General features: G+C 46.8%; 2 protein-coding genes and 1 long non-coding RNA gene across 15 annotated transcripts in view; all 3 read right to left on the bottom strand.

Moving 5' to 3' along the window:
- Positions 1-30,606: 30,606 nt before the first annotated feature.
- Positions 30,607-121,226, bottom strand: HEG1 (heart development protein with EGF like domains 1). Of its 2 annotated transcripts, XM_084990919.1 has the most exons (19): positions 120,879-121,226; positions 92,145-92,435; positions 90,173-90,472; positions 83,224-83,574; positions 81,978-82,328; positions 80,427-80,777; positions 76,425-76,706; positions 74,413-75,759; positions 71,939-72,058; positions 71,525-71,644; positions 67,147-67,250; positions 64,121-64,179; positions 63,718-63,878; positions 59,407-59,541; positions 54,431-54,473; positions 54,285-54,322; positions 41,420-41,507; positions 37,824-37,998; positions 30,607-35,520 (listed from the first exon to the last, which is right to left on the bottom strand). In XM_084990919.1, the coding sequence occupies exons 1-19, from the start codon at positions 121,108-121,110 to the stop codon at positions 35,371-35,373; spliced, it is 4,698 nt and encodes a 1,565-aa protein (XP_084847045.1). In that variant the 5' UTR covers positions 121,111-121,226; the 3' UTR covers positions 30,607-35,370. The 2 variants fall into 2 exon arrangements, 1 of the variants encoding a protein (XP_084847045.1); XR_014824632.1 differs by lacking the exons at positions 30,607-35,520; positions 37,824-37,998; positions 41,420-41,507; ... (5 more) ...; positions 71,525-71,644; positions 71,939-72,058 and having other exon boundaries at positions 67,147-71,103; positions 73,021-75,759.
- Positions 111,508-117,888, bottom strand: LOC146397694 (uncharacterized). The gene is made up of 2 exons (XR_014824633.1): positions 116,808-117,888; positions 111,508-115,532 (listed from the first exon to the last, which is right to left on the bottom strand). It is a non-coding gene; the product is annotated as an uncharacterized LOC146397694 (long non-coding RNA).
- A 19,554-nt stretch (positions 121,227-140,780) lies between the features above and the next one.
- SLC12A8 (solute carrier family 12 member 8) overlaps positions 140,781-144,179 on the bottom strand; it is a 143,097-nt gene continuing 139,698 nt past the window's right edge. For all 12 annotated transcript variants that reach the window (XM_021070217.2, XM_084990910.1, XM_084990906.1 and 9 more), the window contains one exon: positions 140,781-141,831. In XM_021070217.2, coding sequence (XP_020925876.1) covers positions 141,669-141,831 — 163 coding nt within the window. In that variant the 3' untranslated portion in view covers positions 140,781-141,668. The remainder of the gene's footprint in view (positions 141,832-144,179) is intronic.

Raw genomic sequence — 144,179 nt, 5'->3', positions numbered from 1 at the left:
TATCCCTGACTCTGGGAGGGAACCTTGATTAATCTAGAGAGCCCACTTTTTTTTTTGCCCAAGTCACAGCTTAGGGCTCTGCCAACACTGCTGGAACCCATGAGGGTCAACTCTGGGTTGGCCAGAGACTGTGAAAGAATAGAAATCCCTCCTTACCCTCCTCCCTCCCTGACTGGAGCCGGAGTTCCAGGGTGGAATCTCCAGAGCTTGTCAGGGTTTCCTAGAGAAAACCATAGCCTGAGCTGTGGTCCACCCCTTGCTTCTGTGCCTGTGTTGGGAGGGAGTCCCAGGCTGCTGTGTTGGGAGGGGATTTCTCCCTGGGAGATGAGAGTGAGGGAGGTGAAGGAGCAGGAGAGAGAAGTTCTTAGGTGGTGATGATTGGCTTCTCTGCCAGGCAGTGGGCTCAGAGATGAGAAGGTGGCTCCAGGAGACAGAGAGTTGGAACTACCACATCTATTTTTAAGCCCTTTCTAACTGAGATCTACTAAACATAGAAAAAACATAATAACTCTTATTTTTACAGGTTTATGAATTTTTACGTGTCTACTGTATAAGCATTTCCCAGAACACAGAAGACTCCCTCACTCCCATCCTGCAGTGACCCCTGCCAAGATAACAACTGTTCTGACTGAAACACCATCAGTCAGTTATGCCTGTTCTTGAACTTCATGTACATGGAAGCATATGTTCTCTGGGTACTCTTTTGTGTCTAGTTTCTGTGTGAGGTACTCATAGCAGCACCATTTGCAAGAGCTGGAAAGAGCCCACAAGCTCATCAACAGCAAGGAGAATAAATAAACTGTAATTTATTCACAAGGTGAAATACTATGGAGAAGGACTTCTAATCTCAGCACTTTTGACCTTTGGGGGTAGATATTTATTACGGAGGCCGTCATGTGCATTGTCCTCTACCCAGTAGATGCCAGTAGCATCCTCTCCCCAGTTGTGACAGTCAAAAATATCTTCAGATATTATAAAATGTCCCCTGGAAATCACCCCCAGTTGAGAACCACTGCAGGAGAACAATAAAAAGAAAGAAGAAAGGATACTGGGAAAGGGGAGAAGGAGGAGGTATACTCATTTATCCATGAGTATAATGGGTAAATGAGAAAGAAAGAAATTAGACATAATAAGCTGACTTTTCAGCAGAAAATGTGCAGGCCAGAGGAAGTGGCAAAAGCCTGTAATGACGGATATTCTACCTGGAAGGACTATCATTCAGATGTGAAGGAGAGACAAAGTTTTGCAGACCAGCAATAGCTAAAAGAGTTCAGCACGACTCCAGTAGCTTGGCAGAAAATGTTAAAGGATGTCCGTAAACAGCAAAGAAAGGCCACAACCAGAAATATGAAAATTACAAAAGGAAAATCTCATTGGTAAAGACAAACATGCACTAGAGTATGTCAACCACTTATAAAGATAGTAGGAAGATTAAAAGGCAAAAGTAGCAAAATCATCTATAGCCACAATAAGTACTTAAGGGATACACAAAACAAAAAAGATGTAAAATAAGATGCCAAAAATTAAACATTGTTGGATGGGGGAGTAAAAATGCAGGCTTGTTAGAATGCATTTGAACCTAAGAAATCATCATTTAAAAAAAATAATATGTTGTGGGAGTTCCTGTCATGGTGCAGCAGAAACAAATTCGACTAGAAACCATGAGGTTGTGGGTTCAATCCCTGGTCTTTCTCAGTGGATTAAGGATCTGGCGTTGCCGTGAGTGGTGGTATAGGTCGCAGATGCAGCTCGGATCCTGCATTGCAGTGGCTGTGGTGTAGGCCAGCAGCTGTAGCTCTGATTAGATCCCTAGCCTGGAAACCTCCATATGCCACGAGTGCAGCCCTAAAAAGCAAAAATAAAAATAAAAGTAAAAATAAATAATAATATGTTGTTATATATGAACCTCATGGTAACCACAAGTCAAAAATCTATAATAAATCACACACAAAAAAGAGAAAGGAATCCAAACATGACACAAGATAGTAATCAAGGTAGTTCCCATCGTGGTGCAGCAGAAACAAATCCTAATAGTATCCATGAGGATGCTGGTTAGGTCCCTGGCCTGGCTTGATGGGTTAAGGATCTGGCATTGCTGTGGCTATAATGTAGGCTGGCAGCTGCATCTCTGATTGGACCCCTAGCCTGGGAACTTCTATATGCTGTGGGTGTGGCCCTAAAAAACAAAAAAATACAAAAACAAAAAACAAACAAACAAAAAGATAGATCAAATCAGAAGGAAAAAGAGCAAAGGAGGGATGGAACAAAAAAACCCTTACAAAATCAAGAAAATAATAAACAAAATGGCAATAAGTACATACCTATCAATGATTACTTTAAATGTAAACAGACCTAGTGCTCCAATCAAAAGGCAGAGAGCAGTTGAATGGATGGGAAAAAAACAGATATGCATCGCCACAGGATACTCATTTTAGATATAAAACATACATAGACAAAGCAACGGGATAGAAAAGCTATTCTATGCACACAGAAACAAAAAGAAAGCCGGGGTAGCAATATATATGTAAGTTTTATATATAGTCTTTTTAGGGCCACACCTACAGCATATGGAAATTCCCAGGCTAGGGGTTGAACGGAGCTGTAAGCCACTGGCCTATGTCACAACCACAGCAACACCAGATCTGAGCTGTGCCTGCAATCTACACCACAGCTCATGCCAACGCTGGATGCTTAATCACTGAGTGAGGCCATGGATCAAAACCACGTCCTCGTGGATACTAGTCATGTTTGTTACCACTGAGCCACAACAGGAATTCCTGGGATAGCAATATTTATATCAGTCAAAATAGACTTTAAAACAGAACGTACCAAGAGACAAAGAAAAGACAATACATAATGATAAAAGGACCAAGAAGAAAGTATAACAATTATAAATATATATGCACCCAACCTAGGAGCACCTAAATACATAAAACAAATATTAACAAACCCCAAGGGAAAAATTGACAATAGCACAAAAATAGTAGGGGAATTTATCATGGCACTTACATCAATGGACAGATCATACAGATAGGAAATCAATAAGGAAATGCTAGCTTTAAATGATATATTAGACTGGATGGATTTAACAGATATATACATAGAACAATCTATCTAAAAGCAACAGTAGGAAAGAGTTGGGGGGGATAGACCAAGATGGTGGGACAGAAGGATGTGGAACTCACCTCCCCATAAATACATAAAAAAATATATCCACATGTAGAACAATAGAATATTTCTCACAGAATATCTGCTGAATTCTGGCAGAAGATTTCATAAAATCAAAATTACAAGAAAATGCAATTGCACATAAATAGGTAGGACAAAAGAAGAAAAGGAATTGAGATGGGACCTACACTCCTGGAAGGGAGCTATGAAAGAGAAAATGTTCCCTTATCTTGCTGGAAAGCCCCTTCACTGGTAAGGAGAACAGCTGGAACAGAAAAGGAGCTTCAGAGGCTCAGAGTAGAGTCCAGCAGTTGGCTGGAGCAGGGAGAACAGACAGAGACCAACACAGAGGGTCCTGGACATCTCCCTGCAGTCCTCAGCCTCAGATGCACATCTGTTAGTACACGCGGGGGCTGTGTGATAAAACTTGGGCTTCAGAGGACAGAACCTGGGAGATAACTGGATTTGGCTGCATGGAAACAGCCTGAAGGGGCTAGAATATGGTCCGAGTCACAACCAAGGGTGTGCACAGGAAGAAGCCCAGGTCCACTACTGAGGCCCCCATTGTTAATGCACATGCTCAAAAGGAGGGGCAGGGCCTGTCATAATAGCCTAACTGTCGGCATGCTCACCATAGGCATGGCTCCATCTCTACAAGCTCTGGGAACATGCAAGCACTGGTGGGTTGCCCACATGTGGAGGTGGGTCTGAAATCTAAGCTGATCCTCAGGGGCCACATAACATAGGAAGCAGGGATGAAATCTAAGTCATGTCCCAGTGGCTATGTGATCCATGGATTTATGTGCCATTCACTATCTACATAACATCCAAGCAGATTACTGGTGCTCTTGTGGTTGGAGCAGGTGTGGTGATATTGGTTGTGGGCTTTGTAAGTGAATGCATGTGGAGGTGGGGCCAGGGTCTGGATTGACTCAGTGGTTTCCATGGTGGTTCCAGGTATATGACTATGGTGGTCCTGTGCCTGACCACAGTGGTTCTGTGCCAAGGGATCTATGCTAGTGGTTTTGTGAGCACAGCACCTGAGGGACACCTGGAGTGATTGCCTGAATTTCCACGTTGAGGTAGTGCTAAGGGCAGTGCCAATAGGGTACTTTGTGAGCACACAGTGGGTGACAGGCAACAATGAAGAGTGCAATTCCAGGGTTCCCATTGTGGCTCAGCAGTAATGAACCCAACTAGTATCCACAAGGATGCAGAATCAATCCCTGGCCTCACTCGGAGGGTTAAAGATCCAGTGTTGCTGTGAGCTGCAGTGTAGTTCGCAGACTCAGCTTGGATCCTGCATTGCTGTGGCTGTGGCATAGGCCAGCAACTGCAGCTCCGATTTGACCCCTGGCCTGGGAATGTCCATATGCTGTGGGCGCAGCCCTAAAAAGACCAAAAAATAAAATAAAATAGTGCACTTCCTTGTGGACTACTCCTGTGGGGGACTACTCAAAGGCTTTACTCCCAGTGGGAGTGTTCTAGTCTTGCCTACCTCACACCACAGTTCAGATGTGGGAACCGGGGGTATCTACTCAAACAACCTGGGAGAATACCCTGCCCCCCCAAAGGGTGTGACAACAACAGAGCAAAGAAGAGGTCCTGCTCAACTGGCCACTACACATCAATCACACCCCTTGTCAAGAGGATAATTGTCAACACACACTGAGGAAGGATACAGCAGGCAACCATACTAAAAAGAGACCTTGTGCCAAAAATATTAGACTCATTGAGGCTGCAAAGGGACACTCCCAAATAGAAACAGCCTTTCAAGACCACAGTAGATAACTGTTTCTCCTAAACTCATAGGGTCAGAGAAATATAAGTAAAATGAAGAAGCAGATGAATCATTTCCAATTAAAAGATCAGGTGAAATCCCCTGAAAGGACAAACAATGAAACAGACCTCTCCAGTCTACTAGACTCAAATTCAAAAAAGAGGTAATGAAAAATACTCAAGGAATTAAGAAAAGCTATTGATAGAAACGCAGATTAATATGAAAGGGAATTAGAAATTATAGATAGGAGCAAATTAAAATTAGAAAACTCATTTGGCCAGACAAAAGCTAAGCTAAAAAGCAATCAGTAGCAAAGTGGACAATGCAGAATGAATAAGTGATCTGGAATGTAGAATAATGGAAATCACCTTATCAGGTCAACAGTAAGACTAATGAAAAAAAAAATGAAAGCAATATATAAGACCTATAGGATAATATAAAGCATTCCAATCTATACATAATAGGAATGTCAGGAGAATAGAGAAAAGAGGATTGAGTATGTATTTGAAGAAATTATGGCTGAAAACTTCCCAAACCTAAAGAAGGAAACATATATCCAGATACAGGAAGCACAGAGGGTCCCAAACAAAATGAATTCAAACAGACCTTTACCAAGGCATATTATAATCACACCAAGACATAATTAAAATGTCAAAAGTTAAGGAGAATATTCTAAAAGCAGCAAGAGAAAAACAAAGAATTAATCACAAGAGAACCTTCTTAAGGTTATCAGCTGATTTCTCAAGAGAAATGTTGCAGGCCATAAGGGAGTGGAAGATATATTCAAAGTCCAGAAGGGGGGAAACCTGCAACCTAGGATACTCTACCCAATAAGATTATCATTTAGATTGGAAAAGGAGATAAAGAATATTTCAGACAAGCAAAAACTAAAAGAATATAGCAATATTAAACCTATCCTAAAAGAAATATTGAAACATCTTCTCTATATAGAAAAGTTCACATCAATGGACAGATCTTTCAGAGAGAAAATCAGTAAGGAAAGAGATCCTAAATGATAAAATGGAATAGATACACTTAATAGACATTTTCAGGACATTACATCCAAATAAATTAGAATACACATTCTTTTCAGGTGCACATGGAACATTCTGTAGGACTGACCACATATTAGGACACAAAACAAGCCTCAACAAATTTAAGAGGATAGGAGTTATTTCAAACATCTTTTTTTTTTTTTTTTTTTTTTTTTTACCACAATGGCATTAAATTAGAAGTCAACCACAAAGAGAGAAATGAGACAAGAACAATTACTGGAGACTAAACAACATGCTACTAAAAAAATTAAGGATCCATGAGGAAATCAAAGAGGAAATAAAAACAATATCTTGAGAGAAACGACAATGAAAACAGCCATGCAAAATCTAAGGGACACAGCAAAAGTAGTTTTTAGAGGGAAGTTCATAGCAACACAGGCCTTCCCCAAAAAAACAAGAAAAATCTCAAATGAACAACTTAAACTACCACCTAAAAGAAGAAGAACAAAGCCTAAAGTCAGTAGAAGGAAAAAAATAATAAAGATCAGAGAAGACATAAATGAAATAGAGATTAAACATAATAAAAAAATCAATAAAACCAAGAGCTGTTTCTTTGAAAGGATAAACAAAATTGCCAAACCTCTGACCAGGCTCAACAAGACAAAAAGAGAGAGGACCCAAACAAACAAAATAATAAATGAAAGAGGAGAAAGAACAACCAATACCACAGAACTGTGGTAGAATACTGTGAACAATTACATGCTAACAAATTGGACAACTTTGAAGAAATGGGCAAGTTTTTAGAGATATACAGTCCACCAAAACAGAATCAGGAAGAAATAGATAATTTGAATAGACCAGCCACTAGAAGTGAAGTAGAATGTGTAATTTTTAAAAACTGAAAATAAAAAAAAATACCTTGCAAACAAAAGTCCAAGACTAGATGGCTTCACTGAAGAATTCTACCAAATATACAAAGAAGAACTTTTATCAATCATTCACAAACTCTTCTAAAGACTAAATAGGAGGAAACACTCCCAAAATACATTCTACAAAGCCACTATCAAAGATAGTGATACCGAAATCAGACAAAGATATGATCAAGAAAGAAAATTGTAGGCCAATATCTTTGATGATTTTAGATGCAAAAATTCTCAACAAAATACTAGCAAACTGAATCCAAAAGCACATAAAAAAGATCATACACCAAGATCAAGATGGATTCATCCCAGGGTCGCAAGAATGATTCAGCATATGCAAATAAATCAATGTGATATATAACATCAACAGAAGAAAAAAGCCACATGATCATCTCAACAGATACAGAAAAATCATTCAATAAAATTCAACATCCATTCATGATTTAAACTCTTACAAAAGTGGCTATATAGGTGACATATTTCAACAAAATAAAAGCCACATCCAACATAATACTCAACAGTGAAAATCTGAAATCTTTCCCACCAAAATCTGGCACAAGGATGCCCACTCTTGCCACTTCTACTCAACAAGTCCTGACCACAGCAATCAGACAAGAAATAAAAGGTATCCTGGAGTTCCCATCATAGTGCAGCAGAAATGAACCTGACTAGGAACCATGAGGTTGCAGGTTCAATCCCTGGCCTTGCTCAGTGGGTTAAGGATAGAGCATTGCCGTGAGCTATGGTGTAGGTTGCAGACATGGCTCGGATCCTGCATTGCTGTGGCTGTGCACATCAGATCTGGTGGCTACAGCTCCAATTAGACCCCTAGTCTGGGAATCTCCATATGGCATGGGTGTGGCCCTAAACAAACAAACAAACAAAAGAAATAAAAGTTATCGAAATTGGAGAAGTGGTAAAATTGTCATTATATGCAGATGACATGGTACTGTTGAAAACATTAAAGACTCCACACAAAAACTACTAAAACTAATAAATGAATTCAGCAAGGTAGCAGGATATAAGATTAATGTATGGAAATAGGTTGCATTTCTTTACACAAACAATGAACTATCAGAAATAGAAAGGTAAAAAAATAATCACTTTTAAAATCACATCAAAAAATAAAATACTTAGGAATAACCTGAACAAGGAGGTTTGCTGAGAACTATAAAATATTGATAAATAAAATTGAAAATGATTCAAGGAAATGGAAAGATATACCATGTGTCTGGATTAGAATAATTAGTATTATTAAAATGGCCATACTACCTAGAGCAATCCATGAACTTAATGTGATCCCTATCAAATTACCCATGATGTTTTTCATAGAATTAAAACAAATTATCCTAAAACTTATATGGAAACATAAAAGACCCAGAATTGCCAAAGCAATCCTGAGGGAAAAGAACAAAGTAGGAGGCATAATTCTCCCAGACTTCAGATAATATTACAAAACCGTGGTAATCAAAACAGTGTGGTACTTGCACAAAAACAGATGTACAGACCAATTAAACAGAATAGAGAGCTCAGAAATAAGCTCACACACCTATGGTTAATCAATCCTCCACAAAGGTGGCAAGAATATACAATGGGGAAAAGACAGTCTCTTCAGCAAGTTGTGCTGGGAGAGTTGGACAGCTGCATGTAAATCAATGAAGTTAGAACACGCCCTCACACCATATAAAAAATAAAAATAAACTCAAAATGGCTTAACGATTTAAATATAAGGTGACACCATAAAACTCCTAGACAAGGACATAGGCAAAACATTCTCTGACAAAAATTGTATCAATATTTTCTTAGGTCAGTCTCCCAAGGCAATAGAAATGAAAACAAAAGTAAACAAGTCAGACCTAACCAAGCTTACAAGCTTTTGCACAGCAAAGGAAACCATACACAAAATGAAAAGACAACCTATGGAATGGGAGAAAATATTTGCAAATGATGTGACTGACAAGGGCTTAATTTCCAAAATATAAAAACAGCTCACAAACTCCATAACAAAATAAATAAATAAATAAATAAAAAACAGTCCAATCAAAAAATGGGCAAAAGATCTATATAGACATTTCTCCAAAAAAAAGACATAGATGGCCATCAAGCTCATGAAAAGATGCTCAATACTGAAAATTATGAGTGAAATGCAAATCAAAACTATAATAAGGTACCACCATGCACCAGTCAGAATGGCCATCATTAAAAAGTCTACAAATAATGGAGTCCCTGTTGTGGTGCAGCAGACATGAATCCAACTAGGAACCATGAAGTTGAAGGTTCGATCCCTGGCCTCACTCAGTGAGTTAAGGATATGGCATTGCCGTGAGCTGTAGTGTTGGTAATACATGTGGCTCAGATTTGGCATTACTGTGGCTAAGGTGTAGGTCAGCAGCTACAGCTTTAATTCACCCCCAGCCTGGAAACCTCCATATGCTATGGGTGTGGCCCTAAAAAAAAGAAAAGAAAAAAGAAAAAAATAGACTACAAATAACAAATGCTGGAAAGGGTATGGTGAAAAGCAAACCTTCTTACACTGTTGGTAGGAATGTAAATTGGTGCAGCCACTATGGAAAACAGTATGGAGGTGCTTTGAAAAACTAAAAATAGAGTGGCCATATGATCCAGAAATATTTTTCTTGGGCATATATCTGAAGAAAACTCCAATTTGAAAAGATACATGTACCCCTATGTTCACTGTGGCACTAACAATAACCAAGACATGGAAGCAACATAAATGTCCAGTGACAGATTTATGGATAAATATGTGTTGTATATACATACATGCATACACACTTATAATACACACACACACACACACACACACACACACACACACACAATGGAATACCACTCAGCCATAAAAAAGAATGAAATAATGCCATTTATGGCAACATAGATAGACTGAGAGATTATCATACTAAGTGAAGGAAATCAGAAAGAGAAAGACATATGATATCACTCATGTGGACTTGAAACATGGTTCAAATGAACTTCAAATATGATTCAAATGAAATTCAAATTTACAAAACAGAAACATTCACAGATATAGAAAACAAATTTATAGTTACCATTGGGGAAAAGGGGTGGGAGGGGGATAAATTAGGAGTTTGGGATTAGCAGATACAAACTACTACAACATAAAATAGAAAACAACAAGTTCCAACTGTATAGCATAGGTGAGTATATTCAATATCCTCTAATAAAACACAATGGAAAAAGAATACACATATAAATGAATCATTTTGCTATACACCAGAACCTAATACAACTTTATAAATCAAATATACTTCAATATAAACAAAAATAAAAGCAACAAACACTTATTTTTCACATGTACACATGGAATAGTCCCCAGGATAGGTTACATGCTAGGTCATAAAACAAGTGTCATTAAATTTAAGAAGACTGAAATCATATTAAACATCTTTTCTATCCACAATAGTATGAGATTAGAAATAACTATAAGGAAAAAAAAAACCCTTCAAAAAATACAAATGGTGTCTAAACAATATACCACTAAACAACCATTGGGTCCCTGAAGAAATCAAAGAGGAATTAAAAAAAATACATGGAGCCAGGAGTTCCCATTGTGGCTCAGCAATAATGAACCCAACTAGTATCCATGAGAATACGGGTCTGATCCCTGGCCTCGCTCAGTGGGTTAAGGATCCAGAGTTGCTGTGAGCTGTGGTGTAGGCTGGCAGCTATGACTCCAATTCAACCCTTAGCCCAGCAACTTCTATATGTTTTGGTTGTGGCCCTAAGAAACAAAACAAAACCTAGAGCCAAATGAAAATGGAAACATGGTGACTGAAAATCTATGGAACACAGCATAAGCAATTCTAAGGGGGAAATTAATAATGATACAAGCCTATCAGGAAACAAAAAATAAATATTCAATCTAAACTTAAAACCTCAAATACCTAGAAAAAGAAGAAAAAAGAAAACAAATTTAATAGAAGAAAAGAAACAATAAAGATCATAGGAGAAATAAATGAAATAGAGACGAAAAAGACAATAGAAATGGTCAGTGGAACTAAGAGCTGGTTCTTTGAAAAGATAAAAGTGACAAAACTTTAGTCAGATTTATCAAGAACAAAAGGGCCAAAATCAATAAAATCAGATATGAAAAAGGAGAAACTACATCCAACACTGCAGAAATGCAAAGGATTGTAAGAGATAATTATGCACAACTATATGACAATAAAATGACAACCTAGAAGAAATGGACAAATTCCTTGAAAAGTATAATCTCACAAAGAAAACTTAGAAAACATGAACAGACCAAATTGAATCAGTAATAAAAAGAAAAAATACACACAGAACAAAAGTCCAAGACCATACAACTTCACAGGTAAATTCTACCAAACATTTAGAGAAGAACAGACACCTACACTTCTCAGACTATTCCAAAAAACTGCAGTGAAAGGAATGCTTCTGAACTCATTCTATGAGGCTAGCATCACGCCAATACAAAAACCAGACAAAGATATCACAGAAAAAAAGGAAAATTAAAAGCCAGTATCACTGATGAACACAGATGCAAAAGTCCTCAAGAAAATATCCACAAACTGAATTAAACAATAGATTAAAAGCATAATACACTATGATCAAGTGGGTTTTTCCCAGGGATGCAAGGAGAGTTCGATATCTGCAAGCCAATCAATGTGGTACACTACATTATGAAACTGAAGAATAACAATATAATCATCTCAATAGATGCAGAAAAAGCTTTGACAAAATTCAGCATCCATTTGTGATAAAAACTCTCAACCAAGTGAGTATAGAGGGAACCTACTTTAACATAATAATGTCTATATATGATGAACCTAGAGCCAAGATCACACTCAATGGTGAAATGCTGAAAGTCTTTGCTCTAAAATTAACAACAAGACAAAGATGCCTACTCTTGCCACTTTTATTCAACATAATATTGAAATTCTAGCCATAGCAATCAGATAAGAAAATGAAATGAAATGAATCCAAATTGGAAAGGAAGGCGTAAAACTGTCACTGTTTGCTGATGACATGATTATACATATAGAGGATGCTAAAGATGCCATCAAAAAATGAATTCACTAATAAGTGAATTCAGTAAAGTTGCAGGATACAAAATTAACATACAGAAATCTGTCGTTTTCATTTCTTTTATTTGCTGAGTGGTATTTTATTGTATAGTTAACCATAATTCATTAGATGAAGGGTTTTCTAGTGTATCCTTAGTGTTTAGTCCACAAAGACCTGCTTGAGATTTGCTATAAGAGACCTTGCTGAGGGTCCCTGTACAGTTACATGGCATCGCTACATATCCATCCACCATCAGCTAGTCATCAATCTGCAGCTACTAGAGAGGGTAGAGCTCTAGGAAACTTAACTTCAATCTATTTCTTCCCTTGGATGGTTCAGCCACCCTCTGACTCACCCCAGCTTTGTTGTAGTGAATGCCTATAGGTGCCAGGCACTGAGCATATCATGTTGAACGGGACAGTCTTGGTTCCTACCTGGAGAGGGCTTGCAATTTCTAACCCATTAATCTCTTCGGGACATGAGGAGCAGGTTGGAGGAGGAGGAGGGAAGAGGAAATGGCAAGAACACTTTTTGCGGCCAGTCCGAGGTCTTCAGGACCAGTTACTTAGTGAGTCAGCATTGAAATGACACATAATCCTATAAGTGTTTGCCTTTCTTTTGGTGCCAGGAGGGATTTGTTGAAGAGAACTGCTCAGTGTTGTTTCTTTGGGTGTTGTCATATAAATTCTTCCTTTTCATCCTCATCGCAACTCCGGGAGGCAGTACTTACTCTCCCCACTTCCCTGATCAGGACACAGAGACTCAGAGAGCTGAGCGGACTCTTGGGCCTGATATCACAATCTGGGAAAAACAACCAGGAAACTGTTAGGGACTATCCAGTCCCAGCTGTTAGAGCCCAGGCCTTCTGATGGTGCCCTAAGTTTTTATGAGGTCAATAAACATCAACCTATGTTTCTCTTTCCTCACATCTCTCTTGTGTCTTTCTGATCTGAAGTTCGTGTTTTCATTGGGTGGCTTTATATCAATACAGTCTAGTTCTGGGGGTTTAAGCTGTTCTTGATGTTCAATATCCAAGACAGAAGGACTCTGCCCTAAGTAATCTACCTAATGTGCTCCCTGCCTTTCTTTACTTCTCAAACAACTGGAAAATGAGTGTGCACTGCTGGACTCCTTTAAGTCCAAGGGTATAAAATATTTTTTAGATCTTTACTTATTGGCCAATCAAATCCTGAGGTAGAGGCTCCACATTGCTGGGTCAGGGGTATGGGTAGGACAAGCTCTGGACAGCTTGTGGGTGGATGGCAGAAGGGCCTAAACAGTTCCCAGGGGAGAGTGGATGTGAAATGCCATGATGTTTACAATGTCCAACTGAGCTGGACAACAGCAAGAAATGTTCACTGCAGTATTATTTACAATAACCCAGATATGGAAGCAACCTAAGTGTCTAATCCATAGATGAATAGAAAAAGAAGATGTATATATACAAAATGGAATGTTATTCAGCCATAAAAAAGGAATGTTGTCATTTGTGACAACATGGAAAGATCTAGAGGGTATTATGCTAAGTGGAATAAGCCAAGGACAAATGCCACATCTCACTTACATGTGGAACTTAAAAAGCAAAGCAATCAAATGAATAAAATGAAAAGAGACTCATAGATACAGAGAATAAATGGGTAGTTTCCAGAAGGGTAGGAGGTGAGGGTGAAGGAAATAGGTAAAGGGGATTAAGAGGTACAAAACACCAGCTGTACAATAAGTATCACTATGATGTAACTTACAGCATAAGGGATATGGTCAATAACATTGTAATGCTTTGTGTGAGGAAAGATGATTGCTAGACTTATTGTGGCAATCATTTAATAATGTATGTAAGTATCCAGTGAGGTACCACCTCACACTGGTCAGAATGGCCATCATTAATAAGTCTACAAATAACAAAGGCTAGAGAGTGTATGGGGAAAAGGGAACCCTTCTATACTGTTGGTGGGGATGTAAATTGGTACAACCACTATGGAAAACAGTATGGAGGTTCCTAGAAAACTAAATACAGAACTACCATATGACTCAGCAATCCCACTCCTGGGCATATATCCAAACAAAACTACTATTCAAAATGATAAATGCAACTGTACGTTCATAGCAGCACTATTCACAATCGCCAAGACATGGAAACAACTAAAGGTCCATCGACAGAAGAATGGATTAAGAAGATGTTATACATATAAAAAATGGAATACTACTCAGCCATAAAAAGGACAAAATAATGCCATTTGCAGCAACATGGATACAAATAGAGATTCTCATACCAAGTTAAGTAAGTCAGAAAGAGAAAAACAGATACCATATGATATCACTTATATGTAGAATGTAAAATGTGGCACAAATGAACCTACCTATAGAACAGAAACAGACATAAGAGAACAGACTTGTGGTTGCCAAGGGGAAGGGAGTGCGATGGACTGGGAGTTTGGGGTTGGTAGATGCAAACTATTACATTTAGAATGGACAAGCAATGAGGTCCTTCTCTATAGCACAGGGAACTGCATCCAATCTCTGGGGACAGACCATAATGGAAGATAATATAAGAAAAAGAATGTATATATACATATGACTGGGTCACTTGGCTGTGCAGCAGAAATTGACACAACACTATAAATCAACCATACTTTAATAAAAAAATTAAAAAATAATGTAAATGTCAAATCATTATGTGACACCTGAAATTAACATCATATTGTACATCAACTATATTTCACAAATATAATGTAATATGGTACTACTACATATGGCATTTGAATCACAGTTGGGTTATATCTGTATCACTGTGGGGTGTAGCAAAAGCTAAGCAGCAGCATGAAGTGATAAGAATGTCACATCACATCACCTAGAATGTTATGATAACTCAACCCTGCAATTGCATCATGAAAGCAGCCATAGACAAAAGGCAAACAAACGAGGGTAGCTGTATTCCAATGAGATATGTCTCATCTGTAACACTGAAATTAGGATTCCACATAATGTTCACATTTCACAAACCATGATTCTTCTTTTGATTTTTTTTTCCAGATTAAAAAATATATAAAGATCACTCTCAACTTGTGGGTCCTACAAAAAGAGGCAGCTGACTGACTTTGGCCTCTGGCTGTGGTTGGCCGCCAGCCCCTGTTCACGAGTGCCATCAGCCCAATGGGGACAGGTCCTCTGTATCCAAGGTAGGAGACTGTCTCTGTCAAGAGCCTTCTGAAGACTGACAGAAGGATGGGTGCTTACTTTTCACCTCCTAGGAGGACCACAAGCCTTGATCTCCATGAGGATGTCATCGATCACCATCTTCCAGGGCTCTTTCCTGGTGCCGAGTTGAAATTATATCCACGGTCTCCTTTAACTCAACTCTGAGAAGTCAGTTCTACGGGCAAGTTTTTATTGACTGAAAACCCGGATGTTAGAGAAGTAACAAGGGGAAATGTGGCAGCTCTGGGGTTGAATTCCACTTTTTCAAGGCCATGCTCAGCTCACCTTACCACACTGTTTTTGCTTCATCCAGACACTTGTTCAGGCCTGGCCCCCACCTCTGCCCATGCTCTCCACCCAGGCCTTCTCCCAGAATCCCTGCTGACTTCTGCCTCCCTTATGGAGCTCTGCCTTGTCAGTCACCACGGTGGGGCTTGCTGGCCTCACCATCCCCCATACACTCTGTAGCTCATGTGCTCTATGATACATTTTTTTTTTTTTTTTTTGCCTGCATCCATGGCATGTGGAAGTGCCCAGGCCAGGGACTGACCCTGAGCCACAGCAGTGACAACATCAGATCCTTAACCCACTGAGCCACCAGGGAACTTATGACACATACTTTCGATGACATGTGCCCTGGTAATCCTAATAAACTGGTTGTCTAGACCCTGGACCTTTATCCCAACTCTTCCAAGAACCAGCTACATCACCATGGGAAAACCACCTCTCTCTGGTCTTCCGTTCCTTTGTCTGTAAAATCAGAGTAGGGGTTGAGCGATACCACCATTTCCTGAGCTCCTTTCCAGTTTTAACTTTTTATGAGTCAGCTGATTCCACACCATGTTTTATTACCTGCATATTACCACATCTCTCTATTAGTAATAGTTACAGAAAGCAATGACAGCTGATAGGTCCAGAGAGGCATGGACTCTGAACCTTGCCTTAAAGTACATTACATAAGAGTCCTTAAATAAAGATAGCACCCCTGAAGTGCCCACTGACTGGTTGGCACATGCACAAGGACATAGATGAATACATCAACCAAACCAAGAGGCCAGCCTCAGCCAAATGCACGAACTAAAGAGGGTAGAGGATGGAGCATTCTGGAATGGGGAGCAGTGGAGATGACAGCCAACTCTACAAAGGTCAATGAGGCATCTACTGGGGGAGCTTTAGCCATAAGGAGTAGAGGTGGATATTAAACAAAGAGATAAGCAAGACTGAGGTCCCCGCCCCTGAGCAATTCACAGTCTATTGAGTGATAACTGAGGTGCAAGTAATAGAAACTTAGGATAATAGCAACGTAGGAATCAATGACCACGAAGTTAGGGAGCCTTTGACCTACCTGCCTGTAGAGAAAAGTAGGCTGAGAAAGCTTGATTTATTGTGAAACCCATTAAGCAGGGGACAGAGCACTTCAGGGACGTTAATGGCCTCAAAGCTCCATTTTTCCTGAAGGTTCACTGATGCAGTTCTTTAGATACAAGCCTAGTGCTGGGAGGCAAGGGAGAGAGAAGATTGTGCCTTTCTCTCTGTTTTTGTTTTGTGTTGTTTCCTTAGTATAAATTCCAGGGAGTAAAATCACTAATTCAACAGTAAAGACATTAAGGCTTCAAGCAGTGTTTGCCCAATTAGCTTCTTCAAGCTTTAATTTACTTCCCTGTGGCTTTTCTTTCATCCGTCATCATAAAGTGTTTTTTATTTTTAAAAAGTAGGCTTTACTAACAATGAGGTGCCACCTCACACTGGTTGGAATGGCCATCATTAATAAGCCTACCAATGATAAAGGCTGGAGATGATGTGGAGAAAAAGGAACCCTCCTACACTGCTGGTGGGAATGTAAGTTGGGGCAGCCACTACAGAAAACAAGACAGAAGTAACACAATTGTCATATGATCCATAAGTCCCCCTCCTGGGCATATACCCAGACAAAACTATGATTTGGAAAGAAACATGTACCCGTATGTTCATAGCAGCACTTTTTACAAGAGTCAAGACATGGACGCAACCTCAATGTCCATCCATAGAGGAATGGCTCAAGAAGAGATGAATGGGTATATACATACACATGTTCTATATATATAAAGAAAAACATGGACAACAGTGACATTCCAGCAACATGGATGCACCTACAGATTATCATACTAAGTGAACTAAGAAAAAGACAAATACCATACAGTACACTTAGATGTGGATACAAATCAACATACCTACAAAACAAAAATAGACTCACTGATAGAGCGAACAGACTTGTAGCTTCCAAGAGCAGGGGGGAGGTTTGGGGGAGGAAAGGATTGGGCGTTTGGGACTACTGGAGGCAAACTATTATCTACAGGATGGGTGAGACAACAAGGTCTTACTGTATAGCACTGGGAACTATATGCAATGTCCTGTGATAAATTGCATGGAGAAGAATATGAAAAAGAACATTTATGTATAAGTGAGTCACTCTGCCGTACAGCAGAAATTAACACTGGAAGTCACCTACACTTCACTAAAAATTTTTTGAAAGTAGGCTTTTTTCCTGTCATGGTAGGTGAGAAATGATACCTCAGTATTTAAATTCTCCTTTCTTTGGCCAGGAATGAGATTAAACAGCTCCATATATTTGTAGCTCCTGTTCATGATTTTTGTTTATTGTTTCAAGAGGAGGGTCATTCATACTGTTATAAGAAAAACATGTGAGCTTTTTTATATATTTCATGGATTAAAAATATTAACCTTTGCTGGCCCTTCATTTTCACCCAGCCCTTCCTTCTTCTAAGCCCAGACCCACAGGCGTCATACACAATAAAGTCCTTCAGGCAGCATCTTCCCATCTGGGGCCACCTACAAAAACCTCAGTTCTGGGTCAACTTGTTGGTCCCTTGCTCTGCTCTAATACCCATTGCTGAGTTTTGCTGGAGTAAGAGGATTTCATGTGGGGGTTGCTGCTACGTCAAGTTCACTGTTTTCAATCTCTGTCTGATGCTATTTCATGTCCAACATCAGCTTCCTCTCAATTTCCCGCACGGCTGTGTCAGGTATTTTCTCTCCTCTCTGCGTCTTAATCCCAGCACACATCTTATTTCTCTCTCAGGAGAAGACCTTGCCTTCTTTTTTCCAAATGAGATATATAATTGGCATATAACACTGTATTAGTTTTAGGTGCACAACATAATGATTTGATATATATTTATACCTTGAAATAATGGCTGGGATACATTTGGGTAACATCCATCACCACATACAGTTACAAAATAAATTTTTTTTCTTGTCTCGAGATCTTTTTTTTTTTTTTTTCTTTTTGTCTTTTTTTAGGGCTGCACCCACGCTGTATGGAGGTTCCCAGCCTAGGGGTCAAATCGGTGCTGTTGCTGCTGGCCTACACCAGAGTCACAGCAACACCAGATCCAAGCCGCATCTGCAACCAACACCACAGCTCACAGCAACGCCAGATCCTTAACCCACTGAGCAAGGCCAGGGATTGAACCCACAACCTCATGGTTCCCAGTCAGATCCATTTCCACTGTGCCACAATGGGAACTCCGCCTTTAGAACTTTTAAGATTTGCTCTCCTAGCAACTTTGCTAGAAAGTCTCTATGTGATTCTCAACTAGTTTCATAGTTTAGGAGGTTAATATATGTATTACATTAGGAATATTAATAATTTTAAAAAGGTATCAGGGCAGTGCATGAAATCAGCTATGTAAATTGTGAAATCCAAGTCATGGTTCCATAAATTTGTTCACGATTTGACTCCAAAATGTTTTCTGTTTAACAGACATTTACGTGGACTTACTACATGGAAAATATCAGTGTAAATAAATGTTTTACAGATAATGACCCATTTAACTCTCAAGACAATTCTAAGAGGTAGGTTCTATTACGATTCCATCTAAGCAAACTGAGGCAAAAAGTGATTAAAATTGGTGTGCCCAAGGTCACAGGGCTAGTAGGTGGGAATGTGACCCCAGGAGGTCTGCATAGGTGGCCAGGGTCATCTCCCCATCCCATCATCCTGTCAGCCTCTGCCCTCCCCTGACCACATCCGCAGGGATGGCTGCAGAGAGGGTTGCAGAGGTGAGCAGGAACCTCTTTTTCCTCACACATTTTTTTTCAAGTATTCCTGAGAAGTTGGTGGTGGCTCACTCAGAGCAGAGGAAACTGTGTCCCCAATCACTGGTGTCTCTGCTCCCAGAGTCCACCCTGCCTTCCTACAGCCTCATCTTCCTCCTCTCTGCTCGCTCTCTCTCTCTTTTTTTTTTTTTTTTGTCTTTTCTAGGGCTGCTCCCATGGCATATGGAGGTTCCCAGGCTAGGGGTCTAATTGGAGCTGTAGCTGCCAGCCAACACCAGAGCCACAGCAACTCGGAATCTGAGCCGCGTCTGCGACCTACACCACAGCTCACAGCAACGCCAGATCTTTAACCCACTGAGCAAGGTCAAGGATGGAACCCGCAACCTCATGGTTCCTAGTCGGATTTGTTAACCACTGAGCTATTCGTTAACCATCTCTCTGCTCTCTTCTGCTTAGCTCTACTCAAATCTGTCCCTATAGCTTTCTTCTCCTATAACCACTCTTTTAAAAAATCCTGAATACCCTACTTAGTAGGCTAAGTCTCATTTTTGACGTATTTTTCTTATCATGTCCAGGTTAACACCAACTGTTGAAAATTCTGCCTTCATCACTACGTCATTGATTTCCAGGAAGTTGAATCAGAGACCTTCACCATTCAAGGGCTTCCTTCAGATCCAGAGCTTCAACGGAGGTGAGTCTTGAGGGCACAAACTGAAGGCACACCAAGGGTCAGACAGGTCAAGGCTTAATTCTGTGTGGCTGGTAAACTACTTATCCTCCTGGAGGTTCAGTTTACTTATCTGTGATATGGAGACAATGACCTCTTTCCAGAGATGATAAATTGAAACTTTTTTTTTTTAACTGAGGCCATACTTTTAGAATGACATTTTTTCATTATAAAGCTTTATCTTTAATAATACACTACAAAGAAATTTTAAAAATAAAATAAGAAGGGAAAGAAACCCACAGTCCTTCTACCCTCATAGTATTGATATTTTGGCATATTTATTGTCAAGCTTTTATCCTATCCACTTTTCCTTATTTTTTAAATTGTAAACATATTTTTAAAAAATTCCGAGACTACCAAAATATAAAAAGTGAAAACTCCCTCATTTCTTCATTCCTTAATCCTGATATAAAGGGTATCAGTTTTATTTTAAAAACTGTATGAAAGGAGTTCTCATTGTGGCTCATCAGAAATGAATCTGATTAGCATCCCTGAGAACCCAGATTTGAACCCTGGCCTCCTCAGTGGGCTAAGGATTCATTGTTCCTGTGAACTGTGGAGTAGGTCGCAGATGCGGATTGGATCCCATTTGCTGTGGCTGTGAGCTGTGGTATAGGCCAGCAGCTACAGCTCCAATTCAACCCCTAGCCTGTGGAACCTCCACAGGCCATGGGTGCAGCCCTATAAAACAAAACAAAAAAAATAACTATACGAAAAAAATCTTCCCCTTTTACTTCATAATATTTATAACAAATGTTTAAAATAGCTATATAATATTCTATTAAGTGGAGTAAATATTTACCAATTTAGTTAGACAATTCTGGACATTTAGGTTGTTTCTAATTGTTCATTCTTACAAATATATGATGAATATCTTTTTGCTCATAGTGATTTCCATATATTGAATTCTTTCCTAAGAGAAGATCACTCCAATGTGCAATGACCGAGTCAATGGAAATTAAAATTTTTATGGCTCTTAATAAGTCTTGATGGAGTTCAGTGGGTTTGATTAATTTACTCACTTGCCCATAATCTTATAAGACCATACTCTCATTAGCATTGGGGTTCAATAATTTAATAAGTAAAAGGAATTCAGTTCCATACACAATAATCACTAGAGAGGCAGCTTGGTGTGTGGAAAGACCCTGGTCTTTGCAGCTCAACAGTCATCATGGGTTCAGTGTCAGCTTTGCCAGTTAATATTGGCCAACAAGCTACCATGCCCCTTCTGAACCTCAAGTTTCCTCATTTATAACATGAATTTTATGGTAACTAACATGACTATGGTTGTGAGGTTGAAATAAAAATGCATATAAGATGCTTGGCCCACAGGCAATAGTAGCCTCCCTTCCTCTCCAGCTTCAAGTGAGCATTAATATTTTTCAGACCATGTGTCTTCTTGCACTTTCTCCTTGTCGATGATCTGTGCACACCCTTTGCCCATGTAGCTTTTGGGTTCTTAAGTGGTTTTCTTTTTTTTTGATTAATTTGTATGTTTTGGAACTTTGAGATATAGTAACCTTCCTTCTGTCATATTTGCTGTAAATCCTTATTGTTTGCTTTTAAGTATTTTTCTTTATATAAAGTTTCTATTTTTTTAAATATAAAAACTCTATCCCTTTTTCAGTTAAGAATTGAGAGATCTGGAGTTCCCATCGTGGCTCAGTGGCTAACAAATCCGACTAGGAACCATGAGGTTGTGGGTTCGATCCCTGGCCTTGCTCAGTGGGTTAAGGATCCGGTGTTGCCATGAGCTGTGGTGTACATTGCAGATGTGGCTTGGATCCTGAGTTGCTGTGGCTCTGGCATAGGCTGGTGGCTACAGCTCCGATTCGATCCCTACCCTGGGAATCTCCACATGCTGAGAGAGCAGCCCTAGAAAAGGCAAAAAGACCAAAAAAAAAAAAAAAAGAATTGAGAGGTCTCTGAGAATACTGTTTACACTGGATAAGGGGTCCCTTCTCTGAGATTTAAAAATTTTATAGTGTTCCCTTGGTATTTGAGGACCTCACCCCCTGCAGATACCAAAATCTCAGCATGTGCAAGTTCCTTATATAAAATAACTTAGTATTTGCATATAACCTACGCATATCCTCCCATACACTTTCAGGCTGCTTTGTGCCTATATGACTCAGATTAGCGCAGTTAACAGTTTTTGAGTGTTCAAGCATCTCTTCATTTGTGAAGACTTTGCGGATTCCAAAGCATTATTTGGAATGATTAAAAAGCAAACAAACAAACAAAACCCCTAGGGATTTCCCATCGTGGTGAAGTAGAAACGAATCCCTCTAGGAACCATCAGATCCATCAGCTCTGATCTGATGTTGCTGTGGCTGTGGTGCAGGCTGGCAGCTGTAGCTCCACTTCGACCCGTAGGCCTGGGAACCTCCATGTACTGTGGGTGAGGCCCTAAAAAGCAAAAACAAACAAACAAAAAACTCTAAATGCGCAATGACAGGGAATTAAGATAACTGTGGCATATTCATTTCAAGGACGTTACATACATACTAACGATGATAAAGACGGAGTATAGAAAATGGAAAAGCATATATAAAATGTTAGGGACAAAACCAAGACAAGAGTTGTATAAAAGTATGATTGCAACTGTATAAATACATACTAAAATATTGTAGACACCAATGAAAAATGTAATACCTAATGCAATGTAAACGCTGTCAAAATAGCTGTAAATATAACATAAATGCTATGAAATAATTGTCAGTGAATAGCAAATTCAGAAATTTCTGAAATTAAAAATTGCATTTTTTTTCTATCCATAGTTGGTTGAATTCCTGCATATGGAACCCATGGATATGAAAGGCTTACTGTACATAAACATATTTCAGTGAGTTAGCAGTACCTTTGAATGAGTAAGGAATCAATTTACCATTTTTTTTTTAATGTCTTTTTAGGGCCACACCCACGGCATATGGAGGTTTGCAAGCTAAGGGTCAAATCGGAGCTGTAGCTGCGGGCCTACGCCACAGCCACAGCAACTCGGGATCCGAGCCGCATCTGCAACCTACACCACAGCTCATGGCAATGCCGGATCCTTAACGCACTGAGCAAGGCCAGGGATCGAACCTGCATCCTCATGGATGCTAGTCAGATTGGTTTGTGCTGAGCTGGGGACGGGAACTCCTATCCTAATTTTCAAGTGCGCTGGGGATATTTTTGGTCCTTGGCTCAAGCTTTGTAAGGGACACTGAGGAGGTGTGGTCAATAGCGTCTGCCCTGTTTGAGGCTCCTCAGCATCTTGAACCACCCTCCTTGTGCGTGGGGATCTCCCCCATCACGACTCCCGCCCCTCCAAGGAAGAAGCCAAGACCTTGCTCTCACAGTCTCCCTTGTCTGTGGGGTGCAGGCCATGACTTGGCACATAAATTGGAGGCACTCAGTTGTTTTTAGAGGAGGAAATAAAAAGCAGCAGCACCAGATGGAGCCTCTTTCTGGCTTTCAGAGGCAGAAACCTGAGGCGCCGGCCTCGTGCCTGGGATCAGTGGGGGAAGGTGCGGGGTTGGAGCAGGGCTGGGGTGGCAGAGGGGCTGTCTTTGCTGGGGTGCTCCCTCCCACAGGGCTGATGTGGCCATGGGTCTCCTCTGGGGACCTTCCAAGTCCCTCCTGGAGATTCTGTGAGACACCTGATATTCTTTCGTAAAGCAAGCAGAGCAGATGTTCGTCTCTGCAACTAAGAACCCCAACTAAGCCAGGAGATCACTACAATCAGGATTTAAGGCTTTTCTCTCCCCAAGAAAGCAGCAGTAATGGTGCCTGGCCCCTATGAATGCCAGGAACTGTCAGGAACTGTGTTAGGCCATATATATAGCTATATAGCTCTATCTGCACATACACATATGTGTGTATACACACACACACACATATATATTCTTTTGATGATGCTGAAAGTTGCATATTATTGTCCTCCTTTTATTTAATTATTTGACTGCAGTGTGCAGTGGCTTGATGTGGGATCTCACTTCCCAGACCAGGGATTGCCCCGGGCCACGGTGGTGAAAGTGTCAAGTCCTAACCACTAGACCATCAGAGAACTCCCTCACTTTATTTTTTAAATTAATAATTTTATTGTTATTAAAATGATGCATGTTTGTTAGGATAAATTCAAGCAACATGGAAAAGCATAAAGAAGAAAGGAAAAGGTTCACAATCCAGGAACCAGTGTTAACATTTAGAGGACACCATGTGGGACAGCTCTCTCCACGCTGCAGACCGATGATGGGCAAGAGAGAATAGGTGGAGTCAGATGGGTGAGTAGGTATAATTTCATAAGCATGAGATCATAATATAGATATTATTTTTTTCAATTGTAACAAGACATCCACTTTTTAATTTGAATTAACAGAAGAAAAACCAGCTGAGTGAAAATGAGATGATTGGCAAACTTTCAAAAAATGTGTCTTTACTCTAAGAGATATTAGTTCCAAGGATTCTCCTCCAGGATCAAGAAAAAAAATATTGTGGGAGTTCCCGTCATGGTGTAGCAGAAACAAATCCCACTAGGAACCGTGAGGTTGTGGGTTCGATCCCTGGCCTCGCTCAGTGGGTTAAGGATCCGGCATTGCCGTAAGCTGTGGTGTAGGTTGCAGACGTGGTTTGGATTCTGCATTGCTGTGGCTGTGGTGTAGGGCGGTGGCTGTAGCTCCAATTAGACCCCTAGCCTGGGAACCTCCATATGCTGCAGGTGTGGGCCCCCCAAAAATTTTTTTTGAAAACCCGTAATAAAATATGCGATTTAAAAAATATATATATATATATTTTTTGGTCTTTTTGCTATTTCTTTGGGCCGCTCCCGCGGCATATGGAGGTTCCCAGGCTAGGGGTCCAATAGGAGCTGTAGCCACCGGCCTACACCAGAGCCACAGCAACTCGGGATCCGAGCCGCATCTGCAACCTACACCATAGCTCACGGCAATGCCGGATTGTTAACCCACTGAGCAAGGGCAGGGACCGAACCCGCAACCTCATGGTTCCTAGTCAGATTCGTTAACCACTGTGCCACGACGGGAACTCCCAATTTAAAATATTCTTATGGTGTTCCCTGGTGGCACAGCAGGTTAAGGATCTGGTATTGTCACTGCTGTGGCTTGGGTTGCTGTTGTGGTATGGGTTCAATCCCTGGCCCAGGAACTTTCACATGCTGCAAGGGCAGCCAAAAATCCTTATTATCTAATTTTAAACAGTATGGACTGGTTTGAAAAATAAGGAAAAGAGCATCTCATTCTCCCATACCTCCTGTTTTTGTTACTTATATTTTTACTTTGTCAGTGTTTTCTAACATATTATATTCTATTTCCAAATCTTAATTATTTTTAAAATTCCATGTCTTAACTCTCTAACAAACCAGATCCAATACGTATCCCTCATCAAGTCTCTGTTCCCAACATTCAGTGTTCTGATTGCTCTCTTGGTTGGTAGGACTTCACACGGGGTAGTTTTTCTTGGGCCCTGGGTTCCTTGAGATCTTTTCTTTTGGACAATCTCTGCCTATTGCTTTCATGATTAAGAGAATAACTTTATAGATGTAGTTTCATGCCTTCAAGCGTTGCATGTTGCTGTGAAGAAATGTGAGACCAGCCAGATTCAGTTCTCTCGAAGAGGTTCTCCTTTGTATATCTGACATAGACTTTGTCTGAAAAATGGAAAAAACTTCACAGCTACCAAGATCTAGGAATGGCATAGCTTTGTCAAGGCCCTATCCTAGTGAGTAGTTCATGGGGCCCAGGACTTGTATCCAGATCTGTCTCTAAAACCTGCACTCCGCTATCCTACTGCATGGTGAAGCTTGTGTCTTGCAGTGTATAACCAGTGATGCTGGGAAACTTTGGGAAAACGAACAGCCTTCAGCCTCCCTGGGCCTCCATGTCCTCTTTTATAAAAGCCAGGGCTGGACATGTCAGCGGTTCCCAGATTGACAGGTTTTTAAAAACCAGTGATGTATCCCACATGAGTGATGTGGAGGGGACTGACAGGGTGACATGCTCACAAGGGGTGGGCACTAAAAGAAGGAAGAGAACTGCCATCGGCTGTCACCCTTGTTTGGTAAAATAAGAGATATTTTTAGAAGTGAAACAAGTAGAAAGGATGTGATCTCAGGAGATTTAAGTCGACTAAATTTAGCTTTTTGAAAAATTCACTGCTTTTTTGGTGCATTTGGCCTCAGCCCAGGGATGACTTCTTCCAAGACCAGGAGCATTCCATGGGCAGGATTTATAAACCACTGCTTAGATGACCTCACTGAGAAGCTTTCCAGGCCTCACATCCTCTGATACTGTGAGTAACGATGACAGCATCCTTCTTGTCCCCGGTTAGGACGACTATGTCCCAGTCCCTTGGCCTTGAGAAAGGTATTAGCCTCAAGGTGAGACGGGAACCAACCGATGAGGAAGCGAGGGACCTGATCAAGGTGAGGGTGATGGGTGTGGACAGACAGGAGATGGACCTTGTTCCCCGATTAATCCAGTTATCATGGAGCTAAATATAGATCAACTTCTGCATGGATTGTAAAATTATAGCTTGTTTCCCCAAACAACTTTTGCCTTATTGATGGTACTGATGTCCCTGTGATAACGCCTTACGATAAAAATTTGACAACTACTGTGATGTAAGCCAGAAGCAAGGACAGAGGAGTTAATATTCTAGTTTTATATGAACAACAAGACAACTGCTTCAAGCCTGCCTTCCATGGAGCTTAACATACAGATACTCAATGCCTGCGTCATCCCAGGCCCAGAGCTAACTGATGTGTCAATGAGAAGCACCGCAGAGACATCCTATCATTTAACCTCTCCACATACCTTTGGATTACGAATTAATCACTTATGGTGCTTTGCAGAGGAGGAACCATGATCAAATAGGTTCAGAAATTTATCAAGTTCCCACAGCTAATGAGCAGTAGAGATGACTTTCGAATCTAGGTCGTTCTGGTTCAAAAGCTCATCCACGTCACAAAGCCTCACACAACAGACTTGGAAAATAGGAGCCACTCAGTAAGTGTATTTGCTTTGCATTCTTATTAAACAAACCTAAAACAACTTAGTTGAAGTATTTTATTTTTGTCTTTTGTCTTTTTAGGGCTACACCCACCGCATGTGGAGGTTCCCGGGCTAGGGGTCCAGTCGGAGCTATAGCCGCCGGCCTGCACCACAGCCACACCAGACCTGAGCCGTGTCTGTGACCTACACCCCAGCTCATGGCAACGCAGGATCCTTAACCCACGGATCGAGGCCAGGGATCGAACCTGCAACCTCATGGCTCCTAGGTGGATTCGTTTCCGCTGCGTCATGACGGGATCTCCAGTTGAAGAATTTTAACGATACAAATGTTCCATGGTGTTGAACTGGGAATCAAACCATTCACACGAAGCATAGTAACTAGTGGTACTTTTTTTGTTCTGTTTTGTTTATGTCCAAACCCAGTCGGCAAGGGGCTATGCTGTCCTTAGTCACTCAGGCTCCATCTCAACACAGGCTTCCATGATTGCTGAGGCAAGAGAAGTGGACATCCCACACCGCTCTTAAAGTGTCTTCTCAGAAGTGACACACTTCACTTCCGTTCACATTTCTTTGGCCAAAGCAAGTTACATGGCTGTATGTCAAAGGGGGTGGGAGAATGTGTGCTTCCATGTGTCTGGAAGGAAGAAAGCTGAAAATACTTGGTGAATAGCAGAAAGCTCCTTCCCAACCTTCAGAGAAACCACTCACCTATCTTCCCTACCTATGACCTTGTCTTTTTCCAGAATGAAGTATAAATGGAATCATACAGGGGGTAGCCTTTTATGGCTGGCACTTTTCACTTAGCACAATGCTTTTGAGACCTATCCCTATTGCCACCTGTTGAGGTAGTTTGTTTTTTTATATTTGCTGAATGGTATTTCGTGGTCTAGTTGTCCCATAATTCATCAGGTGAAGAGCTTTCTAGTGTATCCTTAGTGGGGTTCTTTGATTGTTTGGGTTTTTTTGGGGGGGGTTGGGGCCACACCCTCAGCATATGGAGGTTCCCAGGCCAGGGATCAAAGAAGAGATGTAGCTGCTGGCCTACACCATACAGCCATAGCCACATGGGATCCGAGCCACATCTGCAACCTACACCACAGCTCACGGCAACACCAGATCCTTAACCCACTGAGAGAGGCCAGGGATCGAACCTGCATCCTCATGGATGCTACTTGGATTCATTTCTGCTGAGCCATGACGGGAACTCCATGTATCCTTAGTGTTCAGTCCACAGAGGCTTGCCTGAGATTTGCTATAAGAGACCTTGCTGAGGGTCCCTGTACAGTTACATGGCATCGCTACATATCCATCCACCATCAGCTAGTCATCAATCTGCAGCTACTAGAGAGGGTAGAGCTCTAGGAAACTTAACTTCAATCTATTTCTTCCCTTGGATGGTTCAGCCACCCACTGACTCACCCCATCTTTGTTGTAGTGAATGCCTATAGGTGCCAGGTACTGAGCATATCATGTTGAACGGGACAGTCTTGGTTCCTACCTGGAGAGGGCTTGCAATTTCTAACCCATTAATCTCTTTGGGACATGAGGAGCAGGTTGGAGGAGGAGGAGGGAAGAGGAAATGGCAAGAACACTTTTTGCGGGAGTTCCCATCATGGCGCAGTGGCTACGAATCTGACTAGAAACCATGAGGTTGCAGGTTCAAACCCTGGCCTTGCTGGGTGGGTTAGGGATCCAGTGTTGCCGTGAACTGTGGGTAGGTTGCAGATGCGACTCGGATCCTGAGTTGCTGTGGCTCTGGCATAGGCCAGTGGCTACAGCCCTGATTAGACTCTTAGCCTGGGAACCTCCATATGCCACGGGAGCAGCCCTAGAAAAGACCAAAAAAAAAAAAAAACAAAAAACCACTTTTTGCAGCCCATCCGAGGTCTTCAGGACCAGTTACTTAGTGAGTCAGCATTGAAATGACACATAATCCTATAAGTGTTTGCCTTTCTTTTGGTGACAGGAGGGATTTGTTGAAGAGAACTGCTCAGTGTTGTTTCTTTGGGTGTTGTCATATGAATTCTTCCTTTTCATCCTCATCACAATTCCGAGAGGCAGTACTTACTCTCCCCACCTCCCTGATCAGGACACAGAGACTCAGAGAGCTGAGCGGACTCTTGGGCCTGATATCACAATCTGGGAAAAACAGCCAGGAAACTGTTAGGGACTATCCAGTCCCAGCTGTTAGAGCCCAGGCCTTCTGATGGTGCCCTAAGTTTTTATGAGGTCAATAAACATCAACCTATGTTTCTCTTTCCTCACATCTCTCTGAAGTTCATGTTGGCTGTGTCAGACTGCATGTTGACACAGTACAGTTCTGGGCATTTAGAAAGTTGTCCTTGCCATTCAGTATCCCAGACAGAAGGACTGGCATATATATCACCTCTATATTGTGCCCTTTCCCTTTCTTGACTTCTCAAACAATTGGAAAATGAGCGTGCACTGCTGGAGTTCTTTCAGTCCAAGGCTCTACACATACTTTTTAGATCTTTACTTACTGGCCAATCAAATCTCAAGGTGGAGGCTCCACGTTGCTAGGTCAGGGGTGCAGGGAAGACAAGCACTTGGATCAGCTTGTGGGTGGACGGCAGAGGGGTCTAAACAGTTCCCGGGACAGAGGCGTATGGAAATGCTGTGATGATTACAATGTCCTACTGTCCCTGATTACAGGCTCAGGGTCAGTACTGGGTTCCGCAAAGGTCTCAGTTGGGGATTACATGGTGGGCCAGGAGAGCAGAGGGGAAGGAGGCTGGGTCAGGAGAGCAGAGTGCTGCTGGCCATTTCCATTCACAGATTTTTTTTTTTTTTGGTCTTTTTTTAGGGCCATATTCTTGGCATATGGAGGTTCCCAGGCCAGGGGTCTCACATCTGCTGCAGCTGCCAGCCCATACCACAGCCACTTGGGATCCAAGCCACATCTGCAACCGACACCACAACCCACAGCTATGCCAGATCCTTAACCCACTGAGCAAGACCAGGGATCAAACCCGAGTCCTCATGGTTCCTAGTTGGGTTTGCTAACTGCTGAACTTCAGATGTTTGATGGGCTGTACCCCCCACCTAATCCGCCGAAAGGTCACCTTCATGTCCCAAGCTACATTACTAGCCGTTCCTGGTGCCAAGGCTGCTGTCATAAAGCATCTGAGAGGCTCATCCACCCCTGCCGGGAAAGGCACCCAAGGAAGCAATTAATGGATGAACAAATACCAGCCAGGCAGTCACATTCATCAGCCACCAGCAGAGGTTGGCTGACAGCCCAGCACCTTAAAAGTTCCAGGTTCTCTCCACCATGGAGCACTGACAAGCTTCCTCTCCCTTCTCCTCCAAGACCTGAGGAGTGGGCCCGGAGTGGTGGTGGGAAGCACTCTGGAGGAAATTTTCAGCATGTGAACATTTGGTTGCGGGCCCTCTCCAATCCACAGAAAGAAACGTAAACAAAAGCAGGCATTATGCCCGAGTTGGGTTTTTCATTATTTAGATCAATCTATCCACCCATCCCTCTGTCATCAAAAGTATATTTCCTCACTGTGCTAGGCACTGGGGATGCAGGAGGGACTCAGTTCCCATATGCACCACGTAAGAGTTCATTCACTGTGCAGCCTCGTTGTTCAAGGGCTGCCCTCGTGCAAAGGAACGTGCCGCGCTCTGCTGTGGCTGGTTTGTTACCATGAGAAAAACACAGTGAAAATTGTATTCATTTTATTGCATCATTTTACTGACTAGAACGCCAGACTTAGAGTGGATATAAGTATAAAAATAATTGAATTCTTACAAATAATACTTTGCTGCTACAGTACTGAATAATTAGTGGAGGTTGCAATTATAATACAACTTTAAATAACATTCTCGTAATGGATTTACACAATCAATCAACCAGGGGCTAAGGTTTAAAGGTTTGTAAGGAGAAAGCTGGGACAAAATGAAAACTCAAAAAGTTCATCTTCCGGCTACATGCTTCGTTTAACCATAAATCCAGCAACACAAATATTAATAAAACTCACAGCAACCCACGATGACGCTTTTTTTTGTTTTTGTTTTTGTTTTTTTCCCCAAGAAACAGGCAAGGTAACACAGAGACTGGGTTAGTTTCCCAGGTAGGCTGGTCCCATCCCATCCTTGTCCAATCCCATCCTTCCTGCCCAAGAACTCTGCACCTGAACCACATTATCATGTATCCAATGGAAAAAAAAAGATAAAACCAGAATCTAATATGCAAATCCTTTAAAATGTCCCCTTTAAAATGCCAAGAGGACAGAGCCAGTCTAAGATATGTCTCTTTTTAGACCTCAATTGTCTCCTTTGTTTTCAGAGTTCTCTGTGTGCAGTTTATCCCAAACGGGATGGATTATAACACTCTTGAAAAGATGCTTTAGCACAACAAGATATCAGACATTTAACACTGTAATCTTCCTAGTAGTTTAGCCAGGTTCCTCCTCTCAGAATTTGAGAGAAGAAAAAGAAAAAATACATCCTTAAAAGCCAACTCTACAAAACCCATCTGTTTCCAGAAATGCACACCAGAACCACAGAATGATGCTTAGTCATAAAAAAGCATGTGAAAGGTCCCTTCTTATCCCCTCAGAAGTTTCCATATAGAAAAAAACATCTCTGATATTAAGGGTGGTTTTCAGTAAGAAACAAAATACTGAGATACTGAACTTGATGTTTCTCCTCTCTCCAAAGCTGTGCTCTAGTTTTCAAATCAGGGTATCTTAGAACCATGGGCCAAAACTGTAGGTTGCGGTATGTTAGGCTAAACGAAGCCAGGAACAACTAGACTCAAGATTCTAGCTTCTTCAGGCAGTGTTCACAGAGTTACAGGCCCCCAGGACTCCACTAGTGAGCAAGATGGCTTAATGGAGGCCCCCCAAAGCCACATGTGAGGAGTGACATCTGCAGCATCTGCTCTGGGAACTTTCACATCTGACTGAATATCATCTTTCAAAGACATTTTCTTGGGCAGCCATCCGGCCTTGCCTTGCAAAGACACTGCCCTCCCATTTGGGCCAATATTAAGAATGACCTCTTCCAGACCTCGAGTTACTTCTTAACTTTGGAACTCCAATGCTATCAGCCAGCTTGAGAACACTCTCCACTGAGCAATTTCAGCTCTCAAAGACTTAGCTGCTTCTGAAAGTTACCTTTTGTCAAAGGAAGAAAGATTTGTCAGCATTTTAGACATTCAACAGAATGTGTTCCAGATTCTGAGAATGTTCACAAAAATGTTTCCCACACAGCCGCACCACGGGCACAAGGCCAGGCAGCCCCCAGATGGATGGCTAAGTCTGTCATCACCTTATACCTTCTCCATCCAAAGCCACATACCAATCAATACACTTCTTGCTAAGCACGAGCCAGCCACTATTTTCTCCATGACGACCACAAGTGTCCAAGAAGGACATGTAACAACAGACCTGAAAGGACTTTTTCCGCATTTTGTTTGAACATTTCATGGCATTAGTTGAGTTACTGTTTAATAATGTTAAAGTTCTTCTTTTAAAAAAAGTTTTCTGTTAAGCTGACTCTCTCATGCTCTCTTTGACACTGGGTGGTGGGGTATCTGCCAGGGAGGTGAGACAGGAGGAGAAGTGGGAAGGGCGAGCCAGGCAGAAGGGTTTGAGTCCTGGCTCTCCAAGGCCAGATGCTCATGTCCCCACTCTGTCCTGTAGATGTCTAAGTGTCCACGGGCAGCCTCTTCCCAGTGCCCCCAGCTATGGTCCCCCCATGCAGGACTGCAGCATCTCTGTGGGCAGAAACCACCCACTCCAGGTGCGGGGACTCCCGCTGAGCACCTGGAAAGAGCTGAGAGCTTCTGCCCACTGGGGTGCATCCAGCCTGTCCCCTCAGTCCAGGGGCTGCTGTCCTACCAGCTGTTTCTTGGCTCAGGAAGGACCCTTCTGGAGGTATTTTAACCTCAGGCAGGAGTGAAGCCGGCCTTTCCCTTCCTTACCCAGGCAGGCAGCCCGCTCAGAGCAACAGTCATGCTGCTTGCCTGCCCTCTTAGACCCTTACGCTCTCAAGATGCACTTGCCCCACCCCCAAAAGCCTCTGAGAAACTGCAGATACGATGTGATCTCAACCTTGTCAGGGGGGCCTCCCTTTTCACAGTAAAAGAAAACATAAAACAAAAAACAACGACACTCTTTATCCACTTCACATGCACAAAACCCGGGAAAGCGTTCTTGGCACTCACAGCACACTCTTTTCTGGACGTTGGGATTCTGCTCCAGGATGCTTCAGGGACTGAAGCCTTCATTTTGCGGCGCACACAGCTTCTGGCCCTGGTCCTGGAGATGATCTGCCTGCTGTGATGTCCGCTGAAGGTGGCAGGCGGGTATGCCTGGGCACAGCTCCCACGGGGGCTCTGGGTGCTGCGGACTGAGCAGGGCTCTGGCTCAAGAGCCAGGAGGCGGCCGCTTAATGAGGGACCCAGCCTGCTGGCTCAGGTGAGCTGAATTCAGGAGCTTGGAGCCCTCCAGTGTAGAGGTGAGGCCACAAGGCACAGATGGCTGTTTGGTTGCACTGGGAGAGGCAAGACCCAAGATTGCTAAAAGGTAATGCTCTGAAATTTTACGTTGGCCTCTACTGACAAAACCCGGAATTCTTTTTGTCTCTCTCTCATGAGATGAGTGCAGGTGAACTCCTAAGTGGCATCGCGCCTGACGAGTGTTCTTGCTGCAGTAGGGAGATGGGGACTCGTGCAGACCACCACGGGACTCAGGAGTTTGCACTTAAAACTGTGAGGATGAGAGTTACCTAAGAATAAGGATTAGGTACATTCCTAAGAGATCAGAGAACCTTGAAGCAACAACCATGCCCAGGATAGGCTCTTCCCAGAGGCTGCAGCATTTCCAGAAATGTGGGTGCCACTGAGCTCCAAGTTTTTACCTGTGTTCTCCTCACTTCATCCCAAACCAAGATGCTCAAAAGCAGATGAGGAAGATCACAGTTCCACACGTAGCAGTTAAAAGGCACAGCCCTGGATACATCCCCCTGCAGGACCCACGCCACAGCCGTGATAAATAAGACGCGCGGAATTTCCTTCCCCAGGGCAAACGCTCAACTCCCTAACTGGCCAGAAGTCTTTGGTCCTCCAATGCTGACTTGAATTATGCCCATGTTTCTGGAGGGAACTCCATAGTAGTACAAAGAGTTACAAATTACGGTTTGAGAGAAAATAAGTTATTTCTTCAATGAATAAATAGCTTTGAGTGGTTGGCTGAACCATGCAACCCACACTGAGTTTGCAGACGAGATCAGGGCTAGCAAAGGTGCCAGCACTGGTGGGGAAGCAGCCTCACGTGTGGCTCCAGCCCAGCTCCCTATTCTTCTCTGGGAAGCACCCCCGGCTTCCCAAAGCACTGGTGTTTCAGAAAATGGAACACAGCTCTTCGGCCTATTCCTCTAACCACATTCAGCTGAAGCCACCACATCAAACTGCTTTTCCATCAGTGGGGAATCACCAGCTCAGACCCAACTTGCTTTCAGCTCTCCACTTCTACTCCATGCATAGCAGCCTCAGCCTCAGAGGCAGAGGGCAGAGCCCATGAGCCAGGCCCTCAGGGATGGCTGGTTCCACCATGGCCTTCACCTAGTGCCCGTTGCAGCCTGTTGGCCCTCACTATGGGGCAGCTGAATGCCTCTTATTAGAACCAAAGGGAAGTTGTTTTGCCCTGATTCAGATGTATATGGAAAGATGAGATGTAACTGTAAAGGGGGAAAAAAAAAGTCACTTTAGATAAATGTGTCACCTTAACTAAAGAAAACAAACCGGAGCTGTGTGCTGGGCCTCACCCATTTCAGTTCATGTGGGGTTTTGCTTGGACAATGTAGCACGACAGGACTTAGGAGCATGTTAAAACACTGTGCCTTAACCTGCAGCATCACCAAACCCTAGTGGTATGTTGATCAGCATCTGTGTTCAGCATGTAGCTACTGGGCAGGAAAACAACTAAAGAGCCAGCATTTTGCTGTAAATGAATCACCAAATTGAGGCCTATGGAAGCATCTAAGGAAAAGACGCCTTCCTTCGGGAACAGTCTTGAAAAAAAAAAACAAACCCAAAAGGAGACCTCCCTCCCTACTTTTGCATTTACTAAAGTGCAAACTAAGGAAAACCTGGGTCCTTGCAATGGCGCCTAATGATCAGCTCTAATTAACAGTCATCCTTGAGCCATGGCCATGTTGCAGTCGCTGGGGGACCCTACTGTACTGGCCCGTGTTCAATTCACAGTAACAAAGAAGGGGCCAGATGAGCCTCCTGCACTTCCATGACCCTGGGCTCTCCCTGTCCCCTTCCACTGTGGTCACGCCCCTTAGGCCCGCCCCCTTCCCGCTGGCCACTCAGGTGCGCCCCGCTAGTCCCGGGAGTGGCTGGAGGCGGTGCTCCCCTGGTGCAGGACTTGAGGCACTAGCGCGGAGCAACGGGCCCCTCTCGCTTCTGCACTTAGAAGTAGTCCCTTCTCCTGCTCTCATCGCTGATGAAAGATGGGTTATACTGTCCGGGAAAAATGCAAGAATGCCGTGATCCTGGCAATCCAGTGTAGGCCGGGTAGAGTCCATTTCGTTCAAGTTCGGGATTCCTGACACTTGTGGGCTGGTGGCCAAAGAGAAAAGGAGAAAAGTCGATGTATCAGTCTTGAGTTTAAATGTAATAATTAAAAAAGACAACAACAATGAATGCTACATTTTTATGAATTTAAGATGGAGGCATATACTTAGCAGAGCAAGGTCTGGTTTTGCTAGAAGTCGGAACCCTCCCAAGCTCATCTCTGTATGGAATCTGAGATACCTTTGCTCATATTTTATTTTTTATTTATTTATTTTGCTTTTTAGGGCCACACCTGCAGCATATGGAAGTTCCCAGGCTAGGGGTCAAATGGGAGCTGCAGCGGCTGGCCTACACCACAGCCTCAGCAACACAGAATCCTGGGCTGCATCTGCAACATACACCACAGCTCACAGCAACACTGGAGCTTTAACCCATTGAGCGAGGCCAGGAATCGACCCTACACCCTCATGAATACCAATCAGGTTTTACCTGAAGGGAACTCCTGTTCTTATTTGAAAAGGGAATTTCTTAGAAACATTTACATAATCAAGAGCACTGAGTGACCAACATAGAAAAAAGACCTAGGTTAATTATTATCTTGATTATTATCAAGATTAATTATTTTGACTTAAAAAATGTCTTTTTTCTGTGGAGTATGATGGCTTTAAACCCTCTCTGGCATTCAGCAGACTGCTACAATCCTTGCTGTGAATAGGGGACTGACCTTCATGAGGTCATCCAGCCACCTGTCACAGCTGGAGTTAGGACCCAAGGCAGGAGGCCAGCTGACCCTCAGGCGTCTGACAGATGCCAGCTTAGTGGGTCATGCCTACCTAGCCAACAAAAAAGGAGCCCCCTGGGAAGGGTCTGGTTTCTTTGAGGAGGCCCTCAAAGGACCACTGTGGGGAGATGCTGGTTTGGTAGAAATAAAACACTGGATTCTGCTTATTACAGTGTGGATCCCAGGAGAGCCCAGCATACACCTGAGAGCCCTGTGAGAGACAACCCTCTTCCTCAGGGGACAGCTCTGCACTCTAAGCCTAGGCTCTGCTTCTACCGGCTGTTAGGCCTACTGTCTGAAATGAAGCGTTCATTTAAGTGCAAGACTTTGAGGCAGCTCTTCAGCTGATGGCCTGGGAACACGCCGTGAGCAGTGAAGTGGGTCCCATGAGCAGCAAGGCCTATCAGCTGCTGTGACCTGGTGCTGCCCGGGGGCCGAGGAGCTCCTAACAAAGGCTGTGAGTGTGTAGGCACCCCTGGGAGAGACACCTGCTTAGTTACGGCTAGGTGATCCAAGGAAAAGGGCTTTCCTGATAAACAGAGGAAAAAGCACAGCCCTTGTGCAGAAACCTCAATGGGAACATTCAAACTAGGTCTACCTCTGTGTCTGTGTTTATCTTTCCCCTTATTTCTTCTTGTTCTTCCTCCAGATCAGATTCAAAATTTTCAGGGTCCATCGAAACTAAGTCAGCTTCCTCAGCATGAATGCCCCTCCCATCCAAAGTCTGAACATACAGGTTCATCCTCGTCACAACCAGAGGGATTGTGGCTTCTGTTAACAGGATTGCCTAAAGCTATTAAGTCCCTCAGGGGCAAGGTTTCCCGTTTATTGCTACACCTCAAACAGTTCCACATGGCAGGAACAGTCACCTGATGGCTGTTTATTTTTCAGCTCAGGGATCACTGCATGTTTGCTTTGTGGCTGATGCAGTGTAACATGAAAAAAAAAAATGGCTAAGGCATGGGACTATGACAGGGTTATTCAGTGTGGGATGGAAGAAGCAAGGGTTCAAGGTGGTTTCCCAAATAATGCCGTCCAGGGCCGGACACAGCAAATGATTTAGATACCTCCTGAGGACTGAAGACCTACTGAATCTTCTGAACCTCTGACAGGTGCTGTTCGAGGAAGCCAGTGAACTGTTCTCTTTATACCTCTCCCCAGTCCCTCAGTTTCAACCACCCGACCACGTGATACAAAGCACAGCAGACAAGAGATAAAAATGAAAGGGCCAAAGGCTAAATATCATTAAATTCCTTATCTATCTTTTAGCTTCCAACCCTGGAACTTCAAAACCAAGTTCAGTGACATGAGGGCTATTGCCACAACGTCACACAGTACATAGTGTGTTCTGTGGAAATGGTCTTCATATCTCAATGTCAAAACTAATAAATACCAGGCAAATAGAAAGTAAACTGAATATTAAACTATGTGGCTAAGAGGCGTCCGCCACCCTTCTCTTTAACCCTCAGCTAGCTGGAATACTTTTACTACAACAAAACAGAATCCCTTTAACTCTCAGAGGAAACTGGAGCTGGAGGTGCCCTTGGGCAGAGGAGGGAACACACACCGAGTAATACACGTCAGTCATCTGGAGGAGGTTTTTGGTACTTCCATTCTCATGCATTTCAATAGCTTCTCGGCCCCATTCTTGTGACCGAGGGTTCTTGGGGTACTCAGCATATGGCGACATCTGGAAATCCCCACTTTTGAAGATGAGTTTGCTTATGTCATTTTTATTCTTTCTGGAAGGTTAAAAAAAAGAGATTTGAAAAGTTAAATAAGTTCTGTGAAGAAATGATTTCTGTGAAGGCACCACCTAGGAAAATTTTACAAGGAAAAAAAAATGTAGTTGCCACTACATTTCTTCTGTAGCTGCCCACTGAGGAATATTATAATTGTTTAGTATTTGCCTAAGAACAAATAAAAATGGAATTAGGTGCAAAAAAAAAAAAAGGCTACAAAAAAATCTTCCAACCCAAAGGGCCAAGTTATCAGGGGCAGAGAGGACAAAGATAGCTACAATGAAGTGGGTAAACAGGTTTAGATTCTTCTGCAGGACAGAGGTCACTGCACCATGACTACTGGGGGGTGGGGTGGCGGGCGGGGGGTAGGACGGTGCTGGGGTGGGGATGGACAGAGACAAGGGTTATATATTCAAAGGATGCTGGATGCTGGAGCTGGGAGTGCCTTTAGGGTTCTTCAGTCCAGTGGTTCCCAACCTACTTGAGGAGTTCCAGGGATGGAGCAACTCTGACTTTTTGGAGGATGGGACTTGTCCTGGGGTCACAGTTTGCCACCAGTAACGTGAGTACTAGAATCAGGCCTCCCAACTCGCCAGCCAGTGCTCTTTTACTGCATGAAGCTACTTCATCAACCGTGAAGACAGGATGTGTTGTTTGCAGAAACACCCTCTCGTGTATATCCCCACACAGATTCTCACTTCAGCAGGGCAGGGAAACCCTAGGACAAGTTCACTACTGGTGAGAGTTGCCGAACTGGAACTGCTGGAGGTCATTATTTACCTTCCATGATGGGCCTTAGATGAGACATTTAAATGACAGATGCCCTGGGTGAGATAATCTGGAATTTTCCCCTCCACACCTCACTTTCCTGTCAATAAATTTCCCAGGGAAGGCACCAAATCACTCAGGATCATAAAACCAAATGCCCAACACGGGGCCTAGCCATTTTTCTTTCTTTCTTCTTTCTTTTCTATTACTGTTTTCTCTCCTTTAAAAAATGTTTTGATTTAAAAAATTTTTCATTTATTTATTTTTGTCTTTTTAGGGCCGTACCTGCAGCATGAGGAGGTTCCCAGGCTAGGGGTCCAATCTGAGCTGTAGCTGCCGGCCTACACCATAGCCACAGCAATGCCAGATCCAAGCTGTGTCTGCAACCTACACCACAGCTCAAGGCAACGCCAGATCCTTAACCCACAGAGCAAGGCCAGGGATTGAACCTGCGTCCTCATGGATGCTAGTCAGATGTCAGATTCATTTCCACTGAGCCATGATGGGAACTCCTCTTTATATTTGTTTTTAATTTGCATCGTTCCTTCTCGCAAGTTCAGAACGGACCTGCCATTGTGTTGCTCCCTGGGGGATGGGCATCTGGTCTCAAACAATGACGTAATGATTCCCCACAACATTTTCCTCCCAAGGGCCAAAAGTCACAGGCTCTCCTTTCCCAAATGACCACACTACCTGGTACAGAATACCAGATATGAGGCTTACATCCCCTGGAGTATTCAAGGTCTATCTCTCTAGCTCCTAATCTCACACCCCAAACTGTATTTCTATGCATTCGGTTTATCTTTGATACTTTGATTACAACTTTGTAAATGACAGGTACAGGCTGAACCGTGAGGCTGCCCATGAACCTGCCCCTTGCTCTCTGCAGCTTTCCTGGGGACAGAGGATACTGCAAATGTCCTTCACGTCCATGGTTAAAAAGACACCTTGCTATTTTGGTAGTTCCCTCCATCTGTTATGTCAGGATAATTCCTGCCATTTATTATCATCTAATCAAAGGTTTGAGTTTTCCTTTATCTGAATAGGCATAGAGAAGGGAACAATTTTCTTTTTCCTTGCTTTTCCAGTAGAAATCCAGTCCCACTGCTGTCCAAGATGTCTAGAGCCAAGTTCACTACCATCTGCTCATCCACATGCCTGTCACCTCTCCACTGCTAAATACTTCAGGCAACTTCTTCCATCTTCATTTGTTTCTTAATTTTCTCATTTAAAGTGCACAAGGCAGGGAGTTCCCATTGTGGCTCAGTGGTAGCAAAGCTGACCAGTATCCATGAGGATGCAGGTTCAAACCCTGGCCTCACTCAGTGGGTTGATGATACGGTGTTGCCATGAGCTGTGGTGTAGGTTGCAGATGTGGCTTGGATCCTGCAGTGCTGTGTTTGTGGCTGCGGCCAGCCGCTGATTTCACCCCTAGCCTGGGAACTTCCATATGCCATGGGTGTGGCCCTTAAAAGACCAAAAAAAAAAGGGGGGGGGGCACAAGGCAATGGTTTTTAGTACAGAGTTGCACAACCATCATCATAATCAGTTTTAGAACAAACAATTGCATCATTCCAGAAAGAAATCTCACATTGCTTAGCCATTACTCTCCAGTTCATCCCCCGCCCACCCTGCCCTAGGCAACCGCTAATCTACTTTCTATTTCATTTGTCTAGTTTGGTCATTTCAAATAAACGGAACCATACACGTGGTCTTTTGTGACTGGCTTAATTCACATAGCATACTATTTTTAAGGTTCATGCAGGTTTTATAGTGTGTTTCATTATTTTATTCCTTTTTAGGGTGAATAACATTCCATCACATGGATATATCACATTTTCTCTAGCTATCCATCAGTTGACAGATAATGGGTTCTTTTTCGCCTTTTGGCTATCACAAACAATGCTGCTATGAACACTTCTGTACAAGTTTCTCTGTGGACATAGCTTGCCATTCCTGGTGGAAGTGCTGGGTCAAATGGTAATTCTGCTTAACTTTCTGAGCAACTGCCAGACCTTTTTCAAAGTGGCTACAGCAGTTCACGTTTCCACCAGCCGTGACGAGTGTTCTCATTTTCCCACATTCTCCCCAATACTTGCTGTTTTCTGGGTTTTGTTTATTTTTAATAAACATTCTAGTGGGTGTGAAATGGTTTCCAATGTGGATTGTGATTGCCTTTCCCTGATGACTAATGATGTTGAAGCTCTTTTCATATGTTTACTGGCTATTTGCCTATCTTCTTTGGAGAAATGTCTATTCAAGTTTTTTACCTACTTTTAAATGGAGTTACTTTTTTATTACTGTGAATAAGAATTCTTTATATGTTCTAGAGTCCAGTCTAGAGTCATAAGCCTAGATTCATAAATTCGTACTTTCTCCCCTTCTGTGGGTTGTCTTTTCTCACTTTCTTGAGAGTGTGCTTTGAAGCAGACAAGTTTTCAATTTTGATAAAATGCAATCTGTCTCTTTTTTCTTCTGTGGCTTGTGTTTGGGGTATTCTTTTTTAGTAGAAATCCCATTTCCTGTCCTTTTCTTTCCCTGATGGCACTACCTATCATGGTTTTTCATGGTTCAGTCATACCTTACGGTTTAATCCTGTAAACCACCCCAGACATTCTTGAAAAGGGAAAAAATGGGGATGCCTGGTACTCACCGGCAGCAGGTAACAATCAGCGCGATGCCCAGAATGAGCAGAAGCCCACCTCCCGCTGCGGCGATCACCACGGTGATGAGCTGATAAGCTAAACAGGTTTAGAAAGGAAAACAGTGGATGGCTAAGAGGTCATGAATGAATAAAGGAATTAAAACAAACAGTCAAATGGTCCCTTTCCTACCCCGTGGCTACCCTGGTGCCTCAGCTGGTGACCCCCTTTTTATTTGCTGGGCCCCCAGGAAGGGCTGCTTGGAGTCAGCTCTGCCTTTTCTCAGTTGAAGGGGAGCAGAATGAGCCACCTCAAAATGTGCCCCTTAGATAGATATATTATTTTGAGCTGATATTTTGAGAAACTGCAGACACTGGAGAAGCTCTGAAAACTGAGTATTCCTTACCCTTTTGTACGGGAAATTTACGTATTAGAAAGAAGCCCGTACCAGGAAGAGAGCTGATACCAGAGATAACGTGTTTACCTAAGAGACACACCTGCCTGGCACGCAACGTTTGTCTCCCCACCATTTCCTCTTCTTACTTCCCTGTGACCCATCTTTTCCCGTTTGAAGCCCTAGACCTCTAGCCCTTTTCTCGGCTCAGAGGGGTGGGTGGGTGGATAAGTTTCAGTCATCTGGCTGCCTTGAGTCTCACATTTTTGTGGTTTCCCATGTGTACGCATGCAATTAAAATGTTTTTTTTTCCTCCTGTTATTCTGGGTTTTACAGCGGAGTGGGGTGGGGGTGAGGTCCTCAGCCAAGAATCTAGAAGGTAGAGGAAAAATGATCCTCACCCCCCCAACACTACTTTGAGATGAGTTTTCCTTTCTCAGCCACGCCTAGAATGAGAGCTCCCAAATGCCACCTGCAGATCCACCTGAGGACCCTGTCACCAAGCCACACTCAGAAGAGAAAAATAAAAGAGATGCAGGCATTTTCAAAAACTAACAGGGGGCTTTTCCCCCCCTGTTTTAATACTAAGATTTGGTTCTTCCTACTTTTTGTTCTTCACTTAATATAGGGGCATTTTACTATTTGTAAATTATGCCTCCAGTAAAACTGTGTTTTAGAAAGTAATTGGGGGAAAAAGAGAATATTTTCTTGACTACTTTCCACCTTTTGGTGTTAACTTTTTTTTTTTTAATTTTTCTGTTTTTTGTTTGTTTGTTTGTTTTCCTTTGGCAGCCCCTGAGGCATATGGAAATTCCTGGGCCAGTGATTGAATCTGAGCCAGAGTTGCAACCTACTCTGCAGCAACGCAGGATCCTGAACCCACTGCATTGGGCTGGGGATCAAACTGGTGCCTCCGGAGACAAGTGGATCATTAACCCACTTAACCACAGTGGGAATTCCTAATTTTTTTAATTGATGGTGACAGCAGATATAACATTTTCAAAAATTTGGTTTCAGGTTCTTACTTGATAAAATAAAAAGGAGGCAACCCTAAACTAAATTCCCTAATTTTATAAGAACTATTACCCAGAGTCTGGGAATCACTGCATAACCCACTCTGGCACTGGGTAGTCTCAACACAGACACACTGAATTTAATTACCAGAAATTAGCAGTCATATGAGCAAGCACATATCATATATAATAAACAATGTGAAAATTTAAATGAATTGGTTTTATACCTATGCATTTCTGGAAAAATCATATTTTAAAAAAACTCTGTTAAATATTATGGTCAATTTCTTGCTGTGAAAATATAATTAAAATCATGCTCTCAGGTTGTAAGGTCCAGGATGAAAAAGAGGGGGGTGGCAATAACCAGGCTTTCTATGGTAAGTTAGGATGGAACTGTGCTCTCAAGGTATTCAGGTTAAATCAAGGATAGTGCACAGAGGTTGTGAGCAAAGAGCAAATCCAGGTCATGCAACCATTTGCATGTCCCTTCTTGAAGTAAACAGCACAGAAATCTGATTACTATGAAAAACCATCAGCATTAAGATGTACAGGAAACAAAGCCAAACCAGGGAATGAGTTAATTCTCTCCCTCACCTCCTGACACACGTATTCAAGCTTCCCTTTTTAAAAAAGTGAGGACAAAAGACCAACCTCTTGAATTTGTCGACTTCCCTTTATCTCCACCAACGCCACCCGCAGCCACCATCTACTCCTGACTGGACAAGCGTAATCACTTCTCCACTGGTTTTCCTGCACCCAGTCTTGCCCACTCACGTCAAAAACCAAAGCCGATCATGCCATTTTCCACTTCAAAACAAAAACAACAACAACAACAAAACACCCCACAACCTACAGTGACTCCCTTTGTTCCTAACTGGAGATCCAAGGCTGGTTCCTGCTCATCTCTCCACACCAAGTTCATGTTTTCTCATTTCCAGCATACAGGCAAGTGCTCATTTTATTCTGTTTTCACCACCCTGAGACATAAGGAGTGTCCAAGCCAGGGATCAGATCTGAGTGACCTATACCACAAATGCCGGCTCCTTAACGTGCTGGGATGGGGATTGAACATGTGTCCCAGAGACACCGTAGATCATGTGCGCAGGCACTTATTTATTTATTTATTTATTTGGTCTTTTTTGCCATTTCTTGGGCTGCTCCTGCAGCATATGGAGGTTCCCAGGCTAGGGATCGAATCGGAGCTGTAGCCACCGGCCTACACCAGAGCCACAGCAACGCGGGATCCGAGCCACGTCTGCAACCTATACCACAGCTCACGGCAATGCCGGATCCTTAACCCACTGAGCCAGGCCAGGGATCGAACCCGCAACCTCATGGTTCCTCGTCGGATTCGTTTACCACTGAGCCACGACGGGAACTCCAAGGCGCTTATTTTAAAAGCAATCCTGGGAGTTCCCGTCGTGGCGCAGTGGTTAACGAATCCGACGAGGAACCATGAGGTTGCGGGTTCGATCCCTGCCCTTGCTCAGTGGGTTAAAGATTCGGCGTTGCCGTGAACTGTGGTGTAGGTTGCAGACGCGGCTCGGATCCCTCGTTGCTGTGGCTCTGGCGTAGGCCAGTGGCTACAGCTCCGATTAGACCCCTAGCCTGGGAACCTCCATATGCCGCGGGAGCGGCCCAAAGAAATAGCAAAAAAGACAAAAAAATAAAATAAAATAAAATAAAATAAAATAAAATAAAATAAAATAAAAGCAATCCTGGCAAGGGGCTGCAGCTGTGGCAGCTTCCACTCTAAAAAAAGCACCTTTGTCTAAAAAGAAGCAAAGGCAGGATGTCGGCCAGTGCTTCCTAAACTATCCATGGTCAAGGACTGGTTTTTCTTTGCCTGTGCTTTTGGACAGTCTTTTTAAAAATTTCATCACTGCACCTGCAGCATACGGAAATTCCTGGGCTAGGGAATGACTCTGAGCCCCAGCTGCGGCAATGCCGTATCCTTTAACCCACTGTGCTGGGCTGGGGATCAACCCTCCACCTCCACAGCAACCCAAGCCACTGCAGTCAGATTCTTAACCCACTGTGCCACAGTGGGAACTCCTGGATATTCTTTCTAAATAAACAAAGTCTCATTTGCTGCTCTTGTCTTTCCCCCGCAGGCACCAACACTCATGAATTCCCTTCTCTCCTTTTTTTGAGGAGTTTTCTGTGGACCAATATTTTCTAAATACAATAAAGCTATTTATTTTACAGGACTCTATCCTTGGGTGTCAGGCCCTGTCAATGTAAACTATTCTAAGTGCTCATTCTCCATTTCTGTGTCATCAGTACCATCTTGTCTCAGTTCACAGAGCCCGCATTTTGAGGTGGTTTGATGTGATTTTAGGTTCCCCTGTTTGGGACAAAAATGAAGTTGTTTTCTAAAAATGAAGTTATTGCTTTGATGTAAAAGTTAAATTGTGTGTCAGGCTGTCATCACATCTGTAGCTGCCAACAGCACTCAACAGCGTGGCTGGGGGCTTATCAATAAGAACCTAAGAAGAAGCAACCTGGGTGAGGGGACATTCAGATTCTAAACACTCAGGGTTTGGGAGGACTCTTGGAGAGTGCTGGGTTTGGGCAAGGCTACTGTTTGCTGAGCTAAACAGCTCTCTGAAAACCTTGGGATACCACGTCCTCCCATGGTAAAGGTGACACTTTTGCTGGCAGTGGAGGAAGCCAAGCCATGCTATCCCTGAAGATCAGCTTGCCCATCCACGGGCGTCTTGGTCCCCGAGCAATGTGCTCTGAAACAAGGACTTTGCCATTTGAGCTGGAGCTGGAGACAAGCTAAACTCTCTCTTCTGAGAACCAACTTGTGGAAAGGTACACCTTAATTAAACCTGAACTTTATTGCTTTCATCTCCCCTTGTCTGGAACAACAGTGTGAGTGATCTGTCATTGGTTTGGACTCTTATCCCTTTATTGACTTATTAAGAGACATTATCCTGTATGCAATTGCCTTGTGACATTATAATACCCATGGTCCACCTGTGTTAAATGAAATATTGGCAGAGACACCTCCATCTCTGAGCACAGTGTGCCCTTCTTGAAACAAAAACACTGATACAGACTAGTGCTGCTCAAACCTTTCCTATGTGTCTGAATCACCCAGAGGGCTTGTTTTTTGTTTGTTTGTTTGTTTTGTCTTTTTGCCTTTTCTAGAGCTGCTCCTGTGGCATATGGAGGTTCCCAGGCTAGGGGTCTAATAGGAGCTGTAGCCTCTGGCCTACACCACAGCCACAGCAACTCGGGATCCAAGCCGAGTCTGCAACCTACACCACAGCTCATGGCAACGCCGGATCCTTAACCCACTGAGCAAGGAGAGGGATCGAACCTGCAACCTCATGGTTCCTAGCCAGATTCGTTAACCACTGAGCCACGATGGGAACTCCAACCCAGAGGGCTTGTTAAAACTCAGACGCCTGGTTCTCACTCCAAGAGATTTGATTCAGCAGGTCTGGGCCGGGCCCTAGAGGTTGTATCTGCCATAAGCTTCTGGGGGATGGAGAGGCTGCCAGCCTGCAGACCAGACCTTGGGTGGCATTGGCCTACATTACACAGGAGAGAAAAGAACACGGGACTGAACGCTGGGAGACCTCTGTGCTCATGAGCACAAAGGGCTTAGGAGGGAATTCACCAAACTGTTCAGGATGTTAGGGCCCTGGGCAAGGACGACTGGTACTTTTCTCTTTGTGCTTTTCTCTTTTTCCCCATATTTTATTCATGGGTTTTTATACACACACACACAACCTCTTCTAAATCTAGAAACTGTATGTGTATATATGTACATATATAATTTGTTTTATACACATATATATTTTAAAGAGCTGTTTGATGATCTCTGGCAACCGTGTCAATGGAAACTTGTAATAATCTTATGGATACTATAACCCACAGATCTTTTTTCTCCTACTTGCAATCAGATCAGGTCATGAACTGCAACTGATCTCATGCACCTAAGGACCAACTTTAGATTTACTATGAAGCCACATAATGATATACATACAGTGCCTGGGATTTTTCCTTTCAGTCTGACATTTTATTATTATTATTATTTTACTATTATTTTTTTTTCTTAGTGGCCACATCTGTGGCATATGGAAGTTTCCAGGTTAGGGGTTGAATAACAGCTGCAGCTGCCAGCCTATGTCACAGGCACGGAAATGCCAGATCCGAGCCGCATCTGCGAACTATGCCTTGACTTGCAGCAACACCAGATCCTTAACCCACTGGGCAAGGCCAGGGATTGAACCTGCATTTTCATGGACACTATGCTGGGTTCTTAATCCACTGAGCCACAGTGGGGACTCTGAGATGTTTGCATTTAGCTGTATGAGACTCTCAGCTGACTTCTGGGTAACTGATGGTCTCTTCTCCCTCCTTAAGCAGTAAGTTATGAGTGACTCCCGCATAACACAGCATTTCTACTGGTGAATTTTAAGCTCAATGTAGCAACAGGTGAAGACCACTAAAGGACACTTTCTACACCTGCTACCAGATTGTGCGTTTGGTGGAAAGATGATGCAGAAAGATCTTTAAGTCGAATGGTTGGTTTTAGTGGAAGAAGAGGAAGAGGCCCAGATGTGGGGAAAACAGATTCTACATCCTCCCTGGCTGTGCAGGAAGCCTGGCAGGGAAGGAGTCTCCATGGGAAACGTGTCACATTTGAATGGAAAGGATGACCTACAAAAGGATAAGAAAGAGGCATGGATAAAAATGTCTGTGGCCAGAAAAAAGGTAATCTAGGAAAGGTATGTGAGTTCTATCATCACGAAGTGACAACCACAAACAGAAGAAGGGCTTTCAGGATGGGAATATAAAAAAGATTTCAGAAGTTCTCATCATGGCACAGCGGTTAACGAATCCAACTAGGAACCATGAGGTTTTGGGTTTGATCCCTGGCCTTGCTCAGTGGGTTAAGGATCCGGCGTTGCCGTGAGCTGTGGTGTAGGTCGCAGACGCGGCTCGGATCCCTCGTTGCTGTGGCTGTGGCATAAGCTGGTGGCTACAGCTCCGATTAGACCCCTAGCCTGGGAATCTCCATGTGCCATGGAAGTGGCCCTAGAAAAGGCAAAAAGACAAAAAAATAAAAAAATAAAAAATATTCCAAAGATGTAGAAAACAAACTTACGTAATCCAAAGGAGAAAGGGAGGGAGAGGGATAAATCAGGAGTCTGGGATTAAAATATACATGCTACTATATATAAATCAGATTACCAACAAGGACCTACTGTATAGTAGGGGGAACTGCACTCAATATCTTGTAATAACCTCTAACGGAAGAGACTGTTAATATATACATATTTATAGATCTGTGTAACTGAATCACTTTACTGTACACTTGAAGCTAATAAACACTGTGAATCAACTATATTTCAACAAAGAAAAATTTTTTTGGCCACACCTGCAGCATACGGAGTTCCCCAGCCATGAATGGAATCTGAGCCGTAGCTGTGACCTATGCCACAGCTGTGGCAACACTGGATACTCAACCCACTGCACTGGGCGGGGGATCAAACCCACGCTGCTGCAGAGACAAAGCCAGATCTTAACCCACTGTGCTACACTGGCAGCTCCTCAAAGAACATTTTTTTAGAAAAGATTTTAAATTGATAAAAAGAGGGGGATGGATATAATATATTCAGAGAATAGAATTCCACCGAACTATCAAAAGTGATAAAATTCTGTAAAGAAAACACTGCACAGTTTACTAGATTTAAAAGCAGGTTACAAAATAGTGTATTCTGTGAGCTCCAATTTCTGTTAAAAAGACCCATAAATATACCTCCTGTATATTGCTTTGTAAATGGTGATATGCATACAAATCTGCGTATTAACCGAATCTAAGGGTCTGGTTAAAACTCAGATTCCAATTTGGTAGGTCTGGAGTGAAGAAGCTGGAGATTCTGCATTTCTAACAAGCTCTTTGGTGCTGGCCCTGCTGGTGGTCCAATGGCCCACACTCAGTAGACAGGATGTACACCAGGGTATGAACAGTGAGGCTTTGTGGGTAAGGAGACTGTTTGTTTTAGTTTTCCTCCTCCCTTAACTTATATCTATTTTCTAATTAATTGGGGTTTAAAAAAGGAAAACTAATGGGCATGTGTTGTTTTACACTATAAAAAGACAAAGTTCATTTATTTTACAGAGAGATAAAAAGTAATAGACATTACTCCGAAGAAGACACACGGATGGCCAAAAAGCCCATAAAAAGATGTTCAACATCACTAATTATTAGAGAAATGCAAATCAGAACAACACTGAGGTGTCCCCTCACACTGGTCAGAATGGCCATCATCAAGAAGTCTACAAACAATAAATGCTGGAGAGGGTGTGGAGAAAAATGGAACCCTCCTACACCGTTGGCGGGAATATAAGTTAGTGCAACCACTGTGGAAAACAGTATAGAGGTTCCTCAGAAAACTCAACATAAAACTACCATATGACCCACAATCCCACTCCTGGGTATATATCTGGAAAAACCATAACTCAAAAAGATACATGCACCCCAATATTCACTGCAGTGCTGTGAATAGCCAAGACATGGAAGTAAACCTAAATGTCCATCGACAGAAGGATGGATAAAGAAGATGTGGCAAATATATAATGGAATATTACTCATCCACAAAAAAGAACGAAATAATGCCATTTGTAGCAACATGGATGGACCTAGAAACTACCACATTAAGTGAAGTAAGACAGAGAAAGACAGGAGTTCCCATCGTGGCTCAGTGGTTAACAAGTCCGCCTAGGAACCAAGGGATTGTGGGTTTGATCCCTGGCCTCGCTCAGTGGGTTGAGGATCTGGCATTGCCGTAAGCTGTGGTGTAGGTTGCAGACGAGGCTCGGATCCCGCATTACTGTGGCTGTGGTATAGGATGGTAGCGACAGCTCCGATTAGACCCCTAGCCTGGAAACCTCCATATGTTGCAGGAGTGGCCCTAGAAAAAGCAAAAAGACAAAAAAAAAAAAAAAAAAAAAAAAAGAGGAAGACAAATATATGAAATCACTTATATGTGAAATCTAATTAAAAATGAAACAAATGAACTTATTTACAAGACAGAAGCAAACTCACAGACTTTGAAAACAAACTTATGGTTACCAAAGTGGAAGGGTTGGGGAAGGAACGATAAATTAGGAGCTTGGGAGTAACATACACACACCACTAAATGTAAAATTGATAATCAACAAGGACCTGCTATACAGCACAGGAAACTATACCGAATATCTTATAATAACCTATAATGGAAAAGACTCTGAAAAAGAATGGATATATGTATATGTATAACTGAATCACTTTGCTGTATGCATGAAACTAACACAACATTATAAATCAACTATACTCTGATAGAAAATCCAACTACAATGGAAAAAATAAAAATCATTAAAAAAGAAAATAAGAATTAAATTACAAAAATAAAACCAAAAACCAAAAACAAAGGAGTTCCCACTTTGGTACAGTAGGTTAAGAACCTGATTGCAGTGGCTTGGGTTACTATAGAGACACAGCGGTGATCCCCAGCCCAGCTCAGTGGGTTAAAGGATCCGGCATAGCTTGCAGCTGCGGCTCAGATTCAACCTGGAAACTTCTATCTGCTGTGGGTGCAGCCATAAAAAACAAAACAACAACAAAAAGAGAAAGAGAGAAAAGGTGAAGCAAACCAAGATGTCATGAGAGATATAATAAAACTGAGGAGACCCTTTAAAACATTCAAGTGAAGGAGGAAATACACAGGCCTGGAAAAGGGTTGGGGGCGAGGGGAAGTGAGGAGTATTCTGACAATAAATCTGTAAGAGAATTCTGGGGCCACCCAACAAGTGGAATCAGAAGACAGGGTTGCTGGAACCTGCAGTGTAAACATATTTTGCATGGAAAGGAAATGAAAAGGACAGCAAAGATAAGACAGGTGTAGCCCTGAGCTGCCCAGGTGTGGGTGGCCTTGCCATGGCACATGGCAGCCCAGGGACTACCTCAGGGACCAAAGGACTGGAGGGGAGGGCTTGTCCTGCCTCCCCAGTGTGAAGGATGTTCTCTGTGGAGCAACAGGTGAAATCTGGGCACAACTAGAAAGCTAACAGGGACTTTTAGAAAGGCAGGTCTGAGGTTATGTCTAAACCCAGAATATTTTAGAGTTGGGTGACTGTCCCAGGAATATAGGCGTGGGGGAATGGCAGGACCCTGTGTATGTGGCGGACACAGCTGGGCTCCCTGTCTTGTGGGGCTTGAGCACAGCGTGTGCCTCCAGAAGTCTGCAGAGAGCACCATTTCTTTTTCTTTCTTTCTTTTTTTTTTTTTTTTTTTTTTGGTTTTTAGGGCCGCACCCGTGGCATATGGAGGTTCCCAGGCTATGGGTCGAATTGGATCTGTAGCTGCTGGCCCACACCACAGCCACACCCACACAGGATCCGAGCCATGTCTGTGACCTACACCACAGCTCATGGCAACGCCAGATCCTTGACCCACTGAGCAAGGCCAGGGATCGAACCCGCAACCTCATGGTTCCTGGTCAGATTTGTTTCCCCTGCACCACAACAGGAACTCTGAGAGCAGCATTTCTTTCCTATGAAAGATCCAGCCTGAACCAGACCCCCAAGAAGGCATTTATTGTCTTTGGTGGCAACAATAGAAGTGACAGTGGTGGGTGATAAGAGGTCTGCTACTTGGCACAAAACACTGCGTGATAAGTCACAGACTTCACAAGGCGTTATCACCATAGATGGGGATGAAAGTTAGGTGCTCCTGATTCCCACACCAGAGCTGATCTGAGCCTGCAGATACAGGGGCAAGTGGCAGGCACTATTTATTATCAGTGACTATTAATTGCTTTGCAACCCTGAAACTAAAACAGCATCAAAGTTGTAAAGTGATATTCACACCATCGGAGATTAACCAGTCACCAAGGGAAGGTGGCAGGGGAGCTAGTCATCCAGGCAGGAGTCTGCCCTCTGCTGGACACAATCATGATGGAGCCAATAAAAGGGGAGGAAAAAGACTTGGGTTGGGAGAGAAATCCTGCTATTTCCCAGACCCCACCCACATCCTGGGGAGACACAGGAACTCACAGGATGGCAATGGATGTAGAGGTAGATTATCTCCAGACATACACGTATTTAATGATTTCTGAAAAACAAACCACTACCGGCCACCTAGAACAATGAATGCCCTGCATTCCCTTTTCCTTCAACCCTTTCTAGGGCTTTTCCCTGTATCCACTTTCACGCTTCCACTCCCTGAGAAATAGGAAGCATTCACAGAGCAAAACCTGTTTAGGGAGCTGTTTGACCACCAGCAGGTATGAGGTTCTGCTTCATACTTTTTTTTTTTTTTTTTTTTTGGTCTTTTTACCTTTTCTAGGGTCGTGCCCGTGGCATATGGAGGTTCCCAGGCTAGGGGTCTAATCGGAGCTGTAGCCACCGGCCTATGCCAGAGCCACAGCAACACGGGATCTGAGCCGCGTCTGTGACCTACATACACCACAGCTCAGGGCAACGCCAGATCCTTAACCCACTGAGCGAGGCCAGGGATCGAACCCGCAACCTCATGGTTCCTAGGTGGATTCATTAACCACTGAGCCATGACAGAAACTCCTCTGTTTCATTCTATGTGTGGAGGACTGACGGGTGGGCTCTCTCACCTCCTGCTCCCTGGCTCACCCCTGGAGTGGCCACATCTCCACACTCTCACCTCGTCTCACTCATGCCCTTATTAAACCAAGTACACCCGTGTGTGACCTTGTGCCATCACGTGAAATCTCCATCTATCCTCACCCCCAGTTCCCAGCACGAGCGCTGCTAAAACCCTTGGAATTTCTGAGTGCTGGGGTGAGAGAAGCCTCTCTTGTTCAATAAAGTCGTGTCTACTTGTGGACTAGCAGACTCAGAACATGGACTGTCGGCACATTCGCCTACAGGTGAAGGACAAAGCCATCCTAACGTAAAGCACTGACGGTTCCTATTCCTGTTACATCCTATGTCCCAGAATTTCTCTCAGTAAATCTGAGGGTGACTTCAGTTTCTCAGGTCTCAAGATAAGAAAATGCCCGTGAACGTGGTCTGAAATGAATACCAACTTCTTTCCTCAAAGAACTGAACTGAGTGGGATATGTGCCACGAGCAGTTATCACTCCTCGACCCTGAGCCCTGCAGGAGGGCAGATGTCTATTGGGAGCAGGGGACCGTCCTGATGCTGCTGGTCTAAAGGGGCCCGTGTTCTCCTCTGTCCTCCTCACTGCAACCCGACCTGATTGTCCTGATTAAACTGCTTTCTTGCTCTAAGACTTTTGCTAGTTCCACAGTGGCTATTGATTAGAGTCTAAACGCTCAGCCTCCACCAAAATCTTCAACAGTCTGGTGCCCAAATACTCTGCCAACCTAACCCCCGACTCTCTACCTTTTTTTTTTTTTTTGGAGATTCTTTGGGGGGAAGGCTTTTAATTATAGGTTTATTTTTTTAAATTAGTATTGAGAATTTAGATTGCAGAAATAATAGTTTTCTGTTTAAAAAGATACATTTGTCGAAATTTTTTCATTTCTTCTAGACTTTTAAATTATTGGAAAAGTGTTTCAATCATACTATTTTTATATTTGGTGATTTCATTTTTATATTTGATTGTATTTATATGTGTGACAGGGTGACTCTGCTGTACAGTAGAAAACTGACAGAACACTGTAAGCCAACCACAATGGAAAAAATAAAAATAATTTTAAAAAAACCTGGAAATGATATCCACTGAACTTAGAGAGAGGAAATAATAATATAGAAAATGAATGTATCCTCAAGAAACAACATAGATGAATCAGATTCCTTGAAGTGACTAGAAATACTGCTCTTTTGGTAGAATGAGCAAAGTGAGAGAAAGCAAGGACAAATATCAAATAAAAAAATGAGGAGTTCCCGTCGTGGCGCAGCAGAAATGAATCCGACTAGGAACCATGAGGTTGCAGGTTTGATCCCTGGCCTTGCTCAGGGGTTAAGGATCCGGCATTGCCGTAAGCTGTGGTGTAGGTTGCAGACATGGCTTGGATCCTGCGTTGCTGTGGCCGTGGTGTAGGCCAGCGGCTACAGCACTGATTGGACCCCTAGCCTGGGAACCTCCATATGCCACAGGTGCGGCCCTAAAAAAACCAAAAATAGCAAAAAAACAAAAAAAAAAAAGTGAAATCACCTTCTTCTCTTTCTATCCTCAGCCACACCCACTGACACACTGTCCAGAAATCCAGGGGCCCAGGCTGCCCCAAGACCTTTGTTTAGAGTGTTTCTTCTACCTGGACTCCTTCTTCCTCCATGCCTGCCCAAGAGTCTGCCCCAAATCTCCCATCCTGTCCCTTCAGGAAGCACTCAGAAGCCCCTTCTATTCTCCTGGGGTGGGGTCCCTCCCCCACGGCTGAACACCTCATGCCTAGTTTATTGATCAAGCCTCAGAGGGGGTCAGGCTCCTCCGGAAAGGGCTTCTCTCACTCCTGCATACTCACGGTTTCCACAGTTGAGACCACCAAGGCCGAATGGGCAACTGCAAGTGGACAAAGAAGAAGCATTAGTTTCAAACAGCAAAAGAAATAACCTGAGTAACTTCTAAATAAGGTTTGGAACAAATGGATCAGAAGAACACAGAGCCTACCTCGTACAGGTTTCATTTTCAAGCCTATATCCATCTTCACATGCTGGAAGAGAAAAGGAAAATCCATGAATGTGTCTACTGACCTCTCCTGGCCCAAAGTGACACTTAAACCCCAGCCACCCCAAGATCCACAAGAACATTCTAACCAGAAGGCTGCAATTAGCTTTAGAATGATCTATTATCTGGTCTAGATTCTGTTGCCAGCTTTAATATTAATTTTATCCAAAACATTTCTTACCCTCTGTGGCTCTCAGTTTCCCACCAAGAAAACAAAGGATAATAGTAATACTGAGAACAATAATACCTGTTTTATAGTTTCGAGAAAGGGATTAAGTAACACAAGGCACGCAAATGACTCAGCACAGCCCCTGGCACATAGTAACCATTAACTGAATGTGCGTAGCTGTAATTATCATCCAGCCAATGAGATTCTTTTTAGCCGTTCTCTGTGGCCCCGTGGAACATCCTTCCATAAACACAAAGACAAATGCTTCATATTCTTTAAGAAAGTCAAATGGTTAACCTGCTGTTGGCACCCTCAGTCCCCTTCCGTGAGGAAATGAGAGCTGTGATGCCTTCAGAGCCACCTGGTGGGGGCCTTGGCTTCCGTAGGAGAATGCTCACCCGGTGGTCTGTGCAGGCGATTGTGGACATTCCTAGATGAGCCCTAAGTGGCACGCCACCCAAGACCATGGCTTTGAACCCTCTGGCAGTGCGGCTCATGGACCACTGCTTCACTGAAGGCCCGTGGGCCAGCCATTTCCCTGGATCAGCAGTTCCTGAATTTATCTGATCACGGAACATTTTCCACACTACAATAAACTGACCGAACACAGATCACAGAATGAGCTGTAAAGCATGCTTGGATGAAAGCAGACAATAAAAAATAGCCTCATTCAAATTCATTACTGCAAGGAATGACAGAAATTTGATTCATGTTTAATGTATGATATATGCTGCATACAAGATCACGGGAAAGAGAAGGTACATGGACTAGAGCAGCGATCCCCTGGACACATGTTGATGGCGAGAAGTGCATTTCAGCAGCACTCGGGCTCAGGGGCTGCATGTGCAGACTGGGACAAGGGGGACCTCTCACAGCCCTCTTGCATCCTCCTTTAAGGATCGGTGCAGGATAACGTTAACTACATAGATGTGCTTAACACTGCTCTTCCTGCTCTTTCTTTCTCCCTCCCTCCTTTCCTTCCTTCTGTTTTTGGCTTTTTAGGGCCACATCCACAGCACATGGAAGTTCCCAGGCTAGGGGTCAAATCAGAGCTGCAGGCGCTGGCCTATGCCTCAGCCACAGCAACAGGGGATCTGAGCCTCATCTGTGACCTACACCACAGCTCTCAGCAATGCTGGATCCTTAACCCACTGAGTGAGGCCAGGGATCGAACCCACATCCTCATGAATACCAGTCAGGTTTGTAACCCACTGAGCCACAATGGGAACTCCCTTCCTTCCTTCCTTTCTCCATCTATCTTTCTTCTTTCTTTCCTTCTCCCCTCCCCCCTTTTATTTTCTTTCTGCAGGCTCACTTTCCTGCTAGCCTCAACAAAGTAGTCACTGTATGTCTCCTTCAAGCTGATTTCCCTTTATATTAAATCTTATTTTATTTACAATGAATTTTCATTAGGCACTTCAAATCTTTTCTGCACCGAGGTAGAGCAGATTCATATCCCATATTGGGGAAGGAGGAACATGGCCCATCTCCCAAATCTTTGATACCTTTGTGTCCTCTGAGTTCTCTGAGCTGGCATGACTCAAGGGGGGCCTTCTCTAGGGAACAAGTGGAGCCCGCCTCCCTCCCTGGCGTGGAAAGCCACATGCCCTGGCCATCCTTGTGCTATGGCTAGGTCGTGGGAGCGGGGAGGCTGCCCCTGGGTGACCCACAGCTCTGCCTGCAGGACAGCTGTGCAGGGACTGCCAGCTTCCCAGTGGCGGCTCCTCCCCACCCATCTCGGCCCTGAGGCAGGCTGATGTCACCCAGTCGTTCTATTCTGAACTCTTCTTCCTGGAAATGTTTTTACCTCGAATCTGTCCACCCAAACCTCATCTGCTGGGTGGGAGCTTTTCCACCCCGTGGCTGTCATCCCGCCAGATGTGAGGTCCATCTGTTGTCCTGCCCACAAGCTGATGGGCTGGGCTGTTTTCATGTCACTTCAAAAGTGGTCTGGCTCCCTGGTGTAATGACGTTTCCTTACTTCAGATGAGCTCACTCAGTCATTCGTCAAGGACTGAGCGCTACTGTGGGGCTGGCACTGCTCTTGGGGCTCTTGGAAGGAAAGCTTACCATAGGCGCTCCTGTGTGCCTTAGGACCCAGCTCCTCATCTCCATGCCCTGGAGGGCCTCTGACCCTTGAAGTGCTGGTGATGAAGTAAGCGTGGCAACAGCCAGTATATATGCCCAAAGTGGGCTTCCCCAGTAATAAGGAACTCGAGCAAATTCAACCCTTCTGGGCTTTTAAATAAAATCAGTGAGTGGTGGTATCCTCGAGGCTCTTTTGACCCCTTGCCACAAACTGTATCAAGACCTGCCAATCTTGGCCCACCACATTCCCTGCCCTACCATCCATCTGTTCCTTCAACAGACATTTGCAGAACCCAAAGTGTGCCAGCAAGCTCCAGAGGCAGGCACCCAAGGCATGTGCAGGCTGGGCAGAGAAAGAGACCTGCAGGCAGAGGGCTGGAATTCATCAGGATGCCTGGGTGATGGAAGGAGGCCAAGACCCCTAGGCAAAGGACACCTACTTTAATTTTACATGACGCTTTGAGAGTCTGGTAAAGACATTTTAGGAGACACTAAGAAGCGTCGTGTGTGTGTGTGTGTGTGTGTGTGTGTGTGTGTGTGTGTACAACAGAAAAAATACATACTTGCTGATGTCCAGCTATGAATTGCAGAGATTTATAAAACACATCCTATATGCCTCTCTTGCCCATTTATACCCCATTATGACCCCAGATTTGAGAAGTCTGAGAAACAGCATGCCTCTTAACTATCCCTGTGTTCCCGCACCAATGGCCAGAAGATGTCACTGTAACCCCTCAGAACCCAGCTGACTGGGCTGTGGCCCAAGGAGCTTGGGGATCCGTTCAAGGGGAGCGCTGATAGCCTTGGATGCAAATCTACTCACTGGAGACTGCAGAAAGGAGGCTGTGCGGGGCCTCGGCCCTGAGCCCTGAAGCTAACTGGGTTTCCTTGTGCTGATTCTCAGGTCATTAGTGATAAACCTAAGGGGGCTGATGCCTGTGTCCGTGCATCTGGTCAACCTTGGACAGCTCTGCTGTTGCTAATGCTAGTCTGGAGGTGACACCGTTAGGAAGCGGCTGACTTGGAAAGAGAGGGAACTGGCCAAAAGCAGAGGTGGCCCAGCTGCTCTTAAGCCCCCCTCCCCCCACCCCACCCTGGCCAGTCGCTGAGGCTCTGTGTACAGAAACCACCGCTCCTCTGCCCTGCACGGCCACCCGGGCTCCAGGGACATCAACAGAGGGCACCTTCCCACAGGAAGTGGGCTCAAGGCCCAATCTCTAAGATGGGCCAGGAGCACTTTGCATGAGATCAGATAAGAGGGAACCAGGAAGCATCCAAGCCCCCCACCCAATACACCCCTCCCAGGGCCTCACGCAGAGCTGAGGAGGTGCACTTTCAAAGCACTGAAGTCAGAGGGTCTGGAGCTCAGGGTGAGAGCACTGCCCCGAGATGTATTTTTATCCTCTCCTCTCAGGGGAAGTCCTGAAATAAGTAGCATGTCCCCTTTCCCCAGGATGCGATTTGTACTCAGATTCTAGTACATCTGTCACCAGCAGGCGTTGACTGAGCAGAAAAACTGGGCCAAACGCGTTCTCATGTGATGGGAGGTTTAAGGCTCCACGATGCCTTTATGATGCTAGTTTTCCTGTGATCGTGGATTGCAGCAGGTAACTCAGGGTACCCAGAGTGCCAGGCTTGAATTCATTGTGCTTTGGAGCACTGTCCTTGCACTGCACTCACTGAGCAGCCTTCACTTCAAACTGGATGAGTTCAATCCTCACCAAAGACATTAGCAGAATGAGGCTTGTGCCATGACACTTTTAAGACCAGAACTTGTTGGCTCAACCTGGGTAAGATACAGGTGCAAATGCAGACGGCCCACAGAGCATCTCCACAGTCACTGCCCTTTGATTCTTAGTCTATCCAACGTGGTCTCCCTGTACCCACTTCACAGAAGGGGAAACTCAGGCTCAGGAAAGCCACGTGACTTCCCTGAGATGATGGATGCCCAGCAGGCACCGTGGGGCTCGGACTCAGGTCTCCCGAGCTACCAGCTGCCACTGAGAGGTATAGCCCTGCCTCCATGCTGGTATTCCCATTGTATTATTTATTTATTTATTTTTCTTTTTACCTGCGGCATATAGACGTTCCCGGGCTAGGGGTGGAATCAGAGTTGCAGCTGCCAGCCTACACCACAGCCACAGCAACAGCAGATCTGAGCAGCATCTGTGACCTACACCACAGCTTGGGGCAACGCCAGATCCTTAACTCACTGATCGAGGCCAGGGAATCAAACCTGCATCCCCACATCCTCACAGACAACAGTTGGGTTCTTAACCCACTGAGCCGCAAAGGGAACTCCAGATATTTCCATTTTAAAAGATCAACATACAATAGAATAAAGTTTTGGGAATTCAAACAATAATTTTTCTAATTTTCCCTAAATAGGGGGGAAAAGAAAAGAAAGAAAAGACCTGGCCACCACAGGCATTCCCTTCTCTTTTCTTTCCCTTTCAATCTGATTGGCCAGAGCAGTGTGTACCAGTCAGAAATAATGCTATTATTCCAAGGAGATAATGCATTCAATCCTGCTGGGAGTAAAATCACCAGAACTGGTTACCCCCAGATTAGAACAGTCACCCCTAGAGCAGAGAGAGCAACCCAGGCAGAGAAAAGCACCTTCCCCGTCTCTCAGGCCACAGGACCCCAGAGCTGCCGGTACCTCGGCAGGAGTGGTCCATCTTGTTGAACTGGAAGTAGCCGGACTTGCATTGGCACAGTGCGACCCCATCCAGATCGGTACAGATGGAGGTCTCTTTGTCACATTCTGGAGTCTTCCGCTTGCACAAGCTGCCCGCTGGAATGGAAAAACAAGACAGTGAAACAAAACAAAGCTTGCTCCACGTCAAACATTAAGATGCATGAACTTTCTATTTCAAGAGGCTGGGAGAACCGTTTCCACAAGAGCCGGTGTGCTCCTCTCGAGGCTGCTGCTGCACTGCCTGAGGCCACTCCTCCCCCCCTTCCCCAGGTCAGGCTCAGGCCTGTTACCAAAAGTTTCTGCAGCCTGCCATGGGACAGAAAGCAAACCCAGAAGAAATGGGGTGCTGTCCTCAGTTCCAGCATCCTCTGCAAACCTGGCCCTTGATGGGTGGTGCCCTCCATGCTCAAGGGCTGCAGGGGAGAATCAGCACACACCCAGAAAGCTGGACCACGCTCTGTTAGGAAGACCTGCTGGGGGGTGGCTCTCCCCACATCTGTCTGGCCTAAGGGGAAACAGCGCCTGCCACCGCACAGACATGCTTGAAGGGGAGGTGTGCAAGGTAACCTGGGCGGCAGAGTTTGCAGCCTCCCGACCTTACAGCCCGGGGGCTTGCTCGCCTCTAGGTCGTCAGCACCTTGCGGACACCGGTCCACACACGGGCTTGATACCTGAGCAATAAAGCTGCCTTTGGACGCCAGTCACCTGGCCCCCACCCAGACAGGCAGCAGAGGGGGTGCTCAATCTTTTGGGCTCTGTCTCCTTCACTTTAGAGCCTTAGTTGTTTTTTTTTTAATTAATTAACATGTTTTGAAATATAGTTGACTTACAATGTTGTGTGGATTTCTGCTATACAGCAAAGGGGCCCAGTTATACATCGATACATTCTTCTTCCTATTCTTTTCCATTACGGTTTATCAGCACTAAAAGGTACGGCCCTGCCTCCAAGAGCTGCAGGATCCTGAATACAGTTCCCTGTGTTATACAGGAGGACACTGCTGTTGACTCGTTCTATACACTAGTTCGCATTTGCTAATCCCAAACATCCAATCGTTCCAGGCCTCAGTACTTAACAGCCACCTGGCTTTTTCCAGCTGTGGGCTTGTGGGCCATGCTCATTTCACAGATGACAAAGGACTCTTTCATTCTTATCAAAAAGTACTCATTGTCATGTGTGTGGCCCTCTCTGAGGTTGCGCACAGCAAACTCTTTCTGAGGTTATCCACAGCAGGCCCTCTCTGAGGTTGTGTACAGCAGGCCCTGAGTTTATATACAGAGGACCTTCTCAGAGTTTGTATACAGTGGACACAATGAGGGTGCCTTTTACCACCTAGAATAGGTCTGACAGAAAAACCACAAGTAATTGGAGTACACAGACAATAGAACAAATATATGAGACCAACTGGAGAGCAGACAGTAACTTCTTTACACTATGCAGAGGGCAGGGCAAGACTGATCTATGTTGTTGTTTTTGGATGAAGTTCAAGGATGGGGACAGAGCTGCAGGAGGACCACGTGTACCCTGGCCAGTGAAGTGTGGGCTCCCTTTTCCCCCCTTAGAAAAACACCAACCGATTCAGAAACCAGGTACCAGTTCTGAACATAGCAAAACTATACCCGCCACCCCTGCCCCAGGCAGGTTCTGGTGACAGGAGCAGACACCCCCCCCCACCAGGGGCCCCAGCATCCGCCTCCTTTTCTGTGTCTTGAAAGCCTGGGGCCCGTGGTGGCTTGGTCACAGGGAGGTTAGTTTAGGACACAACTTCAGCTCTCAGGGCTGAATTTCCTGTCTTTATCAGTGGATGCTGGCATGCTAAATCTGAACCCTATTTGTGTGTGTGATAGAATTTCCTTTGTTTATTGTGAAAGGTTTGTATTTAAGGGAGAAAAATGAAAAATGGAAAATCTCACCCAACAAACACTGTGAAGCTGGCACAGAGACGTATGAATGGCCACAATCTGTCATCTCAACTTTCTGAAGCCTCAATATAAAGAAATGCCTCCAGCACAAAAGGCGGCCCAGGCCGGCCCTAGTTTGTCCATCAGCCAGCCTGAGTTGCCTGGCCTGATTAGATATTTTCTGGAAGCCAATGTCACAACTGCCCTCTACCCTGGCCACGAGTCCCGCCTGCTGGCAGATTTTGCTCACCCTGCTGAAGTGGCCCTTCCCCACACAGAAACAGATTCAGGAGAAGCCAGGGAAAGCTGGCTCTGCCTCTGCGATGGAGGGGCAGCTATGCTAACAGGTCTTAAAGACCCTGTCATCAGTCCATCCCGGGAACCACACAGAGCACTGTCTCTGTTGAAGCCTGGCGATGCGACTATTCTGCATCCACGATTCCCATGGTCCTTCCCAGGGCACAACATCCGCCACACAGACAATGAGAATTCATGTACATCTAAGGCTGGGACACTCCCTGGGGGATTTCCAAGGACTCATGAAGCCTCTGGAGAGATGAGGGCTGCCCTTCTTTGAAAGGCGAGGAAGTAAATACTTTGTGAATTGAAGGGAAAAAAAACCTCCCCTTTCCGTGGCAGCATCCAGGGTAGCCCAGTGCTTCTCACAGGTCGGGACATCCAGAAGTCAGACCCAGCAGCTCCTGCTCTCCAACCCACCCTCCACCGCTCAGAGGGGTGAGCGAGAGACCAAGCAGGGTGTGTTGGCAAAACTGGGAGAAGCCCTGGGAGGGAAAACGGAGAAGTGAGGCTGTTTTGAGCTAAGACGCTTGGTCATCTTCATTCTCAGGGGCTCCCAAAGGAGAGGCAGAGAACGGAGACCAGCACATGTGGGAGCGGGAGGCATATGGGAAATTTCTGTGCCTTCCTCTTAATTTTGGTATGACCCTCACACCGCCCTAAAACAAACAAACAAACAAAAAATCTTTAAAAAAAAAAAAAAAAAAAGAATGGGACCTCGGCAAGGCAGGGTCTTACAAATCCAAACAGCTGGCACTTCATTTGCAAGAACCAAAATGCATTTACAAGGGAAAAAAGTAACCTGATCTACAACGCTGACCATATGGGATGCACTCCATCTGTGGTCAGTGAATTGAAAGGTCCCCTTCCTACCTTCTGGGGAGGAAAAACTGGGACCCTTGAATCACTGGCAAGAGAGAGAAAGTAAAATCAAAGGGTTCCTGCCTCAAAGGTTAGACACTGTATGATGGGGCAGGAATTTTTAGCTAATTCCTCAATGAAGCTGAATGACCGCAACTTCAACTCTAGAAAATTTAACTCTTTTTTTCCCCCCTCTAATGAATAACTAGCCCTTATATGGGCAAACTAGCGCTTATCCCAGAGAGAAAGGTTGACTGCCTCACCCCCACCCCCACTCCCAGCTCTGCAATGCACAGCCCCCCGCCTCCAAGAGAGCTCTCGGGACCAGCTTTTACAAAGCCCTGGCAACTGGGAACGTCCTGGATCTGCCAGCAGACAGAATACCAAACCTGCTACCTACAACTCGGGTCCAGCATCTGGGCACCAGATGCAGAGGTTCACGCAGCGCCTGCATCCCTCTCAGTCCTGTAAAATGAGCCAACTCTGACCACTTAGGAGATGCGGTGGGGGCAAACCCCCCGCTCGAGGAAGCACTTTTGATTCCAGCAGAGTTTTCTCAACCCAGAGCCGAAGAAACCTCCCTTCCCAGACCCACATCTGTCTTCCAAACTTGTGCCTAATCCCTTTCTTCATCTGCATCACACGAGACACACTGTGAAAGCTTTCCACAAAAACAGAAAAAGAACAAGAGAAGAGAAATCATGGACCACACTGGGAGCAGGCTGGCCTATAATCGTCTAGCCTCATTTCCGTGCATTTAGAATTTTGCAAACAAATACACAGAAAGAGGGGGTGATGCCGCACATGCTTTTGTCACCCTCATGATGAAGGTTTGGGGTCACTGACCAGCATGGACATCCTGTGTGTGAATTTCTATCTCTCCAGACAGAGTAGGAACCTTTCGAGGGAAAGAAGAGTGATTTCTGCTTCATTACATCAGCTCCTATAAACTGTCCAATAATGAAGCTGTACAGAAGATACAGAAGGGGCAGTGGGCTTAGGACAAGGGAACTTCCAGGCTGTGTGCACAGGACTGTGTGTGTCCTTGCACATGTACACAAAAGTGTGTACACACAAAGGCTGAATGCACGTTTCAAAGCCAGGCTGCCTCTGTGATGAGCTTTCCTGGGCTTGAGCCCCGAATGCCTTACATCTCTGCCCGAGGTCTGTGCCTAGCTGTAAGGGTGGGGTCCTCCCAGAGGGTCTTTCTCTTACCTCTAAAGATCCGCTTCTGAGACCCCAAGAGCTGGCAGACCTCAGCAGAGGACCTGCAGGCATTGACACATTTCTGCATCCCGTCGGCCAGGTCGAACAGCGTCACGTTGGAGGCCAGGGAAAAGGTGCTTTGCAGTGACATCACCACTGCACTGGGCTCCCTGCAGGCAAAGCAGGCAGGTTTAATTGTCCTAAAATGACATGTGGGCCCCAGGGCTTTTGGAAAACGAGTGCCCTCTCCATCCTCCAGCCAGGGCCTGGGAGAGCATGCAGGTCATGTGACCTGGGCCCTGGCTCACCCTACGGCTCAGGCCGAACAGGGCCCAGCTTTGGTGCTACCACCCATGGTGGGATATTCTCCCCTCTCTAGAGACTGGTTCCCAAATATAATCCTGTTGCTTACCTAGAAGCATGAGCTGTGGATCGGGTATAACCAGGCAATGTTGAAAAACACACATTTAACTGAAAGGAAGAACAGGTTGATTGTTAACTGTGAGCCAGACAAAAGCCTTGAACCTAGAACCGATTTCCTATTTTCAGGATCAAATAGGCATTTTCCAGCCGTCAAGTTATCAGCAGGTGGCTTTACACAGGATCGGTGTCCCCCCCCCCCTTTTTTTTGTTCTTCTCTTAAATGCCTTTCTGCTCTTACTCTGTTGTTCCATGAGTACAAAAGGGAGAGAGGCAGATAGTAAATCAGTGGGGAAAATCTTGGCAGGAAATGATGTTCAGAACAGCACCCTTGGACGTAAAACATCTTCAAAGGAGCAGATCTCTTCTAAGACCCAGGGTTTCAAAAACCTCAGAGGCAACTGTTTATTTGGACTTTGCATAGTGAACAAGCCTCACTGAAAAGGCTGGGTTCCTTTCAGCTACTCCAGGTCTGGCAGGCCATACGCAGACCCCCTCGTAATCTACAATGAGTTGACCTAACTCAAAGATAGGTCCTCTTCAAAAAGGCTCTCCATGGGAAATGACATTACATGGGTCAAGAGCCCTTTTGTTGAGAGCAAATTAAGAGCGACTCTTCCTGTGTTTGCCTTGTGCCCTTGGAAAGAGCAGAAAAAATCCCTGTAGGGCATGAAGTACCATGCCTGCTCCCCTACTCGTCCCTCAGTAGGGGCTAGGGATTCATTTTGTGCAGCAGAAGGTCTCAATACCTGCACCAATGCAACCCACCTGTCTTCAAAGCCTATGTGTCAGACACATCTCACCCTTCACAAGATGGATTCAAACACAGGATGCTATCAGACTCTCTTTGGCTTTGTATGATATGGCTTTATATGCATCAGGCAATGATTCATTACTATTACTACTTAAACTTTTTTTCTCCCAAGAAAAGACAGAAACGGCACGTTTCAGAAGAGAATGGTGGAGTTCCCGTTGTGGCACAGTGGTTAACGAATCCGACTAGGAACCATGAGGTTGCGGGTTCGGTCCCTGCCCTTGCTCAGTGGGTTAGCGATCCGGCGTTGCCGTGAGCTGTGGTGTAGGTTGCAGACACGGTTTGGATCCCGCGTTGCTGTGGCTCTGGTGTAGGCCGGTGGCTACAGCTCCGATTCAACCCCTAGCCTGGGAACCTCCACATGCCGTGGGAGCGGCCCAAGAAATAGCAACAACAACAACAACAACAAAAAAAGACAAAAAAAAAAGAAGAGAATGGTGTCTTGGGAAAAGCTGCTTGAGTCATAGCCTAAATCTTTACTATTTCTTGGGAATGGAGATATCCTAAATTATAATGTTGATACTGGGTAAAAATTGGTGAATCAGGTAAGTCACTAAGCACTATGTAATGGCAAGGACAGTACCTGTGCATAAGGTTCTCAGCCCCTGTACTATCTTAGAAGAAAATACTGACCTTCAGTCCAACGGAGAGGCAGCTGTGGTGCCATGCCAAGAACACCAAGTAAAGGGTTAGTAGACATAAAACACTACCATAGAGTAAAGAACTTGACCTTGTCCAAAGAAAGGTCTGGCCCTTGACTCCTGACAGGTACTCTAAGCCTTTGGAATGTCCTGCTTTGGTTTACCTGGAGGCCCTGGGGCATTCCAGGGAGTTTGTGTGATTTACGAGTGAGGTTTTGGGTTATAAGGTATCAGCCCATCCTCCAGAGGGGCTAGAGAATGAGGTCAGCCATAGGGGCAGTTGACTAAGTATGTTTTGGCTCAGGTAAGCCTCCCTGGCTGGCAATACTCCCCGAATATCAAACACATCATTGCTGAGAGAAGTTAACACTCTCCAAGACCCCCTGGAGAGAGGACTATTGGAAGCATGGAATCTGAAACCCTCCTGGACTCTACTCCATGCATCTCTTCCCTTGGCTGATGATAACCTGGTTCACTGTAATACACCATAACCATGAGTATAACAGATTGTAGGCAATCTGAAGGTCCTTCTAGTGCATTATCAGAACTGAGGGTTTCTTGGGGATCCCCAAACTCACAAATGGCATCAGCAGTGAGTGTGGTCTAGTGGATTATTCCCTAACTTTGCACTCTGTATAAAGTCAGGCCATGTCACTAACTTCCAGAGACTCTCAGTTTTCCATCTGTAAAAGTGTTGTCAATACCTCTTACAGGAGTGAGCCATCTGGCAAAGAGCCTGTCTCAGAGCAGATGCTCAATAGATACAGAAATGGAACTGGAATCTAAATTTTACACTAATAAAATCCACACTCCTATAAAATCCTATCAGTTTTGATTAATGTACTCTTACCCATAAAGAACAAATAAAATTCAAATCAGAAATCAATTAATCTCAAACTGATTTTAAGGGCAAATTTCAATTTCCTGAGCACCAAATCTTAGACTCAGGTAGCAGCTGAGAGGCAGCATTTACTGTCTGAGTTTCAGTTCCATCTTTTCTTCCTTCCTCTTCATTTTTCTTTCTTCTCTTTTTTTTTCCTGACAAAAAGTATGGAAGGAGGGAAAGAAGAATCAAAGGCCCCTAGATAATCTATTCAGAGAATTCTCAACCCTGGATAACAGGATTAACTGTTACATCTTTGGCACTCCCTTGAGAAAAAAAGCATCATTCTCCCCAAGCTCAGAAACACAGGAAAATCACGCAGCATGTCATCAGCAGATGGGACAGGAGGATTTTCCAGGTCTTTCCTCTTCACCCACGGCTCTTATTGGTGCATGTCACCTAAATATCTGTGACGGTGAGGCTGTACATGGAAAAGAAATGCCAAGGCTGCATGGGGGGGAGGGCACATTAGAAGAAATGCTTCTACCGGCTCCAGTGATTCTCAACACCTCCCTTCTGTTTCCAAGAGGCCTTTGATGTTACCTTAAAGTTCACCTCAGAATATAACAGAAATGAACAGCCCAGGAGATATAGCTGATCCCCAGGAGGTTCCCAGGCCTGAATAAAATCTGTTCTAGAAAACAAAGCACCAGCAGGAAGACGCCTTTCAGGAAACCTACCGTCTTAGTGATCTCATTTTCAACCTCACGGAGGTCTGCATGTTGTTCCATGGTGGTATTCAGAAACGTTTTCTTCAACTTAAACTCCGTCATGAAGGTTCTGACTGCAAGTGTAAACATAACCTGTTAGACCTCGCCAGGCCGACCTGTGCAAGGCTGAGTGTCTAAATCTCCAGGACACCCAGCCTTTCCCCTCCCCCCAGGACGTGCTCCATGCATTTCTTTCTCCTTGAGGGTGGAGACCCCTTCTCCCTCTCCTGGTTCCTCTAGCAAAGCAGGTGTACGGAGCTGCGCTTGGACCGAGCAGACCTTTGCGTGAAGGTGCCAAGGAGCCTCTTGGTGCAGGGGGAAGGCTCTGAGAGAGTGAGCCTTCCTGATGTCCCTCCCATGGCCTCCCACAGCTTAGATGCTCAGGGAAGCTGCGACAGAGAAGAGAGATGAGCTGGCCTCAAGAACACCCTCCCAGGAGGAGGGGAGGGAGGCATGGAGCTGGCAGGACTTCGCCTGGAGGAAAGCTCCTGCTCCCTAGTTCCTTTATCAAGTTTACCAAGTCCTCAAAGTCAAGGGCGTGCTCTGGTTTCCTCTTCTCATTCAGGTCACCTCCATCCAACCCCTTGCTCAGAGGAAATGCCTGCTCCATCATTGATAAAAGAGGCTTCCAGAAGCCGGGCTCCTTCCCAAGACCACTCAGTTCCCCAGGGCCAAAGTTAACATTTAACGTCATCTGTGTCCATCTTCCAAGTTCTTCTTACCCCCACCCCCTCCGCCCCCCAAGGAATCTGATAGTCTGAGGACAACCAAGGGACCACAGAGAAAGGTGCCAAACAAATGCGGGGGACCCCACTGCAGGGGCTGCCAGACTCCACGATTACAAGCCGTGTAATGAAAACAACCCACATACGAGATACTGTTAGGCTCAGACATGAACGAAAGTAGCTCCATTTTCAAGGCCCATTTCGCTCATAAAATAAAATTCTAGGGAACGTCGATTTGTGCCGACTGGGCCTGAGGGGAATGGAACTTACAAGTGAGCCGGCAATCCAAAATTTGGATAGCCTGCTTCCTATCTGGCTCTTATCTTCCTTTAGATTCAATTCTTCTCCTTCCCTCCGGACAAGAAAAAATAAATAACCCCAAACACAGAAACCCATGAAGCTGCTCTTTCATAGAAAGCTTGCCGGCTGAATTAAGAAAAAGGCCCGCAAATGAGCCAGGGAAAACATTTAACATCTTATACTTACTGTCTAAAGCCCTTAATCCTTATTTAACATCTTTTTGCTTGTTCTACAGTTCAGTGAAGCCAGCTGCTTAGGACTCTTTCTGAGCAGCAGGGAGCTCTTTGAAAATATTCTTGGCCAAATGAGAGCGTTTCAGCAGGCTCTAATTTGCATGTTCCTCTGATGTTTATGAACAATGAAGCTAAATGACTTGCAAAGGCAAAGCTGATTGTTAACACAATAAATGGCTCCCCTCCTGATGCACAGAGCCTGAGGGACCCTCCACCCTCGGGCGTCCAGAACCCTCACCCATTCCTTTGTCCTTTCATCTCACAGGCTGAAGTCTGTACCCAGACTCTGTGCGCAAACACATGTATGGAAACCGTCAAGTAGACAGATCCCTGCTGAATCAGGACAGTGAACGTGGCCTCTGCATTCAGTGTGAACAGGAAAAGGCACCACGGTGTCCTCCCAGCCCTGCCTTAGCCCAGGCATATGCACAGCACAAGCTGCAGTTCCATCATCAGGCTTTAAGGCAATTTTCAACTGTTGATTTCCATCAGTGATCAAAATGATTTTTTTAAAGGTCCATAGTTATTACTTTATATGCAGAGTAGTTTATCATTCTCATGGCTTTCAGTTCTGGTCCAAAAGATTAGAAGACTACTCTCAAAGGATGCCTCCCATCTGGAGGACCCTACCATTTTCCAAGCTTGTTCAAATGCCTTATTTCATTTGATCTACACACTAACCCCGAGTGGGAAGCAGAGCAGGTGCTAATCTGATTTTACAGATGAGGAAATTGAGGCTCAGAGGTCAGTGTGTGGGAGGTGCTGGCCGTGGAGCTAGATGCCCGGCCTTTGAGTTCCCGGACAAGGGTACTTTCTATGCTGTTTCAAAATAAAACCATTCCTATCATCTCCATTCTTAAACTGAACACTCCTCGCTTATTTTTCACAGGGTGTAACTCAATGGAATGGGTTTCCTACATGAAAATAAACTCTTAGACTACGAGGCACTCTCGACTTTGACCGATGTCCATAATCCCAAATTTTTCTTTCTTAAAAATAATGCTTGAACTTGATCTTTGTATTTGAAACAATGTTCAAAATTCTACCATTATTTCAGTCCAGTACCAACTGTTAAAATACACTTGTAGGCCCAAGACGGAGCTGCTCCTGCCCCGCACGCCACATCAGCAACTTGAACTTTCAAGTTCCTCTAAATGCTCCCCTGGACCAGGAACACAGCAGATCAGCCAGCCATTCCCCACCAGCAAAGCCAACCCTGAGCTCTATGCTTATTTCCTTGTTCCTTAACCTTTCTGAATAAGGGCAGCTATGCGACCCCAGCCAATCGTGCCCTGTTGCCGCCTTGCCGCTACCAGGCTCTGTACAATGCACTTTTGCCCAAAATTCCCGGGAGAAGCGTTGTGCTGCCTGCGGGGCCCTGCACTTCCCCAGTCCAGGGACTGCTTTCTCTTGCATGGAGGGGCATCAAATGTGTTACCAAATTGTTTTTGTCATTTGATACCACCTTCTTCGGAGGAGTCCCTTCTGTTTGGGGGTGAGGGGAGTAGGAAGTCCTGCACACAGTTTCCAAGGACACAGACCTTTGTTCTCTCAAAACGACACTAAGGGATGGCCTTTTCTGTGTCAGGTATCCCGCTGGGCGATTTAAGAGGATTCCAAGTTGAGTCACTAAACCCACCTGCTCCTCCGTTCAGCTTAGACAACCCTATGTTCCTCACTTCTAATTTCTTCAGCAAGTTCTGCATCAAAGTTGCCACTCGAACACAGGGTACACCCTGGGCACAAGAAGAACTCTTAGGACACACACAGCACTGTGAGGTGTTGGGACTGTGGGCTGCAAACCTGGCCTCTCCCCGAGCAGTTATGTAAGCTGGGCTGCTTAGGACTTTGTCGGGGCCTTTGTTTTCATTTGGGTTGTTTGTTTGCCTTTTAACCTATAATACGGAGATTATGTTTAAAATCAACCAGCTCCATGAAATCTATTAAATTAGGGATGTCAAAATATGACAAGTTGTATGATACAGTTATGACAGTAGCTTGGTAAAAATCATCTGCCTGGGGACAAGAATGTGAAGATCATTTTCAAAAATGAAAAGAATGTGGAGTTCCCTCATGGCTCGGTGGACTAAGGATCTGGCATTGTCACTTCTGTGGCTCTGGTTACAGCTGTGGCACAGGTTCCATCCCAGGCCTGGGAACTTCCGCATGTTGAGGGCACAGCCAAAAAAAAAAAAAAAAGAATATGAAAAGAGTGTGTGAATGTGGGAGGACAATCAGGGTTTTATTCTCTTTTTTCTCTCCCTACAACACTTTTTTTCCCTTTTACATACTCTTTGGTTAGAAGAGAATAGCCTTTTGATTTTTTTTTCCTAATTGTGGGGTGGGCTGGTTAAGCAAATAGTGTTAAGTACAAATGATGACATATTTACGCAGTCAATACAACGCTGGTATAATATTTTTTTTTATGACCGCACCCGTAGCTTATGGAAGTTCCCGGATCAAGAGCTGAATCTGAGCTGCTGCTGAAATTTACGTTGCAGCTGTCGCAACACCAGATCCTTTAACCCGCTGCACCAGGCTGGGGATCAAACCTGCGCCTCCACAGCGACCTAAGTTGCTGTAGTCAGATTTTTTTTTCTTTTTCCTTTCTATGGCCGTACCTGCAGTATATGGAAGTAAGGGGTGAAATTGGAGCTGCAGTTGCCGGCCTACACCACAGCCACAGCCACACTGGAGCTGCATTTTTGACCTACACTGCAGCTTGTGGCAACGCTGGATCCTTTACCCACTGATCGAGGCCAGAGATTAAACCTGCATCCTCACGGACACTATGTTGGATTCTTAACCCACTGTGCCACAATGGGGACTCCTTTTTTTCTCAAATATTTTTAATAACAAGAAAAATGTTCAAGAGATAAAGTTTGTTCAAATACATGACTTCAACTATTTAACAGTATAATGCACACTAAAAAGACTGCAAATAAAGTGGAGGAAGAAGTGTCTTCCACTCCTATGTTGCTTAAATTTACTGGACAAATACTGACTTTGATTAGGGAGAAAAAAGTATCTGTCACTTTGCAAAATACACCGTAGCACAGAAAGAATTCCGAGATAGAAGACCTCTCTTACCCAAATTGCATATCCCTTTTTCCAGCTGGTACCCCACTGGGCATCTGCAGGTGAAGGATCCCTGAGTATTGTTGCACGTGGCCAGGGGTGGGCAGGGGTTTGAGAGGCATTCATTCACATCTGCAGAGGAGGGAACACAAGGTAGCACTGAATCTGCAGCAGATGGCACAGTCATCACCCAGAACAAGGACCACAGGGGTATTCAGGGAGGGGTGGTGGTCCGGTGGGGCAGGAGGAAGCCAGATCATGGAGGCTTATCAACGTCACCCTGCAGATGGCACATAGGTAGGCTAACTCTCAGGGAAGCGGGGCACAAATTTAAAAATCTCACTCCCTGACATTTTGGAGGAAAGAGGAGTTTCCCATCCACCCGGTGTGATACTGTACTGTGGACCACTGCAGATGAACTCTTACCCACACTGCAGTCTTGCCCTTGCCAGGAAGGGGAGCACACACAGCGGTGCCCACGGCTGGTGGTGGGGTCCACGACGCACTTCCCGTCGTGGAGACAAGGGCGAGGGGTGCAGCTGTTCACTGAAAACACACATTTCAGGAATAAAGCAGTTAATCACCCAGGAAAGTAAAGACCGCTCTTGGTAAATATTTAATTCTTCCAGCTAATATTTGATTCTTGCTCATTTCTGTTTACTTGCCCTGAAAAGCCTTGCTACTAAATAGAATGGGCTCCCGGAGGGTCAGAAGAGATGCATCGGGACTGGTTATCCGCACTCGCTGTGTACACACACGCGTGCTACACTGCTGGGTCCCTGAATGCAGGAACGGGGGCCAATCCAGATGCTGCCTGTGGGTCCCTCGACTCAGGAGTGAGGATTACGCTGCCCTGTGAGATCTAAAGGATTCTACCTGAAGCCATGCCGATGTAAAACACACGTTAAGGCGAAAATGATAGCTGATGGACCATCCTCCCTGCTCCAAGGTTTCCCTCTTCCAAAGGTCTCACGCTGAAACTGCGCCTCTGCATGCTGAGCAGTCACTCAGAAAAATGCCTGGCCGTGAACACCATGATGCCCTCTCTTACGTGGGTGACAGGGAGCCTATCGGATTCACCCTGGCCCTGCGATGCTCAGACTCACTGCCATCTTCCAGCCCAACTCTCAAGGGCAGTGTCCATACCCTCCGTTTTGGCCCGCATTGTCATGCTCCTATGACACAATCACCACCTAACAAAGGTTTCTGACACACACTTAGAAAAGCCAAAACCCACAACACGAGGACAAAAATCATCTCTGGGGAGAAAGATCAGTGGTAGACTGAGAAAAAGAAGGCAGAAATCAAGAGTCCTCACTGCAGGAGTTCCTGTCATGGCTCGGCGGAAACAAATCCGACTAGGAACCATGAGGTTGTGGGTTCGATCTCTGGCCTCGCTCAGTGGGTTAAGGATCCAGGATTGCCATGAGCTGTGGTGTAAGTCGCAGACGTGGCTTGGATCTGGCATTGCTGTGGCTGTGGTGTAGGCCGGCAGCTGTAGTTCCGACTGGACCCCTAGCCTGGGAACCTCCATAAGCCAGGGGAGTGGCCCTTAAAAAGAGAGGGAAAAAAAAAAAAAAAAGTCCTCACTGCAGAAGAATAACCCCGAAGACAAATGGGCTAAACCTGAAGATGGTGGCCCTGTTCCTCATGGTGACTTCGGGTATCCCCAAGATCACCCGTGTGTGCACTGCACCCATACATCCAAACACCTGCAGGTGTGGTCACAAAAGACTTAACCACCGCCAGGCACAGAGCTCCTGTGGCCTACAGTTATCTCTGCAATGGCTATAACTGGCTTGAAGGGCCACTTGTGTATTCTGTTCTACCTGGTACTGGAATGCATTTGGCACCTGGAAATGAAGCCTGTGTGCCCTGAAGCAGGGATCCCAAACGTGCCAGGAGGAGCCACCTTTCACTTCCCAGTGGTGCTCGGACCCCTGGCCAGAAGCGGGCATGGGTGCATCAGGGCCCTGTGGGGCTGGCATGGGGTGGCCCACGGCCCTCCTGCCCCAGGCAGATGACGGCTGCCCAGAGGGCTCTCTGCCTGTGACTCAGCTCCCCTCCCTTCGTCCCTTCTTGCTTCAGTCTCCATGTCACCCTTCACCAACAGTTTTCCTTTCCTGAGTCTGGACAAGCTACATGTCCAACCAATTTTGACCATGACATCCAAGGAAACATCATCCCACTTCCTTCTAGCTTTGCTTAAGGGATAAAGAATTGCATGGATGGCTCTATTTCCTGTGTCCCAGCCACATCAACATGGATGTAACGATTCATAACCTGAAGTGCAGTGTCAAGGGCCCTGATCACAGGGTCACTATGGGGAAAGGTTAGTCCATCCTCCTCTCACTGAACACCCCCCCCAATCCGTATTTATCAGCTAGTATCATAATCTTGGGGAGACAAAGGAGCCTGGGCCTCCCCCCTCCCCGCCTCAAGAGAAGTTTCCCCAGTGACTGGGGAGCCAGCTGCCTAACACCGAAGCTTGGGGTTCTGATGTGGGAGCTGGCACCTCCTCACTCTGTGCCTCAGACAAGCCCACCTAAAGCTTCTAGACTCAAGTTTTTCTACCCTTCAATCTGCTTCACTGTCCCACTCTGGTCTCGATAGAGTTAAAGTTCCTGCGATTACAGGGCATTACAAGTGACAAAGGCACTGACTGCTGACGTCACACATTGCCAGTGGCACCCTCTCTTCTTGCTTCAGGAAGGATCCTCTAATTCAGGGGCGAGAAAACTGCCACTGCGACCTTCTTTTCTGCTTTAAGTGCAGCCACAGAAAGCCTTAGAGATCACAAAGCAGACACTGTCCTGTGGTGGAGACCCGCCACCGCCACACATCCACGTGAACCCCAAGGCCCGCACAGCTCTCAGTGAGCTGGTGCGACTGTGTCCTACCTGAGGCTGGGGATGATGGTGTGGTGGGTGACTGGGTGCTGTTCTGAGCACCAGGGGTGGTTGATGCAGCCGTCACCACTTCAGCTGTGGAAATATGTGTGGTCTGGGGAGCAGGAGATGTTCTGAGGAAATGCGGAGCCGGGCTGTTCTCTCCTGCACGGCCACGCTCCGTGGTCAGTTCTTCTGCTGACGTGGGGGCGCTGGTCAGGCGGGCTGACCCAGCGGCAGCATCTCCATGTGCTTGGCTCTTTTCTGGGATGACAGCACCTCCTGTTGAGACTTGTACCACTAGCATTTCAGGACTGGTTGGTGGGGGCTGCTTTCCAGCCACTGTCTGTGCTGCTGTGGGGCCACCCCCGGGGGCGGCTGTGCGGGGAGGGGGGCTGGGGCTGGGTGTGGGGGGATGAGAGATCTTGAGGGTGGTGGCTGCTGAAGCTGAAGATGTCTGGGCTAAGCTGGTGCTGGTGGCTGGAGGGGTTTGCTCAGTGGAGGCCTCTGTGAAGGCTGGGGGTGAAGGGATCCTCAGAGTAGACCTCACTGTCACAGCTTCCGTGGCCTCCGGGGTCCGAGTCTCCAGGCTTGGGAGCTTTGATTCTGTAATGACGTTCCCGAGGTCTGGGTTGCTCTGGATCTTAGGATCTGCTGTCTGACTGTTGGGGAGCACCGCCACGGATGACGCCATCGTCAATGTCCAGACCGAAGTCACCGGAGCGTCCCTTGGCCGGGGCGGGACCAGGGTTGATGACAAAGGTGGGAGGGTTGTTTGTGAGATGGCCGGCTCGGCAGGGGTGGATGTCGTCAAGGACGCTGGCGAAGGTGGTGGCAAGGAAGACAAAGGTGTGGGCACATCAGGGGTGGACTGCAGTCGGTGCGTGGAGGCCCCGGTTGATGGCACCGTTGACAAGAACAAGTGGTAGGACTGTGACACTGAGGGTGGGGGCAGAGGGGGCCCTGATGAAGAAGATGATGGGTCACCCACAGAGTCAGCATGGGCGTCCAGGGTGCTTGGCAAGATGACAGTGGGTGTGTGGGACGGAGGGCGGGCTGTGTGCAGAACCTGCACCTCAGTGGAAGGCAGGGCGGGCTCCCCTTTGTGGGACGAGGCATTACCTCTCTCAGTCTGAGCCAAAGAAGGAGAAGAAGAGTCTGGATGTGAAGCGTTTGAGATTTTAACAGAAGAGGTGGAGCTCTCCCTTAGGTCTGCAGCTGAACTGTTGTCTGCAATGGACAGCAGTGTCCGTTCCCCTTTGGTGAAAGGGGCTGAAACGTAGGTGTGGTCCGTGTAGTCGCCTGAGGTCCTGTGCTCAGGGTCTGTGCTGTGCACTGGATCGGAGCTAGTTCCAGTGACTGCAAAGGGAAAAACTACAGTTAGGTCAACTAAACAAGCATCTGCTGAACCTGCACCGAGAGATAAACATCCAGGGTCCCAGCCATGAACCCTCGGGGGGGGGGGGGTGGAACGCTTTCTTTGGAGAGGGGCGTTTTCATGGATAGATGGTAGGGGAAGCTGGGCAGGGTTTGAGTCTGCAGTCAGGAGACTTGCCCTCCTGTAAGGAGCCCAAGTGGCCCCGGGGAAACAGTAATAAAAGAGAAGTGAGGCCAGGACGGAAGGAGAGGGAACGGGTCCAAATTCCTTCCACAGGCTTTTTTTTTTTTTTTTTTTTTTGATAAAAGCAAATTAGTATCTGAAAAGCTCTTAAGACCCCAAATAGAACAATTGTTACGCCTACATGGAAAAAGGAAAACCCTCCCAACTTTCCATGCTGTATAATGAGACATTTCTTTCCCAGGAGACTGGCCTAAGCCACAACGTGGCGGCATCCTGGCAGACCGCACCGCAGAGGCCTCTGCAGCAGCGTGTGTGGGAGGGTGGGGGCGGGGAGGTCGGAAAACCCAGAAAGTTCCCTTCAGGAGGCGCTCGTAATGCGCCTCCTGGGCTGACAGAGAACGGATTATCCTGGACCACAAGCAAATCGAGAGAATGTGCAAAAAGATGCTGCCGGTCCCATCACCTCCGAGGGTGCGCGAGGCTGCCAGGGAGCTGGAGACCAGGTGGGAGTCCCCAGCGGCGGTCACGTTCCCCTGCAGAGTGGCGCTCTCCGTGTCCTCGGCCTCCGATCGTCCCGCATCCCCAGGAGTGGTGCTCCCGTTGGTGAGAGACCGCAGCGTGCGCTCTCCGATCCCGGTGAGGGTGGCCAGAGTGTGCGGGCGGTGAGCGCGGGTTCTGGATGCCCCCTCGGAAGCTCCTTCCTCCGATTCAGAACCGACGCCCAGCTCGGGGCTGTCTTCTGTGGCTGCAGGAGGATTGGAAAGAAAGGTCGTCAAGGCAGGGGCAGAGTCTGGGAAAAAAAGACTCACGCCATGGATCCTGTTAGCCAGAACGTTTCTAGTTTTCTGAGGGTCTTTACCTGAAACTGACAAGGCAAAAATCCAAAATGTGTGTTGTTCTTGCAAAAGGCATCAGGCGCTAAACCTCAGGGTGCACTGCAGGGTGATCAAGCTGTTCAGGGGGCCTGGATTTATGGGTAGGTTCATGATTCCAGTGAAAAGGATCAATACTATCTTTCTGCTCAGTGATACATAATAAGCAGTGTTTACGTCAGGGAAATTGCTTGTGGTAGCAGGGCAGGTGAAGAGCAGGTGAAAGACTAACAACTCTGCTGGGGCTTTAGCCCTGACAAGGCCAGGGAGGGGTGGCGGGTATTACTCCCAAGGCTCTCATGGCCTCTTAGGGCCAGCCATCCAGGACCCGCCCAGGGCCTGCCATTTCTCCAGTGGGGTTCTCCGTCCTAGCGCACCAGCAAGAAATGGCATTGTGGTGGGAGGATACGGGTGGGCTTTGTTTTTTGTTTTATTTTTTTAATGCAATGTTTTATTTCCTCGGTGGGGATGGGAACAAGGACAGGTGACACATGAATGAATATCCTTTCCTCCTTTCACGGATATGTGTTTTACACTATAAACTTAAAGAATCTTAGGAGTTCCCCTTGTGGCTCAGTGATAACAAATACTAGTCCTCATGGACTAGTATCCATGAGGACTTGGGTTTGATCCCTGGCCTTGCTCAGTGGGTTAAGGATCCCGCGTTTCTGTGGCTGTGGTGTGGGCTGGCAGCTGCAGTTCCAATTCAGCCCCTAGACTGGGAACCTCCATAGGCCATGGGTACAGCCCTAAAAAAAATAATCTTAGCTTATTAAATAATCAAATAAACCCTTCTCAAAAGTGATGGAAATGAGATCCAATTCTTCTTGGCCTAAATACATCTGAATCTAATGAGAAGAAGAGGCTCTTTTTTGAATCTCATTCCTATTCCCAGACCAGAGTAGCCCTCAATCCCCCCATGGAACTATGTTTCTGGAAAATGCACGTGAAGCTGAGTGTGAGGTAAGCTCTCTTCATGGTAGGTGTGCATGAACTGACAGGAATGCGCATGGTCACAAGGACACACTGTGACCTGGGCAGCCCCAAGAAAACCAGGACCCAGTCACAGATGTGATCTGACCCAGGCAGAAGGACCGAAGAGACCCCATGGAAAAGTCACCGGGAAAGACTGGAGAGCTGAGTGTGCTGGAGCATAATTTCCTGCCAAAGTGGACAGGCCTGGGATGGACAATCCTAACTGGGATGGCGTGAAACTTAGGCCAACAACCCCATCAGGCTGACGGACTTAACGAAAGGGAGAGTCGTGACCTGAAACAGAAGGGCTGCATCTGAACCCAGAAAAAGGAATAAACTCAGAACTCCAAAAAGGTGGATGGCAGAACCAGTCAGCTTTGGGCGATTCAGAGGCAAAGAGAGAAAGCAGTATGTTAACCCAGAGTGAGGGGGGTTCGGGAATGAGGCAGTTCTTTATCTAGTGCTTTAGAACTGAACCCCAGGGTCCACTCCTACAGAGGTCCCATTTGCCACAGAAACCGGCTGTGTACTGACTGCAGAGTGCAGGATACTAAACAGACAGAGGAGGGGAAGGCTTGGCATGCAGGCTCCTGGTCTGAGAAGGCAAACAGTCTGAGCCCCACATAGTGGGTGGGAAAGGATTTCTTGTGATTAGGAGACAGACAGTGTGCTTTCCATGCATAGACAGAAACAAGCACAAATACCCTCCACCCATCCATGTGGTATCTTTATGATAAAGCGTATGCTTTTCCATGTCACATCAGTAATAAATCCTAATTTTCCTCATCAGTTAGGATACTCATGTAGGGGGAAATAAGCTGCTATGAGCAGTGGTGGAAAGGTAAGAATTTAACCCTATTACAAGCTTAAACGATAAATTAATGTGTTTTTGCTTCAGTCAGTGGAGAATTTACATCAATAAGGATGCTGAGAATTATTTTTCAAACCATAATTTAAAAGGAACATCAAAGGAAAAGTTTCCACAAACTGATAAATTGGACTTGACTAAAATTTAAAAAAAAAATTTGTGCTGCATATGATAATTACCAAGAAAGTGAAAACACAATCCACAGAATGGGAGGAAATGTCTGTGAATCCTCTCTCTCATAAAGGACTAGTATCCATAATATACAAAGAGCTCTTACAATTCAATTAAAGAAAGACAAATAACCCAATTTAAAAATGATGGAAAGATCTGAATAGACTTTCCCACAGAAGATATACAGATGGTCAAAGGGCGCAGGGAAAGATGCTCAACGTGGTTAGTCAGCTGGGAAAACTGCAAATCAAAACCACTTGAGATACCACTCCACACCCACCAGGATGGCTCACATCGGAAAACCTCGACAATAACCAGTGGTGGTGAAAGTGCTGAGAAACTGGAACTCTCACACTGGGCTGATGGCAATATAAAACGGTGCAGACACTTTGGGAAACAGTGTGGCAGTTCCTCAAAGGTCAGAAATAGAGCTCTCACATAACCTGGCAATTTCAAAAGAACAGAAAACACATGGGCACACAAAAGCTTGTGCCGGAATGATCCCAACAACGTTATCTATAATAGCCAAAAGGTGGGAACAACCCACACATCTAATAATTGATAAAAGCATAAACAAAAGATGGGACAGCCACACCGTGGAACATTATCTGGCCTTACAAAGGAACGAAGCGCTGACACTTGCTACCACCTGGGTGAACCTTCAAAACCTTATCTGAGCACAAAAGGCCACATACTTTTTGATCCTATTTATAAGAAATGTCTAGCACAGGCAAGGCCATAGAGGCAAAAAGTAAATTAGTGGCTGTCAGAGGCGGGGAAGAGCAGAGAATGGGGAGAGATTGCTGATGAGCAAAGGGTGCTTTTTGGGGTAACAAAAATATTGTGGAATTAAATTACAGTGATGATTACCTAACTTTGTCAATATACTAAAAATGACTGAATTATACTTTTTGTTTCTTTATACGGGCGGATCTGTGGCATATGGAAGTTCCCAGGCTAGGGATGGAATCAGTGCTGCAGCTGAGGCCTACTCCACAGTCATGGCAACACCAGATCCGAGCCGCATCTGTAACCTACACTGCATCTTGCTGCAACGTCGGATCCTTAACCCACTAAGCGAGGCCAGGATTCAAACTCGCATCCTCAGAAAGACAATGTCACATCTTAAATCCACTGCCACAATGGGAACCCTGAATTGTACACTTTCAATGGATGAATTGTATAGAATGTGAATTATATCTCAATAATGCTATTTTAAAAAGGGGGAAAGGAGAACTTCTCCTGATGAATGTCCAGACCTGGGGGGAACAACTGCTCCTGAAAAGGTGATACTTCCACCTTCCAGAAGCTGTGTGACCAAGGCAGGTGTGCGGTCGAGTGGGCTGCAGAGAGTGGAAGGACAGGGGCAGAGAAGTCCCTGAGCTGTGCGGGAGGGAGGGGCAGGTGGCAAGAGCAGCATCTTGGAGACCTAACAGAACAGCTGTGGGGTGTATGGGTATGTCTGTACCACCCAGCGAGAAGGAAGGCCTGGGAATCCCAAGGGAGCTACTGCATTAAGCGGCCCCATCCAAGGCAGCCCCCTTCCCTCCGAGTGTAGGGCTCCTATGTGGAGACTCACTCAAGTGCTCCCCGTGTGGTGCCCAGGAGTCCAGGCTTGTTGAGGAAGAGGAAGACGAGGAGGAGGACTCGGTGTCTGGCTCAGAGCTCCCACCACCCAGCGTGGTGTCACTCCTTCCAGACTGTGGGGCCGAGGCTGAGAACCGGGTCAACACGGAAGCATTCTCAACTTCGGGATGGGCAGTGGAGCTTCCCGGTGCATCTGCCAACGTCTCGCTGTTGCTCACGAACCAGAGAGCAGTGCTCTGTCCACCTCTGACCAACGGGGCTGACCGGGACACGGTCTCAGTCTGAGACCCGGGGCTTCCATCCCCGGCACCAGAGCTGCTGGCAAGTCTGAGTCCTCCCGAGGCTGAAAGGTGTCAGAGAGAAGAGGCTGTTAGGTGGACCCGAGAGAGATCCCTCCACACCCAAGACGAGCGGCTTCCCTAAGGGAAGGGTCCCTTTGCAAGGACCCTGGATAGTATTTACTGTAGGCGTAACCCAGAGGGCACTTTCATGTTCTAAGTAATTCTTTCCAAACCCTTAGGGTCAGTAAGAGAGCAACACCAAAAATAAAAGGCGGTGAAGAGGGAAGCTTTTAAGCAGCATCTGCAGAGTAGCAGAGTAACTCCCCCTAAAACGTGGGGGAGTACGAGCCAGTGAGTATGTTGGTATGCCCCTCCAATGCAATGCCCAGGTATCGTGCTCAGAGCATTTTTCTAAGGCAGTTCTATTTTTAATAAAGAGTATTCTAAGATTGAAGTACAGCAACCCACTGAGCGAGGCGAGGCCAGGATTCAAACCTGCATCCTCAGAGAGAAAATGTCACAGCTTAAACCCACTGAGCCACAATGGGAACCCTGAATTGTACACTTTCAATGGGTGAATTGTATAGAATGCGAATTATATCTCGGCGTTCCCGTTGTGGCACAAAGGAAACGAATCCGAGTAGGAATGATGAGGTTGCAGGTTTAATTCCTGGCCTCGCTCAGAGGGTTAAGGATCTGGCGTTGCCGTGAGCTGTGGTGCAGGTTGCAGACACGGCTCGGATCTTGCATTGCTGTGGCTGTGGTGTAGGCTGGCAGCAATAGCTCCGATTAGACAGCTAGCCTGGGAACCTCCATATGCTGCGGGTGTGGCCCTAAAAGGACAAAAGACAAAAAGAAAAAAAAAAAAGAATGTGAATTATATCTCAATAATGCTATTTTAAAAAGGGGGAAAGGAGAACTTCTCCTGATGAATGTCCAGACCTGGGGGGAACAACTGCTCCTGAAAAGGTGATACTTCCACCTTCCAGAAGCTGTGTGACCAAGGCAGGTATGCGGTCAGGTGGGCTGCAGAGAGTGGAAGGACAGGGGCAGAGAAGTCCCTGAGCTGTGCGGGAGGGAGGGGCAGGTGGCAAGAGCAGCATCTTGGAGACCTAACAGAACAGCTGTGGGGTGTATGGGTATGTCTGTACCACCCAGCGAGAAGGAAGGCCTGGGAATCCCAAGGGAGCTACTGCATTAAGCGGCCCCATCCAAGGCAGCCCCCTTCCCTCCGAGTGTAGGGCTCCTATGTGGAGACTCACTCAAGTGCTCCCCGTGTGGTGCCCAGGAGTCCAGGCTTGTTGAGGAAGAGGAAGACGAGGAGGAGGACTCGGTGTCTGGCTCAGAGCTCCCACCACCCAGCGTGGTGTCACTCCTTCCAGACTGTGGGGCCGAGGCTGAGAACCGGGTCAACACGGAAGCATTCTCAACTTCGGGATGGGCAGTGGAGCTTCCCGGTGCATCTGCCAACGTCTCGCTGTTGCTCACGAACCAGAGAGCAGTGCTCTGTCCACCTCTGACCAACGGGGCTGACCGGGACACGGTCTCAGTCTGAGACCCGGGGCTTCCATCCCCGGCACCAGAGCTGCTGGCAAGTCTGAGTCCTCCCGAGGCTGAAAGGTGTCAGAGAGAAGAGGCTGTTAGGTGGACCCGAGAGAGATCCCTCCACACCCAAGACGAGCGGCTTCCCTAAGGGAAGGGTCCCTTTGCAAGGACCCTGGATAGTATTTACTGTAGGCGTAACCCAGAGGGCACTTTCATGTTCTAAGTAATTCTTTCCAAACCCTTAGGGTCAGTAAGAGAGCAATACCAAAAATAAAAGGCGGTGAAGAGGGAAGCTTTTAAGCAGCATCTGCAGAGTAGCAGAGTAACTCCCCCTAAAACGTGGGGGAGTACGAGCCAGTGAGTATGTTGGTATGCCCCTCCAATGCAATGCCCAGGTATCGTGCTCAGAGCATTTTTCTAAGGCAGTTCTATTTTTAATAAAGAGTATTCTAAGTCTGAAGTACAGCAAACAAAAAATCCACTACAGGGGGTACACTAAAACTCTGAATTTGGGGAGTATATTTATATCTGCACATTTTATTTGTAAAGATGGCCTTTAGTGGGATAACTGAAGCTAAGCGTTGGAGAGTGTGCAGCTCCCGGTTAGAAGATGCTGCAGAGTGACAAGATTTGGCAACTGTGGGCGCTCCGAGGCGGGGTCTCCACTCTGCTGTGAGAGAGCCGAGGACCATGTGCTCACCGCTGAAACCCGTGAGCCTTCGTCTCCTCATCTACAAGAGAGCAGGAGGAATGATGCCCATTTGACTAATTTCACAACTTCGTCATGAGGGTGCAATCTACATGAGACAATGCAGTGTATCAGATAAAGGAGATGGTGTTACCCAAGAACACAGTTGTTGTTGTGTTTTTTTTGAGATTGCAAATGGTCTGGAAGCAATCCCTTGAGAAAATTCAACAGTGGCAACATGTCCCTGATAAATCAAAGAAAGACTGAAGACTTACTTGGGGAATCATTTTGCCCAGACTCCACTGAGACCTTGGAAGATGTAAGGCCAAATGCATTCTCCGTGGATGGTTCCATGAACGCTCCATCCCCTGGGCTCCCGACCACTTCACTGTTTCTTCTGGACTCTGCCTCAGGGGGTGAGGAATGGGCTGATGCTGAAGTCGTGGCAGTTGCAGTGTCCTCAGAGAAAGGCTCTGTCTCCATTAGAGGTCCTGGATGGACAGCTAAAGATTGGAGCATCCGAGAAACACCGGTGGGGACCGTGGTAACACGGGCACTCTTTGTCCCATGGGCCGAGGGGTGTTGGACAGCAGTGGAGTTGTTTAAATCCTCCGGAATTCCAGAAGCTGAAATGGAAGAAAATATGCTTCAAGGCTAGTTGAGGGTGTATCTGGTACAAATAATGCTAATTACAGGTTGGTAGATGAATGGAGATAATGTGGGCCTGATAGATAAACACACGGGATATGCTCATCCGTCTTCTCCTCACAGAGCCAAGGGGATAATTGTGAAGCCCTTCGCCATCACAACGGAAGCTTCAGATCAGCCAAGAGGAAGGCAGGAGAGAGCTTCTAGACAGGTTTGGCCTTGGTCTTTATAGAGGAAGTTTAAAAACCTGAATTTCATCTTAGAACTTACACAGGACAAATCATTGTGATAAGGTGCGGGTTTTATTGTGTTTTAGCCGTGTAACCCTTTTGCTCAAATGCTATATTATAGGTTAAAACCCATCCATAAAAGTGAATGGAGGTCAGTGTGCTGCAGGCGGCCGGGTCCCCAGGTCACCACCAAGGTAGCCCAGAGCTCTGAGACCCCAGTTGGTAACCCATGCTGGCCTTGAACGGTAATTCCTAGCCTTGCCACCAGCAAGGGCTCTCTATCATTCCCCAGCTCACCGCCGTCATAAACTTTATGTTTTGAAAGGCTATTAACCCAGCTGCATTTATTAAGTAACCGAGCTTCTAATCAGAAGGAGACACTCATTACCCCCACAGATTTGATCCAATTCCATCCAGAAGCAAAAGGCTCCCTTATTGCAGTTACCTCATGATGAGGCTTTGGAGACCGGCTCTCAGGCTTACATACTACCCCCATGCCCCCGTGGCACCCTGGGAGGTCAAGGACTCCAGCTTGCTGAACAGTCTTTCTGATGAAATGGATGGCAGACACTGGATCAATTGTCAAGAATCTCAACAACTGAATTATACACCATTGGTGGAAAGGCGCACTCTGCTCTGCAGAAGTACAGTGGTTTGCAGGTGGCTCCCTTCCACAAAGAACTTTCCAAAGGCACCCTGAGAAATGACCTCCAGAAGGGCACTTTGAAATCCCCACTCCATGCAGGAATAAACTGCAGGAAAGCTTAGTGAGTGGGCAAGAGCCAAAGGCAAGAAGAAAGAGTGCTTTTTTTTTTCTTTCTAAGCCAAAAATTTAAAAAGTACTCTCTATACCTAAATAATGAAAGGCTGCGAACTGTTGAATATGACCCAGAAAAGGGAAAAAGAAAGCTCTCATTATAAATGGTTCCTTGAAGACAGTCCAATCTGCAGTTGTGACCAAAAGCGCAACTAAATATTAAGTATATATATAGAAAGAGGGAGAGCATGGGAAACAAACAGGTGCTTCTTACTTTTGTCAAGCCCCCCAGAACCAGCTGGACCTAGAACTCAGCCTGCAGCTCTGGTCACTGGACCTTAACGGAGGTGAGGAAGATGCAGGCGATCCATACGATTAGTAATTAAAACAAAGGAACAAAAAGACCTGGGGAATAAATTTAGTATCAAAAAAAAAAAAGACCTGGGCACAGAAATGGTTGTAGCCTACCTAAATCCACCCCTACATTAAAACAAAAACAAACAAACAAAAAGCTTCAGTATTCGACATAAATAAATAAATAAAAGGAGAGCATAGCACAGACCTGCCCAAACCCTCCCTCAACCACTTAGCTCCTCAGGCCTAATGTCATTAGAGTCATCATCCATATCTGCCAATTACAGCCCCGTCAGATTGCTGGGTGCTCTTTCAAAACGCTCCTCTTCCCCGTAAATTGCATTATTTCACTGATTCAAAACAGTGGTGATTTTCTTGGCCCCAGCCTGAAGCTTGTCTAGCAGAGCAATCATAAGTCACAACTGCTGAAAGTCCCAGAAGGAAATACAATCATAAGTCACAACTGCTGAAAGTCCCAGAGGGAAAATGGGTAGGTTTTCCCTGACGCTGAGGCTCTGTCGAACAGTGCTTCACCATCTCATTATCATCAGTATTAAAAGCTGCCATTCGCAGTGGTTAACGAATCCGACTGGGAACCAACCATGAGGTTGCAGGTTCGATCCCTGCCCTTGCTCAGTGGGTTAAGGATCTGGCGTTGCCGTGAGCTGTGGTGTACGTCGCAGATGCGGCTCAGATCCCCGCGTTGCTGTGGCTCTGGTGTCGGCTGGCAGCTACAGCTCCAATTAGACCCCTAGCCTGGGAACCTCCCCTATGCCACAGGGGTGGCCCAAGAAATGGCAAAAAGACAAAAAAAAAAAAAAAAAAAAAAAAGAGCTGCCATTGACTGACCCGTTACCAGGTGCCACTACTGCATTAACACCTGAATACGCTGTGCTAAGGGCGTACTTTATAGACGTAATCTTGGTCCATCATCACAGTAAGGGTACGAACAGTGTGCCTACTTCTGTGGAGCTGGTCTCTGAATAAAAGGAGAAAATGCTTGGTCAAACTAATCTACAATCACTGCTTATATTACTCAGTGAACGCCTGCTAAATACATCTGGGGGAAATGTACCTCTAATCAGCAGACCAACCCTAGTGATTATTTAATAATTGCCCTTCTTTGCTCATTGCTACCCTTGAAGGAGCCGTTCAAAAATGGGAAGACCATCCAGTGGGAGCAGAAACAAGTCAAATTTCCTCATCTTTCTCTCTCTCTTTCTTTTTTTTTTATAGTCCACACCTGCGACGCTTCGGATCCCAGGCTAGGGGTTGAATCAGAGCTGCAGCTGCCGGCCATAGCCACAGCCACAGCCACAGCAACAGGGGATCCGAGCTGCATCTGCGACCTACACCACAGCCCATGGCAACGCTGGATCCTTAACCCACTGAATGGGGCCAGGGATCAAACCCACATCCTCATGGATACTAGTCAGGTTTGTAGCCTGCTGAGCCACAATGGGGACTCCCAAATTCCCTAATCGTTATAATAAGAGGTGAAAAGAATGCTTACTCCTCTGGTCAAAGTATATGGGTCTCCCTCCCCATCAGAACACAACACAATGAACCTCAGCAAGCATCGCAGAGCTCATCCTTGGCTGGGATGCTATCCAGAGCCTGCCCCAAATCTGGCTGAAGCAGCTGATATTTGGGAAAGATATGCTAAATCTACGACCTTCTGATTTATTTATACTCTCTTCTTTTACAAAGTGAAGTCACCACAAAGCAATTTACCTGGGCTCAGCTACCCACAGAAATACTTTTATGAGTGGAGAGCCATTATTATACCCTGAGCTCCCATTGAGAATCTATATAAAATATCACCTTTTAAAGGACATCAGCACAATTTCCACAAAACAGCAACTGGAGGCATTTTCCGTTAGGATCCTCAACATTCCTTACGTAAATACTCCTCTCGAGTGGACCGTCCCCCAAACACTGAAGCCTATGGATTAAACTGTATGCTCACTTTATCTGACCATAATATCATGCTCCACCCAGTTTCCCTTTGTGCCCTGGTTTCCAGGAAGCTCAGCACTAAATTTAGTGCTCAATTGTAGCTACTCTCACATAATTCAACATATGCATATCTCTTTTCACTTTTCAAAGAGAACTTTTTTCCCCTATTAGTTGCTTTGCTTACTTTTCCCCCTAATTATCACATAGTACGTGGTCATTGGAGAAAATATACACCGTACAGAAGGGAAAAAGCAGCAAAAGATCTGAAGCAGCAAGCAAAGTCATTTCAGACAGCTTCCGCTCTCTCTTTTTAAATCTGCTGTAGCTCTCCGAGCCTATACGTGCTCTAACACAGACATGCAGTTTATTTGGGGAAGCAGATAACCCCTGGCCACCCAGGCCTCAAAGAGGGTATGATGCGTGCATGTGTCAGTGTAACAGAGCGGAGAGTGAAAGGAGGCACAGAATACAAAGGCCTGTGTATTTGGAACGACAGATGCTGGAACTAGAAAGGACCTTCAGGACCAGCGGGTCTGATGTATTTGCATATTTGAGATCTGATTTGTATATCTAATTTATTATTATATGAGATATATATATTATATTACATTAGTATATATAAGATTCAAATATCTGATTTGTTGGAATCCTTATTTGAATGTTTCAATAAGGACGCCCATCCTCCCTGGGCCAGGCTCCTGGCTGGCTGTCCCCGTGCTCATCTAATGAGGAGCATCACTCATCTGACTGGTCCAAGTGCCAGGACTTTTGCTGGGTCACATTTACAAGTGGGTGGAGTGGCCAAGTGTCACAAAGCACACGCCCCGCCACACTCGCTCTTGGCTTTGGTTCCCTATGGAGAGGCCAGCTGGCTCCCTCAGCACTCCTGCCTGAATGCCTAGCGCTCCTGGATCCCAGCCTTAAAAATAAAGCAGAGCCTCGTTTCCCATGTGGCTTCAGGTCCTTGGGCACGTCCCCTGTGCATCCCTGCAGGGAACGGTCGAGGGCTAGAAGGGTAGATCCAGATATTCTTGGCTGCCTGGATATCCTCTCATTTAACAGCACCCAAGCCCCATTCAGTATCTAAGAAGGAGGGGGGACCTCCCTAGCACAGACCCCCCTGTTCACCAAGAAGGAAGAGAAAGGCTTGGTGAAAGACTCAAGGAAGAGGAACGATATGGTAGAACTCTTCAAAAATCAAAAGTATAAGGTTCTAAAAGGATGAATGCTCAAGGAATTCGAGGGCCAGTTTTTTAACATGAAATATATATATATAGGTGACTACAGAGTCAAGGCCAGCAGTTGGAAACAGAAGCTGATTTTCAAATCTATCACAGTATATACATCACAGTAGTGGGTTGAATTTAAAGTATAAATATTAAATGACCCTGACCAGAATCAAGTGCCGCTTCCTCGAAAATGCTTCATTTCCACCATTTAGTAAAGTGGGTTGTAAACCACTGAACCACAGACCTTTGAAGCTGGAAAGGATCGTAGCTTTTATCCCATCTAACCAATGTTTAAGAATCATCTTAAAAAGCAATCTCCTAAAAATACGAATCATAAATTATATACATACTCAGTCGGCAGGAAACTGTATACAGAATCTCTAGAAGGGAAATGGGCTGCTTTAAAGAGGCCTTACAGAAAGGACTCTGGGTTCTGTTTTTCCTTTGATGACATAAACCTGGGCCCCTTGGCTTGCAAAGCACTTCTACAAGACTCTGACCTATGAAAATTTTAAAAGGGCAATTTCTTTTCTATCTTTTTTCTTTTTTTTTGGTCTTTTTCCTTTTCTAGGGCCACTTCCTGCGGCACATAGAGGTTCCCAGGCTAGGGGTTGAATCGGAGCTGTAGTTGCCAGCCTACGCCACAGCCACAGCAACTCAGATTCTGAGCTGCATCTGTGACCTACACCACAGCTCACAGCAACACCGGATCCTTAACCCACTGAGCAAGGCCAGGGATCGAACCCACAACCTCACGGTTCCTAGTCGGATTTGTTAACCACTGAGCCAGACGGAAACTCTGAAAGGGTGATTTCTGAAGCCATTTAACCTCTATTTCTCAAGAATACTTCCAGCCCTCTCTACGTCCTGCTCCCTATGGCGTGGAGATGAAAACACACATCACGCACAGACTCAGAATAAAGCCTTGGGGATGAGGAACCGTGGGCAGTTTCCAACAATGGCCATGGCTGGATGAGCCCTATGGTCTTTGGGCACAGGCTCCTCCCCTTACTTATCAACAGCACCTTGTTCTGGGACAGGGGAACCTAAGAGGAGTAACAGACACAGCCTGTGTCCTCAGGCGGGTTACCATCCATCTGGGTGGAAGGCATTAGACAGGCTGGTAGGACAAGGTCTACAGCACAGAGGATCACAGGATTGACAAAAGCCTTGGTGGAGGTGGAACACCTGGTTGGTGACGTGACCGATGATGACCAGGGGTTGGAACGCCGAGAGGCCGCTGCCCCGCTGCTATAACCTTTCGAACTCCTGCATGTACGGTTTTTTGGAAATGATGTCCAGAAAAATGTCTGTCTATGGTATCTTTGCCAGTGAAAGAAACACTTTTGCAATGATGAAGAAATACGCATATAACCCTCAACAAATGACACAAGGTTCACCATTTCATTCACCCCAGAACGTGGCCTCTTGTGCAAGAATACACATCAGCTGCCCTTAGTCTTTGTTGAGTACGTATGTGTGTCGGGGGGAAAGACGGGCTGAGCAGGAGCTGGTGGACCGAAGGACCTAGAGCAGCTACCAGACCAACTGTTATTTTCCTCCTTATATAGATAAAGAACTATATTTTAAAGATGAATTTCAGGGAGTTCCCGTCATGGCGCAGTGGTTAACAAATCCAACTAGGAACCATGAGGTTGCGGGTTCGATCCCTGGCCTTGCTCAGTGGGTTAAGGATCCGGCCCGTTGCCGTGAGCTGTGGTGTAGGTCAGACACGGCTCAGATCCCACATTGCTGTGGCTGTGGTGTAGGCCGGTGGCTACAGCTCCGATTAGACCCCTAGCCTGGGAACCTCCATGTGCCGCAGGAAGCGGCCCTAGCAAAGACAAAAAGACCAAAAAATAAAAAATAAATAAATAAAGATTAACTTCAACATTGAACTAAATTGTACTTTACCCCCAATACTTTGCATTTGTGTTTAATGTCTTTTCCCCTTAGCGTCTGTGATGAGATTGTAACTGGCTGGCTGGGGCTGTTTATTTCCATCCTAAGTGACTTTGGAGCGGGAAGCGAGACATAGAATACTCACGTGCAGAATGGTCTGAGGGCGGGGAGGAAGCTGGTGTCCCAGAGAAAGGCATCCAGGAGAGCCATGGGCCTGAGGAATTTTGCTGCCTGGCGGGTGTGGTCTCTTCTCCCATCTCCAAACCAGGAGGAGACGACTGGCTCAAAACCGAAGTGGCCGCCACCTGGGTGTGCACAGTCACGTCTCCTGGGAGCCTCTGCCCCCCGGCCGGAGAACCCTGCGATGTCCCGTCGTCCGTGTGAGCAGGGTAAGTTCTTCCTTCTGACCTTGAACTGCTGGATGGCAGGTGATGCCTTCTCCAGGCTGAAAGCAGACAGCAACACTTACAGCTCCGCCAGCAGACTTCCACAGGTCCCCACAACCTCCAAGGGGGCTCACCTGTGACCTCTCTCACATAGACACACATAAGAAGAAATGAGGAGCAACTGCTCATTCTATGAAAACGTATCTCCTCAGTGCGTGACCACAAACCAGGACAGAGACTGTTTTCAGGTCTCCCAAAGACTCTGCATACTGTGGTGACATGATCAGGAAAGGGGCAGAAGGAGGCTAAGCAGCAGAATACATGGACTCAGAGGTCGGCTTCTGATCCTCATGACTCCTCCCTCACATTCCACGAAGCTAGTCCCAGAATTTACTTGAATTTAACATCATTTCCATTCTCTGGATGACCAACAGACCCAGGCCGCATCACGTGCACCTTCTAAGCTCTGTCTCCATCGTTCATGGGTGGAACTTTCAATACTGTCCTAATGCTCTTTACAGAATCGAGTTCCCCAGCTTCCCATCACCAGGGTGTGAAACCATTTGGTCGGTCCTCTTTGGTGGCGTCATCCTCTACTTTTAGGCCGATACCAAACTGTATCCATATTCTTCTGTGAAGAATCTTTACCAGTCCCTTTCTCTCCATCCTTGAGGCCACTAGGCCACGTGTTAGCCCCCGGTATCTGGATTTCTGTGTCTGCCTGGGTGGTCTCCCTGACTCCAGCTTCCTTCCCGCCATCTCCCACCCCAGACATCTTAGACCCACCTGCCACATCACTGGCTTGTTCACAAACCTTCAAGGGACCCTTCTCACCACACCAAATCGAAAGTGCCTGGTTTTCAAAGTCCTCCACGAAAGTGCCTAACCCCACCCACATGGCTGTCCTGCCTGCAGCTCCTCTCTGTGTGTGACATTTGTCCTCCGTGAGGGAGGCTGCTGGCCTTGCCACCCACACGGAGGCCACCCCTCTCTCCCTTCCTCTGTATCTTCGCTCACTTGGTCTGGGCATCGCAGCCCTCAGCCATCCCTCCCACCTCGCTCAGATACACAGATTTCGGCTCAATTCCCAGTTCTGAAATCTGTTAACTGTTTGACTTGCCCATGTTGGATTAATTAATTTCTCTAGCTTCAGTTTCCAAATTCCTATAACGAGCGTAATGTGGACCTCGCTGCAATGCTGTGAGAGTTGAGACAAGACATGCTGGTACAGAGTGTGGACCTCGTCAGTGCTGGCTTTCTTTGTCTTTCCTTCCTCAATCAAATCTTGCTCATCCAGCCCCAGGCCCTTCTTGAAATCCTTTGCTAAAAACAACAAACTGCCAAGCTGTGCGGACCGGAGCAAGAGCAGCCATCTGAGCCACATCCACACAAACACGCTGCCACGCAGCCCACCAGAGCCGGTACCTCGGAGACGGCGACCTGTGGAAGGTGTGCTGATGCCTGTGGATTGAGTCCGGCCATGGAATGTAGATTCCACAGGACTCATCAGACCACTCAGTAAATCTGCACCCTCACCTGGTCTATGCTTAGAACTCAATTAGCTATAGCAAGCCACAGGTGAAGCCCAGGGCATACATCTGGTCCACCCCAGCCCAGGACACTTGGCTGGGCACCGCAGCTCTGGATGGGGGAAGGCGGAGATGGGCAGACATCGTGTCATCCAGGACTGGAGGCACATGCATGAAATGAGCACCATCAGCGCAAACTCACCTGAGGTGATGCTCTGGGAGGTCAGAGCTGCTGCTCTGTCAGGTCTGACGGGGGAAACAGTGAAATGTGATCTTCTTAGAGAGTCATTTCTTCCTTCAGCAGCTGCTGTTTCAGTTTGCAGGGTGGAGTTCTGTGGAGCCTCTGAAGAAGTGTGGTTCTTTCCTGGGGTCTGAACCATCATCACGCCCTCTTTGGAGACTACAGTGGAAAAGTCCACTTGACTCGGGCCGAAGGTCATGTTTTCTTTGTGGGGTTCAGTGTTGCTTTCTGGCCAGTGGTTCCTCATAGCAGCTAAAACAATACAAGAATGAATCAGTGACAACTGGCTGGCTTCTGAAAAACAGCAGTAACCTTCAGAAAAGGTACACGAGCAGATATACCAGTGGAGAAGGAGATGCAAGGAGAATAATTTCACCTTTCTTTTTTTCCCAACAGTCATTATTCTTGCAATCCAGGGGACGAGATTATGAAGCAAACTACACAGGATTCCATTTTATAAGTGGAGTAAGTGATGAAAATTGATAGAATGAGATCAATTTGAAGTTATTGCTGATTACACCGCTCCTTGAAAAAGCCATTTTTACTTTCCTGTTTGGGGATGATGTTTTTACTTCTGCTAAGGCTCAGGGGCTACGCAGAAAAAGCTCTGTGGGAATGAATGAAGTCACTTCTATCTATACAGGTCAGGCAAAAAGAGGCTAGAGGCAGAACCTACAGTTCAACTCAAAATAACACACACACACACACACACACACACACACACACACACAATCCCCAAAAAGCAAGTTATCTTCCAGATCAGCCCTGTCCAAGGGGTGTATAAAGTAGGCAGCAAATGCAATCCACCCAGGTAACTTTAAATTTTGTAGTTGCCACATTTCTAAAAGTAAAAAGAGGAGTTCCCTTGTGGCATAGTAGTTAAAGATCCAGTGTTGTCACTGCTATGGTGCTGTGGCTTGGGTCACTGCTGAGGTGCAGGTTCTATCCCTGGCCCAGGAACTTCTGTATGCAGCAGGTACAGCCAAAAAAAGAGTAAAAAGAAACAAGTGAAATTATTTTAATAAACATTGTATGGACTCCAGCATATTCAAGTACCACTTCAATATGTAATTGATATAAAAATTATTGAGATATGTTACATTTTTATTTAAAAGAATTTCCTTTTTTTTTCTTTTCTTTTGAATTTTTCTTTACAATTCAGAGAGTATTTTGCTGGCCACACTTGACGAGCATCATCACCATACATGGCTCGTGGCGGCCACAGTGGACAGTGCAATTCTAGAGCAATGGTTCTCAACACTGTCCCCACTCTGGTCCACACCTATCCGAAGCAGTGACTCACTTACTGGAGTTGGGGCGGGGGGGCGGTGATTCTACATTCTTTCATAAGAGATTCTGACAAACTTTTCTAAGGGAATCATTTCCTCTCCAAGCCCTTTGAGAATTCTGTTTTCACGCTTCCTATTCTGTTTCGTCTCAGTGATAATTAACAGACACTTCCTCAAGGGGAAAGGAGTTGCCCAGGCATCTGGGCTCCTATGGGGCCCAGCCCCAGATAGGCGATGGCTGTGGAGAGGTGTTTCCAGGGAGCGACCGACCAAGTCACAAGTTCAACTCAGGACTCTGGGGTTATGGACAACAGTAAGTGACCCATACAGCATGTAACCTTTTTCTTTCTGTTTGAGCTGCACAGAGGGCAAAGGATTTAAGAATGCTCTCCCTACACTCTTGGTCCACTTGGCACAAGGAGAGAATTTATTCTCAAAAGAAGCCAGAGGAAGCATTCCCTATAGAGAGGCAGAAGGGACTTGAAACCCATGCTCCAAAGCTGGTAAGCCAGGAGCAAAGGGAGGGAAATGCATTTAGCTCTATCATAGCCTTAAGATGAGTGTGAGTGGCCATCGGTGAGCATGGCTGGGCCTCTGGAAGTGGCAATGTCCCCTTCTTCAGGGAACAAGGTTGGCCACTCCAAACCCCATTCAGCTCAAGGAATTCCATGGCAGTCTTCAAAATGGGGGTGAGGTGGGGGAAGCAACACGAAGAGAGGACACGGCTAGCACTGAACCATGCTCTCTCCCTGGAGGATTGACTAAAAATGGAAAAAAGAAAAATGCACATCACAAACAAAACTTAAAAGCAGACCACAGTCCCGTAGTATCCTGAATAATCCTGCCACTAACCACAACTAAATATGCTGAATGAAATGTTTTTAAAAATATTTCTAAATGCACTGCTGAGTTGGCAAGCACTCTTGTGAGGTCGAAATGGACTGAGAGCTGAAATTCAGAGACGTGAGATAACTCTGAAACTGGCAGCTGCCCTGGGGCATCTGCTCAATATCTGTGACCTTGAACTTCCGTTCTGATGGCCACAAGAATGCAGGAGATAGGACACAAAACTCTTAGGGAAGGAGTCTGAGAGGAGCCTCCTGAATGAAGTTGGGACGAGGGCTGTACCTGGGGTGTAAGACAAATAGAAACAACCCTGCCCTGCAGGAGAGGACAGCAAGGAAACCTGGCCCTTCAATCTTGGTTTTTGCTGAAAGGGAGAGCACTTCCATCCAAGAATTTGTAACCATAAAGCTAGCCCTCATGTGGGCATGCAGCACATATTCACAATATCTGTGTGGTCTAAACCTCAAGCCCAGGCTGTATTTACGAGTGGTCCTGAACTTTGTGAATATACTAAAAACCACTGAATTATACACAGGCATACCTTGTTTTACTCTGCCTCATTTTACTGTGCCTCACAGATACTGCATTTTCTTTTTTACCAATTCAAGGTTTGTGGCAACCCTGCATCAAGCAAGTCTACTCGCATCATTTTCCCAATAGCATTAGTTAATTTTATTTTTTTCAGTAAAAAAAAATTTTTAATGATTTTTATTTTTTTCCATTATAGCTGGTATACAGTGTTCTGTCAATTTTCTACTGTACAGCCAGGTGACCCAGGCACACATACATGTATATATTCTTTTTTCTCACATTATTGTGCTCCATCATAAGTGACTAGATACAGTTTCCAGCACTATACAGCAGGCCAATAGCATTATTTTAAACTAAGGTATGCACATTTTTTTTTAGATATAATGCTACTGCACACTTAAAAGACTATAGTATAGTGTAAACATAACTTTTATATGCACTGAGAAGCCAAAAAAACTCATCACAGTGGTCTGGAATCAAACCCATAGTATCTTCAAGGTACTATGCTATGAATTTTATGGTATTTAAATTACATCTCAAACTATAAACACACACACACACACACACACACATCCTGTTGAGGATGAAGAGGAAAAAGTGGTTCTAATATAAACTGTCTCTGAGTACTTGGAAGAAGCAAATGTGAGTGCTCTCTAGATGAACATAACTTCAATCCAATTTTATCAATAACTGATAAAATCCTAATTAATAAGAGATCATAGTAAAAAAACTACATAAACAAGAAAAAAGACATCTGTGGGCAAAAGTCAGCAAACTAGACAAGCAATGACTTCAACTACTGGAATTTTCAAAGAATTAAGTATATAAAACTCCATACAAAGAAATAAGAAGAAATTGAAAATGAGAGAAAAATAGACCATAAATAATGGCAAACAAACAAACAAACTTGAGAGAAATCTAAATGGAAACTCTAGAAATGAAAAAATAATAACAATTAGGACACGCAACAGAGGATTATATATGGCTGTAAAGAGAAATTAAGAATTATAAGAGAAGGATGAGATGATATGAAAAGATAGAAAATATGAAAAAGAGGTGAGACAAGGAGGTAAAGTGAGAAAGTCCAACATATAGCTAGTTGGAGTTCTAGAAGGAGATGTGAGAAAAAGGAGAAATGGCAATATTCAAAAAGTTAATGGCTAAGAATTTTCCAGAAATGATAAAAAATATGACCCTTTAGATTAAGGAAGCCCAACAGCTTCTTAGAAAGCAAAATAAAAAAGAAATATAGGAGTTCCCGTCATGGCGCAGTGGTTAACGAATCTGACTAGGAACCATGAGGTTGTGGGTTCGATCCCTGCCCTTGCTCAGTGGGTTAACGATCCGGCGTTGCCGTGAGCTGTGGTGTAGGTTGCAGACGCGGCTCAGATCCCGCGCTGCTGTGGCTCTGGCATAGGCCGGTGGCTACAGCTCCGATTCGACCCCAGCCTGGGAACCTCCATATGCCGCGGGAGCAAAAAGACAAAAAAAAAAAATATATATATATATATATATAAACCCGTATCATAGTAAAAGTGCAGGAAAATCATAAACACCAGGTCTTAAAAACAACCAGAGGAAAAAAATGACTAATCATCTATAGAAGATGGCAATCAGAATAACAGCTGATTTCTCAACAGCAACAAGGGGAGCCGAAAGAGAGTGGATGAATATTTTCAATGTGCCGAGAGAGAAAAAAGTAGGCTTGTACACTTGGCAAAACTATCTTTGAAAAATATCTTGCGACTATCTTTGAAAACAGAAACATTTTCAGTTAGATTTGAGTTAATCAACTACCTCCACTAGACCAAAGTATGAAAAATTTATTTCAAGCAGAAGAAAAGAAAACTTAGATGAAAGCTGTAAGATGCAAGAAGAAATAATAAGTAAAGAAAATGGTAAATATGTGCATAAATCTAGAGAATCACTGAATTTACAAAATAGTAATTTCTCATCTGTGGGATTAATGAAACAAGACAATAAATCGTAGATAGTAATAGCCCCTAAGTCAGGAGGGGATGATCAGAATCATGCTGTGTAGGAGAAAGGCAACTTTAGGTTGTGTCAAAAATGCATTTTAAAGTTCCTCCAGGAGTTCCTGTCATGGCGCAGAGGTTAACGAATCCAACTAGGAACTATGAGGTTGCAGGTTCGATCCCTGGCCTTGCTCAGTGGGTTAAGGATCTGGTCCGTTGCCCAGAGCTGTGGTGTAGGTTGCAGACGCAGCTCGGATCCCGTGTTGCTGTGGCTCTGGCGTAGGCCGGTAGCTACAGCTCCGATTGGACCCCTAGCCTGGGAACCTCCATAAGCCGCGGGAAGTGGCCCTAGAAAAGGCAAAAAGACAAAAAATAAATAAATAAATAAATAAAATAAAAAAATAAAGTTCCTCAAGCTGACCCTAAAGAATAAAACTGGTAGAACTTGGAATGACATAAAATTTCCATCAAGAGAAATCAATGAATACTGCCTAAAACCAAAACAACAACAGCCAAAATCAATAAACAGTAACGTAAGCACATTATTTAGAAATATGGACATAATTACTAAAGAAATCAGTTGAAGGGGCTGAAAGTGGGAGGCAGAAAATGATGATGGTAAGGGTGGTCGGGTTTTTATAACAGCCTTATAAAACATATCCGCTCTTGAAACCATGTTTGGTAAAAATAAAAATTAAATTTTACAATAGTTGGATAACAAACCAGGATAAATACCTGTGGTACATAAGAAAGGTTTAGCATTCTTAATACATGAAGAACATGTTCAAATCCTATGATGCACATCTCACAGACACAGAACAATTCACAGAAGAAAATGTGTAGGCGGAGAATAAATACACAAAAGTGTGGTTGGGAAGAAATGAAATACAAATCCAAATATATTTTTATATATTTATTTATTTGTGCCTATCAAATTGGCAAAAAAGGGAGTTCCCATCGTGGCGCAGTGGTTAACGAATCCGACTAGGAACCATGAGGTTGTGGGTTCAGTCCCTGCCCTTGCTCAGTGGGTTCACGATCCGGCGTTGCCGTGAGCTGTGGTGTAGGTTGCAGACGCAGCTCGGATCCTGCGTTGCTGTGGCTCTGGTGTAGGCTGGTGGCTACAGCTCTGATTCAACCCCTATCCTGGGAACCTCCATATGCCGCAGGAGCGGCCCAAGAAATAGCAAAAATACAAAAAAAAAAAAAAGTGGCAAAAAAGAATTAAAGATAATATCTAATATCACTGCAGGGACTGACAACCGACACTTTCATACAATGTTGGTAAGAATACAACTGGCACATTCTTTCTGAGAGAAGTATCACAGCCCATTGCAAAAAGCCTTAAAAATAGACATACGTTTTGACCCAGGAATTCCATTTCTGGAAATTAATTCCAAGGAAATCAAGGAAGTACGCAACGTTTCAGGCATTAGGAAGTTTATCACTGCATGTTTATAATAATGAAAATTGGAAACAACCTAAATTTTTGCAATGGGGAGTCGGTTAACTTAATTATGAGACAACAGTGTTTTGAAGGACTGACTAAAACACATTATTGATACAGTTTTATATATGCAATACGCTTATTTTGTATTGTTAAGTGAAAACAAATTACCTAACAGTATTTACCCCATGATCCCATGATTTGAAAAATGTAACAAATATTAAAAATATAAATTAAAAAAAAATGCCTCTCCTAAGAAAAAGAACAAAAAAGGTTCATATCTTGGTAAAAGGACTCCAGGTCTAGAAGCCACCGTGCAAGGAGATTTCTTATATCCCCAGACCTGCCCCTTAAGGTAGGTGAAGCCTGTAGACTTGAAATATAAAGTTGGCTCATGCAAGCTGCTAACAACCCAGCATGTGGGTTTGGGCTCCAGTGCTGTTTCTGAAACATAAGCTGAAGGATGGAGGAGTTGACTTGTGTCTGGGCCACTCGGATACCTAACCACCCTCAGCCCCAGCCCCAGGCACGGCCACAGCTAGCGTCCTGATCAGGGAGTCGTGCCAGTGGCCATCTCTCCAAAGCAGCGAGAGGTAAGACACACCCCTGGTCGGTGCTGCCACTGCTGGGCCCTACTGACCTTGAAGACCTCCTGGCTGGCGGTGCCACCTCCACCCTCTTCACCTTAGTCCTGGGAGTCCTGGATTGGTGAGAAACTGTTGCCTTTCATGTTCCTCTTTATTTCAGGATCTTTCCTTTTCTTTCCCCAGGAACATAGGAGGCAATATTAAAAAGTTGCTTGCAGGAGTTCCAGTCAATAACAAACCCGACTGGTGTGCTTGATGCAGGTTTGATTCCTGGCCTCATTCAGTGGGTTAAAGATCCAGCATTGCCGTGAGCTGTGGTGTAGGTTGCAGACGCAGCTCGGAGCCTGCGTTGCTGAGTCAGTGGTGTAGGCCGGCAGCTGTAGCTCCGATTCAACCCCTAGCCTGGGAACTTCTGTGTGCTGTCGGTGCGGCCCTAAAAAGACACCAACAATGACAACAAAAAGATTGTTTGTCAAAGTTACCCATACCTTGTGACTCTGTGTTCTCTTTTGAAAGGTCCTCTGATCTAGAGGAAAAGGAGCCTGCTTCCAGCTTCATATCTGGATCTAGAAATTCAGTTCTTAATAAGAGAGGCTGTAACACACAGACTGTGGTTACATTCAGGCTGTCTGGGTTAGACTTCTGGCTCTACCACTTAATATGCCCAGTAACGTGAGGCAAAAAACACATCTCTGTGCCTTGGCTTCTTCATGTGCAGAGTGGGGATAACAGTACCTAGCACACTAGGCTGTTATGAAGCACACGCGTGACAGCGTTGACCAGTATTTAGCACACAGTTGCTACTATGTACATCAGAGCTATTCAATAGATTGAGATCTATCAACTTTTAACAAAAGATATGGAAATAACCTTGGCAGCCACTGCTAACCAAGCATGCACAGCTCAGTCCCCCGATTCTTCTCCAGGCAGCAGATCAGAGTGGGTAGCAGAGGTAAAAGCCCCCAGGCCCTGACGGCAGCTAGGACTGCACCCTGATGAAAGGTCTGAGGCTGGCTGAGTGGCTGCTGGAGCAGCAAGTGACGCTCTCTTGGAAGGTGCAGGGAGAAGTGGGGGCACAGGGTGAGACCCCAGGCCGCTTCTGGCATGACAAGCCCCTGATGTCACTGGCTGGGGACTCCAAAGGAACAGTATCCCACTGCCCCCTGCTTAACTCTGGATGTGCCTCTAACTCCTCTTATTGCCTATGAACGATTCCTCAGAAAAGGGGTTAAGAAACCATGCAGGTCAGGCAGGCGCACCCCAGCCCACCCTCTCTGCCATTCAAGATCTCGCTTGATTGTGAACATCTCGTGTTTTACACCACTCCAGGCTGTATATCGTGCAGAACAATGGGGCAAATGCTAAAATATTTACTGCAGCCCAAGGACGAATCCTTGCAGAAGCCTGAGTTGTTTAAGGGCTTCTAAGATTGACTTTTGTTTGTGGTGTGGCTCCCTATTCAGTGCATGTATTAACCCTAAGTAGGGGAGCAGTTCAGTTTAGGGGGAGTAAGAACTTGACAGGGACCTACCACATGCAGGGGAAGGTATCAGGGAACCAGCTCTTCCTCTTAGTGGTGAAGGGACATGGGTCTTGGAGAAACGGAAAGGAGAAAGTATACCTCAGGCTGCAGAGCCTGGGCCAGCGGGGTGTGAGCAGAGGCTGTGTCCCACAGGGGCTGCTTCTGGGGCAGCAAGGGTGCTCCGAGGCTCCGGGGAGGCTGGCCCTCCTCATCTCACCCATCCTGCTCCCCAGAGGGTCAGAGGCAGTTGCTGAAACCCCACTTACGTCCCGTGGCAACTGAGCCGCATCAATGAGCCTCCCCCTGGAGTCTGAGATGGCCCAATTTCCCAGGTGTCTTTTGAGCTGGAAATACCATCCTTCCCGCTGTGCTCAGCCCCGTGTCAGGCCATCACTTTCCCTTGTACCATGAATGGAGATTAAATTAACAAGAGCGTTTTATTGCTTTGCTTGTTTTTTGTTTTTTTTCCAAGTTGACAACTTCCACTTCAGTAATGTCTTAATGTTCCAAAGCATCTGTTTGTGAACCAACATCGTCAGGGATGCTAGCACAGCCCAGGAGGAGGATTTCCTAATTAACAGCTGCTACGGAGTCGACTCCTCACCACCCACCCCATGATTGGGGCTTTTTCAACTTGCATTGTTCCAGAGCAGTGGAGTGCTGTGTGCGGGGAGGATGCCGTGTCATCCAAAGAGGCAGTTTCTTCCTGGTGGCCCGGCCCATGTCAAGTGCTGCCGGCTACACCCTCCACTCTCGATTCTGGGGCACAGAGTTGAAGCACAAGCCCTTATCTTCATTTCCCTCCCCTGAGATTCAGATCTCACCACCCAGGGCTAAGTGTTTTCACCTGTTATCTCATTTAATGCATGTGACCACCAGTCAAGTGGGTATCATGGTACATGGGGGTGACTGGGGGACAGAAATATGAAGTGCTTGTTCAAGGTCATGGGCTCAACAGCAGAGACCCAATCTGAACCCAGGTCTCCTTCCATGACACCTCAGCTTCAAGGTACCAACGAATGAGTGGGGACAAAGAAAGTCTCACCGGCCTTCCAACTTTAGATTTAAGTCCAAGGGCACTGCCCGGTTTCTGAGAGGATGAGATGGTGCCTGTCACATGGACTTTGGAATTGGATAGACTTGGCCTATAGCAGCTGCATGTTATTAGTTGCAACCCTGGGCAGAAGGACTTTGTGGGGTTTTTTGATTTGTTTTTGTTGTCTTTTTAGGGCCACACCCACGGCTGTCCCAGGCTAGGGGTCCCATCGGAGCTACAGCTGCCAGCCTACACCACAGCCACAGCAACACAGGATCCTCAACCCACTGATCGAGGCCAGGGATCGAACTTGCAACCTCATGTTTCCTAGTCGGATTCACTTCTGCTGTGCCACGACGGGAACTCTTTTTTTTTTCCAGAAGGACTTTGAAATCAGCTCCTGACTCAGAAGAACTCATAGGTCATGAAAAGAATGATAACAAAGAGTAGAGGCTGGATGGAGCATGAGTTTGTAGGATGAGAAAAGTCTGTTTTCAGAATACAAACTTTGGGGTGATGCTACAAACCAAGTGGAAATGGTGGGCAGATAAACATGTGGGACTACCGACCAGGAGGAAAGACAAAGAGGTGGCAGGTCCAGGGGAAAGTCAGGGAAAATGTGAATTTGGAGGGAGCAGAAGAGCAGATGAAAGAGACGCAGATGACAAGGGAAGGACAGGATGAAATTCAAAAGTGGGGGCGAGGAAGGTGGCGTGTTCGGAGGTTCAGCAGAGAGAGGCCATGGACACCAGGCCTGCAACAAGGCTGGCGTCAAGTCAACCCAAGTCCCCAGCACTTTCCAAGTGTCACTTGGAAGGCGGAGATGATGGTCATGTGGCTGAGGCTTGAGGTTCACGAGGGAGAGGTTCTGGAGCAGTAGGACACTGACCCCTGCCTGTGGCATCACCCATTCCTGCCTCACCCCCACCCGCAAGCTTTCCTGGGAACCCCAACTTGGGAAACACTCGTCAGAGAGCGGTGGAGCTGGTGCCTTGAATCTGCACGCTTGTATGTGCCAGCATGGGTCCTTACACCCATGATAGTGGGGTTCTTTGTAATTTTAAAAAATGTTCCTAAAATTCAGTTGCTCACTCACACAGGGAGGGAGGGAAAGAGGCTCTTAAAAAAAAAAAAAATTTTTTTTTTTTTTGCTACACCTGCAACATGTGGAAGTTCCCAGGCCAGGGATCAAACTTGCACCACAGCAGTGACCTGAGCTGCTACAGCAACAACACAGGATCCTTAACTTACTGCACCACAGCGGGAGCTCCGAAAAGAGGCTTTGTTAAAAAAATGTGTGCCCCTTCTTTTTTAAATTCCTGTTGGTGTGATGGATGGCCAGACACCACAAGAGGAGGAGGACACTGCTTACAGGAACTTTAAGGGAGGATGAAATTATGCTCCTATTCTCAGAGATAAAATTAAGAAATTCAGAGTTCCCGTTGTGGCTCAGTGGTTAGCTAACCTGACTGAGCAGGTTCGATCCCTGGCCTTGCTCAGTGAGTTAAAGATCCTGTGTTGCTGTGGCTGTGGCACAGGCTTGAAGCTACAGCTCTGATTTGACCCCTAGCCTGGGATCCTCCATATGCCTGCAGGTGAGGCCCTAAAAAGACGAAAAAGACCAAAAAAAAAAAAAAAAAGAAAGAAAGAAAGAAAGAAACAGAAAAAGAAATCCCACACATTTACAATCTGCACTTTTCATGGCATAATTTCAGGGACCTAAATTATCCTATTAAAGCCTGACATTCTGAGTGGCAGACAAGACAGGTATTCTTGTCCCATTTTACAGCAGAGAAGACTACGGTTCAATACTGAGGTCACCTGCCTAGAATAATCCAGAAAATAAGTGGCAGAGCAGAAACTAGAGCCCAACTCTTTCACTCCAATTTCTTTCGTAATTAGCACACCCACATGAACACCAGTAAGGACCGAGAGGAGAAACGCTCAGCCAGCTAGCTTTCAGTGCTCTGCTCATTCATTCTGAGCAGGGTTAGGAGATGAGCTGGCTCGTCTTTGGTGCCCTCTCCCTCTCCAAAGGTGACCTCCATCCTTAGGGACCACAGCAACCAACCTACTCTGACCTTCACATCAAAGGACTGGGGCCCAAGAGGAGCCGTAACAGTTCCAAACCCACAATCCAGCCAGTGAGTGGCATCTATGAATTTAAAAAAAAAATGTTTACATTCACAATCATTAGGATAGCCACTATTAAAAAAATAGAAAATAACAAGTGTTAGGAAGGATGTGGAGAAACTGAAACCTTGCTTGGTTCTTTGCTGGTGCAAATACAAAATGGCGTAGTTAGTGTGGAAAATGGTTTGGCGGTTCCTCAAAAACTTAGACACAGCATTACCATATGATCCAGCAATTCCATTGCTAGGCATACGCCCCAAAGAACTGAAAGCAGGGAATGAGACACTTGTACACCCATGTTCACAGCAGGATTACTCACCACAGCCAAAAGGTGGAAGCAACCCAAGTGCCCATCAACGGCTAGATGGATCAACACCATGTGGTGTATGCATACAATGGAATATTATTCAGCCTTAAAAGGAAAGGAAATTCTGACACATGGTACAACATGGGTGAACCTTGAAAACATTATGGTAAGTGAAATGAGCCAAACACAAGGACAAATATTCCATGAACTCTTACTTATTTGAGGTGCCTAGAATAGGTAACACCAGCGAGACAGAGAGGAGAAGAGAGGTTAGCAGGGGTTGGAGGGAGGGAGGAATGGGGATTTACTATCTCATGCGTTTCTATTGGGAAAATGAAAAAGTCTGGAAACAGACAGTGGTGATGGTTGTACAACATGGTGAATGTACCCAATGCCAATGATTTGTAGCCCTAAAAAGGTTAAAATGGCATATCTCAGGCTACACATATGCTACCACAATAAGAAATGTCTGTATTTACTGAGCATCAGCCACGCACAAGACACCATGGAATCTGCCTCGAGGAGCTCACTGCTTCTAAGAGAGACGAGCCTGGTAAACAAATCCCTACGATGCTCCTGGGATGTGGGAGGTGGCGGGGCAGAGGGGGCGCCCTGGGAGTTTGGAAGGCGCAGAGCTAAAACCAAAGTCCCATCCTCCCTTCCCAGGCTGCCACCCCCTCCTCCAGGTCCTTCCACAGCTGGGCCCTCGTGGCCTCACGGCCTGCACCCCAGGAATGAGGGGGATTTCAGGCCGGATGGCTATAGGCGGATATTTTGGGGCAGGCAGGAACCTTGGGGGCGTGGGGGAGGGCGGCTGCAATCTCACCAGAAAGGCAGCCGCCTACTCAGCTGGGCCACTCCGGGCAGTGTTTTGAAACGCTCCTGCGGATGTAATGATTCTGGGTGGAGGACGTTTAGGAGCCAAATGAGTTTGTGTGAACAAAAGACTCGGCTCTCGATCTGGACTGTCCAGGGCTCTCGGGGAGTTTCGTTTCCTTCCTTGTTCTTACCCTGAAAGGAGCGGCCCCAAGCAAAACCATACACGTTGAGATGTGTTTGGACCTAAGATCCGATGATGCGATTTTTAAAAAGATTCCCCTGGAATAGCCTCTCATAATGAAAAGTATAAAGTTTACAAGGCACATTAACCTTCCCTCCCTGTGAGATAGTCGGCCTTTGTCCAGCTGACCGTCCTCTGGGGACAAAGGCAGGCCTGCAGGGCTGAGCCGTGAACTGGAGTTGGCTGACCCGGAGCTTCTGGGTCTGGGGTCAACCTTCCAGAAAGGGACTCGCCCCTGAGGTGGCCTGGGGCGGGGCGCAGTGCTAAGGAGGGAGAGCTGCCTATCCAGGCAGGAATGAAAGATGAAGGACCTTGGTGTGACCCCATGCTCCTGGCTTTAAATATAATTCTATAGGTTTAAGGCAGGGAAAAAAAGACCTTAAGAAAAAGCACTAGGGTCAATGGTCAGCCGATTCCCATTCGATTAAGTAAACAAAAAGGCCTTCCGCGGGGGGCGGGGAGGGGGGCTTATGCCTCCGTTTTCTTTGCCCCTCTCACCTTCTGAAAAGCCAACATCCATGGAGGGGCTGAAGAGGAGGCTCCTTAGCAAAGAGGCAGACGGCCTGGGGGGTGGGGGTGGGGGCTGCCCAGGGAGCCGGCCTCCCGCGTGGTCAGCCTGACATTCGCTCACACCCAGAGAGGAAGCCCGGTGGCAGGGCTCCACCTAAGGAGGCCTGCCAGGTTAGCGAAACAATAAAGAGGCAAGGAAAACATCCTGGTTCCGAGGAGGAAGGGGAGGCGTGGGGGAGGGGGCAGGAAGCGCGGGCGCTACCGGGGCGGCGGGCGGGCTCAGCCAGACGGGTCCGCCGCCGGTGCAAGATCTGTGGTCCATTGACACCGCTGACCTGTGTGAAGTGGCCCAAGACCCTAAGGAAATCAGAGAAGCATCATTTGTTTGAAGAGTTTACAGGGTTAGAAAACGCGGACCGATGATGTCGAGGTCAGGACTGGAGAAGCGCAGGGGAGAAGGTGGCTGCGGTCACTGCCTCTGGGGGGGGTGGGGAGGGGGCTCAGCCGGAGCCCACCGGGAGCCTGCGCGCTGTGTTAAGTACCATCTTATTTCAGGAGATGAATTAAAAGGTTACTAATAAGCTTTTAAAATGAAGATTGGGAAATCTGACACTTGATTCAAACAACCAATATTTAAAAAAATCAGTTGTATGCCATAGCCGATTAAGAAAAAAAGAGAAAGCGGGAGAAGAAAGGAAGGAGGCTGAAAAGAGAAATGAAAACAAAAGGGAGAAACTTACAGAAGGAGGGAGGAAAAAGGCCAGGGAGAATTTTTTTTTAAAAAAGGGACTCCTGCCAGAGTAGGGTAATTATTGGTTATTATAATAATAATGGCAGCCCAAATAGGGGAGCACTTGCTCCCTGCAGGCTCCTGCTGAGCACCGCCCAGGACTGTCCCCGTGAATCTCATCTTGCCAACACTGGGAGGGAGGCACCCTAATTATCCCTGTTTTGGTAAGGACACGGAGGTGCAGTGAGAGAAGTAACATGACCAAGGTTACATGGCAAACAGTAGGACTGGACATCAACACAGGTCTGTCTGACCTCAAAGAATGTCCAATTTGAAAATATGGAGGAGTTCCTACTGCGGCTCAACGGGTTAAGGACCCAACGTAATCTCTGTGCGGATGTGGGTTCAATCCCTGGCCTCGCTCAGTGGATTAAGGATCCCCTGTTGCCACAAGCCGAGCCACAGGCTGCAGATGCTGCTCGATCTGGTGTTGCAGTGGCTGTGACGCAGGCTGGCAGCTGCAGCTCCAACTGGATCCCTAGCCTGGGAATCTCTAGGTACGCCCCTAAAAAGAAAAATAAATAAATAAAATAAAATAAAATATGGACATAAAGAATGAAGGACAGACAAAGACAACACCTTCTGAAAGGGAAAGCGGGAAAGGGCTGAGGTGTCCCCTGTTCATGCCCTACCAGGACGTCCTCAGGGGACTCCAGGATCCACACTGCAGCTTCATGACTCAAGTGGGTGACACACCTTGACAGCCTAGGTCACCTGCTTCCGAACGGCATTACGTGTAATTAATTCCACCTAATCAACAAGGGATGGAATTTAGGAAGAGGAAGGAAGAAAGGGCAGAAGAGAGGGTGGGAGGAAGGAAGGGCGAGAAGAGTGAGAAAAGGCCGTGGCAAGGCAAAGATGATGGAGGTGATGAGAGGATGACAGAGAGATTAACGGGACCGTTACCCAGCAAAGGGAGGTCGGGTTTGGGGGAGGAAAGGGTGACACGTCTGCATTGATAAACGACTCTCTGTTGTATTGAAAATGAAGCAGGATAAGCACATGGACGAATGTGTGGCTGTTTGGCAGGTGGCGGAAGGCACAGAACGGGGTTTCTGCAGAGAAGAAAGGTAGTGTGGGAATCACTGCCTCAGAGAAAACAGGTGCAGCCCTGATGCCTTCCCTCCACGACTTCCTCCCTGCTGCCCTCCCGCCCAGAATGCCCTGCTCCAGTCTCCTTGGCTTTCTGGCAAAAATCGGACTCATTTCTCATACCCAGATCCAAGGCTACCACCTCCAGGCAGCCTTCCCCAGGACAACTCTCTCCCTCGTCACGAGTCTTCTACTTTGTTATACGGTTATAACTGTGATTCCATGTCTGTGTCCCTTACGAGAGACAGTGGTGCACAGGAGATGCTCAGTAAATGTTTGCTGCACTGAGCTGGAGGGCCAGGGGCAGAGCTGCAAGAACATTTGGCTTGATGGGAGGGGCAGGGATGGGAAGGAGCTCTTCCACGGGGGCCCCCCGAGAGGACAGAGAGATGGAGCCTTGACAAAGGCCACGGAGATTTCCTAGAATGTTCTCCCTCCACCTTCTCCTCGTCCTCCTGCCTCTCCTTCTCCATGGAGCCCCATCTCACAATACTAAAACTGGCCAGGGTGTTCCCGGGACCATGTTTACAAAGCTTGTCACATGGATGGATTCGTTTCGCCCCCACAACAGCACTGCGAGGTGGACGGGGCTGGTCTTCTCGTCTCCATTTTACAGATACAGACACGGGCTCAGGGATGGAGCGCCTTGCCCAAGGTCACAGTCAGTTCACTGTATTATGACTCAGATGACTTGCTATGTCTACACTTAAACGGGCTTTCACAGTCATAATTGTATTCACTCCTCCTCAAAAGCCTTGCTAAGGAAGCAGGATAGAGAGATATTACCCTCATTTTTAACATAAGGAAAGTCAGACCCAGAGACGTCAGGCAGCTGCCCAAAGCCACAGAGCTAGAAAGTGATGGGTCAAGAGCAGAGGTTCTCTGGAGTTCCCGTCGTGGCGCAGCAGAAATGAATCCGACTAGGAACCGTGAGGTTGCGGGTCCCATCCCTGGCCTCACTCTGGGTTAAGGACCTGGCACTGCAGTGGTGCAGGTCGCAGACACTGCTGGGATCCTGCGTTGCTATGGCTGTAGCGCAGGCCGGCAGCTGTAGCTGATTGGACCCCTAGCCTGGGAACCTTCATATGCCTCAGGTGCGGCCCTAAAAAGCAAAATAAACAAATACATATATACATAAAATATAAATTAAAAAAAAAAAGAGCAGAAGTTCTCTGACCCCCACAGAGCCCTCGAGCCACCACTGGCACCTGTCTTGCCAACGCTGCCAGCAGCTAGAGCCGGGAGCACGTCATCACCACAGGGACAAATTCCGAGCCAACCACAAGAATTCATCTACCCAGTGAGTCTAATCCTCTTCAAGGAGGTCCCATTAAGACCACACTTAGTCCAACAATGCTGTTGTTGGATGAAGAAGAAGAATGCTGGAGCAGTTTCCTAAAATTCTCTAGTTTTTAATAGATCCTGCAGGACATTCTCTTGAGTTCCCTGGATAACAACAATTTTTCTTCCCTAGATGAGAGATTGAGAGTATTTTGGAAGCAGACACAAATTTAAAGCCCCATCTGGTAACTGATGCCGGAGATGAAGGTGCATGAACCCATTTTGGATCCAGGAGGAGGTTTTATTTTTTAATTTTTAAAAATTTTAGTATTATTTTTTACAGGAGGTTTACCTGCAAAAACAAATCCAGCAGTGAGTTGCTTGTGGCCCACACACCAGCCTTGAATGGGGCTCCCAACTCTTTCAAACACTTGAGAGGCATGGGTCAACCATCTCCAAAGGTTCTGACCTCACTGGTCACGGAGGTCCACCTATGACAGGTTTTCAACGTCTTATTATTTTGGAGTCACACCTCACATACTGGTTTTGTTGACTCCTAATTGCTTCGTGGGTGTTGACCTGGTCTCCTCGGATGATTACAGGCAAGGGCTATGGCCCTGAGTTTGACTTCAAATCTTTAAACCTTGCTCAGAAGCCCTATAACACTGTGAGGTGGACAGAACTGCATGCTCGCCTGCATTTTAGATACGGAAACGGGCTCAGAGATGAAAGAGGCCTAAAACTAATGATGGACAGAGAGAGAGTTCTAAAAGACCATAGGTGAGGTTGGCAGGGGTCGGGGGTGAGAGAGGACTGGGTACAGAGGTCCCTGGAAGGTGGCCTTGAGCCCTTTGCATTCAGAACTTGTCCCCTGTCCAATGCGCCTGATGGTGAAGGGGGCGTTGTCACAATGCAATGGTCAGTGTTAACAGGCACTGGTTTCAGGAGCAGCATCATGGCCAGTACTGATAGAGCTCTCTTGCCCCAGCACCTCATCATCTGCTTTACAAAGGACATAGGACATTATATTCCCTATATATTTTGTGTGTGTGTGTCTTTTTTTTTTTTTTTTTGTCTTTTTAGGGTTGCACCCGCAGCATATGGAGGTTCCCAGGGTAGGGGTCCAAGCAGAGCTACAGCTGCCGGCCTGCACCACAGCCACAGCAACACAGGATGTGAGCCGCATCTGTGACCTACACCACAACTCACGGCATCACCGGATCCTTAACCCACTGAGCAAGGCCAGGGATCAAACCCGAAACCTCATGGTTCCTAGTCAGATTCGTTAACCACTGAGCCACGACAGGAGCTCCCTCCCTGTATATTAATAGCCAATTTGACAGAGGAGAAACGGAAGGCACAGAGAGGCTGAATAAACTATAAGGTAACACAGCAGGCCATTGGCACTGCTGGGATCTGGACTGAGGCTGTCTGACCCCCAAACTAGGACCTCCACAGGTCTGTGACTGCAAAGCCAGCAGGGCTTTCATTCATCCACACCTGGCAAAAGATGATCCCAGAAAAAGTCTTACCCCATGACAGCAACACATGTCCTGGTGGCCCCAAAGGCCACAGGAGTGAAACTCACCCCTGTACTGAAGCTGTTTCCATCTCCTCCCAGGGAAGGAAAATGGAGTGGGTTTCAACACTAGCCCAACATATGACAACCACCAGTCTTTACTTTGCCCAAAGAACAATAACCCACCAGATTACACGAGGCGTCTCTCTCCTGCATTCTCGCTACACCTTCCTCCAATGTGACTGCCTTGGTTCAGTGGCACAGGGCCAGCAGGAGAGCTTGACCTTGACCTCTGCCCTCTTCTCATCACCCATCTTCCTCCCTGGTCTTCATCTCTCAACTTATCAAAGACGTTAAGCAGAAACTTGTCAAACTTATCAAATCCATCCCCTTGCCTCCAGCAACCCAGGTCCTTCCCAGCCCAGAGAGGTGGGGGCTGCTGTTATTCAGGGTCTTTAGTGAGTCCCGGGCCTCCCCACCCAGCCCCGCAACAACCCCAGGAACTGGGAACACAGAGCCTTGCCTGTCTCGTACACCACCCGACCTGTATGCTTTCCCCAAACACTCTACATGACAGAATAATACCGTGAAGTGCAAGTACCCCAAACCAAAATACAGCTCAGGAGGAATGTGTCCTGTCTGGACAGCCTCTGTAGATTCACCAGCTTCTTAGGAGATCTAATGACAAGAGCCCTAGACCGCCCAGTGGTGCAGGAGCTGTTGCTGTAGCACCGGGGCAGTGGGCGGCCACAGCTGGACAGATGTGCCCAGGCTGGGCGCTAGGAAACAAAGATGGATAAAATCCATTGCTTCCTCTCAAGGGGCTGCAGGTCTAGTGGGCTCCCAAGTACACATGCAGAGCCACCGTGGGGTCCTTGGCCTCGGCCCTCACACGGTCCTCGCTTCCGGACTCCAAGCGAAGGATCCTGGTGCTGAGTGTCCTCACGTTTTAGACCAGCTTCGGGGAAGATGGGAGGTGTTCACAGGATACAAATGGGCCCTCTCAGAAAGGGAGCTTCAGCACAGTATGGACCAACCCTTCATTTCATCAAGAAACAGAGGCCCAGTGGAGAAGAGATGTGGCCCAAGTTACATGATGACTAAGAGCCAAAACTTGACCCTGGAGCTTTTAGAACAGCTTTCCCCACTAGCCACGCCAGGTGCTGGGGCACCCTTTCTACCTCCAACTATAGCTCTAACTGGCACTATGATGGCTGTGACACTGCTTCGCTGGTTTCTAGAACCTTTCCAGGACCTGTGGCACAGGCTGACAGCTGTAGCTCCAATTAGACCCTTAGCCTGGGAACTTCCATTTGTGGCTGTTGCAGCCCTAAAAAGCAAAAAAAAAAAAAAGTGAGAGCCCTAAAATGAAATGGACAGTCTTCTTTTTCCTCCTTATTTTGTAAATAAGCCTTTCTATCATTTAATGAATAAAGACAGATTTTTTTTTTTTTTTTTTTTTTTTGTCACCTTCAGCATAGGCTAGGGGTCAAATCAGAGCGGCATCTGCCGGCCTACACCACAGCCACAGCAATGCCAGATCCAAGTCTGGTCTGCGACCTGCATCACAGCTTATGGTGACAGCAGATCCTTGACCCACTGAGCAAGGCCAGGGATCGAACCCACATCCTTATGGATACTAGTGGGGTTTGTTACCGCTGAGCCACGATGGGAACTCCCCAAGACAGATCTTTTGAGGTCCTGTCTAAACCTAAGAATGCAGGCTTCTCTGAACAAAAAGAGAATTCTCGAAGTGTTCTTATATACACCAAACAAAACTCCTACAATTTAAGGGATCAATTATTGCCAATGAAATGACTCTAATTTAGAAAGATGCAAGGGCCCTGTGGTGGTCTTTTGCCCCTTCTATTCCAGTTCCTTCTAAAATCCATAATTCCTTTCTACCTGGTCACTTTGGCAAAGCATTGTGCTAGGCTGCCGCTCTGCCCAGAGGTAGTCACCCTCTTCACAGCCGTGGGGCAGAGCTTCCCCTGGCAGTGTCCCCGAGCTTCCTGTTCATCAGACACCCTGTGCAGTCAGACACCAATGATACATCTTCTCTTTAACTTGCTGGAAAAAGTATAACTTGGTACAATTCTAAGGGGTCCTTTGGTAGTACTGCCAAGAATCTTAAAATTTTCCACATCCAGGAATTAACATTAAGCAAATAATCAGATATAAATACAAAATTTGATGCCTAAAGATATTTATCACAGCATTATCTATGATAGCGAAAAACTGAATGTAGTCTTTATATCCAACGAAGAAATAGCTAGAAAAAACTTATGGTATAATGAAACAATATCCATTCTGGATATTCATATGCCTATACACATGGATTGATACGTAAATAGATGGATAGTTAGAGATAGATAACTTTATATTCCACATCAATAAGAAATAATAACATTGCTCATATTGTAATATATTTCTAGTAGTTGGAATATAGGTGGTATTTCATTTATTGCTTTTACTTCTCTATAACTTCTGAATGTTATATGATAAACACATACAACTTTTATAATCAGAAAAAAATTAATGTCTAAAAAGGACTTTTAAATTTTGGAAAAAGGAAAGACGGCCATGCAGCTTGGAGATACCAAAATGCCAGCACTTTACTGTCAGCCTAAGTCAAAAACGTCACCTGACAGCCTCACTGTTGACTGGCAGCAAGCCAGGCTTCCCGGGGCTGAGGGTCCCTGGTCTGGTGGGGGAGCAAAGATCAGGGAAGACTGGTCCCTGCCTGACACGAGGGACAAGCATCCTCACCCTCTGACAGCTCAGGGGCCAACAAGGGAAGCGGGACCACGGCAAGCAGAAGGCGAACACTCTTCTGCATCCAAACCCTTGACTCCAGAGATCCCGCCACAGCAGCAGCCCAGCCAGGGACCCTGAACCACAGCCCACATGACAGCTTGGATGCGGCTTCTCTGCTCCACTGGCAGCCCCTCTGCCCTCTCCCTCCCCTGGAGAAGAAGACTGTTGGGTCCACAGTCCTACTGCACCGGGGGTACAGCAGGAGGGAGGCATGGGCTCGCCCACCCTGTGTTTCGCTGGTCCAGGCTCATGAGGACAGCGCCGTCCCAGAGACAGTCCTGCAAGAGCGCATTCCTCTTCCCACCTCCCACTCTCACATCTAGAGCCATCATTTACTCCACAAGCCCACCAGGGCATGCCACAGGTCAGACTCCTACCTAGGCTGGCTTCCCACAGTCTATTCCCCATACCACCCCTCTGCCTAACCCCCCTCCAGGTGCCTAGAGGACAGTCTGCCCTCCTCGCCACCTCTCACAGCCCCACAGGCCTGCCAGCACAGGCTCCTTCTCTCCATCCTCAGGGTGTGTGCACTGGCTGCTCCCTCCACCCGCAAGGCTGGTTCCACCACAGCCCAGGGCACACCCTGTGCCTCGTCCTGGATGGGAAGGAGCTGGGTCTGTAGAAACAGCAGTCTGGGGGGCTAGGACAGGGAGCTGAACAAAATGAGGCCAGAGGGCTGGTGGGGTCGGACCTGTGGACCTCGTGTTCCTCCAGGGGGTCTGGATTTTATTCTCAGCACAACGGCAGAGCCCTCAGAGGGTGTTTGGTCGGAGAGTGAGCTGACCTGAACTGCATCTGAAGCAGATGGCTCTGACTCCTGTGAGCAGAGAGTGGAGGGAGAGCTTGAGTGGACATGGGGGATATAGAAAGAGCAGCAGAGATGGAGAGGGCGGATTTGGGATCTATTCTGGAAATAGAACCAACTGGAGTTGTGCGTGCGTGTACACGCGTGCGCGCGCGCGCACACACACACACACACATACACACACAAGATGTGGAAGGTAAGGGCAAAGGATGATAGAGGTGGCTCCTAGGCTTATCCTTTATGTAACGAGGCGGAGGGTGTTGCCAACTCCTGACATGGAGGAGTCAGGAGTCAACACTGGGTTTGGGATGGGAATCAAGGGCTCTTTTCTCTCTGCTTGTCCTCTTTCACATCACTCTGAAACTTTGCCCAGGGAGGCCAACATCTGCTGTCTCCCACACAGTAAGCAGGCTTCTTCCTGCTCTACCAAAAGCTCCCCCAAATTCTCAGAATCAAAGCCAGGGGCCTTCCCTCAGGCCGCATTCTCCCATCTCCCTTCTCCTTTCATGTGGGACAGGATCTGGATGAGACAAGACCCAGCAGATACAGGTGAGCTTACACGCCCGTCCCTTGGCCGACTGTAGGAGTGTATGCACACACTGCACACTATACTCAATCACCCATGACCCACAGCCAGCCCCAGGCTGCACGACCTTTTCAAGGCGCCCTCCGGCCGGCCTGGCCCCTGGGCTGGCACTGCTTCCTCCCCACCATCTAAGCTGGGTGTTCCCCATTGGGCACCGCCAGCTTCCTCTTCTCCCAGGGCATCTGCTGCTGCTGAGGCTCATGCTCCAGACCGAATATGGCCCTGACCTCGTCCTGGTTCAGTTCTGCATTCTCAGCTGTCCTCGGAAGACTTCTACTGGGACAGGCTGTGGTCTTCACAGTGAAGGCTCTTCAAATGTCACAAACCAGCTCCTCTCCATCCACCACCCCCATCACCCCTGAGGCCAGGTGGTCACCAGGGCCTCCTGCCTGGGCCCTTGCATGGCTCCCTTTCAATTTCTACTCCACCCGTTCTAGTCCATGCTGTTTTCAGTCTTTTCCTCCTAGCCTATCAATACCCTGTCTGCCAGCCTTCTTGTATCTCTGAGATTACTCCTGGGCTGGAATGCGGCAGATCTGTGTGTTCGGTTCATCCATGAGGCCCCAGCACTAAGCACCAATGAACACGGAACAAGCGGACATGCTGCTCGTTCCTCACAAGCCCTCAGGGGCTCCTCAATAGGGATGAGAGAAACCGGATGCCTTCAACAGGCCCCTAAAGTTTTCCTTCCTTTTGGACCCAATCCTCCTTTCTAGGCTTCTTTTCAATGATTCTAGTTAGGCTGGAGCCTAATTAGTCTTCCGAGTCCTCTCCCCCACCTTCCTGATGGTTGATCACTTGCACGTTAAAAACCTGGAGCCTTTCAATATTTGGAAACTGCCAAGACCCTCACTGCCTCTCTGTCCATCTGTATCCAAGCAACTCTTTCTTTCCCCCCCACCCCCCATGTCTGCTGGGACTGCCCACCCTGGCTGTCCCTCCACGTCTGCATGTGGCAGCCCGTCTCCATCCACACTGCTCAGTAAGACCCTCTCGTGACACTACTTCAGCTCTGAATCACTTGTGCATCGTTACTGCACTTTTTTCTGGTCTTCTTTTTTTCTAGGGCCGCGCCCATGGCATATGGAGGTTCCCAGGTGAGGGGTCTAATCGAAGCTACAGCTGCCAGCCTACACCACAGCCAAAGTAACATGGGATCTGAGCCATATCTGCGACCTACACCACAGATCACGGCAACGCCGGATCCTTAACCCACTGAGCGAGGCCAGGGACCGAACCTGAGTCCTCATGGATACTAGTCAGGTTCGTTAACCTGTGAGCTACGATGGGAACTCCCATTACTGCACTTTTGAGACATGTGGTGTTTGCGCTCTAACAAGACTGCACGTTCCCTGGGTGCTGGCAGATTTGCACGGCATCCTCCTATCACCCGGTGCGGCTCCTCACACAGAAAAAGGGCTCTGTAAGTATTTTCTGATGTACACATCAGTCAAATGGGATGCAGACTGAGTCCTATGCCACACTCTCACAAAAGATGAGGGAAAGGACGGGACAGAAACATCTTTGTTTCTGTCTACACAAGATGCACGATGAGTGGGTAGCAGAGGGCGTAGATGATCAAAAGAAAATTTTACAGCCTCTGAAGAGGGTACCGGCTGACGTCTCCTCCTACTGAATGGGTGTGCATAACACTGCCTCAGAATATCAGCCATATCCCCAGGAGAGAGCCCATTAAGACAGCCACCAATTCATTTCAGCTTCGTTGCTAATGAATGTCGCTACCTCTGGCATCATTAACCTGTGGATTGGCATATAAGTAGGGCGGAATTCACAATCGCCATATACAATACCATTTTTACACATACAAGGACTTGTGGCCCCACGTCCTTTCACTAGAACTCTACTCGGCAGCCTTTCTCCAGTAAGAGCCACTGCCATCTCCTTATCCTGTCTCTCATCCCAATCCTAGTCCCTACTCTCTAAAAAAAGGTGAGAGCAAGAGACGGAGGAAGAAGAAGGATGCACTGCAGAGGATCCTGGAGATCTAGAAAACTCTCACCCCATTTTACAGGTGAGAAACTCAAGGCTGCTAAATATATTGTGGGAGGAGCAAATGGCTTTGGCCAAATCTATTTAAATTCTTCCTCCTCCACATACCGTGTGGTGTAACATCCCCAGGTTTCGGTGTCCACGACTGTAAAAAGGCAGCAATATTCCTCGCCGGGTTGTTGTGAGGGTTAAACGGGGATGAGGAATGTGATCCGACCACACAGGTCCTCAGAGGGTAGGAGTCAAAGAGGGGCCAAGCCGAATCTCCCTCCCTGGTGCTTCCTTCCCTCGGATCCTTTTCTTTTTTTCTTTTGTTTATTGTCTTTTTAGGGCCGCACCCGCGGCATATGGAGGTTCCCAGGCTAGGGATCCAATCGGAGCTACAGCTGCTGGCCTATGCCACAGCCACAGCCACACGGGATCCAAGCCACGTCTACGACCTACACCGCAGATCATAGCAATGCCAGATCCTGAACCCACTGAGTGAGGCCAGGAATCGAACCCAAGTCCTCAGGGATACAAGCCAGGTTCTTAACCTGCTGAGCTGCAATGAGAACTCCGCCCTAGGATTCTTGAAGGGAGGGACATTTATTGCAGCTGGAACCTCTCCTTCACACAAAAGAGGGGGTGAGGGCAGAGGGCAGCTTCTGAAGAAGGCACTAAGGGGCTCATGAAGCCACAACTGCCATCTGTGCTTTGCTTTTTTTCTGGGCAGCTCTGAGACAACATGCCAAGAACTCTAAGAACACTGCTTTCGGCCGGCTGGGCAGGGCTGCTGGAAGGCAGAGGGGATCGCTGGGAGGGCAGAGGCTCCTTACCCCGGGACTTGGGGTGCAGTCACTGCCTGGCTGGGCAGTGGACACTTTTCATTCTCGCCCTGCCCACACCATCCAGCTCTGGGCAGGAAACAGCAGCTCAGCCTTTACACACATGAGGTTAGAAGGATGTGGCTTTTAAACACATCAGGGCCAGGGTGAGTCCCTTTCCCCACACCTCTCCTTCTATTTAGGGTGCCCTCCATCAAAGCAAGAAGGCTTCTCAGGAATCCCCATCACCACCATGCCCAGCCCCAGCCAGGATGGTGCTGGAGGAAAGCCCATCTCCCTTCCCTGGGGGCTGCCTCCTGCCTCGCCTGGGTCTTCACTACACTGTGTGATGGTTCCCTCCACCGCAGCTAGAGCTAAATGACAAGTTGGCCCACAAAGTTACAGCAATTCAGGCGACAGCTATGTAACAGCCCAGAAGGGGCTGGGCTCACAAGCGCTTCCTTTACTCTAGGGAGCTGCATTTTTTTAAGATTATTATTCCTTGGGCTGGCTGCTCAACTTCTCAGCGTCATTTCCCCTTTGGGTGGGAAAGTTCTTTCCTTCTGCACTGATTTTCGTTATGACTTAAGCCTCCCCCTCCCCATCTCCTCCCCCACCCGGGCGCATTTGCCGATCTCACAATTAAAGCCTATGGATTGCAAAAGTCAAAGTGTATAAACTTAAGCACTCAGCTTAGAACTGTGGCTCGGCTCAGAAACTCTGAATTGTTAAAAGAAAAAAAAAAAAAAAAAAAACCCAAAAACCCACACAGTGAGGAAAACGAAAACCTCGAGGACCTGGCATCTCTATCTGCACTGGCTGAACACCAAGGTCAGCTGAAGAGCCTGTGGGTGACAGGTGGGCGCAAAAGTTTAACAAAGGACACACGAACGGGAAGGGGGTGGGGCAGTGCTGCCAGCCACGGACGTGTGGTCTAAGGCAGGCAAATGACCCACAGGCAGAATACAAGTACGGTTACTCAACAGTGAGAACCTTGAACTCTGCCAAGAGGAAAAGGGCTAGAAATGGCCCCAGGGAAGAAAAGGACATCATCTCTTGTCCCTGCTGTTGACACTGTTTTTGGAAACCCAGGTCACGAGAACCAGGCACTGACCACGAGCATCCTCGCAGCAGAAGGGGCAGCAGGCGGTTTTCCCAATAATCAAATGCAGCACCTCATTTGTAAGATGCAGGGCTCATTACCTCAGGAGCAAGCCCCCCTGCCCCCACCCGCACCCCCAGCACAAAAGCGTTGGTGCAGAGCCTGGCTGGCCATCTGTCAGGGGTGCTGAGACAGCAGATACCCACATGGGATGCCATGTGGACCAGAGGGTCTCTGGAGACCCCTGCAGTGTCGAGACATCACTGCCTTGGGAAACAACTGATTGTGTCCTGTAGTACATGGTGGCTGATCAAAAAGGGTCCAAAGAAGATCTCAGAGGTTCTTAAGAAGCTCAGACTCACTGAAATCACTTAAGGCTGGCTTTCTTGTCCATTGTTTCTTTTTTCCCTCCAAGTGACATTGTTTGGGCCACCACAAGAAAAGAAGCACAGGGGCTCCCTGGATCCTCAACCATATTAGTGAATTTAGTGAAATGAGACGTTTTCAACAAGTAATTCATTTCCTCTCTTCTAGGCTCTCCTTCCTGACATCCCACCCAAGATCCAGCTTTAGAGCAGCTCAAGTGCAGTCACTCCTTAGGTGGTCTTTGTTGGGGCACCAAGGGAAATCCTCTTAGGTAAGAGAAATTTTGGATCAGCCAGCTCCTGCCTACCTGTTCTCTGTTTTCGCCAGGGTCTCATGCACCTGAAACCTCCATCGCTCTCCCCCTGCAAAATGAATCTTTGCAACTGGGCAGGTGCCAAAGCCAAGACTAGCAGAGCTACCAGCCACACCTGTGAGGAAGTGTGGGTCACTTATGGTGGCGGGGGTGGGGGTGGGGGTGGGGGTAGGGTGTCCCTGACCAGCAAGGGAGATCAGCCCCAATTCTTACCTGCCGAGTCCCGTAAACCAGCTGTCTCCACAGTCCCTCTCCCTGTAACACCTAGCTCTCTGTCATGCATGGGGTCTCTCAGATATAAGAGAAGGAAGGAGACGCATGTGCCAGCCTCATCCAGCCAGCCCCAACATGTCAGCTTCCTTCCCACCCACCTCCTAACAAGATCAGGCCCTAAGAAAGCCTGACTGCCGCCCAGCGAGAGTTGCCCCCAGGTCCTGAAAAGGCCTGAATCCCCTGTACCCCACTTCCCATTTAGAAGACTCACACATTCCTGCAGTATTCTGTACTTAGGTTTCTAACATAAGAAAGCCAGGAAATGTTCTCTTTTATGTTCTTGAGTCCTTCCCGTGGAACGTAAAACAATGTACGCTGTAAGTCACCTAGAGTTGGGGTCATGGTGGGTGTGTCTCCCGCAGACCTTTAGAAGCTTTTTTCTCCTCTCTCTTCCCTTACGGACCCCTCAGTTTCTCGATCGTGTGCCCGTGATGGAGAAGGTCACAAAGACAAGGCTTTTGCAATGATGGGAGTACTACTGCATAGAGCTGAGTTTTTATGAGAGGATCTGATTATTTTCTAAGCTTTTTTTTTTTTTTTTTTTTTTTCTTGTTTGATGGGAGGAGGCATCTCTCGGGGCAATGAAGCAAGTGAATTCCTATCCCAGGAAGTTTGTGTGACATGAGACACTTAAATGAAGTGTCCAGCAGGACGATGAAATCTTCTCAGCCTTCACCTCAACTCCAGGTCAATACCTATCCTGGCATCTCTGAGAGAATGTATGCCTTGCATCACTCCCAGGAAGGCAGCGGCCAACACAGCCCTGCTGACTTTGTTCAAAGCACTTTCCACTTATTTTTACTTTCATTTTGTCACATCATCATCAGGAGGCCAGGAAGAGTGGGTCTCATTACTTCCATTTCACAGATGGAGAGGCTGAGATCCAAAGAAGTGACAGTCCCCAGGTCACAAAGATATTATGGATAGAATTCCACTTAGTTCTTTGCATTTCTCCCAGACCTAAAGAAGCAACTGAATTAAAAGGTCCAGAGGAGAGAGGACAGGTCCCTCTCTGAGCAGACAGGCAGTGGCTGGGTATGGAGCAGCGCTCTCAGGAACCAAAAGGAGAGGAAAGACGTTTGCCTTGCGGGGCTTCACCTTGGAACCCCCCCACCCCCGGCCCTACCAGCCTCTTGCTTTAGAGTGATTCAGTAGAGTTTGGTTTCCAGCTACACCCTTTTGCCCTTTACAAATATCCTCAAGGCTAGAACCCTACAGTCACTTATTTAAATCTGAAAGTCAGCCTCTGTACCAGGAGAGGCCCTTTCTGTATCTATAGGAAAAGAATGGAATTGTGGAACGGACTGGCCAGTTGTTATCACCTCCGAAGTGGGAGAGGCTCTTTGTAAGGTTCGGAGGTATTTCTCTTTCTTTTTTTTTTGTTAAGGTAGGTGTACGGGGGGTCCAGGGTACACCATGGCAGATAAGTTTTCTTCCAAGGGGTAGAGAGAGAACAGGATGGTCACACACACCCCAGTCCAGCCGGCGGCGAAAGCGGCTAGGAAACCACTCTCCCAGCTCGCTGCCCTCCCTCCCACCCCAACCCCAAGGGTCCCAGCGCGCGAGGGGAAGCGGAGCCCCCACCGGGGCTGAGCGACGCGGAGGGGCCTAGGGCTCTGGGATGCAGCCCTGGGCGCGCCCACGCCCCCAGCCCGAGGCTCGCGCGGCGCTGGTCCCTGGCACTCACTCACCGGTGCTCCCGCCTCGGGGGACTCGGCCCGAAGGTTCGGGCCGCGTCGCGGTGCCACGCACAGCGGCTGTCCAGCGGTGGCCCGTAGGCGCGGGCCCGTGGCGCTCCGGGGACAGCGCGGGCGGCGGCGGCGGCGGCGGCGGCTCGCTCTCGTTGCGGGGCTTGGGGGCGGCCGGCGGCGGCAGTAGCAGCAGCGGTAGCAGCAGCAGCAGGAGCGGCGGCGGCGAGGCCATGGTGGCGGCGCCCGCCCGCGCTCACATGCCCGGCGCGCGGGGTGGGCGCGGGGCGGCCACGGGTGCGAGGGAAACGGGCGGCGGGTGCCGCGCCGGGCTGGGGAAGTGAGCGAAGTGAAGCTGCAAGCGCGGTCCCCGCCTCAAAAGTTGTGGGGAGCCGCGGGAGGGAGGTCGGGGGCCGGGCGGGCGCGGCGGAGGCGGCCCCGGCGCCGCTACATGCTGATTAGCCCGGGCGGGTCGCGGGGCGGGCGGCTCCTCCTCGGGTTGACATCACCGGCCGAGCGCGGCCGGGCTCGGCCGGGGCGGGGAGAGGGCAGGAAGGGGGCGGGGGCCGGGCCCGCGAGCGCCGGCCTGGGACTGCGGGGGGAGGTCCTCGGAGCCGGTGACCTCGGACACACACACACGCACACCCACCCTCCCCACCCCCGATTAGTATTGCCTTGCTATTTGCAGAAAATTTAGAAAACCCGAGTCCTCTGAATCGGGGACCAGAATTTCTCAGCTCCTTAAATGCACAATCGGTGAAAAGCAGGTACTGGGTAATGTGATTACCATTAAGTAGATCATACAAAGTGCTTTGATATGCGAGGGCAGTGGAACCTGTGCCCCTGCTTCCCATCCCTACTAATCTTAGCCACCCCCCACTCCCATACACACACCCCCTACCGCCTGCCGCCCCCCCCTCCACCTCTCCTCCAGGCCCCAGGGCTGGGGTTGAGTTGGCTGTAGCCAAGCCTAACACCACACCCTGCAGCCATCGCGGGAGTCATCCTACACCCCCCCACCCACGTCCTCTCAAACCTGGAGTCCATCCCCAGCCCACCCCTGCCTTTGGCTCACACCACAGTTCTGCAGAAATGTCATGGCCGGGACACCCAAACAGGCTGCAGGGAAAAGAAAACTGTGAATTCAGGCAGGGCTAGGGCAAACTCATATCTGGAAATGGGCCGCGGATAGCAAATTCAACAGAAGGATGCACAGAGATCCCTGAATTTTAAATGGAAACCTTTCCGGGGAGAGATTCAAAGATTTAGTTTAGACAGATTTCCCTGGTAAATAAAGTTCCATTTGTGTCCCTATCCCCTCTGTTGCCAGGATATAGAAGATAAAATGTCTACATTTTAAGACTGTACTCTAAGCCTCTGCATTTCCAGGTGAAAAGGGCTCCAAATGGGAGAGTAACTTGCTCAAGATTCTGAAGCTATTCCCAAAGATGAAGGGATTAATCTCTGAAGGACCATGTGGCATTATTAATTCTGGTCCTACAATTTGGAATTTGCAATAATGCAGACAATGTGCCAACTGAGATGAATCCTGGAGCTCCTGGGGATCTCATCAGTTCCAATGGGGACCCTGTGTGACCACAGATGCTCAGGAAACTGTGAGTGTGGACTTCCCTTTCAGGCCTGTCTCCACCTCATTTCTCCCCTCCTCTCTATTACTGTCTCTGGGAGTCATGACCCCTGCCCCCTTCAGGGCAATGAGCAGATCATGGTGTCTAGGGCAGCTGCAAATGGGCTAGGCCCACTCTCTGGTGATTCAGTCCACATGAGTCACTTGGCACAAAACATAAAGGATGCTGTGTATATACAAGCTCACCTTAAGCTGAGGAGTGAGGGGTAACAATTTGGTTTTATTTTGTTTCGTTTTTAAAGAACCACAAAACAAACCCAGCTTTCCAGGGCTCTCAAGCAGAATTTCCAGGTCTTTCCAAGAAAATATCAGACAATGACACCTCTGTAAGTAACGTGGTTTGCTCTCATGGACCCAGTTCAACTTCTCAGGATCCCACTTCCCTATGAACAGGCAGCACTGCCCAGCAGCCCGGAGGCAGTCAGACAAACCCCAACACGCCAAGGCAACATGCTCAGAGGTTCTGGTCATGGCTGCTCGCTCTCTTCCTCAAAGAACATTTCACATAGCCCGGCTTGCCCTTCTGGTAACATGTGAGAATTTAGTGGCCCTTCGAGGTTTCTGGTGTGGATATGGAAATGTCTTCACTACCAAGGCCCAAGGAGCAACCATGCACCAGATTCGCCTCCCCCATCTTCCCTCTGCCTAGAGAAGGACCCATTTCAGGTAAGATGGGAGATGCTTAACCTGGGAGTGAGGGGTGGAGTAAGGGAAACACAGGAGAACGTGGAAAGATTGATCATAGCAAAGATGGACCCCAGCACAGTTTTCAGATCCTCCTAGGACAGAAGAAGAAAAATACAAGGGAGAGTTGGAAGCAGATAGAACCCTGAAAGAGTAGTCAAGGTGGACTTAGGGCCCTTGCTTCTTGCCCTGACCTGACCATTCTCGCTGTGATCTGGGCCTCAGGTTCCTCATCTGTAAAACAATATCTGTCCGAGATGATTGCTAATGGATGTCCCAGCTCTGCTGTTTTAGGGTTCAGTAGAGAACCTGACCCAGTGACAAGGAAGTATAAAGCAGGTGTCTAAGGAATTTGGAGTGTTTCCTCCCCAGGGATATAAAAATCCAGACGAGATTTTTGGTCAGCTCACAAGGCTTAGAAGAGGCCATGTCTGGAGCTGAGGGGATAAACCAGATGACATCTCAGGTCCAGTGCAGCCCTGGGAGTCTTTTGATCTAGAATTAAACAGGTAGGAAGCCAGTTCAGACCCAATTTCTGGATGGAGTGAGTTAGGAGTCTGACATTCCTGACCTCTCTATAGGTGGGAGTGGGACCTCTCCAAAGCTGCGGACAGTGAGATCAGCAGTGAGCCCATGGTCTCCATCACCTGACACTGTATGTAGCCAGAGCATTTGCAGGGGCTGTCTGGTCTCTACTCACATGCGTTAGATTAGGTTTAGGCTAGGCTGCAGTAACAAAAATCTCCCCAAATGCAGCAGCTTTACATGATAGGTGTTGTATTCTCCTTGTTCACTTGACAGCCTTAGGCACTGGTATTCAGGTCCGGTGGGTGGCTCTCCCCAACACAGCCACTCAGGTCTCCATACTCTGAGTGGCTCTACCATTCTCCAACGCATGGCTTCCAAAGCTGCCCTTGGAATTGACCTCCCAATCTGCCAGAGATGAAAACGAACCTGGAGCTGAGAGGATGGGAGGCACTGGTGAGCCAGGCCTGAAAGTGGAAGGCTTCACTTCCTTCTCCATCCCACCGGAGAGCATATGGTTTGACCAAACCGCAAAGGAGTCTGGGAAATAGAGTCTAGTCACCTGGGCTGGAAGGGGAGAAGGGATTTGCATAGACAGCTAGCAGTCTCTGCCCGACCATGCATTATCAGCAGAGCAGAGAAAGGAGAGGGAGGGGAGAAGAGATTCCTATCTCTGGCCTCAGTTTCCTCCTCATAAGACAAAGGTGTTGAATCAGATGATCTCTCAGTGCCCGTTGGTTTTGACATTCTGTGGTTCCAGGAGGTGATGAAATGTCCTTCAGCACCAAAGTGAACAAGCCTGCAGGCTCTGGCTGCAGCGTGTCCTCAGCCTGGGGAGTCCTCAGGCTGGTGGGCAGACCCGGCAGAGAGGGCCTTGGGTTCTTTCCAAGTTCTGTTCCTGAGCTGTTCTCACTGTTTGGCCAAGAAAAGTGATCTGGTTGACCTCAGTCTCCCCAGCTGTACAGTGGGGAGAAAAATCATTACCCTCTGCTGCCTCCCAGGGTTGATCTGAGAATATGATGAGATCACTGTCCAGAAGGTATCAGGACCTCATCAGACTCAAGGGCTGCATGTGATGCTCCTCCTGGAGCCAGAGCCTTTAATAGCACTGCTTTCTGAACAGTCCAAAAGGGTACCCAGTCCTGAGGAAAGGCCTCTGTAGAGTTTGGGGCCGTGCATACAGTGGTGGTTGCACATCAGTAACATCACAGGACTGGGGTCCCTGAGGGCGAAGAAACCAGTCAACAGATTGAGCTTCATCTGGGGGCAGTACGTTGGGCCTAGTCAGCACTGTCCCTTCCGCCTGCTCCTCTGCTTGTGTGCTCATCACATCTGTATACCCTGGGCCTGTTTACTCATCCTCTCATCTATGCTTGTCCCTTCTCACCCCTGATCTCTGAGCTGCTTTCTGGGAAGTTCTGTGCCTTATTCATCATTATGTCCCCAGAACCCAACATAGTGCCTTCTTTCCTTTATTTAGTCATTCAACAAATATTTACTAAGGGTCTGGCACTGTGCTGAGTGTTGGGTGAGTCTCAGATCTCACAGCACTTAAAGATTTGGAGGCAACAATAGCCAAAGAACATAAATATAAACTTGTCACTGTGGAAAGTGCCTGAAAGAGAGGGTGTTGGGTTTCCCTGTAAAAATGAGATTGAGGGAGTTCCCCTCGTGGCGCAGTGGTTAACGAATCTGACTAGGAACTATAAGGTTGCTGGTTCAATCCCTGGCCTTTCTCAGTGGGTTAAGAATCTGGCATTGCCGTAAGCTATGGTGTAGCTCGCAGACGTGGCTCAGATCCTGCATTGCTGTGGCTGTGGTGTAGGCCCGTGGCTACAGCTCTGATTGGACCCCTAGCCTGGGGACCCCCATATGCCATGGGAGCAACCCTAGAAAAGGCAAAAAGACAAAAAAAAAAAAAAAAAAAAAAAAAAAAAGAGATTGAGCCACTATCTGAAAGCTCTGTAGGACATTAATACGTAAGCTGCTAATCGCACAAAGGAGACTGGGGAGTGTGTGTGCAAAGGCCCTGAGACAGGAAGGATTAGGACAAATGGAAAGGACCAGAGAAAGCACCAATGTGGCTGGAGCACAGAGAGCGAGGAAGAGTGTGGAAGGAAGTGAGACTGGAGACTTTGAAAGCACCCTGATCACCAGATCTGTTAGGACAGCCCACTTTAAAGTTTTTTGGTTTTTTTTTTTTTTTCTTTCTTTCTTTTTAGGACCACACCTGTGGCCTATGGAAGTTCCCAGGCTGGGGGCCCAACTGGAGCTGCAGCTGCAGGCCTACACCACAGCCACAGCAACAGAGGATCCGAGCTGCATCTGCTACCTACACCACGGCTCAAGGCAATACCAGATCCTTAATCCACTGAGCGAGGCCAGGGGTTGAACCCACATCCTCATGGAAACTAGTCGGGTTTGCTACCACTGAGCCACGATGGGAACTCCTTCAAAGATTTTTGCTTTATCTTAAGAATGTAGAAAATTCATTTTGAGGTTTTAAGTTAGAAAGGTGGCATGAGGTGTGAGCAGAGGAGAAAAATGGTGAGGAGTGACATGATTTGCAATTGGAAAGCATCATTCTGGCTGTGATGATGAGGGGAATGATTTAGGAAGAAACAAGAGCTGATGCCTGAACCCTTGGAGTCGCTGTGAGAAATGACAATTCTTGGACAAGGGTGATAGAAATGAGTTCAGAGGAGAATACGGATTTGAGACTCTAGGAGGTAAAATCCGAACGATAAGTGGATGGATATGGAGGGTGAGGAAAAGAGGTCAAGGAATTTCTGACTTTCAGGAATGGATGGATGGTGGTGCCCTTCACAAGGAGAAGGAACAGTAGATGAGAACTGGATCTTAGAGGTTAAGTTCATTCACTTTGTCTCGGACGTAGGGCTTTTTGAGCTGTCCCTGTGGCCGTGTCAAGTGTGCATTTAGATCTGCAGACTTGGAGTGGAGAGGAGAGGTCCAAGTTTGAGGTCCAGATCTGCGTAACAGGGAATGAGGGCATCTAGGGCAGAGAGCACTGTAGTAAGTGCAGGTGCCTAAACAAGAGCCACACCATCCAATGGTTGGGAAGAGAGACTCTGCCAGAAAGGAGGCTGGGAAGGAGCCGTGGAGATGTGGGAGGAAATCCAGGAGAAAGTTGTGTCACTGCAGCAAAGGGAATGAGATCGTGGCTCAGAGTGTGGAACGCGGCTGAAAGGTCAAGTGAGGTGAAGACGGCAAATAGCCACAGATTTTAGCACCGTGGGAGTCACGAGTGACCAGCATAAGAAAGGTTCCAATGGAGCAGAAGGGACAATGGAGTGCCCTGGGAGGAATGGGAAGTGACGAAAGCAGGCCGGTCAAGAGAATTTTGCAAGAGAATTTGGCTTTCTTTGAAGGGGAAGAGTCAGGACAGTAAGTCTGGGGGACTGTAGGAGTAGGGCAGTTTTTCTTGATCTCAGCAGGAGAATTTGAAGATAGAAAGGGTCTACTTGGGAGAGAGAAAATCAAAAGTCTAAGAAAGAGAAAAAAAATGACTGACGGCGTCAGGCTTCTGAGAAGCAGGAGCTGATGGAAATCAGAGCACAGGTGGAGGTTCCAGCCCTGGAGGAGGGAAAGAGGAGAGGGGGGGCACAGCAAAGGGGCCTGGATTTCTGTCTGAGGATTTCATTTTTTTTTTTTTTTTTTTAGAATAATGAATCCAAGGCTCTTTGCTAAGAGTGGAGGGACCGAAGGGGAAGGGCCTCAGGAGATGAAATTTTGAGAAACACGAATATACTCATCTCCTGGGCCTACTGTAAACAAAACACTGATAAACTGGGTAGCTTAAAACACAGAAGATTATCTTCTCATAGATCCGGAGGCTGAAAGTCCAAAATCAGGGTATCGGCTGGTCTGTGTTCCCTCTGAAGGTTCTAGGAGACGGTTCTCCCTCGCCTCTTCCCAATTTCTGGTGGCGGCTGGCAAGCCTTGGTGTCCCTTGGCTTGTGGATGCATCACTCTGGTCCTTGCCTCTATCACCACCTGGCCTTCTTCCTTCCTGTGCTGTGTGTTGTCACCTGGACTTCTTATAAGGACACCAGTCCTGGGGTTCAGAGCCCAGCCTAATTCGGTCTGATCTCATTTTACTTGCTTACATCTGCAAAGATCTTTTCAAATAAAGCCACAGGTACCAGGGGTTAGGGTTTGAATAAATCTCTCTGGGGACAGGCTTCCACCCACTAGAATGAAAAAGCTGAAAAAGAGCTGTAGAGAATGAGACCCACGTGCTGGCACCCCCTGCCCCTGTTCAGGGCCCTCAGAGATTAGCAGACAGTGTCCAGCAGCACTGGCTCTTTCCAGCTGGCTCCTCTCTGTTGACCAGCATCCAGCAACCTCGGGCCGAACTGTGCCACGCCAGCCTCTCCCATGTCAGGGTGGAGTCCCTCCCACCAGGAACAAAGACTTCTGCCCTCTCCTGACCTCTCCTTTCCATCTCAGTCTCAGTCTCTGCATCCTACTCTGCCCACGACACATCCAAACCCCTGCAGACAGAAGCTGCCGTGCCAGCGTTGACAGCACCAGGGCTGTACCAGGAGAGGGACCGCTTGCTATATCCCCACTGTTTTGTTCAGAGTTCCAGTGAGCAGAGTCTTGGGATTTTGACAAAGGATTAAAGGAGTAAACCTGGCTCCCGATTTTTTGACCTCCTGGGAGAGGCCCTTTCTGTCCCTTTCCAGTATGTCAGGGACAGATTTGTTCTGTCCAGGCCAAGCTGGGCTGCCTGCTGGACCCCAAGCCTGGGGAGTCCTTGCTGCTGCTTGGCCCCACTGGTGCAGGGCTCCAGAGGCGTTTGCTTTGGAGGCCAAGGTGAAAATGTAAACACGGCAAGGCAAGCCCGCCACAGCCGTGCTGGGACCTCCTCCAGGGAGGAAGGCTTGCTCACGGCTTGGCCAGGCTCCCAAGCATCATGTACAGCAACCCTGAGCTCCAACTTCGACAGCTTGGGTGGGTCCTCGAATGACCTTCCATCTCTTGTCTGCCCATCTGCGAGGACCGTTTCTTTCCAAACAACATTCCTGTGATAAAATCGGTCACACACTGTAAACGTCAAGCAGCCAGGAACATTCTCCAGCGCAACGGGATTCTGATAAAGCGGTCTGATTTTGCAAAAGCTTCTAGCGTGGAAAATCCTCCCCAGAGCAGGCAGGGAAATTCCTGGGATGCCAGGACACCAGGCAGAGTGGCCGAGGCCCTCAGGAAGGTGCACACGTTCTCGCCGTGGGCAGGGGGTCCTGGGTGTGGAGGCATCATTTCATTCAATCCATAAGTCAAAACGAATTTAGTGAGGACTTGCCAAGTGTAAGGTCCGGATCCGGGTCCCTGGGAAGGCGTCCTTGTGGGACTGTAAGCTCCCCTGTCTTTCAAAAAGTGGTGATTAACTCACACCCCTCACACAGCCCAGGTGAGCAACTGGGGGCAAGTCCTGAACTCACCTCCACGCCGACTCCCCACACCCACACTGCTCCCTGCACTGGCTGCCCTCTCTGCCTCGGCCGGCGAGGCTGGGGCGCCATCTCCCCCTGTACCCCACTGGACTCCCCTTTCTCCTGGCCTTCGTGTTGCTTTCTGCTCTCAGGAGTCTCCTCCGTGGGCCGTTTCTGGGCATCACAAGCTCCACTTTTCCTCTCGTCTCACTTCACGCTGCTGAGGGCCTCCTGGCCCATCCACTTCTCTGTGTCTCCATCAAGACTTGCTTCCACTGCCTTTTCTCAGTCACCTCATCCTCCTTTTTTTCTGCTTTGCTTTTCTGTGTCTTCTCTTTACCAAACTGTTACACAGAACCAAATATGTTTGAAAAAAAATATTTGTGGGATGAGCTTTTACATTCTCTGGGTTTTACTCTTCAAGCCAGTTGAACAATGTGTGTCCTACTCTGCATCATCTGGAATTTTCTTACAAGAGTAGGAGGAGCTACTTACAACATTTTATTAACATGGTACACACAGGAGTTCCTGTCGTGGCTCAGTGGTTAATGAACCTGACTAGTATCCATGAGGATGCAGGTTCGATCCCTGGCCTCAGCGGGTTAAGGATCTGGCATTGCTGTGAGCTGTGGTGTAGGTTGCTGTGTGTGAGTGGCTCAGATCCTGTGTTGCTGTGGCTGTGGTGGAGGCTGGCAGCTGTAGCTCTGATTGGACCCCTAGCCTGGGAACTTCCATGTGCCCAGGTGCAGTCTTAAAAAGCAAAAAAAAAAAAAAGACAAAAGACAAAGAATTATTTCTTGAAGAATGCTTAGGAGTTTACCAAACAAAGGAGAACAGGCTAAGCGAAATAAAGCATGTTGTACAGGTGCTGAGTCCTATGAAGACCCGCTGTGTTCAGCACAATGTGGGGAGAAGAGGTTGGAAAGGATGGAGAAGGCAACTCCAAGGGCCTGATATGACTCGCACTCTCAGTGTTTGAAAATGGAGCTAGAGAGAGCAGATCAGAAAAGAGACTGGGAGGGAGGGAGAGCAGTCAGGAGCCACCGGAGCCATCCTGACCTGACGTGATGAAGGCATGGACCGAGGAATTGCTGGTGGGAACGAGGAAGAGAGCTGCCCAAGAGATATTTCCCCAAAAGGCAACAGAGTCTGGCAACAGAACAGATGTAAGGAAAGAGAGAGGCGAAGAAGGCCCCAAAGTAACTGAGATGAGATGGCAAGTTAATGGATAAAGTGGCCTCAGCAAAGGATGCCGGGGGAGTGCCCGGATTTCGTGTAACTCCAAGACATCCATGTAGAGATGCAAAAGGCTGGCTGAAGGACACTAGTTGGGTTGCAGAGGTCAGGAGGGAAACAAACTATCAGGAGAGCAAGGGGGATGCCCAGGCATAAACCACCCACACCAGTCGGCAGTGGAAGAAAGAAAAATGGGGAGGCACCTGGCAGATCGGGCCCAAGTTGTGTGTTTGCCAGGACTGACCTGTGTGGGGATGGACACTGGAGGAAGGAGGAGAAATTGGGGTACTTGAGGAGTCAGGTCCATGATGCATAGCACCCCATCAAAGAGGAAAGTTTACTTTCAGGAATGATAGGCATTTCTTAATGGTGACAGATGTCTGAGGAAACTCACTCCCAAGGGCCCAGATCCAGATCAAACCCTCTAAAGCAGGTGCCGGGAAACTTCTTTTTAGGGCCACACTGCTGGCATATGGAAGTTCCCAGGCTAGGGATCAAATCAGAGCTGCAGCTGCCAGCCTATATCACAGCCACAGTAACACCAGATCCAAGCCACATCTGTGACCTACCCTGCAGCTTGTGGCAACACCAAATCCTTAACTCACTGAGCAAGGCCAGGGATTGAACCTGCATCCTCATGGATTCTAGTCAGGTTCTTAACCTGCTAAGCCACAACAGGACCTCCCAGGAAACTTTTTCCATAAAGAGCCAGATAGTCAATATCTTAGGCTTTGAGTAACATGTGGCCTCTGTCACAGCCATTCCACTCTGCCATTGCGGTGGGAAGGCAGCCACAAGCCACGCGTGAATCAATGGGCCTGGCTCTGTGCCAATAAAGCTTTATTTTCAAAAACAGGCAGTGGTTATAACGGTTAATTTTATTTCATATGAATTTCACCCCCATTTAAAAAACAACAGGCTCTGGGTTTGATTGGGCACATGGGACTATAGTTTGCCAACACCTACCCTAGAGGTGAAGAAGCTGTTGAGGACTTAGGGTCTGGGCCAACCTGCATGGGACCGTGAACAATGAATGATGTGAGTTCAAATCCCATAGGACCACTTACTAGCTAAAAACTTTCCCGAGCCTCAATTTCTTCATCTTTAAAATGGGGGAAATAACAACCCCTACCTCACTGAGTTTTTCTGAGGATCAAAGGAGACAATGCATATGGGTGTCGAGGATAATGCCCGGCTCAGTAAAGATTTTCTCATTTCTAAGGATTTGACCATGAATCACAGGACCCCAGTTGCAGATGGGAGCCCCGGTAGGCACCTCTCTAGCACCCTGAGAGGCAGGACTGGAAGGAATGGAGGTGGAGGCTGGGCTGAGAGGTCAGGGAGGGGCTGTACCAGCCAGTGGCAGAGAGGACAAAATGTGTATACCCAGGCCTGCAAAGAGACCCACAGCTGCAAACACATACACATCTGTGCACAGGAAGGTGGTGCAGCCCCCCTCACTGTTCTTAGTGGAATGATGTTCGGCAGTGCTTTGTCTCTGGCTCATCAGTGTGGTCCATGGGAGAGTGGCTCCCACAGTTTGGTTTGTCAGACCCCAGCATGGGCCGGCATGCCTCTCCAGCACACAGCAGATGGAGCTCTGGTCTGGGACTGCTGCGGCTCATCAGAGACCCTGGAGCTGATGGAAATGGGTCTCAGGCTCAGGTCAGCCCAAAACCTTTCCATCTGTGCTCCTCAGAGTTTAGAAAATCAGCTGGGGGAGGGGTTACTTTAAAATGTATGTCCTAGGAGTTCCCGTCGTGGCGCAGTGGTTAACGAATCCGACTAGAAACCATGAGGTTGCGGGTTCGGTCCCTGCCCTTGCTCAGTGGGTTAATGATCCGGCGTTGCTGTGAGCTATGGTGTAGGTTGCAGACACGGCTCGGATCCCGCGTTGCTGTGGCTCTGGCGTAGGCCGGTGGCTGCAGCTCTGATTCGACCCCTAGCCTGGGAACCTCCATATGCCGCGGGAGCGGCCCAAGAAATAGCAACAACAACAACAACAACAACAACTAAATAAATAAATAAAATAAATAAATAAAATGTATGTCCTAGATCCCACCCAAGAAATTCTGGTCTAGCACATCTGGGAAGGGCCTGGGAAACTGCATTTTAGCAAGCATCCCCAGTCATTTTTTCTATCAGCTAAGTGTGAACCACATTTTCAGAAATAAAGCTTTACACCCTCACCTCTGAACGCAGCTGTACGATGAAATAATGGGATTCTCAAATTTGTCCCTGGAACTGCAGCCATCGAACAGGGTCTGCCCCTACTTCTTATGCCTCCTCCTGTTGCTCACAAGGAAGAGAAGCTCAGGTTGGGTGTATTGGGGTAACAGGATTAATTCTAAAATAAACATGAAGATTTTCCAGGGCACTGTTTTTACCCATGAAGGTAAAAAAAAGCCTGGAGAAGAGGCGAGCCAGGGTCCTCCGTCTATAAGAAAATGTGATGAATAATTACTCTTCTCAAAACTTTCTGGGTGAACCATCCAAGTGCAGCTTATTCCAAGCCCAGTGTCCTTTCTTCCCATCCAAGTGCAGCTTATTCCAAGTCCAGTGTCCTTTCTTCCTGGCCGTCCAAGAAATCTGGGCCCATTTCCTGCCCCTTCACTCTAGAACACACCTACAAACTGAGCTGCAGACCACTGGGGGAGCAATTGCTGTCTATCATCTAGTTTCACAGTTTCTGAATAAAAAAAAAAAATGGCTCTGTACACTTTGCCATTCTAAAAATAACTGCTGAGTGACTGAATGAATCCAAGATGAGTTGGGGGGGTGGATGGGTGGGACAGGGTACATAAAAAATACTAAAAACCATGAATTGGGATGGTTTATAACTGAAGATACAGCCCTATTACCGAAGGTCTTTCACTCTGGTTGGGCAAAACGAGGCCAACATAGATCATGAATAAAAGATGTGTGGAACCAAAACTATAGAGTTGCTCACGACGTGTGCACACACATGCTCTCGCTCTCTCACACACACAGTTTATCTAAATAAATGCTGTTCTTCAAATCAGCACCTTGAGAGGCCTTACAGAATTATCCCAGGGACCTGGTCAGTCCTCAGAACGTGTCATGTCGGGATCTCATCTTGAGATTCAGGAGTCAGTTTGCCTTATGGTCACACTTCATTTTCGACCCACAGATGCCTTAACTTGATCCCCTTATTCCCAGATTTGGGTCCACATGATTTCTGGTGAGTCCAGTCATCAAATGAAGCCTCAGAGGATAAAAACTTGAATTTATGAGAATGGTCAAAGGCTATAAAGAGAATACTGAAAATGAGATTCCAAGCATCATTTCAGGAACGGCAGAATCGCTGGGTCAAAGGGGTCACATCCAGCAGGAGACAGAGCTCTGAAAGGGGTGATCAGGGCAGATCAGGAGACTGCCCCACTACCCTCGGGGAAGAGCCCAGTCCAGCTGTTCTCATCCTGAGCCTAGTGGCAGAAACTGGCCAGATGCCCACCAAAACTGGTTCCTCAGTTTCCAGAGCACCCAGCTGGCCCACATTTCGCAGCAGGTGTCCTAAGGGAATGTGTGTGAGGACGTGATATGAGCCCTCTTAGATCCTGAAACCACCACAGTGTCCTCTTTCTGGTCTCACCTACCAGCTGGATGCTGAGAATTTAAGGGGAGACTCTGGGGGCCTAAGAAGATGTTCAACAATGAAACAGAATGACAATGACTGATATTGTGGAGCAGAATGACAGTGGTCCCTGAATGACAGTGTGGAGCAGAGCGCCCCACCCCTTTCTGACACATAACACTGGAACAGGAGCCAGACATAAACTTGTCCAGTATCAAGTCAATGAGATGTGAGGGCTGTCTGTGGCAGCAGCAAGCCCACCCTGACCAATACAGACACGGAGTTGCCCATCTGCTAAGAAGTCCAGTTAAAAACTGACACTGCCGTTGCCAGTGTCTGTCTGTCATCGTGACTTCCGGTTTGGGGTTCGTACTGGAACCTCAGTCTCCTAACACGCCTGGTGTGTGTCACATTGCACAGATCAGCATTCATCAAGCTCTCTTGCTGGCTGCCGGGGGTTGACGGCTAATCCTTTGAAATGCCACTCACCCCCAGAGCTGCCCAAAGTGAATCTGATGTAGACCACATGGCCCATATTTTAAGCCAGTCTTCACATGTGGTGAAGCTCCTTTTTATAGAGCGGCTGCTCGAGCAGACACAGTCACGAAAGCACACGTGCATGTATGCGTGCACGCACGCGCGTGCGCGCACACACACACGTCTGTTTTCAAAGAAACACAATTTACCCCATTTTTGTCTTTTGGAATAAAACTTGGGGGGAAAAAGAAGAATTTTAAAAGGGAGGAAAAAGAAAACCAGACTCTCCATTATTTTAGAGACTCCCATTTAGAGACCTGCGCTGCCTCTTTGAGAAGGAGGCTGTGGCCACCCTTACCTCAGTGAACAGAAGTGGTGGTCAACTGTCACCACCTTCCACTCACCGCAGCCCAGCCGACTAGGGAACAGGTACGTGCACCAGCTTTGATGCCAAGAGCTGGGCTGCATGCCCGGGAGCACAGCCAGCTGGGGGCCCCTGATGCTGCTGGGCCTTTCTTGCCATCTGTTCTGCCTTTTACTTGAATGTGACCTCCCCCCACCAAGAAGAGTACCTTGTCAAGAGGCAGGGGCTTATACCTCCACTTGCTGCCACCAACTGACAAACTGGCATCTATTTCTGCTTGTGAGTCCTCTCCAAGGAGCCCAGGTCCACCCCCGAGGTAGGGATGTGAGCAGGGTGTGGCAAGCACGGACCTTGGCATTGCCCTGCTGCAGAGAAGTGCAAACATCTGGAGTACACCCCCAGCCCCCACGTCTGCAACCCCCACGTCTGATCCTCTGCTCCTGGGCATCCATGTGGACATGGAGGGGATCAGACATAGCAAGAAGCCAGTTATCGGCTCCAGAGTAAGTCTTTGCTCAGAAGAACTGGAGAACAGGGTAGGTTGTTTGATGTTTAGGAAAAGTCCCCAAGGATCTGGGGAGGGAAGGAAGAAGCCTGAGAGGAGGGGTATCGGGACATGGCCACATGGGTCTGATAAGCCAAGAGGTAGATGGGAGACAGAGGTGAAGGTCTGGTCACGAGTGGTAACTGTGGGCTCTCCATGCCATGACCTTCTGCTGCAGGTTCCCTGCTTTGGCTGCAGAAGGGGCCCACCTTGTCTGCCGATGACAAGGCACAGGGTGGCCTCCTGAAACAGGGGGACTCTGCCCTGCTCTGAAACTTCAGGCTAGCAGGTGCCAAGGACTGCTTCGGCTCCCGTGGATTTTTTTCTCTTTCTGTGTTGCCCGCCATTGGTGACATGGAATCAGTAGAGGGGGTGGGAGAACACTTACGTCAGCTCTCCTCTGCCTTGATTTCCTCCCCTCAAACGTGAGTCTCATTTTCATTACTACTTGCAACGTCACTTGAGGCAGGCATGAACCAGAATGCCTATTTCCCAGAGAAGGCAATCAAGGCTCAGAGAGGTTAAGGAGACTACCCAGGGTCACAGAGCTCGGAAGTGGTGGAGCCAGGATTCAGAGAGTTTCTTCCCCAGATGCCATGAATTTGCAACTACATCAAATGCCCTCTCAAAAGAGCTCACGTAAAGGTCAAAGGTAGGAGGAAGGTAAGATCTACATGTTCTTGCTTTGGTCCTTCTATGGTATTTGTCTTTGTTTCATTTTGCTTTGGTTCACTAGCCTTTCCTTATCCTCTGACCAACCTCGTTCAAAACCCACCTCCTCCAAAAAGTCTCCTGGGTTTCTGCCTCACCCACCAGTGTCTCCTGAGCCCTTATGAATTCACCTTGCAGCGTGTCATTGGGCTGTATGCTGTACTGCTTTGTAGTTCTGCTACAATCTTTTCCTGTGTTCCTCCAGTGTCTCCCCCAGTTCCCCAGCCCCCCAAAGATGGCCAGGTGTTCATCCCCAGAGCCTATGTAACAGTTGCTTCTACTACCAAAGGAATTTTACAGATGCAATTAAATTAAGGATCTTGAGATGGGGAGACTATGCTAGATTATCCAGGCAGCCCAGTCCAGTCATGCAGGTCCTTAGAAGCAGAAGAGGGGGGCAGGAGAGGTAGAGAAGATGTGAGGACAGAAGCTGAGGCGGGAGCAAATGGGAGTGTGGATCGCTGGCTTTGAAGGTGCATAGCCACCAAGGAATGCAGGTGGCCTCTAGAGGCTGGGAAAAAGCAAGGAAACAGATTCTCTCCTAGATCTTCCAGAAGGAACCCAGGCCTGCTGAAGCCTTGATTTCTAGCCCCATGAGACCCATCTCAGACTTCTGACCTCTAGAACTGTAGGAGAGTACATGTGTGTTGTTTTAAGCCATTAAATTTGTGGTAATTTGTTACAGCAGCAAAAGGAAACTAATACATCAGGACGGTCTGTTCTGTTTTGCTCCTATCTCCACTCTCGCCATCTGACAACCCACAGCCACAAGCACTGGGACAGTCAGTACTCAGTAGGGGGTGGGGGCCTGTGAACCTCCACTGACCAGTCCCTGCTCCTGGTTCCTCACCACCTCCACATGCTCTGACCTCAGGAGGGATGTGCCCCACTGGGCCTCTCACCCCCTCCCCAGTTTAGGAGCACAGAAAGAGCAACACAGTGTCAGGGAAAGAACAGACCTGAAAGCTGGCTTGCTTCCCAGGCGGGGTCATGCTGGCTGGATTCTTACAAGGGCCTTCTGATAAAGCCCTACAAAATGCCCAGGATGGATTTCTATGATCACTCCTCGGCCCTCCCTGCTCCTCATTCCTGTAGCACACAGTGGGGTACCAGCCCCTTCCAACCCTGGCACTTGCCTGCCTTTCCAGAACCTCCCCTGCCTGGCACTGCCTGAAACCCTGAATTACCCTTCAGCCCGCCCCCATACGCATTTAATCATGTTGTCTCCTCAGTTGGGAATGCCCTGCCCCTTCTCTCTGCCCACTTAAGTGCTTGAACGCAGGTCGGATGTGTCTTCCTCCAAGGAGCCCTCTCTGACTACTGTCAGAATGGCTTAGAGCTCCTCTAGAGCAGACCCTGTGTCTGCTGTCACCACTACTAGGGTCTCTTTAGCTCCCCCCTCTTTTCTCCCATGGAGAAGATGGAGCTGCCCCTCAAGATCCCTCCCACCACTGCAGAGACAGAGGGAATACCTCTGCCCCACCCCCCAGCCCATCAGTCAGTATTAGCTCCTCCCCATGGGAGGGGGAAGGCCAGTCTGATTGGCGGGCAGGGCCTGGAACTGAAAGGTAAGGGGTGATCACTTTGTGATCTCTGCCCACGTGTTATTGGAATATGAACCCAAATGCACTCGCTCTCTCACTCTCTCCCTTCCTCTCTCTCTCTTCCAGCTCCTCATCCAAGGGTCTTTGAGAGAAGTGGATTCTTAGATTCAAGAGGAAGAAAGTTAGACACTACAGGCTTTGCTTCAACCTTCTAACCTCAGCTGCATTCTCTGCTGCTGCCCTTGTACCCTTGTCCAGGCATTAGTACGCAATCTGCAGCATTTCCAATCCTTAAATATGCTCCCTCAGTCAGAAACCTGGAGGGAAGGAAGGAGGATGAAATTCTGAACCGCAGACTTCCACACTGATTTATAATTGTTTGTGCAGGCTGCACCCTAGGTCAGAAGACTTGTTAGCATAACTCCCAGAGACATGTGAGAAAATGACCCATTCTAGTACCCAGTCAGAATGCTCTAGAACTGGGCGATATTCACCTTGAAAGCTTGAGGGTGGTGACTGACTAGTTAGCTCATTTCTGCCTGAGTGGCCTGTGATCGATCATATTTTTATGTTATAAAGCTCTGAGCTTGGTGAGGTGTACCTGGCTCAGGTGAGGTGGCCTCAGGCACTCATACTGTTGCTCAGGCCAAGGATGGATGGGTGGATGGGCAGACCAATGGGTGGGTCAGTGGGTGGGTGATGGGTGGGTGGATGGATGGATCAGTGAGTGAGTGGATAGATGGTTAGATGGACAGTGGATGGATGGATCACTAGATGGATAAACTGATAGAGTGGCATGAAGGGAGACATTCACTGTCTGGAAGATTTCGTAGGACCCTCACTCATTCACACATTCTCACCTACAACTGTGTGCTCTGCGGTAAAAGCTCCAGTCTAGGAATCTGCCCCTTCGTCTACTTTAGAAAATGTTGCTAGTCTCACCGCCATTGGTCATCTGACAGTGCTGACATTTTTAGCATTCATTAAATATAAACTGCCTGAATGATCCAGTGACATCTGTCTCACCCTTCTGACAACCTGAAAGTTCTGCTGACTTTGTCACACACAGAGATTGTATATGATGCCCTTTACGTGCCACCTAAGACCCTCTTTGCCCCACCTGATTCTGGGGCTGAGGCTGGCCCATCTCTGTCACCACCATAGCCACCCACTATGCTGGGCTCCAAGCCCACAAACCCAACAGTGCCACCTGCTTGCCACAGAACTCCCTGGGTACTCACACAAGTTCAAATCACAAGTGCAGGGGGGCTAAGGCCCTTCACGGCTAGCCTTTGACTATGGAGAGCAGGAACCAGTGGCTGAATTCTCATCCTTTCCTCCCTCTGCAAGGGGGTCATTAGTCACAGGTGTTCCTTTGGTGTCTCAGAAGGGTCCTTCAAGACCAAGTGCTCCACTGCACATGACGCTAAAGGGTTACTAGCCCAGTGTCATGCCTCCGTCCCCATTCCACTCTTTTCTCTCACTCCTTCCCTGAATGAACCCCCCGGTAAAGCAGTAGCACACAAACTTCAGCTTTCTGGGGAACCCAGGCTAAGACTTGATTATTGCCATGTTACTGATTACTACTACTATTTAGACAGTATAGTTTGGGTTATATACAAGATATCTGGACCTAAGCAGAGGTTTGGCAAGTTTGGCATCTGCCTTGCACACTAGACTGCATGAGCTATTAATGTCGGCATACTTATACCCATTCTTCTCTTTTTCTTTTCCACCAAACCCATCATATTGGGAAAGTTCTCACCTTGGATACTTGTATCTTCTGCTGTATGTGGTCTTCAAACCCAGGACCATCTTTTGCAAAAGGGATAGTTTGTTATACAGAATTCTAAAAAGCAGAATCACTAAAGGCTTCTGTGGTAGGCTGAGGAATGGCACCCCCCAAAATATCCACATCCTAATCCTTGTTACCTGTGAACGCTTTCTCAATTACCAAAGCCTCTGCAGGTATGACTAAGTTAAGGGGATTATCCTGGATGACCTGCATGGACCCTAAATGCAATCCCTGTGGATCCTTATAAGAGGGAGGCAGAGGCCGACTTCACGTGCACACTATGCACACCAGGGAAGATGATGTGATCACGGAGTGGAGAGAGGTTAGCATTAAAGGTGGGAGTGATATGGCCACAAGTCAAAGAATGCCAGGAGCCACCAGAAGCTGGCACAGGCCATGATCAAATTCTCTCCAAGAGCCTCTGGAGGGAGCACTGTCCTGCTAATACCTTGATTTCAGCACCATGATACCTGGATTTTGGACATCTGCTCTTCAGAACTGTGAGAGGTTAAATGTCTATTGATTTAAGCTACTCAGTTTGTGTCATTTGTTATAGCAGCCACAGGAAGCAAGTGCAGCCTCTCCTTTAAAAAGGACCTCAGAGATCAGCAGCTCAGCCCTTCATGAATACAGTCTGGCTTTTTATGACTTCCCACGTGCCTACAGTTAACTCGGTGTTTACTTTCTTTAAGTTGCTTCTAGTGATATTTGCAAGTCTGGTATTTAGCCCAACAGGTGCATGAATAGTAATTACAAAACTAGATCTCACTGGGAACAGTAACCATAAGCTAGATCTCATTTTCTAGGAGAGAATGTTGAGATCCAACTGGCCGCTCATTCTGACCTTCCCACCCCTCACTCGCTTTAAGCCCATATCATCCAACAGGTCAAGGTCTCTCAAAATGGGCCCCAAGGGTCCCCTGCATTGCATCACCTGAGGCACTTGTTTAAAATATCAAGTCCAGGACTTGCCCCAAGCTTACCTCCAGGACTGGGGTGCAGAAGTCTGCACTTTTAACAAGGCTCCCAGTTTCCTTACATTTATACACTGATTTTGAGACGCTCTCCTATAGAAGAAAGAGGTCAGAATTGACCCAACAGTACTTCCCTCTGTGGCTCAGCAGTGAAACCACTGACCCTAGGCTAGGGGCTGACCTCATGCTGGGCCCCTGAGAGCAGATGCCTATGATGAATGGCACACTGAGCTCACAGAGAAGCCAAAATAGTCCTGCCCCTTCACATGTTCCTACTGCAAGAGAGCTGCAAAGGTGCTCAGAGCGTGGGGCACCACACATGCTTTTGAGAACATGAGTCACCAGTAAGTAATTCACGGTAATTTAACTTTTTTATTAAAAAGGCCTTCACTAAACAATAAGTTTACAAATGCATGTGCCCTTTGATCGTGCAGTTTCACTTTGGGGAGTTTATCCTACAGATATTCTTTATGCTTGTACATATGAACGCGATTATTCACTGCAGAACTGACTGTAACAGCAAAAGACTGGAAACAATCCAAATGCCATCATTGCGGAACTGAGGCAATAAATTATAGCACATTCATACAATGAAAAATAATGAGGAAACTGCATGGGTATTGATATGGAAATGTCTCCCAGATAGATTGTCAGGGGGAAAAGCAAGGTGCAGAACACATGTAGAACATGCCACCTTCTGTGGATGGAAAGGGGGTAATAAAAATCCACATTCCTATTTGCTTGTATCTTCATAACAAAATGCGGGGAGTATATCTAAGAACAGTGGTTATCTCTGGGGCAGGGGATGGAGCAGAGATGAGGAACAAGGATGGGAGGGAGACGCCTCACTATAGATCAGATTCTACTTAGGGTTTGGAACCATGACAATAACAAAATAAACTTTAAAGTAACCATTTACTGTGGCCCTCAGAACACGCCATCTGGCCCGATTCTCCACACCTGCTCCAAGTGGAGCTCTTCGGACCTGGCGCGTGTTTCAGGGGCCACCGCCACTGCAGTGGGCATCCAGGTTGGACGTGGTGCTCCAGACCAGAATGCACACTTCCGTCATCCAAAGAAGCAGGAGAAGGGCAGGTCTCTGAGTTTCTTACCAAGGAGAACCAGCTTCACAAAGGTTCTGGGATTTGGGGCCACTGTGCCCTGGACAGCTCCAAAAGGGGAGGTCCTGGGGCTGCCTGGTACTGAGGACTCAGTGCCCTAGGACTGAGGGCTCAGTACTCTAGTACCGAGGCATCAGCTGTTCCCGGCTCACAAGGGAGGAGTGGTGGTAGCGATCCCGGGTGGCGAAGTCTGCGTTCTCCTGGGTGAGCTGGGTCATCTCCATGTCCACCCTAGCCAGGGACGGCGCCAAAATGATCTGCTCTTGGGAGGGTCGCAAGCTCCTTTGGTGAGAGAAACACAGAGGGCAGTCAGAAGGAGAGACCCAAGTGCTGAACAGTGGTGGTAAGTCTCCTCCGGGATGGAGAATCGACTTGCAAAAATGTCATCATGCTCAAAAATTACGTAACATGTATTAAACCATGTAACTCTTGAAAGTTATGCACAAGACACTTTATGAACCAAATGTATGAGAAGTAAGTATCAGAGCGAGCACCATTCACCTTCCTTTAGTAGAAATGTACACAACTGGATGACAATAACCTTCCGAATGCTGTCACGTTGGGGTCCTATAGCTTTACTTTGCTTTTTTGTCAAGTGAAATCATGGAACGGGGAGGCTGGAAAGGCTGGAAAGGCTGGAAAGGGGAGGCTGGAAAGGGGAGGTGAGAGAAAAAGAGACACCTTCTCCAGTAAGAAAGTCGAATGAGGGATGATTTCCAGGGCTGAGGGTTATAGAGCAAGCAGCTACTCGGTAAAGAACAAAGGCTTTTGGCACCAAGTTGGCTTAGAGACAAAGAGCAAGTCTTATTACGGAGTCTGGTATGGGGTGTCCACAGTTTATTCCATCTGGCAGAGAAAAATGTTAGGAATGCGCGAGGAAAGTTCAGGTGGCAGAAAGCAGTAAGGGAAGAGCAGCCTGGCAGCCAGGGTAGCTACCGAAGACAGGGATGGCCACACCCCCGCCAGCATCAGCCTAGTGGCCTTATGCAAACCTCCTCATCGCCTGTGCTTCTATTTATTCAGCTTCTCAGGCCCGTCTACTTCCTACGTCTCTGTTAGGTCCTGAAATCACACCTTCAGTATACATTTGCTCTGAAAATGTTCTTTTCTCGTCAATGCTTTTCTTTCTTTTTTAAAGTAAAACCATTGTTTTCTTCTGAGTTCAGGGAACTAATACACTTCACCTTCTAGTCTCTCATGGCCTAAGAATTCTCACCTGGGCAGCTGCTAGGACTTCAAGAAAGACTTCTTAAGGTCTGGATTAATTTCACATAATTCTGGGAAATGTGGGTGTAACAGAGGAATTAATGTAGCCACATTTATTTGCCCTAAACACCCTACAATATTGTCCTTCTTTGGTTTTGAAGAGCATCGGGGGGTTATAGTTGTGAAAACAAACAAACAAACAAACCAAACCACCCTCAAAATTAGAAGAGAAAACACAGCTACCAATGTCTACTTTTATTGGATCACCATTTCTTGGTCCTTTCACCCTCCTGAATAACCACCACAAAATATGCTCAAGTGCCATGGTGAGACCAGCAAGTCTGATGTTGAGACTTAGCTGAAGCCTCCACCGCCAGCTCCACAAGCCTCCAGAGCTACGAACAGTGTGGACCAGATTCCCTTCCAACCAACTACTGTCCTTTTCTAAGAATAATCTCCTAATACATTCTTTCTCCATAGCACTATAGTGTCCTCAGAGGTGAAATTCCAGAAATCCAGAGTCTAAAAGAGAGTAGTGAACTCCCATGGCCACTGGTAGGCTTTCAAAGCAGAAACGCCTAAAAATATTTGTGTAAATCGGATAAGGCCAAATACCCTCAATCCCACACCACTTGCAGCTGCTGAATCTGCAGGGAGTTTCCACACAGAATCTATTTCCACTTAAACTCTACTTGCCCTCAGGACTAGGAGGTTGGGGAAAAGGAATCAGCGCAGGTGTGTTATGACGTGAGTCACCCAACCTAGAGCCTCAGCCTGGAAGAGAGGCAGAGAGGTGACCCCACCCCTCCTGCAGGTCCCCACAGGACATGTAGCCCAGTTTCCAAGCAGATGGCTGGGACTACTCCCTCCACACACCACCCTGCCTGCCGGTCCCTTCCCTGTTGGTTTCCATGGCCCCTGCTCCTTTCGTTCATCATCCTAGGCTCAAGCATCAAGGCTTCATTTCCTGTGCCAGCCTGAACAGCTTATAAAGAGTTGTCTTAAAAAGGATTCTTGGGAGGGAGGAATGGGGAGTTATTGTTTAATGAGTACAGAGTTTCCGCTTTGCAAGATAAAGAATTCTGGATCTGCATAGTGGTGATGGTTTTACAACAGTGTGTGTGTACTTAACACCACTATATCATATACTTTAATTTGATTAAGAGGATAAATTTTATGGTACATGTATTTTATCACAATTTAAAAAGGGGGAAAATTCTTTTTTTTTTTTTTTTTTTTTTTTTTTGGTCTTTTGTCTTTTTAGGGCCACACTTGTGGCATATGGAGGTTCCCAGGCTAGGAGTCCAATCCGAGCTGTTGCTGCTGCCCTACACCAGAGCCACAGCAACATGGGATCTGAGCCGCATCTGTGACCTACACCACAGCGCAAGGCAATGCTGGATCCTTAACCCTCTGAGCAAGGC

The sequence above is a fragment of the Sus scrofa genome, chromosome 13 (genome assembly GCF_054392235.1).
Source record: "Sus scrofa isolate SSC_HxYL_T2T_F1_AM1 chromosome 13, Sscrofa_HxYL_maternal_Yorkshire_Landrace_v2.0, whole genome shotgun sequence".
Classification (NCBI taxonomy): Eukaryota; Metazoa; Chordata; class Mammalia; order Artiodactyla; family Suidae; genus Sus; species Sus scrofa.
This window is presented reverse-complemented; position numbering and strand designations above follow the sequence as displayed.

Bases quoted from the DNA above. Each gene is read 5' to 3' on its own strand.
- HEG1 (XM_084990919.1), bottom strand. From the start codon at position 121,110: ATGGCCTCGCCGCCGCCGCTCCTGCTGCTGCTGCTACCGCTGCTGCTA. The intron at 82,329-83,223 runs GTAAGTCTTCAG...GACACCTTTCAG, and splicing joins TGGGCAAAATGATTCCCCAA to CCTCGGGAGGACTCAGACTT. The intron at 71,645-71,938 runs GTAAGAGTTCAT...CCTCCTCTGCAG, and splicing joins AGGGCAAGACTGCAGTGTGG to ATGTGAATGAATGCCTCTCA.